At 40.6% G+C, this 144,179-nt stretch overlaps 7 protein-coding genes across 10 annotated transcripts; 3 read left to right on the top strand and 4 right to left on the bottom strand.

Moving 5' to 3' along the window:
* Window positions 1–1,827: 1,827 nt before the first annotated feature.
* Window positions 1,828–3,396, bottom strand: LOC139658612 (probable vesicular acetylcholine transporter-B). Its single transcript, XM_071536742.1, has one exon. The coding sequence runs from the start codon at window positions 3,394–3,396 to the stop codon at window positions 1,828–1,830; it is 1,569 nt and encodes a 522-aa protein (XP_071392843.1).
* Window positions 3,397–9,491: 6,095 nt separating this feature from the next.
* Window positions 9,492–13,621, bottom strand: rgrb (retinal G protein coupled receptor b). The gene is made up of 7 exons (XM_071536730.1): window positions 13,498–13,621; window positions 12,736–12,892; window positions 12,236–12,357; window positions 11,800–11,953; window positions 11,198–11,315; window positions 10,124–10,237; window positions 9,492–10,028 (listed from the first exon to the last, which is right to left on the bottom strand). The coding sequence occupies exons 1-7, from the start codon at window positions 13,571–13,573 to the stop codon at window positions 9,888–9,890; spliced, it is 882 nt and encodes a 293-aa protein (XP_071392831.1). The 5' UTR covers window positions 13,574–13,621; the 3' UTR covers window positions 9,492–9,887.
* Window positions 13,622–17,161: 3,540 nt separating this feature from the next.
* lrit1b (leucine-rich repeat, immunoglobulin-like and transmembrane domains 1b) lies at window positions 17,162–20,308 on the top strand. The gene is made up of 4 exons (XM_071536736.1): window positions 17,162–17,283; window positions 17,693–18,153; window positions 18,545–18,850; window positions 19,010–20,308. The coding sequence occupies exons 1-4, from the start codon at window positions 17,162–17,164 to the stop codon at window positions 20,074–20,076; spliced, it is 1,956 nt and encodes a 651-aa protein (XP_071392837.1). The 3' UTR covers window positions 20,077–20,308.
* Window positions 20,309–21,965: 1,657 nt separating this feature from the next.
* Window positions 21,966–24,935, top strand: LOC139658608 (leucine-rich repeat, immunoglobulin-like domain and transmembrane domain-containing protein 2). Its single transcript, XM_071536739.1, has 3 exons — window positions 21,966–22,075; window positions 22,316–23,097; window positions 23,419–24,935. The coding sequence occupies exons 1-3, from the start codon at window positions 21,966–21,968 to the stop codon at window positions 24,204–24,206; spliced, it is 1,680 nt and encodes a 559-aa protein (XP_071392840.1). The 3' UTR covers window positions 24,207–24,935.
* A 2,134-nt stretch (window positions 24,936–27,069) lies between these two features.
* Window positions 27,070–37,754, bottom strand: LOC139658602 (cadherin-related family member 1a-like). Of its 3 annotated transcripts, XM_071536734.1 has the most exons (18): window positions 37,694–37,754; window positions 37,436–37,438; window positions 37,135–37,230; window positions 36,558–36,703; window positions 36,418–36,468; window positions 36,026–36,115; window positions 35,812–35,898; window positions 35,143–35,259; window positions 33,310–33,453; window positions 33,106–33,184; window positions 32,854–32,954; window positions 32,549–32,752; window positions 31,730–31,882; window positions 31,420–31,584; window positions 30,650–30,717; window positions 29,483–29,711; window positions 28,939–29,193; window positions 27,070–27,603 (listed from the first exon to the last, which is right to left on the bottom strand). In XM_071536734.1, the coding sequence occupies exons 1-18, from the start codon at window positions 37,752–37,754 to the stop codon at window positions 27,070–27,072; spliced, it is 2,583 nt and encodes an 860-aa protein (XP_071392835.1). The 3 variants fall into 3 exon arrangements, with proteins under 3 accessions (XP_071392835.1, XP_071392834.1, XP_071392833.1); XM_071536733.1 differs by lacking the exon at window positions 37,436–37,438; XM_071536732.1 differs by lacking the exon at window positions 37,436–37,438 and having other exon boundaries at window positions 37,685–37,754.
* A 3,952-nt stretch (window positions 37,755–41,706) lies between these two features.
* On the bottom strand, window positions 41,707–47,345 carry ghitm (growth hormone inducible transmembrane protein). Of its 2 annotated transcripts, XM_071536715.1 has the most exons (9): window positions 47,295–47,345; window positions 46,797–46,963; window positions 45,170–45,272; window positions 44,703–44,814; window positions 44,435–44,576; window positions 44,095–44,203; window positions 43,595–43,783; window positions 42,571–42,742; window positions 41,708–42,461 (listed from the first exon to the last, which is right to left on the bottom strand). In XM_071536715.1, exons 2-9 carry the CDS (start codon window positions 46,926–46,928, stop codon window positions 42,374–42,376), a joined length of 1,047 nt encoding a protein of 348 aa, XP_071392816.1. In that variant the 5' UTR covers window positions 46,929–46,963; window positions 47,295–47,345; the 3' UTR covers window positions 41,708–42,373. The 2 variants fall into 2 exon arrangements, with proteins under 2 accessions (XP_071392817.1, XP_071392816.1); XM_071536716.1 differs by lacking the exon at window positions 47,295–47,345 and having other exon boundaries at window positions 41,707–42,461; window positions 46,797–46,943.
* Window positions 47,346–48,172: 827 nt separating this feature from the next.
* Window positions 48,173–55,348, top strand: chst3b (carbohydrate (chondroitin 6) sulfotransferase 3b). The gene is made up of 3 exons (XM_071536725.1): window positions 48,173–48,463; window positions 52,632–52,847; window positions 53,068–55,348. Exons 2-3 carry the CDS (start codon window positions 52,768–52,770, stop codon window positions 54,293–54,295), a joined length of 1,308 nt encoding a protein of 435 aa, XP_071392826.1. The 5' UTR covers window positions 48,173–48,463; window positions 52,632–52,767; the 3' UTR covers window positions 54,296–55,348.
* The last annotated feature ends 88,831 nt before the right edge of the window (window positions 55,349–144,179 follow it).

A 144,179-nucleotide genomic window follows, 5' to 3' on the forward strand; every position in this document is an offset into this window, starting at 1 on the left:
TTACCTGATCAGTTTACTGCTCAGGAGGTCAAAGAGGTGTGTGGAAGATAACAGTGCCTCCCACGTCCGCGCCGTGAAATCCCATATTAGGCTACAGTGTATCTCCGTTTACGCGCAGGATCGCTCCACGTCCCCGCGCCTCGCCATAAGGCTGTGACTCCACATTAAAGCGCGCCTTGGAAAAGATGCTGAAGGTGTTTGCGTCTACCTACCCCCTTGAGGCAAGAAACTCCTCCCATCGAAATCTATTCGCGGAACATATTATCTGACAGCTTGCTTTCCCCCTGCCCACCTCTGATGATGATACTAATACAAAAAAAAGAGTATGAACGTCGGGTTTTGGTTTGTCATACCGGGAGATTTCTCAGTTCAGAGTTCAGTCCTGCGCTTTCCTCAGAGTTTGACAGCCTGATTTCAGAGAGCACGGGTTTCACTGTTGCACCTAAATCTACCTGGACTGTGCAAAAGTGTTGCTCTGGTTTGGCTGTTATGTTTTCCTGAACTGTCACTCAGTTGGATCTGTGATCTGTTCATTTAGCGTTTTAGTTTTCATGTTGCTAAATTGTGCGTAATGTGCGCTCCCTCTCTCCTGCGCGCGCGTGTGTGTGCGTGAATGTGCACGTATGACTGTGTGTGTGTGTTTATGTGTTAGGGGGAGAGAGAAAGAGTCATTTTGCTTGTGGAAATCAGAATCTATTTATTACACTGTGAATATGATCATTTTACATACATCATCAGAACTTTATTTATTGGTAAATCTTAGGAACTGAACGCAAAATTCAACGTTCATATATAGGCTATATATATATATATCCTATATTTTACAGAAAATTCTAATACTTTATCCACCTGAGATGATTCCTTCTTTCTAACCTTGGTGTAATTTAGTGTCTCTTGAGGAGCTACACATGGCAATTTGAACAACTTGTATGCCCTAAGTTCGTTATAATAACCTATATTTCTAACGAAAATAATTTCCTCACATATTTTGAGTTGATGAATCTGACACTTGAAATGAATTATAATAATAATGAAATCACTCCTCTCATACAGATCCAAACAGAGATTTATTAAAACGACAATTGATAAATGAATACATGTTTGCTCAGTTTAAGGAGACTGACTTCGTTAGGCTACGTTTTGACAACAAAATGTTTCAACATACACGCGCGCGCACATACGCACACACATACACACGCACACAAACTTTGCAGAGGTCCACGTATATTTTAACAATTTACATTGTGCATATCCACATATATACAAAATCCATTTATTATGATACATTTCATTTCAAACATCAAAAACCTCTAAAATCAAATAATAACAAATAGGCCCGCCTGTTACAAAATTAAAATTCACGAAATTTTGAAGAACCGAAAATGAAAATTAGGCCTTTGATGTGCAAGTAAAAAAAGTTTCATCAAAGACTAAAAATATAGGCTATTTTTGTGGGGGAAATGTGCTGCTGATAGTTGGTCCCGTATTTATATTTTCAACATAATCTTGTACGTACATTTATCTATTTATACCTTTTTACAATACTCTGTTATGCACACATATTCAACAGTAGCTGATAGATCTCTCACAAAACTCCAATTATACGTCCATGACAAACGTTACATATAGACTTGTTCAACACAATGAAATTACAGTCAAAGAAAAAAGAAACTTTGGAAAACGGGTCACACAATCATGATTTAGTGATTGGGTGTTTATATTGCACATCAGTACTTACATAAAAGTTTAAATGACTATATCCTCTCTGCCTCATCTCCACTCTCTCCTATAGGAATGTATCGGGGGGGCGGTCAGAGTTTGGGCGGACTAAGTGTACTCTGGACCGGACGACTCCTCTGACAAGGACCGCTGTGCTCTGAACGGGTCGAACCCATTTTCGTCTACAGGCAGGCAATTCCCTGCCGAGCTATAGCCCTTCTTCTTACCTCTCCTCTCCTCCATCTTGATAGTATCGTACAGCCCCTGCGGTGCCTCCTCTAACAGGTTATCTCTTTCCGAGTAGGACGGTTTCATTTGGCACACATTGCGCAGCAGCAGCAGCGCTGGCGCGTAAAGCACATTGACGAGGCCCATACCCAGATTGAGTTGTACAAAGCCGAGATTGTGCACTATCTGACCGGCTACTATGGGACCCATGGCGTATGCAACAGAATAGGAAATATCAGCTATAGCATAAACACTACCATACACTGAAACATGACGCACGTCAACCAAAAAGGCAAGCGTCGGCAGTAGGGCAGTGTCTACAAGGGCGATGCCAAAACATATGCCGCACAACGGGGCGATGAGCTGCCCAAATGTTTTGCATGCCGGGACTGTGCAGGAGCTTGCCCCTATTATAACCATACCCAAAGCTCCGTAGAACCACTGCAAATTTGGATGCTGGGCCGCCAATTTAACCGTTATGTAGACGCCTAGGACGTGAGGGAAGAAGGCTGGGAGCCAGGTCAGTCCCATCTCCCACTTGGTGGAGTGCATGGTGCTCTCCATCCAGTTGGCAATGGTCGGCTCCAGAAAGGCCAGGGGGATGTTGCACACTGTCAGCGCCCCGGCTACCACAGCTATGTACGGGTCAATCATGAGTCTGTATATGGGGGTGCCGACCGGCATGTTCTCTCTAGTCCTGTTGGAGAACGGCTTGATCACGGTCAGCAGCAGGACGCCGTCCGCCAGGCAAATGGTGGCGAGCACGATGAAGGGAACCCTCTTGCCCGCGAACTCGTACAGGACGCCCCCGAAGGGAGGCGCAACCAGGCTCCCGAAAGAGATGAACGCCAGCGCGATGCCGAGCGCCTTGCTCCTCTCCGCCTCTACGGTGTATTTATCGGCTATCATCGCGATTCCAGAGGTGTCTGCAAAAGCCGATCCCAGACCCTGTAAACTTCTGGCCACGAAGAGCGTGGCATAGTTCTCCGCAAAAGCAAATATGCAGGTGGATACGAACATGACAGTCAGTCCAATTAAAAGTGGGATGTCATATCCGACCCGGTCTATGAAAGTTCCCGACAGGGGGTTGACTAACAGCTGCAGGATGGCCTTAGATGCAAAAAGTACTCCTATCTGGACGTCAAAATTGTCCTTGTTGCTTTTGGCTTGGCTTGTGCTGTTGGCTGAAGTGTTGGGATGTATGACTACGTGAACGTGCTCTGACTGCTCACTCTCCAGATCAGCGAGGTAATCTGGAATAATTGGCACGATTACCATGTAGAGCATATTGTCTAGCAGGAGAGCCACGCAGACGATCACTAACATGATCCGTCTTTGCTGGTGAGGATCCTTCATCGCAGTGCCAAGCTGCTTGGTTCTCTCGCCCATCTCGGACAGTTTCACAGCGGCTGACTTGGCCAGCCCGGAGGAGCCCCCCTCTGTATCCATGGTGTGCTTTTTTTTTATTATTTACGCTGCAAAATTGCAAATTGTGCTTCTCCTGTCTTCTACCGATCTTTCAGCACCTCTGATGGCACATTGATGTTTTCTCTACATTGATGTGATGATCCCCGTCCTCACCTCGCCAGTGCGTAAAGGGAGAGGCGCAGAGGAACTTGGCTGCTTCATCGGTGAAGATGGCTTTCCTCAGCTTCCTCAACTTGTCCTCGCTTCAGCCACATCCGAGGTTGTTTCATGATCTCCCGAGAAGTGACGTGGTGAAATCGTAGATTTTCTGCACCGTGCAGGAGCTTCGGCTGCTAATCTTACATGGCAAAGTTAGTTTGGAGCATTTTGGTTACTTGTTTGTAACGCAGAGGACACCCGAAGCCTCTGATCCCGGTGATCATTCCTCCTCTCACCTGTGGCACTTTTGCGCTCAGCTCTGAGACCACGGCTGGCTTCGTGGCCATTGGAGCACATTAACCCGCAGGTTCGGCGATACTTTAGTCCCTTTTTTTCCTCTTCTTTTTCACCGAGAGCTGTGACGCATCACCAGCTTGCCCCCAAGTGGATCCCTTCGCCAGTTGCGTCCTTTATGTTAATTTCCAACCATGGCAGCAATCACTTTAACCAATAAGAGCCAATGAGCGCCATCACGACTCTTCTACACGAGTGTGGAAAAAATCCTCCTCCCTCCTAATGCTCAGTGTCTGACTCTTGACTTTTGTGTTGAGGAGGGAATAATGAAAATAATGGATCAACCTTTATTACCATTTATATAGGATAAGCATATGCATATATGATATATTTGCAATTATAAACCGTTACAAAAAAGAAAAGAAAACTATGATAATCCGATATTAGTGTTAGACGGACGATACAAATAACACACACACACACACACACACACACACACACACACACACACACACACACACACACACACACACACACACACACACTCTCTCTCTATAGGGGCTACACACTAAGTCCCTGTAGGAGTGTTATAGGGATATTATAGTGACGCCATAGGAAATTAAACGAGGCCACTGTAAACTCACTATTGAATACCACAGACATTATTTATTAGGAAACTCACAAATTAGTAAGAAAGTGTCCTATATGAAGACTTTTACCCAGTTAGATGTATTCGTTAACAGAAGGCTTACTGAAAAGTTTGTAATATATTTTTTTCTAAATTGAATCAACATCTCCAAAAAGGCTGTGAACTAGACGCATAAACGGAGTTGGAGGCATTTCAGCACCAGGTCGCGGTGGAGAGCTCCTCTCATCAGAGGGAGACAGCCGTGAGAGCTGGACAGCTTTACAGTCTCTTTCCATACTCGTCATATGATTATAATGTTGCCAGCGAATGAAAGTAATGATAACAATAATAATTAAACGTTGGCTTTGATTATAATTAGATTACACGTATTAGTAATTTGTTTATTACGCCCAGCTCAGTGTAATGTCCTGCGATGTAATTCTGCCAAACACAGTGCTGAAAATCCTACAAGAACCTTTTAAATTCTAGCACAAGACAGTGGCGACACCTTGTGGTGAATTCCTACAAGTACACCCACTTACTATGAAGAGCATTCTATGACCTGTGAGCTGTTCGGTGATATGGGCCAATAAGTTACAAGATAATACTTAATAAATACTTTATAATCAGAGTCATTTGGTTGATGGTGTGCCTCGTAAAACAATTCAGAACATTAATTATTTCTTGAGGTGTTTCAGATTTTCTGTTATGGTTTTATATCTATTTAAGATCAGGTAGTTTAATTTTTGTGTAAAAAAAAAAAAAAAAGAAAGGCAGGATATCTTATCAGTAGGTTACGGTATGAAAGACCTGCTCCCTCCATTTAATGTTCCTAATATCTTTCCACTAGAGGGCGCTGAAGACTTGCAAATAAATAAAGTAAACAAGGGCCTGTTTAAAAGAGAGGTTTATTAGATGAGGCTTCTTCTTCTTCTTCTTCTTCTTCTTCTTCTTCTTCTTCTTCTTCTTCTTCTTCTTCTTCTTCTTCTTCTTCTTCCTCTTCTTCTTCTTCTTCCTCTTCTACTACTACTACTACTACTACTAATAATAATAATAGCAAAACACAAATCCAGTGATGTCCCAACTTGCAATTTGCACATTTTTTTTCTGACTTTACGTGACCTATTTTGTTGTTAGGTAATGAAATATTTTATACACTATATTGTTTTTACCAAGTGTAATATGTATGGCATTTGCACTAGCATAGGTATCAGTGTTTGTAGAAATACCAGAAAATTTTATTTTGGTACCTTCATATCTTCTGAAGAATACTGGTATCAAAATAGTGCATTGGGTGAGTATTGGCTGTATTGGTCTCAGTCAGACAGTGACGGTGTGTTTCCAATACTTGCAGTAGAGGATTTGATGCAGAAAAGGTAATTCAAGTGAGCACATTAATTGTACACATCAGGAGGATTAACACACTGTAGGAAATAACAGCCCAGTTTCACTAATGAGAGTGGTGAGGCACAGCAGCAGCAGCCACTTGATAAATTAAACTCCCACAGCACAGCCATGCTGCCATTCCTCCCAGATCATCATACTGTGACTTGTAAGTGTGACTTGGTACTTCCAGGAGACACACAGACAGACACGTCTATGTGGATAATCTGACTCACTGACTCTAGTAACCTGTCTGTCTGCAGGAGGGCGGTGAGTCAGACCTAATCCAGAGTGTTAACTTTGTCCTCTGGGCTGAGATATACAACAGTGACACAGCCTCTATTGTGAAGAAGATATGTGCCAGTGGTTTAATGAACCGGACCAGGAGGAAGGCTGTCTGTAGTGACGCAGATATCATCTAATCCAGATTACACTCCAGCGCTAATCCTTTAAAAAATGATTTCAAGAAAGATCTACCGTGGAGATGACACATCCTTGACACAGTTTGTGTTTGAATACAATGGAAACAGATGCTATATCAGCCATATTGATGATCAGGGAAGTCATTATGGTTTATGAACAGATGCCATATGTCACCCAGGACCCAGCTAGAAAGCCTCGCCTCTTTACTTTGTGTTTGTTAACTCTGTGACCTTTATTCTTTTCTGATAAGTGGCTTGCACCTTTGGCCTGGATGTTCTTTTACATCAACATGACAACAAGACATGCACATAATTATGGTCAAAGGATTATTGAAAATAAACATCCAACATTACATTGACAATCCAAGATCAATCATTAACTTAAGGTCTCTAGGTGCAAACTACTTATCAAACTCTTTTGGTTGTTTATGAGGAAAATGTTTCCCTCTATGGACCAACTTAAAAAGACTTTGCTCATTACTAGTGTTACTATGATCAGTTATGCACGATGTCTCTTGCTACTCCAAATTGTAACTCAACTGATCTCATGCACTTAAACAGATCACCCATGGGGTTTAAGATAAAGCACTCTTCAACCGTAATCCTCTTTGTACAAGTCCATATAAATTTTATATTTGTGTAGAAATCAAATCCAGCTGCAGATAATAGGATTTATACACTGCAATACACCATGTACACCTTAAGATTTGCAGTATGGTAAAGATAAGCTGTAATGATTGAAAGAATATAAGAGGAGGGCGTTGAAAACTGAAACTGTTGACTCTCAGGCTTTCATCTTTTTTGAGGTTAGTGTCATACTCTGGAAATTCAAATCATAGTGTGTTCTTAAGGTAAAGAATCGGACAGATTCTCGTGGGTCTGAACACGGTGCATGTGTGCATCCATGTGTAGTGTGTGGGCTGCATGTGCCATGACAGATGTCTTTTTTCGACATCTGTTTGTGACTTTGCAACGGCAGATTTGCACATGTATCATTAGTGAGCATGCACAGGCAGAAACACCTTCACTTCACCTTGTGGTTGGCGATCTAAAACCCGAAAAGGGTTGGGGTCAGAGTTAGTTTGTAATGTGAGGGGAAGGAAGCTGAACTCTATGTATCTCTAACAAGAAGTTCTTCTCTCCTCCTGTTAGCTTGTTTCTGGTGTTGCTGGTTCTATCAATAGCTCTTGTAATTGAATTAGATCACTGGTCCACACGAGGCGGTCTTGTTTAGCTCATATTCAGTTAGAGTACAGCCATTCTTATCCCAGTAAAAGGAAGGCTGTTTCTAAGAAGTGTGTACTAATCTATAGGATTGGACTCTCCTCAACCTGTCCCAAAAAAAACAGCAGGAAATCGGCCCAGGTGGATGAAGTACAGTAGAATGTATAGGGGAGTGCATGGTTATGCCTACATTTTAATATCTGCTGATGAAGACACAATGGGACACAAGGGCTACTGCTGGTGAGATTGAATAACGTCAAAAGTTGAAGTCACTGCAATAAGTCACTTTTTATTCCTGAATGAACCTGGGGTGCCAGTCTGCAGAAGTTTCTATTTGTGCTTATACCTTGTTTTTCCTCTGTTGCTCAGCTTCACTGAATTGCCAGATCCCCTGCAGAATATGAGCAACGGCTGTGTCATTAAGGAAATTACTAATCATTAGTCATACTGTCAAATTAATATGCGCTGATGCTTGGCAATCACAGGAATAAAACATCTCTTTTTATGCCTTGTTTTGGCATTTGTCTTAATGAGGTGATCATTCTAGATTTTCAGAGACACATTGTGCCACTGCACAATGAATAGAAGAGCAAAGGTTTTCTGAGCATTTGGCTGCATAAAAAAATCTTTGGAGATTAATCAAATCTGTTCCTACTTTATCCTGATTATTGCTAATCTAGTTGAAAATCTGTTGTCTTTGTTACTCTCACATCACAATCACTGGCAAAATAAAAAGACTATTGCTTTGAGCTGAATTGATGAAAACACAAAAACACAAAGTGGGGATGGAGCTGCTTTTCCTTTCAGTAGTAGTACCATTCCCTATCACTTTTCCCTTATTAGCTTGACTGTTACCACTTAGACATTGATAAACATACTGATCATTGTGGGTGATGAGTTAGTTAGTTAGTTAGTTAGTTAGTTAGTTAGTTTATTGTCCCCGGGGGGAAATTCTTTTCCATAAAACTGTACATCACAAGGAGAACCAACAATAACAGTTGACAGTTGTTCATTAGAATATTATTGTACCTGGTAGATGCTGATGACTTTGCAATTCAAGAGTTAAATTCTATGTGTGTTGTCGTCTCTCTAACCCACAGAGTGAGGGCCGACTCCTCCCCCATCAACACAACCTGCCACTGACAGTGAGAGGATTTCACCCGCTCACCGCCCCCTGGCACGACAGACAGACAGTCAGTCAGACAGTCAGTCAGACAGTCAGTCAGTCACCACCGAGGTTACTGTGACACAGACTTGGAACAGCGCTTTCTCTCTCTGTGGCTTATTTCAGGAGTCAACATCTTTAGCCGCTCAGACGTCAAACTGCCAAAGCATTATAGCGTCTCCGCTGTCCGCCATTCTTAGCCCCGAACTGACACGACAGAGACTCTTTTATCCAGCATGGCTCACATTTAGAAAGATACAATACCATGTGTAGAGCTGATGGTAATACAGTACAACAGAGCTAAATAAAAATTACACAAAATTAGGCATGTAATATTTATTAATGTGTTTGTCATGACTAAATACTGGTTGCTTGGGTTTGTCTTTCAATTGAACTGGATGGGAATCTGCCATGGGTTGCTTGGATTGCCCTATCTACCAACTTACCTACCTACCTATCTTCCCTCCCTCCTTCCTTCCTACCTAACTACCCACCTACCTACCTATCTACCACAGTTACCATCTGGAAAGGTACTGAAGTTCACTTCACCTGAGGTGGGTCAGATGCGTGTTGGCTTACATAATACAGTCTTAGCACAGTGAACGCTTCCTCCCTATACATAGAGGTTACATCACCGCAAACTCTTTTCCTAGCAAAAAGACAATTAATCAGCTTAGTAAATGCTTGAGACAACCATGTCATGAAGGATCCTCTGGATAGAAGGGCTTGTCAACTATAGAAATTAGGCTGCTTACATTTAGCAGCAGTACGGTTATTCAAGGACCAGGGCATTTCAGAATAGTCAGGGCAAATCAAAGAATGGCAACACAGTGTATTTATTGTAAGTGGTTAAACACGGGCAGAGGAGAAGCAGTGCAGGTTAAAGACACATTGCTATAGAAAGCGTACAATAATTGTTCTTACATGACATATCTTTAGTAAGTAATAGCTTATCAAACTATTGGCAATGGATAAATAACCTGTAATGCATTGTGTAGACTTCCACAAATCCATCAGCTACTGTGGCAGCTCCAAACTTGGTTAGAGATTGTCCTGAGATTCATCTACTGGCCTAATGTTATGACAATAAGATGTTTGTACAGTCACCAGCAATAACTGACTGCTTCTCCAAAGACATCTACATAGCTGAATGACATTTACCTCACAACACCGTACCAAAAGTCTTCTTCCAATATGGAACCTACTGTGAGTGCATGATGGTTTGGGATTTTGACCAGAACATAACAAGAGCTTCCTTTTATCTGGACTTCTTAATAACTGGATCAACGATCTTCTGTCCAGTGAGGAAGTGCCACACTCCGCCTCGGTAGAACTCATTTCCAAACGAGTAGAGCAGAGCGTTGAAGACGGGGTTTGTCTTGGCGACAACCGGAAGCACCTGTGGGCAGAAAGAAGTTTTCCATAAGCTGCTTTTCCTTTTCATAACAATATCTCCTTGCTGACTTCATTAAGTGAAACTAAATAAGCTCTCACCATTCTTAGTTTTGGAGATATGATTTTCACATTCTCAAAGCAGGCGTAGATGCACATGAGGACATAGGGGCCCCAGCACATCAGCATCGCCCTCAAAGGCAAGTTGGTGTTAAACTGGAACAGAGTTCATTGTGTGAGTATTAATGCAGGTGTTACACATGATGGACATAGAATATACATGATACAGTACATACTATAGTAATATAATACAGCTTTATTTAGAACAAATTGGAAATAAGAAATCAACATTTCAATGCTGTCCCTTACAAACTTAACCCCAATTGGGTTACACTGGACTTGGTCAAGCTGTACTACAAATTTAAATGAGAAACACATTCCTAGGGACTGAAGAGGGCAAAATGAAATACTGAAGGGTGAAATGCCTAAATTAATCCTAATTATGTCGAGCATACATGTCTTCCTTCACATTCGCTCAGGCTGCTTATATTATCTCAAAATGTTTATTTTCACACTGTCACATCCAGTGACAAGTGATAAAAAAAAAACCCCAAACTGGATCAGTTTCAGCTAAACCTATTATTAAACCTGTTACCGGTGCTATTTCTCACTTTGTAGCAGCACTGTTCTTTATTCCAATATCTAAGCATAAATGAAACAGTATGGTGGAATCTCTGAGTTAACATGATGGCAAAGATCCACTCAGGAGCTGTAGCAGATATCTACACAGCAAATTTTATAGTGTTAATAAGTGATATGATTTGTCAGTGGCAAGTGTTAACAACTGTGTTAAATGGAAACTCCTCCTCAGGCAACAGTAGAGTACAGTAGAGTATTGCTTCAGGCAGTGATGGTTTCAATAAAGTACCATTTTGCCAACAAAGAATTTTGAGAAACCATCTTTTCATCTGAATACACACAGTCAAGGTCTCCTTTGTGCGCAGATTAGTTTACTCATATTATAGATTAACAACCTCTAGTTTATGCAATAGCTTATGTAACTTAAATGGGATTTGAGAATGGCAAAAGCAATTTGTTTAAATCCTCTGAAATACATTTACTTTGGATATGAATGCTGCATTTGGTCTCAACATTAGAACACTGAGGTGCATTTACCCTGTAGTGATGGATCTTCTTGAAGTGTTTGTTGATGGCATCATAGGATGAGAGCATGGTGATGGCCGGGAACAGCAGGTAGAGCAGCACCAGAGTCAGCATGTAGGTTACGTAATCCCTATTGAACAGAGGGGAACATTTGCCAAGAGGCTGAGGCTAGTTCTGTTGCCTCTGTTATTTTCTGTTAGCATGTCATACTCAGCCTTAGATGTTAGCTGAGCATGAGTATTGAGAAGCTAACACGCTGCTTAGTAGGGCTGACAGAAAACTAATTGTAATGCTTTGCTGAATATGGCAATTGCGATATGAATTGATAATGTGGACATAACTTACAAAAAATAAATACAATTTGGGTGTGAAAAATGAGATGCTAATGGTTTGGATTAACTCTGAACATGAAGAATGATTTTCTCCAAAGTGCAATTTGTAAAACATCTTTCCTGCTGATAAAATAAAAAAAATTGCAATTTGTAAATTGCAGTGGTCAATAGTGAGATTTTCATTGTTTTTCACTCAATCATGCAGCCCATTAGTCTTAGATATTATTAAGATTTACACACTGAGTCAAACGTCTGGGTTGAGCCATGGTTGTCTGACTATACCTGTCTCCTTTGGTGTAGTCCAGAGTGCAGCAAGTCCTCATGGGCTCAAAGTCATACACACCCCATCCAGTGAGAGGAACAGCAGCCCAGAAGATGGACAGACCCCAGATGATGCCGCTCATAGTCATAGTCGTGCTCCAGAAGAGCTTTTGTCCTGCACAATGCCATTTGGAGGAGAGATTGAGATGAGATATTTGCCTGTATTTAGTTTGCCCATAGACGTCCAACTATCACTATTTCAAAGAAGTATCTTTATCTCAAAAATACAAAATGCATGATGCATCAAAAGTGCATTTCTTACCATCAGTACTTTGTAATTTACTTTGATACATTTCTTTCAAGGAATATTAGTCATTTCTAACAAGATATAGTTTGATGTATTTGTACACAGCTGTGTGGGTCCTCTGGACAGTAAGTTATGCTGTACTGTACTCACTGGTGCAGTACTGGTGGTATCTGTCCCAGGCAATGGCAGCCATAAAACTGATGGAAGCCAGGACTGATATCATTCCCTGAAAACCATGATAGGCACATCCATCTTGCCCAAATGGCCAATGTCTGGAGAAGACAAAGAAACATATACATCATACTCCAATGGCAGAAGTGTCCCACTGCAGCCAATATTACATGAACAGGACTACTGAGAGCATATAGGAAGTAACAAGGCAAGTTACAGCATCAACTTAAAGTTGCTGCGGTTCCATTCTTCATACATGAAATCATCATGGTCACAAATCAACAGTACGACTTGTTAGGTTGAATGTCACCTATCTATTCAGATTAACTAGACTACATTAGCATATAGGTGACAAATGCTAACAACCCATTTTTGGTTTAACCATGGTTTGGTTTCACTAAAGAAACTCTCCAACCCTTAAAAAAATACCTGTTTAAGGGAAATAAGATACAATTCAAAATGTCAGTATGGTTCCACACCTTAGATAGCTAGCATAAGCAGCTGTTAGTCCGTTAATATTCAGACTGATGTCAGCCAAAGCAAGATTGAACACAAAGAAGTTACTGGGCGTCCGCATCTCCTTCACTCTGAGGAAGGCCAGGATAGTAATGGCATTCAGGAAGAATCCAAGCATGCCTGAAAAACAATCCACAACAGCAAACAATTTGTAATCACTTTTTCAATCACTATCACTAAGAATAATTAGCCTATGTTTGGTTTGGATTTTTTTTTTTTATTAACCCATAGGCTATCTCTGAATCAATCAGCACAGTCTGTATTACAGCTGATGAACTTCACACTCCAATGTTGCACAGTGTTTGCAAACATAAAATAGGCATGGGCCTGAAGCTATATAGGCATTCAAAATTAAAATGTAAAACTTTTAGCTATTGCTGCCTATAGTCTATTGGCATATAGAGAAGAACTGTTAATATGAGAAAGAAAAACCTTGAATTTAGGCTAATGTGTGAATTTTTTGAGGAGGGGGCTACTCATTTATGTGTGCATTAAGGATTGGGCCACTAAGGTCGTCTGCATAAATACAGATAAATATAAATAAGGTCTACATGGAATTCCAAACACTAAAGTGAAGGCAAAAAAAAATATGGATGTTTTCATAACAGTCTATGAACAAAAAGAGTGAAATGCCCCTTTAACTGTAGTATCCCAGGCCCAATCCCAGCTCCAGCAGCATGTCTCGCATACTGAACAACATCGTCTGTATCCTCAGGTCCACTTACCCCCGACTAGAAGCGCTGTGCCGAATGTAAACATATCAAAATCAGTGAATCCCTCCGGTAATGTATAGGCTGCCATGTTGAAATGCACAAATTAAACTGTGTAGTAAAAGAGAAGTCCTTATGCTGTTCTGTAGAGTACCATAGGTTTCAGCCACTGACCCCTTATAAAGGCTCTTTCACGTGAAACAGCATAAAGAGTCTAATCTTAGTAAACCTTTTGCAATCCCCCAAAGAATGTCCTAACAAGCAAAGTTACGCTTCCCTCAAACTTTCTGGGAGTTTGCGGTCGCCTAAAGTTTGCGTGTTTGCTGCGCAAGCCTCTGATCTCTACACGCGCGGAAACGTCAAATTAAAGGTTCATCCGCGAGCCGTGCGTTTTGTAAATTAGCGAAAAATTGCTCGCGAACAGACCGGCTTTGGAGAAACAAAGCCGGTCCTAATAGGCCAAATTCATTGACGATACTGATACTGTGAATAACTGAAAACATGAAAATGCCTTTTTCTTCTTAACAACTGGTATTGTGAACTCCAGATAGGCTATACATTATATATGGCCTATTGATCAAACTTTCAAAAATGTATCACAGTATCCATAATCCAAGTCAAAACCAATCAAGATGTTTTAGATGGACAAAAACCTACACTACCTCATTTCTCATTTGGACCACCCAGCTGTCTTCATACACAAACAAATGACTAAGTGCAGGTTTTTAGCAAAAATAATACCATCTCTGTGCTTATTTAGTGTAAATAGTCAGCAATTAACACTGAGTCTGTTAAAATAGCAGAACATCATTCATTTATTTGTTCAGTTGCTTTAAATTTTTGACCAAAATAACACATAGGCCTAACCATAAAAAAACTAGGACAGCAGAGAAATGACCTTTGGCACTCACTCTAGCCTGAACCTTTTAAAATGTAACATTTGGGCCGACTCTGATTGCACCACTAATCTGTACACAGATTACCACAAACTCATTAACTATGAAGTAATGATGTGTCCCAATGGATTTATAATACCCTTTCTCAAACTGCCCATATTGTCCCAGCCCAGATAGTCCACCCAGCTGGACTATCTGGGCTGTGGGCAATGTTCATGTTTAGTATTGCATCCTGTTCAGGCTCTTGAGTTTAGATTGATTCAACTCAGTGATTTCAGTGTGACAGCACTGTTGACACTGTACTGAAAAGTAAAAAAACTCGCTGTTATACATAAATGTGTACTGATGTTCATATCAAAATGTTTGTCTTCTGCCCTAAATCACACAATATAAGAAGTGTCTGTCAACAGCTGAGAGTGCATTGCAAGGCGAACAGAATTCCACTTTCACAATGCAAAAGTTTCATTAAAAGAATCTGTTAATCTACCAGGGCTAAGCATGTTGAAATCAGATCGGGTCTGAACCAACTATTCCAAGACCTTTGATTGCAATGATTGCCTCAACTGGTGCAAATGCTAATTCTCAATAACACACTGAAGGATTTGTTTACTGTATATTTGTATTTGTATGAATTCTACACTACTAGATAAATCAAAATGGCAAAGTCACAATCCTTGATCAAAATGTAAACAATTAAATGACTCATCAATTTGTTCTCAAATTGATTGAAAGAACTTTTAGCCCAACAGCATTTGACAGTTGAAAATTATTGTGTAATGTAATTTTAAGATGTAAGAGTCTATTGATTATAAATATTAGATAACAGTGGTCTTTTGAGATACTTTCCAATACAAAAGTTTATCCTTTGCAAGAATAGTGCAATTAGTGTAATGTATCCATAATTTATAGTCTGAAAAACCCCAAACTATAATTAACTGGGCTGTAATTGTTTTTCTATAACTGCCATGAGGTTATTTAAAACAGCAAATGCATTAGCTGCCACCGTAGCTGCTGCATAGTGTATTGGCAAACAGTTAATTACACCATCATAATCTGCTGGTTTTGCAATGAAACAAAGGCCACATTGTTGAAATTGCATTGGTACCCAGATGCCAAGGAATAGGAGCAAGACTGACTTTAGCAACACACGTTTTTGTCCATCCTCGCACAGGAATGAGTTGGTGACAGCATTGGTGACAGTGCACCTGGCAAGTTGTTTCTCCCTCCCGGATGAATATATGTTGTCAGAGGTCAGATAGGGAGAGCGAGGGGCGGGGGGCTTCTCCCAGGTGCTGGGACAACTCTCCTGAAAGAAATAGAACAAAGATGTATTAATAAGAGACACAGAGATGACTGGATTAAAGGATTTCAAATCCCTCCATACAACCATGTCCTTAAACCTCTGCACCTGTGAATAACCCCAGAGACAGTGACAGTTTAATCATCCACACACAGAAAGTGTGTCATACACACACACACACACACACACACACACACACACACACACACACACACAAAATATGGATATTGACATGTTCTGCAAGGTGCTAGATTATTGCTAGATAATATCTATTTGCTCATCCATGCTTTATAATGTTAAAATGTAGAATATTCTAACTGTAGGTTGTGTATGTGTATGCATGCAAAACACTGCAAAGGTCAGATGAGCAGTATGCATCTGCAAAAGTGCAAGTTGGGTTTATTTCAGCTGGCTTTTGGAAAAAGTGAGCTTTAGCTGTCTGCCTTGTTGCAAATCAAAGGTCATGAACATAAGACATACTGTGAGGCAAAACAAATCACAAGGAAAGATCATGAGTCTGAATTTGGTATTTTAACATAATGATCAACTGGACGGGGAAACAAACTCAGCAGTTATTCTTCTGGAGTGCTGTCTGCGTCTGCAGCAAAACTACAAGATCAGTCATATTATGATTAGGCCTATACTACAACCTTGGCTACTCTTCTCTGCCATCTAGTGGTTATTTGTATGTTTTCAAATATTTGCTGTGCCGCGGTACTGTGTTTTAATTATGGTAAATCTAAATGGAAATGGCTGGTGAAAGTGGGCGTCAGCAGACCTAGTACATCCGTTCCCATAATGTAAAGACTCGCCACCGCTGTGACAAGAAGACAAGTTCATGAAACTGAAACAAAAAGTGGGGCACTTCTGTGCGACTCTTACACATCACATCTGAAGAGTTTTTCATGAGAGTGTATCTTAGGCCTGTTAATCATTAGAGATGAATGGAAATGGTGGAAAAAAATGTCCAATTTAAAATGTGTTGATGAACGAAACATCTTACAAAACGTATACCCTACCTAGAAAATACACAGATTAAATATTTCTAAAGGGAGAAAATTAAGTTTCATAATCATGATCATAAACCATATTCAGCGTAGAGAATGTATTTCTATAGCCAATGGGCCTGCACTGTGCGTGTCTTCACAAAACAGCACTTATAGCTCCATTTAAAAGTTGTATGTTGTGCCCATAATTAACCATCCAATCAACTACTGAAAAATGTTTCCCCTATAATGAAAGTAAAACTGCGCAGCCTATCAGCTTCCAGGAAGCAATAATCGTGTGAATGAAAATAACCCAAGTCCCTTCACTAATCCCTGCCTATCCTTTTTATCTGAGGATTCAGACCAGTCAGAGCAGTATGGAGCTCTGAGCCTGCAAGACACTACGATGCATCCGATGTCCGGTTAAAGCAAGCAGCAGCGCGTGCTTTATATTTGTAGTTTAGTTGGATAGAGTACAGTAGCTTGCGGGAGAAAACATGATTCGACATTTTGCTGTGGGGTTTTTTTTGGCATTACTTTGCTTTCCGCTGCTGAGCAGTTCATGTCCAGCACAATGCAGCTGCTTCTTCCACAAATTAAGCGACGGATCGAAAGCAAGGTAAGAAAGGAGCAATTGTAATATTATTATAATATTACTGTACATTTCATTATCAGTAGGCCTACATGTAGTTTGTTATTTCTTGTGGTGTAGACTACTAAATTGAGTTGCACTGCAGCTTTCTTCAGTCACTCTCTATATAGTAAAGGATTAACTTGGAGTTGCTCTTTAATCTTCTTTGCTCGTTAGTGACCTATACTGTTTTCCCTCAAATGTTATGGAGGAGTGTTTAACAAAACAGTCAGAATTTTTTTTTTCATTATTAAATCCACTTATTAAATTCCACTAATCCATTATTAAATGTGCAAACCCTACATGTTTCATTATTATGTAAAGTAGAATGCAGATAGAGAATATTGGTTCTCTTTCACGTGTAATTCTAAATAAATATTCTTCATTTCTCCTGTAGGAGTGTGCTTTGCAATGATCCAGAGATCACTGTGGTCCCTCCAAATTTCCCCACTGACACATCAAAACTACGCATTGAGAAGACAGCAATCACCAGGATTTCAAGCGAGAACTTCCACTACCTCAACAACTTGGAGTTCTTGTGGATGTCTTTCAATTCACTGAACTCACTGAATGTGGACAGTTTCCGGGGTCTGTACAGTTTGGATGAGCTGAGGCTGGATGGCAACTCCCTCACCTCTTTCCCCTGGGCGTCTCTGACTGATATGCCTAACCTGAGACTTCTCGATTTACACAACAACAAGATCTCGTCCATCCCTAGTGAAGCAACCATGTACATAAAGAATATAACCTATCTGGACTTATCAAGCAACAGTATGGGAACTATTCCTGCAGAGGTCCTCACAATGTGGCTGAGTGTGAAGCCATCCCAGGACATGGAGTCCTCCAAACTGATTCTCGGTAAGGATCAAGCTGCAGCATATGAGGACACTGGAAACTATTCTTTTTAAGCTGCCCTGCATGACCACTAGTTTTGTGTTATGCAATGTACAGTGTCTTGACACCGTCACCATGTAAAATGGTGTTAGGGATTAGTCTAATTATAGCTATTGTGTCCAGTGTGTCAAGTTGTCACACTAGTTCAGTTAATTTAAACTTAGAACCATAAGTCCTTGGTTTTAAAATGACTTGTTACCATTGGTTGTCCCTTGTGGAGAATGTGTGAAGGAAAACATTGAGGATAGATATACTAATAGTAGTTCAGATGAAGATTCTTAGTTAAAAATTTTAGTTTCTTTTCATTTATTGCCTGAATATGTATCACAGTTGTCACACTTGGTTTCCTCTGCAGGTCTCCATGACAACCCGTGGCTGTGCGACTGCCGGCTGTATGATCTGGTTCAGTTTCAGAAGTCCCCATCATCCTCCGTGGCGCTCATCGACACCAGGCTGAGGTGCGCTGATCCGGAGAGCTTGTCGGGGGTGCTCTTCACCGAGGCGGAGCTGCAGAGGTGCCAGGGGCCTCGGGTCCACACCGCCGTGGCTCGCGTTCGGAGCTCCTTGGGCAACAATGTCCTTCTGCGCTGTGGGACGGTTGGCGTCCCCATCCCCGAGCTGTCCTGGACCCGTGCTGATGGCAAGAAGATGAACGGCACTGGTGAGTTCCGCTAAAGTAATTCCAGACCTGCCTGTTTGCCTAAGATTAGAACAGTAATATCTATTTCTGTCATTGTGTAGGTTAAAGTGACAATGAGATTAAAGTTTGACTTTTTGGACCAATCCACTTAACACTGGACTGTTTTTTCTGTTTTTGCAGTTCAGGAAGAGATTTCAAAGGAGGGAATCATTTGGTCGATTCTTAGTGTGCCTGCTGTCGCCTACCGTGATTCCGGAAAATATGTTTGCAAAGCAACCAACTTCGTGGGGACAGCAGACGCCATCATCTCCTTGGTCATTACTGACTCCTTTCGGTCAGAGGAAACAGGCGCCGTTTCTAAGAGACCCAGAGGGAAGAAAACTGGTGGCATTGGAAAGGCAGCATATCAGGAGAAACTTATTGCCAGATATGTACCTCCACCAACCACCACGGCTGCCCAGCCCATCATCGAACCCCTCAATGGCAAAGGCATCACTGGGAAGTATGAGATCGAGAGCTATAGCATTTCTGACAGTCTTGCAGAGGGACCAACCAGTGCATCCAACACAGCTGGGCCAATGGAGGTGGAGAAGGATGTTCTGAGCAACTTAGCAGCCAATGCCTCCTCCTTACAGCAGGCGCCAGAGAAAAGGATAGTGCGTTCAGTTAAGGTGATTGGTGACACCGACCATACTGTCTCTCTGAACTGGCGTGCCCCTACAGCCACTAACACCACAGAATTCAGCGTCCTATATGCTATATTTGGTGAGAGAGACATGCGTCGTATCAATGTAGGTGCAGGAAAGAACCGGATCACCATTGATGGCCTGGTGCCAAAGACAAAGTACATTGCCTGTGTTTGCGTCAAAGGCCTGATCCCGAAAAAGGAGCAGTGTGTAATCTTCTCAACAGATGAGGCGGCCAGTGCCAGTGGCACCCAGAAGCTCATTAATGTAGTGGTGATAACTGTGGCATGTGTGATTGCTGTCCCCCTGACACTGATTGTCTGCTGCGGGGCCCTCAAGAAGCGCTGTCAAAAGCTGCTGGGGAGGCAGACCAAAGAAATGCAAGACTCCTATGTCACGTTTGAGACCCTTTCCCCTGGGACCAAAGCTAAAGGAATGGAGGGGGAGTATCTGACGAGGCTAAATCCTGATGAGTCCAACAGGCTTCTCTCTGCAAGGTCTAGCGTGGACTCGGAGGCCACGGCCAGGACTGAGGGACCACCAAACGAGTACTTCTGCTGATACCAAACGTATGCCTCAACTGTCGGAGGATGCACTATGCTTTCTAAGGGCCTGTGATGTAAATAGCTACGCCACTGCGCTCAGAGACTAAAGTAGCGAAAAAGACTCAAATGACTCCCTTCAGGGGTCTTCAAAGGACATTGACAGCTCTCTCAGCATCGGATGTATGAAATGATGTATTATTTTACAGCCTTTGGGAATACAGGCCACCATTGATGTGGTGAACTGCAAAAAGGGAAATAAACACTGTAATATGATTTCACTATTTAAATGCAATGTTTTTAATGTGTAAAAATGTCTTTTGTATTTGTCATGCACTTTTAAAGGGGACGTTATGCAGAAGGATATTTTTTGAAATGTCCTAAACTCTCTGAAACCCATTTTAGGAAGGAGGAGCCCTCCTGAGATGTAACCTCAGCATTCTGTTTAAATCTTTACTTAATAAAATGGTGTATTTGTAGAAATGATGAACCGGCAATTGCTAGCCTATTTTGCATCAGTCTATTATATATTAATGTGCCAGGTTTACTGTTGGGCTCAATTCCTAAAATACAGTATATTTTATAATGTGTATATTTATGACCTGAGATATGTATGTGTGAATATATGAAAAATAAATATTTTTATATCAATACATGTTTACAGGCTTTTTTTTTTTTTACTTCTCAAAACATTGATTTAAAAAAAAAAAAAAAAAATCAATATTAGAAGACAGAAGCAACAAATACACAAAAGTAGCATCCTAATGAATGGAAACATTTATATTATGCAGAATATACAGAATTTACAGAAGAATTACATTTTTTGTGTGGTAAAACCTATTTGTTTTAACCTGCTTGGAGCAGCAGATGGGTGTTTTTTACGGGATCAGGACAATTCCAATAATGTCAGGCATATTCTTCTCAATAACAAAGGATAAATCTACTTACAAATATTTAACTAAACTTCCTGGCACTCATTGTTCTGTCCTTTGTGCCTAATTAGACTAAGTAGCATTTAAGTAGACTAAAATAAACCAGAAAAAGCATTTATAAATACTATTTGGCAAATGTCTGCACTTGATATAGCGCAGTGCAAGCAAACTAACTATAAACAATGACCAATACTCAATGCAAAACTTATATCATAATGATATTGTGATACTAGGTTATGTGCCTAGTGTTATTGTTAAGATCTATTCCACTAGACCAACAGGTTACCTACATTACAATAGTTTTTTCTACCAATACAAAGGATCTGATTGACCTATCTTTTTTCCTTTTAACAGCTTGGATATTAGAAGAAAATGTTAGAGAAATGTTAGATATGCGGACAAGCAGTATTCCACTATTGATGGTGTCTGTATTCACACATGCTTTCTATGTTGATTCTGCCTTTACAAACCGAGAGATAACCAGCGTTCAGATTATTGAGGTCAGATTACAGTAGTTTCCAGACATCTGTCTCTCTCTCCCGCCCCCCCCACCTCTCTGTTATAGCTAAGCCTGATGGGCTCTGTGTCCAACCCTCTTAATACTGACAGGCCTCCTGTCGTGTCCATGGTAGTGCTTTGGAAGGGAACACATAAATTAAATTAGACTGATACAAAGCATTTTGGGCTATACCTGAAAATAAAACCGTATGAACTAATTTTAATTTTAATGTAACTATAACTATTGAATCTTGATTGTACGGTTGCAGAGAGCGTTTGCATGCTTTTGAGGAGATCTTACAATAGTTATAAGACAAAGTGGTTCATTGCTAAAAATACACAATTTCCGGTGTGTCTCACATGTCACTTAGTGTCTTAAGCGTTGCGTCAAGGCAGATTAAGGTAATAGGCTTTCTCCTGCCCAGCCCCTGGGCATGTCCTGCTCAAACAGGCCTATTTCACATGCATCCCTAGGAATATGGACACCTTTTATGTTACATTACGTATTGCTTTGGTATTTTATTTCATCACTCCTGGATCATCAACTTGTCTGACCGGTTGCTCCTGCACTAATGACACCTTGGGAAGGTAAGCGACCATGAAACCTGTACTGTTTTTAAGTTGTGGGGCATTTAGAAATAGAAGTAGGTTATGGGATAACCACGGCTTTGAGTGTTGTTGTAAACCTAACCTACTACACCAAATAATACTACAACCTACAACTGATACCTAGAACTTTGTATAGACACTGTATGAATGTTCAGTAACTCATCTTTCATAACCTCGTCTTTCCTTTTTTGTTAATCTTATCATTCCTCTTTATTCTAGATCTTTACTTTGTATGGAAACCTCCATGGGACGCGTCCCAGAGGATCTCCCAGATGATTTTACTAAAATTCGTATTGAAAATTCCCACCTGACGGAGTTACCCCGCGGATCTTTCTCTAAAGTCAGTACCTTGGAGTTTCTGTGGCTCAATTTCAACGACATCACCCTGATGAACATCAAAAGCCTGGAGGGGCTGGGGAACCTGACCGAGCTGAGGTTACAGGGGAACAAACTGAGCTCAGTACCGTGGACAGCGTTCCAGGACACGCCGAAACTCAAGATTTTAGACCTGAAGCACAATCGTCTAGACGTGCTGCCCGAACACGCTCTGAGACACTTACCAGGTCTGACCTACTTAGATTTATCCTTCAATCAGCTTAGTGTCATATCAAAAGATGTTTTCATTAACTGGCCCCTTTACCGTACATCAGAGAAAGCATGGGGGAAAGAGGGGATGGTCTCCAATGTGGTTTTGGCACTGCATGACAATCCTTGGTTGTGTGATTGCCGCCTCAAAGGCTTCGTTGAATTCATCAGGGCAGTCAGTCCTCCTATCATTCTGATGAACTCCTATTTGACGTGTTCGGGCCCCACCTCCAAGGCCAAGAAGTTCTTCCACGAGGTCCAATTAAAAACATGCATGAAGCCAGTGGCCTCTGCCCCAGAGACCAACATCACTTTACCTCTGGGGGCAAATGCAACGCTCACATGCTTAGTCAAGGCCAGGCCAGACCCCACCATTCAATGGATGTACAGTCTGAAGATCATAAGAGGATTTGCTGGTAACATTTTTTTTTACTTCTATCATCCATTAAACTGCTGCCAACCCGCAGTAGGAGCACTTACCATGATATCATATCTACAACTTGTGGGCTGCGTTTGCTGTATGAAAAGATTTAGAAACAATAGGGCCAGTACATAATCTATGGCCTGCTTACATTTCACATGCACATGCTGCTAGGCCTGAATTTCTGTGCCAGATGTAAGCAAAACATGTGGCATGTGACTCGCACTTGCACAAGTAAATGCAGTAGACTACCAGGCTGACCTTGGTTTGTTGCTTTTGATGCAAGCCTGTTTTTTTCTGCCTGTTTTCCTTGCAGCTACCGAGACACACGTGGATGAGGAGACCATCAGCTCCCAGCTGCTGATCCCTTCTCTTCATCTGGCAGACAGAGGCCTCTATACCTGCATGGCCAACAACTTCATTGGGAATTCCTCTGTCTCTATCACAGTCAACACCAGGTCCCTCAATGCCTCCACTCCAGTTCCCCCACCATTCCCTATGTTGTCATCCGATGACAATGTCTACATCGATATCCGCATTGCCAAGCAGACGGTGTACGGCATCACCCTGGAGTGGTACGCAGCCACAGACAACCCAGCAGAAACCTGGTTCACCATCCACTTTGGCAAGTACGATTCACCCAAAAAGGAGATGATCTACATCGGGCCCGGCATCAGCAGCTACTCCGTCAGCGACTTGCTGCCCGTCACCAAATACGAGGTGTGCGTGACTCTGAAAAACCAGCCACCCCGAGAAGGCCAGTGCATCGTGTTCGTGACGGGGAGCGACATCAGTGAGCTGGAGCAGAGGGAGAGGCTCATCCACATCGTAGTCATCGTGTGCGCCATGGTGCTGGCGGTGCCGGCCGGCATGTACGCCTGCACCACAGAGGCCAGGTTCAGCTGCGTGGAGCGCTGCACGGATCTGTGGAAGAAGCGCAGGCGGCACGGGGGCGACCTGCAAGAAATGGAGAGGCAAGGCACCTTCGACAGCCTGCAGGCGGCCAGCGACGAGGGCCTGTGCAGAGACTCAGGAGAGGACAAGATAAAGAGGCAGCGGTCTGAGGATAAATGCAAAGGAGGCAGTGCAGCTCAGCTATATTAGCATTAATATCAAAACCTAGAAGTGTATCTGTAAATAAAGTCAGTTTTTAATGAGAGATCTGCTATAGAATGTGTAAATCTTAAGCTGTCACCTCAAGATGGAAATGCCTTTCTTCCTTATTGCTAGGGAGAGTTTGTTATTTATCTGTGTAAATATTCAACAAGAAGTCAAATGTTTGTTATAAAATGTATTTGATACTTCTTTGGGTACATTTTTTCTTAATCTTTTGATACTGAATGCAAAGTCATGCTTAATTAAAAAGTAGTAAATCATTGGTGCTTACATACTGTATATTTTTCTTTACTATTGTTAACTTCACCAAACTGTAAAATGTAATGGGGTTGGGCTTTGTGTGGGTTCATTAAAGGAGACTGAAGGTATAAGAGGTTCAAACGAGAGGATAGTAACCTTGTTTTTTTTTATCCACGATTTTTTTATTGTTTTAATCTTTTTACAGATTCCATTCGCTCTCTTGTAATGGCATAGAATGATGTATGGATTAAAGAGGAGTTAAAGACGAATGCTGAGACACTCTGATTTTTTAGCACAATCACTCAGAGGATTTGTTACATAAGCAGTGTTTTCCCGTGCGTTTATACATACACTGGTAAGGAGATTACAGTGCTTTTCTATCTGAATCCTGTCAATCCCAGTGTTTTAACAGGAGAGTAGGACATGATATTTCCATTTAATGACAGGCCCCAGCACATGGCATCTACACTGATTATACAGGCAAATGGAGTGCATATCAAAAACTGATTTGTTAAATGTGATCATCATTTATATTGCTATGTTCAATCAATGTACACCCATTGGCATGACTACATCATATATCATAATTTGTATGTATTTTGTTAAGTAACGAATAAATAATGTTTTGATGACTCCTGAACACTTTCTCAGTTGTGTTTAACTCTTCATTCTGAGCTTGCCTCCTCAATCCACTAACTGTCACTAGTGATACACTTCAACAGCAGCCAGCAAAAAGACATAAGCCAATTATATGAGGGCATGACTCCCGGGGCAGAGGTCTTTGGGTAAATAGTCTAGATTGGAGATTTGGAGGAGAATGAAGGTCAGTCTAATTCAGACTGGAATGTAATAATGTTTTTGAAAGTACAAATACATAGTCCATCCTGATATGAGGAGCTGTCTATATTGTGTATGGTGTTGGGTCTTGGCTCTTGAGAACATATAGGTAATAGTTATTTCCTTGAATTAAATTGGCTACCAGTTGAAAACAGAGTAACCCAACTTAGGCTCAATACAGTGCATAAAGTTCAATGACCAGGATCTCGAATACCTATCAAGCTACTTTCCAGGGTTGACTTTACACAAGCTTAGCCAATCTGTATCAACCAAAGTTCAAACAATGGTCAGGTCAAACAATGGCTGCTAGATTGGGAAGTAGAATTTGATGGTGGTTACTGTTGGCAGGTAGTTATTTTAGTGCTGTGTGTTTATTATCATTTTGCACTGAATCATAATGTAGCACATATCAAAATTGGTATTTTTAATTCATATATTTTTTATATTGTGTATTAATGTTGATCTATACTGCCGATACCTTTTTTTTTTTTTTTTACCTTACACGTTAGAAATAAGTCTCTCACTTTAATGTGTTATCCTTGACTGTACTTTAGATACATTGTTTTTCTATTAATTTAATTTTTACATTTGTAAACTAAAATAAATAAACTCAACTCAACTAGACGCACAGATCATGGTTATTTTCAAATATTTATTCAAAATCAAGACCGTACAAAGACAATACAAAGATGTCACTTAAAAGGGACAGGCAATTGTAATATATAGTTGATTAAGATATTGACAGATAAGAGATATTCATTACAGCAATGAAATAAATTGATTTGCCTACATTTGAAGGCATTGAACAGTAACATAGACTGTGTTTTATACGTTGATCCTTAACGCTACAGACAGAATGGACAATATCTACATCTAGAAGGGAAATGTCCAAGCAGTTTAAATACATAGATGAGCTTGAAGATTTCAAGCATATGACTAATTAGATTATTTACTGCCGTAAGAGGATACATTCATGTGAGAGGGCATGTCCATATCTTTTCATATACCTGTGCCCAAAATAATGAAAACAATACAATGCTGTACATTAAAAATTGACCCATGTCATATAAAAGCATCTGTCTAGGATAGCACAAACACTCGTAAGTAAATAAAAGTAACATACAGTAGCTGTTATTTTGAAAGCCTACGGTGGCACATTATAATAAAAAAAAGCAACTTCTTAGCTCTCAAGCAGCTGATATAACACAGTAAAAAAAGATTACTACTACCTTTAGCACTTCATATTAAGCAGTGGTGTTTGTCATAACTGTGTTATTCAGCTGTAAGCTCCGGTATTGGATGCAGTCCTAGTTGTGTTCTTGAAAACATTACAGGGTCTTCAGCGTTACACTTTTCAGGAAATAACAGCAACATATGTATACACAGTAATTCTTAGTAATCCTCTCCCCCAGGCAATTTACAGTAGTGGTTCTTACTGTTGTTAACATGATGTAATCCTCCTCAAGATGGCAGTGTGGTGAATTTTCTGGTAGGATACCGCTGACAGACTCAAGTTCTTTCCTCTGACTGGCTAAGCCATATCAGTCAAGGTTGCAATGCAGTTCACTTGTGCAATATCCAGTATTGAAACACAACTGTTTGTATCCCCTTCTGTGGTACCCCCTCATTTTAAATTACCCATGATAATTTAAAGGTAGGCCAACCCAGCAGATCATCATGTTAGGTTCAGATGAAGCCTCTCAGACAGCAGATGAACTAAGAGCAGTAGAACCGTCATGAGATCCAAATGTCCGCAAAAAAGTTTGTCAGACAGTTAGTAATAGCCTTGGTTGTTCTCAATGATTTTCTGCTCCAGCTTCATTTTAAGCTCTGACACCAAGGCAGAGCTGATGTTCCCCTCTTTGCGGCGGCTGGGTTTTGATTTCTTGGAGCCTCTCAATGCCAGCGCACCAGAGATGGTGGGCACCGCCCGGGGCCTCTCCGTGGGCCGGGTGTTACAGGGGGGCGGAGGGGGCAGGCAGGGGGGTGGAGGCTTCTGTCGGGGGCTGCTGATGCTCCGTTCGGGCATCTTCTCCGGACCGCCAACAATGAACTTATCTGCAGGGTTGTCGCCTTTGAAGAGGGGCATCTTGAGGTTCCAGGGCTCGGGGTCCCTGGGTCGCCTCCGAATGATGCGCCGCACCGGCATGATCCTGTTTGACTTTGTGTTGCGCATGTACATAGCCGTAGAGATCAAGACAGTCACTCCTACCAACATGCTAATGATACCAGTGACCATGCCTAGAGCTTTCATAGGATTTTCCCTAGTTTTCATTAAAAAGGCCGCCATAGGCCCCTTGAGAGGAGTCTGTAAAAGAGCACAAATACAATAGTTTTAATCAAGTCCAAGGGACTGAATTCAAGCGTTAAGTCACCATTTGTCCAAAGCATGCAAGCATGAGAGATGGATGAGCAAAGCACTGACAGAGGAGGCCCAGACAACATGTCTACTAACAACGTAATGCTTCCACACACACACAAACACTCAATCATCCATTCGCCTCTGTCCTATGGGACTGCTGATGCAAAGCTAAGAACTACGCACAACACTAGTTGTTGGGAATGCGTCTGGCAGTGCGGTGCATTAGGATTTCTCTTTGGCATGTGCTCTATGGGCTGCACAAGGATTAACTTGATAGTAGTGTTGTGCTGCGATGATACTGATGATAACGAGACCAAGTGCAATACACATTTGTGTGAAAAGTGGAGATTAGTTGAGCAAATATGGGTTTCAATCCCAAGTAGACCGCTCCATCTTAGTCAGTTAAACCACTTAAACAGCCAATAGACATGCTCTCAGGTAGAAAAAATAAAATTAAATAAAATTTAATTTAGATGAGATGATGGTGTTGTGGTGGTGTAATAATATTATGAATATAATTAGTATTAGAGTATTAGAAAACTATTATTATTCAATATTTTCCAATCAAAATGATAAAATTGTTTAATATTGGGCATGGTAAATAAAAAAAATATATCTAAACTGTCTGTCATATTGTAATATCATTCCTTAAAATGTGCTCCAGTACTCTTTTACAGACAATAGAAAACCAGTAAAAAAATAAATATGTTTTTGTAAAGTTTGTGAATGCATTTTGAAGTATAGCTGCAGATATAAAATATTCCTCACTTGACCCTGCGGACGACTTTAATGTAATTACTCTCGGGGTTGATTCTGGACTTTTTCACTGCATTGCAGTAAATGATTGTGGATATACAGATCGTTAATAAAATGAGGGAAACGACAATGCTGAGACAAATTCCAAAAACAGTCAGGGGACGCTTGCTGAGGCCCATGAAGTACGCAATAATTCGAGCTTTGATCTGAAAGCACAATACACAACAGAGAAACAACACCAAGAAAAAAAAACATAGGGTGAAGAAACTAATAAACGGTGCAAACATATATTACAGGAATATGGGTTAATGTAAATGACTGAAAATCTTAAAGATGCGGTGAATTAAATATGAGTGACAGGTTGAAACAAGGATGCTCAGCTGCAGGTGCATAGCATGAAAAGAATATTATCAAGTGGTAAAATAGCTTGAATCTACAGCCCATGCTGCCAATGATGCAGGCTCGGCATAGTTACAGCGCTGCAAAGCATGCTGAGATAGGCCAGCGCAGGTAGGGGGGTCTTACCGCCTCAGTGATATCGATATTGACCACCGCTGTCGTGCTGAAGGACGGGGAGCCTCTGTCTCGGGCCTGGACCACCAGAGACCACTTGCAGTCCTTCTGCTTGGTGATGTTCTGCACGATCGCCATGGACTTGATGTAAGGCTTCAGCTTGATCTCCCCCGTCTCGGCGTTGATGTCGAAGGCGTTGTCGGGGTCGGCCGTCATGATGGAGTACTCAATGACGTTGTTGGGAGACTCTGCGTCTTCATCCACCGCCTGTAGACAGCAAAACAGGTGTGAATATGATGTAGTATATGATGTAGTATGGTATATGACATCTATATAATGGTATGTAAAGAGACTTGGCTGTGATAAAGTGATATATAAAATAAACTAGATCAGTCTAGACCAGAATTTCAGTATATCTGTCCCTGTATCTGTGCAATGATCTTGTAAAAAAGCAATCACATTGAACAAACATATTACAACACCTACACTGTTTCTACCTATTGATTTAGAATTAGATTTTGAGTTGTTGAGGAGAAAAGGAGACCACATAATGTACCTCTATTTTGACAGGTGCACCAATAACCATGGTCTTCTCCAGCAGTTTGTCGTCGAACTCTGGAGGATGGTCGTTCAGGTCGAGGACGGTGACAAAGACTTCGGCCAAGCTGTACTTTCCCTCTGAGTCCTCGGCCTTGACATAGAAGTTGTATTTGGACCTGACCTCTGCGTCCAGCGTGGCCCAGGGCTGCGTGTAGATGATGCCCGATGACGGGTTAATCGCAAATCTGCAGTCCCAAATAGAGAACGTATTAATAAAAACCACAGTTGTCCATTTTATATGAAGTATTGTCTGCCCCAGTGAGCCTGGTTTCTATAAAGGCACAAGAGATATTTACATCACATCCGTATTTCTAAATGTGTCCTTGTGGTTCACAGTTTTCCGTCCTTTATTGCCAAGAATATGCTTGTAAAATGATATTGACGATTCATAAGTTGGTCTTTGATTAAAAGTCTTGGTGGGAAAACCGTAATTAAGAAGAAATATATTTAGATTTTGTTAATGGTTAACAAAAGTTGATTAGATTACTTTTTTACTTTTTCTTGTTTATCACTGTGACTACATGGCTCCTATTCAGCCATTTTCTCCCATCTTTCTCTACCTTTTCTCTGTGAAAATTAACAAGTTGCCTTGAAACTGATAACTTTCACACAATTAACTCAACTCTCTGCCTGGAGACAAGCATAAATTTGCACTTTCCATTTACTGCATGCTGCCTTGCTTTTCAAAGCTGCCGTCTCCGTGGCTCCAGCTGTCACATTGCATGTTAATTGGCTCTCCCTATGTGAGACAGGCCAGGCTGTCTATTTTTTACCCTCCAATCCAATTAGGAGATTAGCCAGCATCTTGCTGCCATCTTAGAGTAAGCTGTTTGTGCAGCAGAGGAGCACAGGCTGGGGCCAATCATACTGGTTTCCTGCGTACCTCTCCCATTAAAGAGGCAAACTGAGATGAGAAAAGACTGGTCTGTTGTTAACTGAGTTTACCTGCAACCCAGAGCTGGATCTACTCAGTACTGAAAATCGGTTCCCTTCCTTGGAGTCATATCCCCATAAAAGTGACATTTTAGCCCATGAAATGCATTTAGAACAGTCATGGTAACACACGAGTTAAGCATCTGATCTGACTGAACCTAAACTGGCAGGAGTGTAGGGCGCTACTTACAAATCTGATCCTGATCCATAAATCGTGTATTTGACTTCGCCCCAAGGCCCTGAATCTGGATCATTTGCCTGTGGAAAAATGGACAGAGATTAGAGGGCCAATACCTGCAGCACACATTCCAAAGTGTGAAAAATTGGACACCTTCTAAACAGCATTATTTACCAACCTGATAACAATTTTAGTAGAACTGCATGGAGCAATAATCATACAACAACACTGTCGTCAGGGTGGGCGACAAAACCCCTCAGCCAAGGTAGCTGAAGGCTGTCCATTTAGATGATTGGAGCTGATTAGGATAACCCACTAGAGTCTTAAGCTCATGTACAATAGGTTGGGGGGTTGACCCAGCAGGGTCTGTCTACTATAAGTCTGTCCCTGGGGTGAGAAAGAGCAGGGAATGAGCCATCGGCCAATACGATTAACCTTGAGGGAAATTAAGCTTTTTACTCATCAGTGCTTCGCTTGGAAAACAACACAAATATAGCCTGGTTGCATGGTACATAAATTGTAATGGAAGTCAGAAATGTGCCAGTATTTTTCCAAATACACCTTGAGGTATAACAGAGAGCATATGCCAGAGTGTCATGTGAATTTCATAACTGGCGACAACAAAAGCACAAGCGCCGGGTAACATTGAGCTTTGTTGTCTGGCAACAACCTGCTTTCATCTAATGAACTGCACCCAGTAATATGCATTTATTGGGGGATTGGTGGATTATATAATCATATTTCGGTGGGGTTAAAGCAGAGTTTAATCTTGATGGACTCACGGTTACGGACACAACGTTAGAGCCTCCAGGGGAGTTCTCAGGGACCCTGGTGATGTAATACTCTGATGTGAATTTGGGGATGTTGTCATTTGTGTCCAGGAGGTTAATCACGATGTCAGCTGTTGCACTGAACCTCTCAGGCGTGTCGATCTCCACTGCAAGCAGCTGCAGAAACACAAATGAAAATTGTGATTGTGCCATTTCAATCAGAACAGAAATGATTACTGATAGTAATAAATAGCGGTAGAGGGTAAAAATAATATTTTCAGCTAATAACCGCAAAGAGGCCAGACCAAATACAAAGTCTGACCTTGAAAGTTAAGGTTGCTCCCTTTTCGTAGTCGATGCCAGATGTGTCTTCCACAATGATGGTGACCTGCGCTTCATTGAGGACGGTCTGAGGAACCACCCGCAGCACTCGGCTCGGCCCCACTAGCCTCAGTTTGAATTTAGCATTTGCTCCCTGTAAAGAACACACATCCAGTCTATAAATTTACATGAATTAGTAAAAAACTAAAAATGAATCCAAAAGTGCACCTCGCCAGAAATACCTATGAAATCAAATAAACCTTTGATTTCATAGGTATTTCTGGCGAGGTCAGATGCAAGATAATGACTTGAGCAAGCCTTGGCTGGTCTAAAAGGGAAAAAGTCTCTCTGGCAGATAATGTGACATGAAGCATTCAGGCAGGAGGGCTAATGGACATGATGACATAATGACAATTTTATTTTTAATTGTTTATTGTTTATTTTTAGTTTATTGTCCAACATTTTTATTTTAAATGGGTATTACATAACTAGACATAACAATGCTTGTGGAGGCTGGTTAGCAGACATTTATGCAATGTTGTACCCAGAGGCATTTTAGTGTATTGTAGTCTATCGCAATTCTTCCATTTTGAATATTAGAGCATCATTTTTAGACAGAATATTGTTGTTTTACTGTGTGTTTAAGACCAAGTGTGTTTAAGATAAGTTATTGACAAGCAATAGCATGTTTAAAGTCAACATGCCAAACTGAATGAATGTTTTGTGAAGTATGATAGGAGTGTACAGACTCATGGGACCTGAGAAATGATGGTGTATGGAGATCAGTGACAGAAATATGAAATATGAGTAATTGTCCTACCTGGTCCGAGTCGTTGACCGTGATCTTAAAGCCCCTGAGGATCTCCCCTGCAGGAGGGTGTTCATACATGGTGACCTCAAACTTGCTCTGTGGTCCGTTCTCCCCGTAGAAGGTTGGAGGGTGGTTGTTGAGATCCACAACGCGGACTGTTACCATGGTAACGCTGTAGTCCAACAGCTGGTCATTTGGGCCTATCTCCGATGCCTGGGTTTCAAATTAGATTCACACATTCAACAATGATCATAAGATCTACTTATACTATGAGATGACTTTGTAGTTCCCAAGACCCAAAGAGCAACTGTTACCTTGACTTTAATTTCATATAATTCATTTTTCAGCTGGACTGGATAAGTTGTCAGGCTGATGCAGCCGCTTGTGCTATTTATGTCAAAGACACCATCGCTACCTGAAACAGGAAAACAGAAAAGTGTTAAATTAGTTTGAAAAAACACCTGCAAGTACCATAAAACAGGTTACAATTATGTTTAATTGGAACAAAAGATAGTTCAAAATGGCATTTATTTCTTATTTTGAAAATAGTATTTTATTGTGCTTACCGTTGATAATAGAATAATATATGGCATTAGGATTGCCTTGATCTCCATCTTTAGCATACACCGTGAATATTTCAGAACCCTAGAAATAAAAATGACAACATATTCAAATATTTACATATTCATGTAGACAAAAGCAATAACATGCAATCAGCTGCACTGAAAAAACGCAGCATGTTGATATGGAGAGAATGAAGACAGACTTACAGGGACTGAGACCTCGTAGATGTAGCCAAAGTAAGGGGTTCCTATGAAGGAGGGAGGTGTGTCTTGGGCATCAACTACATTGATTGTTATGGTGGCTGTGGAGGTCAACACCTGGTGCTTCTCCTTGTACTTCCCACCGCCATCCTGAGAAAAGAAACAGTATGGCAGAGGGACAGTTACACCATGTTTTATACTATAATAGTAACTGCAATGGAGTGTTTAAATGCATTTCACCACTTCCACTCAATAAAATAATAATATAAATTAGTTATTTTTAGGATCAGAGTAACCAGCTGACTAGCCTGAAGTGGTTTGGCAGAAGATGGGGATTTCAAACTGGTAACTAGCTATATAATATTATGGAAAAAAAAAAAAAAAAAAAAAAAAAAAGATGATGTAATGATGGCACTAAATCCTCACATTTGCAAAATGGTCCATGGTTTGAAATGATTTCATTAGGCACATCTGTTCATTTGAGCTATAGCCTGACTAGTGAATGATGCAGTATGTTCTAATATAATGTTCCACTTTGTTATGATGGTGACCGTCTCCATTTAAAACTAATGTAAACCTCTTGTTATCCACATTTACCAGTAACCTAGCATGACAAATTAAATATAATTAGAAACATCGGAATGTGTAATTTCATTTAAATATCATTGCTATCTATGCTAATCATGTTATAACGCTTCAGGGAGAGCGGGATATGCTGAGACACTTTTTACACTGACTTTCTGAGGAGAGAGAAATGTTCCAATCTCTTTACCAAAGTGATTCACTTCTAGTTTGGGATCTTGCACATCTATGGACATAATATCTTTCCTGAGGATGCCTCTGTCTCAAACTTAAGAGGTTGATACTTTTTCTCAATTTAACCCTGGGCTTATTAACTCTGATTCATTCCCATCTTTATTACCAACATTTATGGGGGTCTAAACACTTTCTCTGGCTATACCCACTCTCTTACTAACCAATATGTAGACCTACTCATCTAATATCAGAAATAGAGAAGAAATCGACATAGAGCAGTCTTTACAGCAGTTTTTGAGGGACTGTATATATACTGCGTGTTACTCCACAGGTATTCAGGGCTGAAGGTGGAGAGTAACTAACCCTCTCTTCCACCTCTTTATCATATTATGGCTCACACTGCGAGCAACGCAGCAGAAGAGAGCCAAAGTCCATTGATATCCTATAGAGCTGAGCGACCGTTAATACATTACTTCCATGTGAGCTACCAGGGAAACTCGGCCAATGTGTTGACGGTCAACAAGCTCGTCAATTGAGAAAGGTTAGCCACAGCTGAACTTGGTCACTGGCCTTGGTCATTCATGAACAATAGTTCCACCTGGCAGGTGCAAAATGGATGAGAAGTTGACTTGCCTACAGCCATTGAAAGCTTCCCAGTTCTCTACAACTTTTATGGGAAAGACTCAGGAAGAAAAAGCCTCTAAAATGATGATTGGAGAATGGCTGCATCCACTGTTGGAGTTGAAGTTAAGCTCTGAAGTCATTTTCTTTTCTTTCTTTTTTTCGATTAATGCAAGGTTAGGGTTAGCGCTTACTAGCTATGCTAACTCATCAAAACAATGTAATGCTATGAGTATGTTATAGTAATACCAAAGCAGTGACAAACACATAATTTGCCTGTTCGAAACTTTGCAGCTGCAGACCGCTACACAGATACCGTCGAGGCCTCTGGCCCCGCCCACAGTCTGTCAGAATAGAGCGACACTTCAGCCAAGCTGCTCGCAGTCTGAACGCATGGTTAGACCTCCAGAGAGGATCTTTGCCCTGTATATCAGAATAGCATTCACACCACCGCCCTCTCACCTTCGCAACCACTGTCACAAAGTGCGCGGGCGTGGTCTCGTAGTCCAAAGTCTCCCCAGGTTTGATCCTGAGGACTCCACTGTGCCCATCGATGGTGAACTTGGCAGGCGGTGAGCTCTGTGTAAAAAAAAAAAAACACACAGTCAGCAGTGATTAGAGTAATGGAGGACACACAGGTGTTTGGTATCTACTTAATTTAGCGCTATGAAACTAATCGCTTAGAGTGAGTATTTTACAGAGGCTGTTTTTCCCTCGCCTTGCCTCTCACTTCAACCTTGACACTTTCCCCACACCTCTGGCCCTGCGGCGGGACGGTCGTGTCTCACTGTTGACACGTGAACAATGACAGCTACTGCGCTGTCAGTTGTCGGCCAGGAGCGACCCTAAGCTCCCGCTAAGCCTTCAATGCCTTGCTCAAAATGTAATTGAAATTTAATCCACTAAAGTAACACCATTTCCAGACTGCTCTCCCGTACGAGATTAATCTTTCCCTCCGCACACTGTTCTATCACTCCGATGCCCTTTTCCTCCCTCCACATGGCAGCGGCGCTCGCATGATGTCAGCGCAGCCGCCGGTCTCAGCCTGAACTCTAGGCCATACCAAGCCAGTAGACAGTGTTACTGTGCTGGATGATGCTGTATTGCTGGCTATCGATGGTTTAGTGTTACCAGGAGGAAGTATGAGACGCTGCCTCCAGAGCCAATATCTTTATCCACTGCTTGGACTCTGTAGATGCTGCTGCCTGGAGCCGTGTCCTGGGAAAGAGAGAAAACATGGCAATCAGAAGGCGTTTTCAACCTTTAAACCCACGTTATTCTCCAGTGTTTGACTCTACTGACATCAATACACTATGGTGTTAGCAAATGTCTTTATTTTACATACCTCTGGGATATCAATGATGAAAGGCAAGTTTTGAAATTCAGGTCGCTCATCGTTGGCATCAGTGATAAACACTCGTACTGTCTCAACAACCTGTAAACAGGGACAAGAGACAATGTCTCAGCCGCAAATGAACTCGTATGGTTGTGTAATGTAAAATGAATGTCCATGCAGATTTCAAACAAATATTTGAGTTGATTTCCAAAATGCTATGTCCTTTTTGGAAGATAAATCATTCCCTGAAGATGATCATTCAATATGTTTAAAATATAGAGGAGTTACTCTGCCACTCTGTTGTAAAGTTATCATTTTGTCAACTGCAGACTTAAGTTATTGCCATTTCTTTAAATGGCTACCATCTCATTTTGGAACAAAACACATGATTGGAAACTCACTTTATTGGGACCATCCGTTATGCTCACACGCACCGAGATTTCATCTTGTTTCTATAAAAAAGAGGATATTGTCACTTTATTGTCACAGTGGCGACAGGTGATTTTGTTCCACAGTAGTAGAATCTCAGTGACAGACTCACCTCTCTGTCGAGCTCCTGAATGAGAGTCACGTTTCCTGATTTGGGGTCCACTTTAAAATATTCTCTGGACCCCTTTTCAAAAGTCAGGCCGTATCGCACAAAGTCCCCCTCTGGATCTGTGCCGTTAAGAGTGTATATCTGTGTCCCTGCATGGAAACAGTGACAGAGAAAGACAATAACTCAAACTGTTCTCCATCAAATAGCCTACAGGAAAAACATTACATTTCTGTGTTTGTTTTAATTATGCAGAGAAGGAGGTTAAATGCCTTCATTTCATTGCTGTACTGATTGAACAAATCCATTGTTCCGTATGAATAACATGTGTGATAATCAGGTAAGATGAGCCACTCCCCATACTGTTTTCTTCCCGTAAATCTGGATGTACGTCACAATCCATAAGGTATTACAGTGATCAGCCTGAGCCTCAATAACAATGTGATAATTTCATCACTGCACTTTTGCACTTAAAATAAATACATTTAACTACACCGAAGTTAATGTTCTACCCCCTAAAATAGATCTTAATAACTGAATCATCGATTGTTACAATCACCATTAAACCGCATGTCAGACTTACCAACTGGTGTATCCTCGGAGATGCTGAACAAGGCCATATTCCCATTTGTACTGCTGGGGCCATTATCATAAAAATATGGAGCATAGTCTGATTGCCCTTTTTGGAGAAACAGATAAACATGCCCCATGTTATTTGAACAGAACAGAAGTCATAGTATATGGCATTACCGATTCAACATGCTACTTTATATACTGTGTGGACCTGAAAATCATACAGAAATCTCACAGGCATACAGGCATATAGTCTAATTCTATTTTTAGAGGAAATCTTCACACAATTAACAGATATTTGTTGCACTCACTTGCTAAAAGGGCAGGAGCCGAAAGCAGGGGGGACGAGGACGGAGGTTAAATATTACATTTATTTTGGAATTAAGTTAACAATATCACAACAAAAGCACATCATCACACATTTCTATCTAAAGCACAAGCAGCATGAACAGTCTAATAAGATGGGCATGCCCTCTGTGTTAGAGGATTAACCAGATAATGTGAAGGCAATACACCAGCGAGAAGTCTGAGCCACACAAAGACAGAAAGAATAAAAGAGCGGACCCTACCCAAGGTGAAGTGAACCAAGATGAGAAACAGTAAAATATGCGTTTTCTTTTCCTTCTTCATCCTGGTGGGGCGGTAAGGCTTGGCTGGCTCATGTGGAAGGCTTTGGGGAGGGAAGCGAGCGGCGAGTGTCGTGCCCTTCTTGGAGGCGTCTCAGCGGCTCAGTGCGAGACGCTGGAGCAGATTCTCAGGCACTAATCCAGTGACGCATCCCCTTCACTCCTCAGACATCTTCTGCCACACCGCTTTCACTCCGGTTGTGGCTGAAAAGCGCACGTGGGAAAGGAGATATCATGTTTCACACAAGGCGGTGTAATCGCACCTCAAACACACATGTGACAGTGTACATGTGAGGTAAAGCCAGTGCCTCTCCAGGATTACAGTTATATCAGAGACTTTATGACAGAATGGACTTCTTTGGGCCATTTACTCAACTGGGAACACACTGGGAATCTCTTTAGACAGCCTGGGACCATTCAAACATCCTTTCTTCTTCTGCCTGATCTTTTAGTTTTTAGGGCCCATAATCTTTGTTACACATAAGTGATTCTTTGTTTGTAAGAACCTCAACCAGTAACACATTTGGCTCCTGTTGCTGGGTTTTTAAAGCGTATTAACCACCTGATTCGTTAAGTCACATGTGTCAAGTCCCACTGGCCTAAGCTTCCCATGCCCGCACTCCTTGGCAGCTCTCCAACCAAGACAAGCCTGAGTTGCATTTGTGGACCACTGATGGTCTTAGCCAAGAAGCCTCCTTTGGCCTTTGCAGTCCACTTTCCCGGGTGAACCCAGTGACCCGTCAATCACTACACCTCAAAACACACAACTACCACTGATCCGTCCCATGGGAGGTGTCAGAAAGTCACCCACATCGTTAGATCTCGAGTTTTTCAGTGATCTGTATGACGCAGGAGGCTACTTCTGCGTAGCCTGAAGCTCATATTAGTGGAGCACGACATTTTACGGTATGTGTTTATAGCAAAGCACTGTCAAAATTTGTGAGAAAGCTCCCTGGAATGCGTTATTTGCAGCTTAAAAGTAGGTGTCATGTCAGTGCAAATTCGCCTCAGGTTCAGCGAGGTGTGTGTTAACAATGTTGATTTACTCACATAGAGGTGCGGTCACGTGCGCTTCCTCTATTCACAGGTATAAAAATAGTGTTTGACGTTCAACGACACACTCATACAACGTACCGGCTTGCAGCCAGTTAGAAACTTGCTCTTTTCTCTAAAATAAATGCAGAAACCATGGGCTTTGCTATGTTTATAGTGGAGGTTGACAGCCATTTTGGTTAAACAGCAATAAAGAAATATTGAAAATGAAAAGCTAAAAGGTAGAAAATATATATTGATAAAAGAATAAAAATACAGATTGACTTGCTCAAGAAGTATACAACCTATAAACCAATCAAAATGTGAATTGATAACAGTGTACTGTAAAGGTGAAAGCCTATATGTAAGCCTATTTGTATAAGCCTATATATATAGCCTATATATGAAACTTAAGTCTGTCTTGGATTATGCAAAAGGAAATGCTTACAAGGGCAGAGGGGTCTCTCAAGGTATTGTGGGTCAGTGTGGGAGAGCTGTAACTACACACAATAACAACAACAACAACAACAACAACAACAACAACAACAACAACAACAACAAGGCTGGCTTAACAAGTTCTGACTTATGACCCTCTGAACTTATCTAAAGTCTTTCTCTGTCACACACACGCACACACACACAGTCAAATCTAAGTTAAGCAGTAAAAACCTTGGACCCCAACCCAATATTAGTCATCAATCTGAAAATGACTGACAGAGGGCAACTTTTATCCCCAGTAATGGCAGATCTCCATATGCTGAAGCTTTTCCCAATCTCATCCATTATTGCCCTCTTTATCCCTCCCATCTGCAGCATTTTCAATACACATTATATAACCGGGCGTATGAATCATATGCGCCTGTAACGTGAATATGATCTGAGAGCTTTGGACACTGCCTGGCAGCTGTGCTCCACGTGTATCTTGCCTTAATGAAGCACCTGTATATTTACAGATGTTAGCATCTGTTGCAAGTGCCCTGGTTTGGAGGTTTAATTTTAGAGGAGCGGCCAGATGGTGGACAAGAGGATTAGCATACTAAGCCTTTGTCATCTGCCGCTACACACTGACGGTTTATGGGGAAATACGAGGTGGACCCCCGTCTGTCCCTCACTGTCCAGTTGGAGCAAAAATGTTAAACAAAATATGTAAGTTTAAGATTACTGAGTAGCAGCAGTGGGGAGGCTGGGGGTGTTAAAGACAGAGTTATGACACTGAGACTTCCTCCCATAGACTTTAGACACTCACTCACTACTCACAACAATTAATCTTGTTAGCTGCTGCTCTGATTGTTGTTTTAGTCTTAGTGTTTAGTGTTAGTTCATAATGCAATTGAATTTATTTCTAATGTATATGGCAAAAGTTTGGGCAGGCATTTCATTGCTTGTAATAACTAGGCTACCTCCAACTCAAGAAATTATTATTATAAATAGGTATTTTTCAACTAATTGAAAAGTCTATTTACAAATTGTTTTTTCTAACATTACCATTCTGCTGAAAATGAGGGCAATCTAGAAAAGGTCAATTTTTTGATCTGGTGTTCAACAAAGATAGAAGTTAAATTTATGAATATTGTTGCTGCAGCGATATGATTTTCGTGTAATAATTGAAAATACTTAGCAGACCAGAAAAGGAAAGCAGAGCTTAATGACTGATAAAGAATAACCAAAATTAGAAGAGGCAAACCTTTATGAATGGAATATAATTGTCTAGAATTAGACTATAGGGCCCAAATACAGTATATGATGATATTAAATCAACTTTATTTTGCTTATAGAGTGAGACCACAAATCAAACATGCATAACAGAAGATGCATTGTATGCTGATTAATCAAAAACAAACAAAAAACCCCATCATGTCTCACATTTGATATTCAACCCAATGTGACCCACATGTCTGTTGTTTATTCAGCAATGGGAAAGATCAGCGATCATATAAAAAGTCATCCTTGCTTTACCTGAAGATGACTTTTCAAAATACATGTAGGCTACACCTGATTTACAATTTAAAATGTATTTGGCTGGGTAAATCTGTACACACACCATCCATTTACAAATCACAAGTTCCTCATGAATTTTAGCACACGTCTGGTTCCCCACACCTCTCTGATACGAACCTGTCAAGTCATTACCCGTAGAATTAAAAAAGTAACGGCGACATGAATTAATGTCTGTGTAACACGTTTGACTCACCAAACCCCCATCCACTGAATCACAGTCCTTTGGTTAAATTCTGGTCTATGTCGTCAGAAACACAAATAAAAAATAACCCAACCCCATGTTCATGACTTTTAATCGTCTTAAAAGGTTGAAGTCTCCTCCAGGCTGCCTGTGGGCTATTTATAAGAAAGGAATATTTAGCAAAAAAAGCAAAACACTGTTTAAGTGAAATGAGAGCTGAAAAGGGCATGACTAGGACTGGGATGCCATTTCAAAGATGAGTTAAGAATGTGACACTGGACTGCAAAAAAAGAAATAAAAAGTAGCCTGCTTGGGTTAAAAAAAATGCTTCATATGTTGAAGTTGCATCCAACCATTTCAGAGCTCTGTGCCTTTGATCAGGAGTCATGTAGTCCAAATGTTGCATATGGTGCTAACATTAAGTCTGAATACATTAGGTTTTTTAGCCCTATACTGAAAACAAGGCCTAAAATAGTATGTATAGAAATGATAAATGACTTAAGGGACTGTTCACGAGGACGGCATTACACATCAGAAGTGAGTGATTAGATAAACTCAAATAGCATTACAGATTCTATAAAATGCAGCCTACTAGGATGATTTAATGTAAAAAAAACACATAACTTTGACTTGTTTCATGTCTATATGTATATATATCTATATAAATATCTATCTATATATAAATATATATATATATATATATATGACGTTTCATCTTGCCATCACATTCTTCCCCACAATGAGACAACAGCAACATCCAACAAAAAACATATTTTTTACTTGCTTTATTGAATGATTCCATTACTGAAATTACTGTATTTTTTTACAGACACATTTATCCTAGTGCCAACCTCTTTAAGCCCATCACAGAAGTGCACTATCAATGCATATTTAGGTACTAGGTACAACATAATCATTTGTTGTACTGTGTATTGTGATTCTGGGGCAGTCTAAGATTGACATATGGCATTTCTGTGTCTCATATAACAGATATTTCCATCACTGTTTCTCTTACCAGAATGGGAACCCACAAGTGAAAATAAATAGACAGAAAAAATAAGGAACAATATAAAAGACATCTGAGGCGGGCCAAGCGATGCCAACAGATAGATTTAACCCCTCTGCATCCCTGGGATAAACCAAATACACCACCCCCAGAATTAAGATAACAGCATCTCTCTTAGAGCGTTATCAATGTAAAACAATTTGTCTTCTTTACTTGGATATAGTACAATATGCACTAGAAAGTGCAATCCTCTTCTTCGCACAACAGCAAAGCATACATGTTTATTTGCCAGTTGGACTGGAGTTTAAACTAAAAGATAACACCTGGTGTATGCTGCTAGTAGCAGAACATGACTTCGCTCAACTCTGTGGAAGGTAAAACTAAGCTGAAGTGAGACGGCTGCTGTTTATTTCCTTTTGCCGCCGCCGCCGCCAGACAGAATCATCACCAGCCTCATGAAGATGTTCAGTGTGTCCATGTAAATCCCCATACACCTATGAGATAAGATTAATTAACTATAAGATTCATATCTTATAACATAACAGATTAGATCATCATTATTCAACTTTCCAGTGCACTAATATGTTTTCTGGAGTGACTTACGCATTGATGGGGTCATATTTCTGAACGCCATATAGCGGGTAGGTCTCTGCTCTCTTGATGACCTTCTGTGTATCGTAGAGGAGGAACAAGCTGAACAGGACCAGGCCTCCATAGACAGCCACAGAGTACAGGCCGGCTCCGAACGCTGAGGTGGGCGGCAGGAACATGGATCCTGGAGAAGACAGGAACACTCACTGTGAGACTGACAGATTCTGTACAGTCTTGGTGTATTCATGATCGTAATGTATAGACCTAATAAATTAGCAGTGTTATTTGAATGTGATCTCAGCTGTCTGGCTCCCTAATTGATCAGCTATCCCCATCTCTTCTCTGGAGAATACAGCAACGTTTGGCTACTTGGCTTGCGAATAAATGTTGGCAATTGAACTGTTAAGAAACAGGAATACAGTTATGTCCTGAACATTTTCAGAATTAGAGCCACTGCAATAATGGTACATGTGTGGCGGCCATTTTTCTGTCAGATGAGTTTTCCTGTACACTTGAACTGACCATGATAAGATTGGGGGGAAAGATGTCTACACCTAGGTTTGTTTTGCCAAGAAAAATGATAACCATCATCATGTTATGGAGAATTCAATGATAATGTGTAAAGAAATGAATTGTAATTTTAAAACTGTCATTTTAGTATCTATGACAATCAGGCCTCTGTTCTCAGTTTCATTATATTTCTTTACACAGTATCATTAAATGTGCCATGACATGACCTATTTGGCCTGGACTATATTTATAAAATATTACATACATACCTAGAAGCACTGCTTGTACAACAATGTGATTGATAAAATATTTAGCAATATATCACCATACGTCACTGTATCGCAGCAGACCATGCAAACTAATTGATGAAGAACCCAGAAGTTCTCCCAACGTGTGACTCATTTGCACGCAAGAGGAATGCTGGGTGAAAAATAACAGCTAAAGTGTGAAGATGCATAGTTAGAGTACATTTTTTTTACTTCCGTTTATTAATTTGTTACTGCATCTGAAACTGCATTATACCAACCAAGTGAGGAGGCGAAGACCACTCCAAAGCCGACAGCTAAGGGCCCGCCCATGTTGAGGAACTTCTCGCTGGGGGCGCACATGGCCACAGTGGACAGACCTCCCACAATGCCTGCTGTGTACCAGGCTGCCCGCATCATCAGAGGACCTCCCAGGAGAGTGAGGGGGGCTATAACAGCACCCATCACACCTTAGTAATAAAAAACAAAAAGGCCAATGAATAGCGAAAAACAACAAACACAGCAAAATAACTTTTCACAAACCAAACCGTTTTCATCAGTTAAGATCACTTTTGTTCTTTACCAGTGAAATAGATCTGAACGATAAGTCAGATCTTTCCAAAGATTATCAAATGCAAGAGCAGCTGATATTTTCTGAGCCTATACATCACTGCCCTCTAGTGTTAACTTGAAGCAAGTACAGAGAAGAGATATTATATCAGGTTGAATAAAGGACAACATTACAGCATAATCATTCTGCACTGGACATTATCTGAAGTACCTGCATGGAGCATCCAAGCGAGGTGTTTAGGCATTGGGCTCTGGTCATATGAAATGGACCGGACCAGCATGCCAGCGCCAATCATGGCTGCAAAAGTTGCTCCAATTGCCTGAGTTAGAACATGACATTCATATTAAATATCTGAGAATTAATCTGAAAATGTCAAATACTTCTGAGCCACTATTTGAAAGTACAAACATTACTAGACCAGCAACATGGTGTGTTAGTCATCAAACTGATTTGAAAATAAAAGGAATGGTTGAAATATGGCATTGTGAGGACTTCAAAAATACTAAATCAGACCATGATAGGTGTAATATATCAGAGTTATAAGGCTTACTATCCAGGATCCTCTCATCATCAGACCCATAAGTGCTGGGGTTCTGCTCACTGCTACAGCCGATAAGGCTGTCAGTCCAATGCTGCCTGCAAAGTACATATAGGTGGAGTGGATCCTGTCCTTCACATACTGAGGCCAGATCCTGCACACAGAAGAAAGGGAAGGTGAAGGTGGAGCCTTTAGAAGATATGATACAAACACTTTCTACTGATCTGAGCTTCAAAGCAGATGCTGGTACAAAAAGCTGTTACAAAAAGCTGTTACTCACACTGCTTTCTCAATGGCACCGATTTCATTGGACATGCCGAGTCCATAGTAGCAAAGGGCACCAAGGCCAATTGCTGCACCGCCAGCCAGGACCATTCTCCCCATGCTGTCAACTATGGACAGAACAACAACCATTTATACACATGCCATTGCAGACATACTTTTAAATTAGTTAATAACAGTTAATAATTGCACTATAGAATAAAACTAACTACTAGTGTGAAGGAAAGACAGTGTGAGGGTCACAAGTTAAATGTTTGATATATGATTCAAAAGAAACTGTGGCATTTGAGTTCAATTACAGAACAGTTATCTAGTTTGGTCTCAAAACCAGGCTTCAAGCTATGTGAGCTTATAACACACTAACAAGATTTTAGCCTGTGGAAGGGCAAGTGCAAGAGGCTGGAGAACATGATAATATAATATTTTTGATAATTAATACATTGATATGTATGTATTGGTATTCACTTCTAATGGCAGTATCTGTTGCTGGCTCAAAAGCTGCTTCCTTGAGCTGGTCTTTGGATGCCTTGCCACGGCGGAAGCCAAATCTGGCCTTGGTGGAATAACCCTGGTGAAAGAGGAACAAACATCACATCAATTGCAAATTTTCACTGCTGATTAGGCTCTGTATCATTTGGCTAGAAGTCCAAGCCCAGCCTATCATCAAAAATGAAAACAATCAGAGTGAGCTAAGCAATAACGCTGCATAACAAATAACATTTCTACTAGATTGTATGTAGTTACCACATGCAGTCACTGAAAAATATCCAGTTGATCAGCCATGTACTTGCAAGGTGTGGACATAGCATTCCTGGGTTTGTGTATTTGACAGAACAAGTATACAACAGGTAGTTCCGAGCAAGCAATCTGATTGGTCAACTAGACATTTAGAACGTGATCAAATCAGCATGACAGCACACCTAGCCGTGCTCATCGCTAAATATTACTCCGCCATATATTATAATACAATATATTTAAATATAACTGTTCAGCCTTGATGTTACTAGACGCTCTGGCATCCTCCATCAGCTGTGCCGGTGTGCCGGTGAGTCGGTGACACGGCGCTACTAGCTTAAAAATACATGTGAAGTTCGCGGACGTAGTAGCTAAATCTGTCCATGAAAAAAAAAATTTCAGCAGATATCTTAGTTACAACAAGACTGAGCTAGCAAGGCAGTTTTGTGTTTATATGTGTGATATTTATTCAGTTTGGGAAATCCCACGATCTCTAGAATGCATTAGCTCAAGTTGGCTGGCTGACTCAACAGGGACTAGAAATCGTCTCTGTTGCTAGGTCGTTACTAAGGGTCGGCCTACTTGCTGGAGTAGTAAACTAGGTTCCATTACATAGGAGTCTACTGACGTGACTGATTGTTTTCCAGTTATTAGTCAGACCCCATGTATTTACAGGGAAACGGAGATAACACTAGCAAAAAGTTTTTTTATTTTGAGAGCGAATTGCCCCACAATATGAATACATTTTGATTATATCTTTTATTTTGTTGGTAACTGTTGTATAATCTTCTTGTATAAACTTCAGTGCCAATAATGACGGTAAAGCACACCCTCTCGTGTAATATTGCTTAATTAAGACATGTGCTTATGTTTGCCACCTTTCTTTTCATATGTCAACATCAGACAGTATCAATATCAGAGTGAAGCATGGCAGCACTGATCTAGGATCAGTTTTGACTTCTGGATTAATGGGATCATAAGAACAAAGATGACTTGATCATTAACCCTTTATAGTTTTGTATTTACATTTTCTATTTACATACATGACCCATCTATTACAGGACAGCTGTCTAACTACTAGGCCACCCTACTGCTAATTACTTAGCTCCTGCTCAGTGCCTGGGCTGACGCAGTTAGTTAAGACTGAAGCATCTGATGTGCCACAAACAATATCCACTTCACATAGCAAAATGGAGAGGAGCAGAACAGAACTAAGTAATTGTATGCATGTGCGTGGTAGAAAAATCTCTCCACTTCGAGATATTGTTGGGTAGGTATGGTCAGAGTGTTACAGCGGATGCGGGTGCAGCACTTAAAAAGTTTGGCAACACGGACATGTTTCTCAGACTTGCAGTACCTGGTGAGGCTTGAGCAGCGGTGGGCAGGTCTTCAGGGTGGACGTCCTCAGGGCCGGGCTGCCCTGTGCCAACATGGGACGGAGCCCAGCGACTGGGAGACTCCTCAGGCATGCTAGCCTCGCCACCAACATGGTCAAAGTGTTCTGGTAACGTTACCGGTATCAGCCTGTTCACAAATTAACACAGTGCGTCAACTAACTGGTAGACAGTAACATTGTATCATCACATCTCTCGCTAGTTCTTACGGTAAAAGTTAAGAGCTAGTTAGCCAACAATCAATTATGGTAAGTTAGCTTTTAACAGTGGCAGGTTAGTGGAGAAAACAACGTTAACAGTGATTAGCAGCTAACGTTAGCTAGATATACGTATATTCCTCTAGCTACATCGTCTTCGGAAAGTTTCATTTAAGCCAAAATCAAATAAATCAAGCATTGAAATGCATTCTGTACGTCTATTTATTACAAATATACACAAATACGTAGCTGTAAGTTACATACCGAGAGCAAGGCTTGTCGTTCACCTTTCTGGATAGAAGTGCGCAAGTTACTGACGCAATTGTTTTGCAACCTTCCTGAAAATTCTCATTCAGTGCGTCATCATTAAGCGACAGATGATGGGACTTGAAGTTCAAGTTGGACTGCATTTTAATGCTGTACATCATATCCTATCACAATATAATGTTCAAGTACAAGCTCATCTATTCATCTATTTACAGAATGATGTAAGACAAACACAAGGAAACAGAATAAAGCAAAATACAATATACCACATCATATCATACTGTAGGCCTACATAAATGTAGCAATTCTTGTTTCATACCTACCCTCGTGTCTTATTCGCCTTATGGGTTATATGCACTCTGGTGATGGATTTTTTTTAGGTTGCAATTTAAGGCTATAACAAAAACCCAAATGCATATTAGCTCTTGATTTTCCCACTGCCCAATTTCGTCTATAAATAGCACTAAACACATTCTATTCTATTCTACAAGTCATAGCCTATTTGTGTAAAAGTTGAGAGGCACAACCTTATGCACTCCACTAGGTGGTGTGCTTTTCTCTCTCTCCTTTCTGTGGTGACTGAGGCGTAGACAGGCCTAAAGACCTAAAATAAATTACAATAAAATAATATCAGTATTAATAACAAAACATGTTATTAATAACCCTGACATAGGGTTTCGCTCACCAGTTTGTTTTGTTATCTGTTATAACCATGGAAGTATTATATTATAACAGGCAAGAGTCAGGACAACTTTGTGAGGGGACGGTGTAGTGCGCCTCCTGTGTGGGAGCTCCGCTTTTTTTTTTTTTTGGACCAAACTTTCCCATGTGATTCATTCAGTGTAGACTTGTCATTCAGTTCCAGTGGCGCAGACTGGAGAAGCAGCGGTCAGAGGAATAAGAGCCTGACCTGTGTGCCTTATCACTCCGAGCTCTTTAAACATGTTTCCATCTGTTCCCGAGTTCACACTTGGAGAAAGTAGCCCACATACTTGGTTTGGATTGGATTTTTCGGTCACACAAGTGAACTAGTCCTGCGAAGTAATGGAATTAATTTCTACCTGGACTCGCACGGTGAGGAAAGGCTGATCAACTTACCGGATGATATGATGCGGGATGCCATCAGGCACACAGGATTCCTCTACTTGTTGAGTCTCAACACTATGGTGGGTATGCTGGATAACAGACAAGTTGTTACTTGCGGAAATAATAGTAATCCTATAATACCTTTTAGAATGATACTATACAATTAACAACGGAAAACTATAGGCTACACGATATCCTATTGGGATATATTAAAAAAACAACAACAACACAAAGTACGATAAAGTCACTATAGAATCATGATTGAGCACGACGCACGCGCACATTGTAAGTCCCTATAGGTATACAGTAGGCATATATAGGGCTTTTTTCGTTAGGAGTCTGTATATTAATTGGGAGGGGCTGACTTCAGCTTGCCTTAGGTTTTTGTCCTTTTGACCTTTAAATACAAGGGATCCCATTCCTCTAGAAATAGTAACCAATTTTGCATCAAATTGCACTGGGATTAGTAGCCTCAGCTCTCCCATTCCCCATGTCTCTGTTCCACCTGTCGGGAAAGTTTGTGACTTGACAGCAAACAACTTCTGCTTTCTGCTTGTGTCTGCAAAACCACTGCTGTGGACTGTGGACAGTGTAGGCTTGCATGTTTTTTTTTTACTTGAGACTTAAAAATACCCTTTATGACCACTGGATCTTATTCCACTGACCCTTACTATACCAAGTACAAAATCATGGCATTGTCCCAAGCATATTCTATCAGTATCCAGATCTTGCCTACACTCTGACCTTAATTAAACTTGTCAGCGTCAGGATACTGATACCCCCCCCCCCCCCCTTCTCTCGCTCTCTCTTTCTGTCTCTCTCTCTCCCTCCATGATGACCCATGATTGTCTCAGACTACTGTTGAACTGTCCCTTTTGATGTAAGACACAACCTGCTCTGTGAGCATGCTTCCCACATGCTGCACCACACTCTTGAAACAGCAGTATACCACAATATGCTAATCAGTGCTAATTTGGAGGCAACAAACATCATTTATCGGACAGGCAAATTCAGTTGCTCTTGTGGTGTACTCCTGTAATATTAGGTTGTGTGGTTTGGTCGGATAAGCTACTTTTACACCTCTTCAGAGAGGAAGTGAAGCAAAAAAAAAGACAGTTTTCTTTTTGCCATGCATCTGTATGTCAACAATGAAAATGGCGCTTCTCTAATAGCAATTGTACTGGGATTTTGTATTAGATTTTGGGTGAATGTAGCCTACACTACAATACATTCAACCAAAGTGGGCTTGGCTGGCTGATGTTGAATTTGCCTTCACATGAGACTCACATTAAATAAGAGGCAGCTATTAAAATCATTTGTAACAAGATGATAAATGGTGCAATGGTGGTTTGGTTATGAGCAGATGATCAAACGTGTCACATGCCTCAGTGGTTTGTGAATATTCAAAATGTCAGCTCATGGTCTTTTTACACAGCAGGAGTGTTTGGTGCAATAAACTGAGATAATTGGTGTGGATCTAGTTTTCCATATAAATGATGAAATCTCAGACCACATACAGTAGGCCTATATGTTCTTGGTGAATTGTTGATCGAGCTTTTTTGTTTGTTTCAAATCATATATGGAGATAACTATCTAAAACAGCTAAATACGTACTCCATCCCATGGCTGTATCTAGTGCTCTTGCACAAAATGTGTTCACTTTTGCAGAGATCTGTCACCCAGGAAACAGAAATCTCTCACCCAGAAAACAGAAATCTTTCACCCAGACAACAAAAATCTCATCCAAAAAAATAAATAAAAATAAATATCTAATTTAGAGAACAGACATCTCTTACTCATGTCTTACCCATATCTTAGTTATTACGAATTTTTGTGTCTTGCTTACTGTTGTACAATAACTTAAGAAAAAAAATGGGCAGAATACGCAATATCGTGGCTCAACCATAGATTTCCTCAGATCCCCTTTATTCAGACAAATGTAACTATTTGCACAATGTTTAATGTCCAGTGAGGAACTCCTGAGAGCTCATTCACTCATTTTCTTCTGGTAGGATACTATGTTTCCAATTGTAGGGCAAGTAACATCTAGGAGCTTAGTCACTGACCCTCTGACGTGTGAATGACCCGGGAGTTTATGTGCTGGGATCTCAGCCCAAAGGGGCTTTAGAGTCTCCGCTGTGTAAGAGACCTTTGTGGTTGTGGCATGCGGCAGGGTGGTGCAAGACGGAGCTGATTTTTCCTCTTGGTGAAAGCGTACCTCAGTGCACGGGCTGTTCACCCTTTGATTACACACCATTCCACGTCAACAGTGCTCTATTGGAGCTGCAAACTTCCCATTCCCTCTCAGAGAATTTCGCAGGCGGTGTCCAACCATTCCCTGTGTTTAGAGTGCAGTCATTTGGACTGGCTACAGTGCTCAAAATTGGCCTGGGACAGAAGTCGCAACAGGATGTGAGAACTGGATCTTCAGACGTGTTGAACAGAAACTCAGAGGGATCCAGGCTCATCAGACCGCAGAAAATGATGCTTATGTATCAGGCTTTGGAGAAGCGCTGGCAGCTTTCAGCTCTCACTTCCTACATGGTGCTCGTTTCATGTGAAACACAAAGCTACCTTCCTGTAGTGAGTGAAAAGCTTGGTCTATTGGTTGTAGCTCTGCTGATTAATAGCCGCAGTCTCACTAATGGGTTGGCCCTGGGGCTAGACATGTAATCCTTTAACAGTGATCCATGAGAAATCACAGACACACTCAGGACTGTCTGTAGCACCTGAAGGATACCGTAAACAAATGTTTTCACTGACCCAGATGTCTGACGTAGGATAAAAGCGAACTCAGACCCTGACTGTGATCCAACTTTCTCCGCTCCTCTTAAGCAGTTGTTGCGATTCATTGACAGCTTCAGCCTAAGCATTTTAGTGGGCACATATATCAAAATGAAGGTTTTCTAATTTCCTCAGTGTAGAGACTGTCTCATTTATTGGACACCCTTGCCATGTTATTGACCTTTTTTTTTTACTGGCAGACAAAGTAGGCAGGATTCTGGTTAAATCCCAAGATTAGTCAGGGATCTGAGCCAAGCTGCCATTATCTCAAAGGTAACCTAATATTAATCTTTCAGGAATGGGCAGGATATCCCCCAAATAGTCACCATTAAATCTGTCCTCATCTTCATTTGGCTGCCCACTGCCTGCCAGGTAGAGGCTTATTATTCAGCAGACTTCAGCAGAAGTATTGTGTACTGTATACCTTGCAGTCTTATAGCGCCACAATTTATGGCTCTGTGACAAGCAGGTTTTCCCCCTCAATTTCTGTACTGTGCACTTATACCTCCTAGTGTTTGCCCATGTATCCCCCTCACTCCCAGTGAGTGTTTTAGAGGCACCATGGTATATTGTGGGGGAGCAAGCCATTAGTCTATCACCAGATGGCCTCCTGTACCAGTAGCCCAGTCATGTCAGTGAAGGGCTCTGTGGAAAAGATCTCCTCCCAGTGTTGACATGGAGGAGCAGCTGGCAGATTGGACAGGCTGTTCTGCCTACCTCCATCAGCGGGATAGGGTTATCACACCAACCCAGACAGCACCGAGTTCAAAGAAAACACCACTGCAATTGTGGAATTGCACAAAACGGTCACAAAATTTATTTTTTTTCCTTGTTGCAGTCTGTCACTTATATTTCACTAGCACCTTCACTGTTGTTATTCCACCCATTTTAACTAACTGCTACAAAGACAGACTCATAAACATTGTTTTCTCTATGTGTACCAGCCTTCAGTACTTGCATGGTGGGTGGGCATGTTCCTGAAATGCACTGGTGCACTTAAAGATAACAAAGACTTCCTCGTGGGAAGGACTGAATTAGATTCCAGTAAAACATTCAGCCATTTCCTATTCTTACCATCTCAAGATATGATATTTTTGTCTCTGAGAAAAGGCCCCCCATCTTTTGGTTTTGCAAAATATAGTACACCAATATTGTGCAAGCGTCCATGAAGGAGTAGGGTTAGAGTGGGGGAGGAGGCAAAAGAAAGAGAAGGGTTTTGTATGGCCATGTATGGATTCCTTTATTGTTATGTTCACTACAAGATGCCTAATCTGACTAAACATCACAGGTTTTTATTTCATATTCAAGAATAGGCTTTTAACTTCCCCATTTCTATGACTAGTTAAAAGAAAATTTCCCTAAGTGCTCTGACAGAAAGAATTGAGACCAAGTGCGTGTTACTTACAGCCGTGCTCAAATGTGCAAAACGTGTGACTGACAGTTTGATGTTCATTTCATTTACAGGATGAAACATCGTCCACGATGGGGAATACAAATAACTGGAAGGCTATTTAAGAAGGCAACTGGAGTCTTGTAAGATTGGCAGAACCTATTAAGAAGCAGTTTGTAACGGCATATCCAGGCACAGCTACATCCAAGAATGAGGATCAAATACACAATATCCATTGTCTTTTTTGTGGCACTTGTTATCATTGAGAAGGAAAACAACATTATCTCAAGGTAAGTCCATTTCAGTGATCAGTTGAATGCCTTTGTGTTTTCCAACAGTTTCACCTAAAGCCTTTGTGTTGCACCTATCTCTTTCAAGCTTTAAACAGCTATTTTACTAGCCCTCCTTTAGGAACACAAAATGGTTGCCAATGTCAAGCTAAATAATGAGTCTTTGGTGTTCTTACCTTTGCAACATAATGTAACGTTGTGATTCCTCCCACACTTTTAGGGTGTCAGATAAGCTCACCTTAAAGCAGACCCCCCAGACCCCTCTGCAGCCCAGTGGTTCCTCTCATGTTTTGCTGAAGCACAATGCTTCCTTCACCACCCTCAGCAAGCTGCACCCTGCCTTCATGCTGATGAAGCGGCGCCTTGAGAACTACACTCAGCACCAGGAGCTCACGGCCAGGGGCAGGAAGCACATCCTCCTGCTGGCAACCACCAGGACGGGCTCCTCCTTTGTGGGCGAGTTTTTCAACCAGCAGGGCAACAACATGTTCTACCTTTTTGAGCCGCTGTGGCACGTGGAGAGGATGCTGACGCTGGAGACCGGAGGCACCAATGCCACTGCGGCGGCCCGGGCGTACCGGGACGTGCTCCAGCAGCTCTTACTGTGCGACTTCTCCCTGCTGGAGAGCTTCATCGACCCCCTCCCCGTGGACCACGTCACCACCGGCCTCTTCCGCAGAGAGTCCAGCAGCTCCCTGTGCGAGGAGTCGGTCTGCAGCCCCTTCGTCAAGGGGGTCTTTGAGCGCTACCACTGCAGGACCAGGCGCTGTGGACCCCTGAACCTGACCATGGCCTCAGAGTCCTGCCTCCAGAAGGAGCACAGGGCCATCAAGTCGGTGAGGGTGCGTCAACTGGAGACCCTGCGTCCGCTGGCCGAGGACCCCCGTCTCGACGTTAAGTTCATTCAGTTGGTCCGGGACCCTCGGGCTGTACTGGCCTCGCGCATGGTGGCCTTCGCTGCCAAATACAAGAACTGGAAGCAGTGGGCCATGGATGGGGATGTACCCATTGATGATGATGAGGTGAGGAAGCTGAAAGGGAACTGCGACAACATCAGGATGTCTGCCGAGGTCGGCCTCAGACAACCGCCGTGGCTGCGCCGGCGTTACATGCTGGTGCGCTACGAGGACATCGCCCGGTTCCCAATGAGGAAGGCAACGGAGATGTATAGGTTTACCGGAATCCCGTTCACTCCACAAGTGAAATCCTGGATCCTAAAGAACACTCAGGCCTCCAAGGAGGCCAGCGGTGTGTATTCCACACAGAAAAACTCCTCAGAACAAGTAGAAAAATGGAGATTCAGTATACCTTTCAAAATAGCCCAGGTTGTACAGAAAGTCTGTGGACCAACACTGAAGCTGTTTGGGTACAAATTTGTAAACAGTGAAGAAATGCTAACAGACAAGTCCATCAGTTTGATAGAGGAAAAGATGTTCAACTTTTTATAGACATTGACAAACATGAACTCTGACCCCAGACAGGCAAACACAACCGTTGGGAAAACTCTGGAATGACTGATATTTATTAGGGACTAGTAGCCTTATAAAGAGAACAATATATTTTCTGATGGTGTGCTATTTGAAGTTTATTACTATTTAAAAAATAGATTGATGAAGAAAAGGTATTGTTGAACAGACATACATACTGCCTTTAACTATTAAAAATAGGTGGTTGAAACAATGTTGAAACCTCATATATGGGCATAGCATAGTAAAAAGAGGTTGCTGTATTTATTTTGCACTCATGACCACTTTCTCACTCCAACTCAAACTGTATCTGGGGCTTGTATTGCAAGTCTGTCCCAAATTTAATTTGACCTCCTTAGCAAATAAGGCATAAGGGAGATAACTGTGTGCTTGTGAACAGTGATTAACTGTTTCAAATGCTTCAGGAAACTTCGATTAATTTTCTTTTTGTCCAACAAGTCCTGAGCTAGCAACAGAAGCAGCTTTTATACCAAAGAAACTTGAAGTGAAATGTAATATACAGCCAAATGAATGAGTTGCCTTGTATAGCAATGCTCATTGCAGGAAAGGAAATACCAATGTTTTGCCATGTAATTTCTGCGCATAAGATTAAGAAGGGATGTTGTTTCATGCTAATTTATTTTTTTCTTCTGTTTGCTGAAAGGTCATTACGACTCCAGCTCTGAATGTGCTCCACAAACTCCTTTCCCCCTGCAGTGGGCACTTTTCTTGCACATGTATACTATAGGTTGCTGTACATGCATGTTTTCTAATTGGCTAGTTGTTTGAAGTTGTCCTCGCGACAGTGTCAGGACCCATTCTGTAAAAACAGATGTTTACAGTGCTACTGTATGCAGACATTCCAACTGCAGCTGGTTTGCAGGATTGTGTGAGTTTTGTCGGCAGGTCTCTGTCTGTTGACACAAGTCTCTTGGCTGGTGATAAAAAGAGGCCCTGATACTCTGGCCTGCGAGACTGTTTGTTGATATGCCGGTCTGTTTCTTATGGATTTTGTTTGTTACAATAAAACTTCAGTTTTATTAACTGTGAAACTCTTAATTTTTGTGAGGTCTCAATTTTGACATTATAAGAATATCACTAAAATAATTGGGGCAAAACTATATACTATATATTGCTACTTGTTATCTTGTCTGGTAGGGTTTCACAGTCAGTTTGCATGAGCAAAACTTCCTGTTTTATCTTTTTTAATGATCATTGCGAAGTAAGAGAGACTAAGCAATGACATAATAAGCAGAAGCAAATTACTCAAGACTATATACCAGCCTGGGTGTAACAGTGTATACACTGTCACTTTAGTGTTGCAAAAAAAAAAAAAAAACTACAAAAGAAAGACATTCATTGTTCATTTATTAGTTCTGGTTGTAAACTACCATCGCTCACTCACTACAAGCCTATTTATTATTTGTTTGATTGGTTAACTGAAGCAAGTGTCTCTGCCCTCTTTAGGCCTATCCGCACCAAATGTTTAAGCTTTGTGCAAACTGACAAGCTTGTCTTCGAGGAAGCAAGGAGGAAGGATAATGTGGAGGCAGCTGCATGCCTTGCAGTGTGTTTACCACTGTGCGGGCCCAGCTATTTAAGTCTCCAAACCTAGCAATTACCCCAACTTTACATATAATGTGGTCCAAGTCATTTTCCTCCACCTGACCCCACCCGCCTACAGAAACCCTGGGAGGCTGTAGTCTCTCTCTCGCTCTCTCTCTCTGTTACTCTTTTAAACATAAAAAAAAGAGTGGCTATTTCGTGTTCACATTTATTCATTCACTAGTCTCACACATTCCTATGCCACCGCAATGCACTTCCAATATGTTCATTCTTACCAATAAGTCACATTATATCTGGTGAGGTTCAGCCGAATGTTTATTTATCTCTATTTTAACAATGTCGCCACTTCTGCAGAGTCTGAGTGAAAACCTAATGAGGAGAAGCCGGGCATTCATAAACTCTTATATTGGAGTGGCTTTATGTGGGACGTGTGGAGGGTGGAGTCACTGTATGGTCGGGGCAAATATAGAATAGAATAACCACTTTCCACTGAATTAAGGCCTTCTTCCCCCTTTTCTGCAGTAAACTGAGGGCACTTAGGTAACCCCACCCTCCTGCCCTGTTATATGGTGCCCTGCCACATCAACCATGAGGGGTTTGAAATATGCAAAACAGCCTCAGCCGAAGCGCAGAAAGATGCCATGCTGGATCTGTGACACACAGACACAAAATTTAGGTAATTCAGATGTGTCTCAGAGCGACACATAAAAGTCATGCTGTTGCATGCGATAATGACGGTGGCTGGGCGAAGAGGAGGCATAAATCTAAATACACTGTAACTCATACTGAGGAATGCCATTCATAAAACTCAGGTTGTTGCATGCCATAATCACTGAGGAGTAGGCACACAATCTCACTGCATAAAACTCTTGCTGCATGCAGTTGATGAGTGTTGGACAAAATTGCTTAATAGGAAAATTACCCGTATAATTTTCACTCATATCTGATCAGTTCCTAGCTGCAACAACCTATATAGATGATTTTCCAGTGTATATGTCAGTAGATGTATAGTTTCATTACCTTCATGTGTTCATAGGTTCGCATTTACTTTGAAACTCTGTTAGACACCCCAACATTTTCCTCTGAGCATTGTTTATAGGGCCCCAGCAAACTGTGATGCCATAAGCTTTGCATGGGATGCATTTCTTGGCCAGTATCACGCTGCTTCAAATAAAATGCTGGCAATAAAACCTGTTTTTCATCAGCATTTTATGGCACTGGATCAAATGTCTTGTGAGCTACTGTCTTGCTGTTACCATATTAAAGTCGGGCACATTTTATTTTGAGCTTCAACAGGAAATGGTAACCTGCAGATTTATTGCTCATGGTATTTTTTTTCTTTCTTTTTTTTGCAGACAACCATAGGTAGTTAGTGAGATCAAAGATCAGAAGTGGTTTCCTGTCACAGTTGCACTGATGCAGTGGCTAAACTGTGTTGCAGTGTGAGGAGTGTGGCCACAGTTTCTAATCCAGCTTCAATCAAATTAAGATGCAAACCAGAGGCCTCAGTTTCTGCTATACACAAATGAACATGACACAGCCTTATCATTGCAATGCTAAAGCCTTATCTAATCTGGTCATCTTTCAGCAGAAAGTGTTCTGTTTCATGGCTGTTTCACAGAATACACCCTTGGGCAACACTTTATCTGATCATATCAATACATAATTGTAACTTGCACCCTGCTGTGGCAGACCACACCATTAAAAACCTTTGACAGAAAAGGAAATGGCTGCCCATGAATACAGCAACGGAAATACAATTCACATAAACGCTCTCTCTCTCTCTCTCTCTCTCTCTCTCTCTCTCTCTCTCTCTCTCTCTCTCTCTCTCTCTCTCTCTGGATTTAGATTCTGCAAAACAAGTGAAAAATGCCACAGAGATGACATGTGGGTTCTGGATGTGGGCAGTGGCTCAAGCTGTCTGACCATTACAGCCACCAAAGTATGTGTAAAGAAACAAAATAGCAATCATTGTGATGGCTGTGGTTGTTTAAGAAAAAATATATATTTTAATCTTACAGAGCGGGAAGTGATTTTCGTCTTCACAATGAGGACAGTCAGGATGTCCTCCATAGACTGAATACACAGCTGAAAATATTATGAAAGAACTTGCTTAACTTAACCTGAAGAAAGATGTCATTTGCTTGAAGGTGCTTTAGGTTTGCAGAGGGCGGAATGACTAAAAGTCCCAAGAAAAGGACTTGTGGCATATGATACACACCAGGGATTTTCCACCCAAAAACAATGTAATCTTTTACTTCCCTACTTGGCTTTCTTGGTTGGCATGTGCTTTCCCTGGTATCCCCTTTATCATTTTCATTATGAACTCAGTGTTTATGTAAAGTATTGCCACCCCTCCATCCGGTCCCATGAGAAAACATTTTTTGAAGCATTACTCTTGCTCTAAATTTAGATATCCATTCTGGTTTGCAACAACAAGGATGTAGGGAACCAAGAATAAAATCTGTCCATGGTTCTAGCAAACTAGCATGACAGTTTGTCATAGTCACAGATTTGAATGTGTTCCAATGAAAGAAAAGATTTACTGGAAGTGTATTTGGCTTCTGACTTTAGTTTAGGGAACGTCCCCGCAAGAGGAAGAATGGCCTTGTGGGTGAAGGAGAAGAGTAGTGTAAAGCAAATAACTGGGGTTGGGTCAGCAGGTGGTGCGAAGAAAACAAGATAACAAGGCACTGCTCTGCTTCCCGCTGAATAGGTGTCATTCTGATATTTACTATTCCTTTTTCCTCCTAAACACACACACTTGATGCATGTATTTTAACCTCAGACTCACATTCCTTCCTCAGAGGATAAAAAAGCATGTGCTGTAGTCTGGGCCCAAATGAGATGTCTGTTTGCTCTTGTGCCATAAATTAACTTGTGCTGCACTGAAAACACACAACATTTACAGTTTACCGCTTCTATTTGCCTCAGTGTGTAATAATGACAATGCTGAGAAACACACTTTCTTGTGCTTTTTCTCTGTTTAGGCCTCTGCTTCAGGTCAAAGTAAGAGGCTGGGCAAGGATCTGACTCATGTTCCTGTTTGCAGTAAGGTTAGTGGTGCAGCTTGGGTGTTGGGACATTAACAGTTATGTTGCATCATATATGCAAATGCGGTGACTTGCTCAACCAGAATTAACACAATTAAAAAAGCAAAGACTACTTAGAGCAAAAAGAAACAGAATTACAGGTTGCACACATTTTGTATCCTTGAAACTTTGGGTAAAATCATCTAAATAGCGCATATGAGTATAAAAACAATATAATTTCTAAAATTGCTACAGTGTTACTACAGTACTACAAGACTTAAAATAGACTCAGGTTTCTCAAGTACAAGATGTGCAGCATTTGCATTTTGGAATGAGTTTTGTGAAAGAACTGTTTCCTCAGCCAGTTTCTGGTGGGGAACACAAAGCTTCAGTCTTCCCTTACCCTAAGAGCACATCAATACCTCCTTTTGTGTGAGCACGAAGCGAGAGTGAAGAGGTCTTTAAAAAAAATGTAGAACTACTGAATAGATCACGCCATTTGTCCCACACTGCTGGCACATTTGGCGACGCTCCAAATACAGAGTAAGTGCCATTCTACTGAACTACAGTCACAATAAAACAAGCATAACAGTTTTAGGACTAAGGGGAGTGGAAAGAGCAAGGGCGGCTAATGAGCAACATTTACAGCATGCGTCAATAGGGAATCGCAGCGTTTCCAGTAAGATAAGATGCTGATGCACTTACGAATCACAGATTATTCTCCAGTCTCAACAGTGTAATGACAGGCCTTTTCCTTTTGACATAACAGATGCCATGTGAGGACCAACCATGTGACGCTGTCTGCATCCTTTACCGCAAGACTAAGAGATGAAAGGCCTCAAGGAACGTCTTGAAAACTGTTTGCACAGTACACCAGAGTGACCACCGGAAGAGGTCAGCAGGGATCCAGCTTTAGATGTGCGGCTGAGCTAAAATCATTCAAAATCGTTGTCTTTATTTCCATCTTTTATTTCCACTTTGATGTTTGTCTTTTTAACTGTCTCTCTTTGTCCAAAAGAAAAAGCCTGACAAGGAATCACTTGTGTTGCACACAGTGTTGTGTGCGCCACTGACCAAGGAATGAGAGACAGTTTATTTTGAGTAAAAGTTGGAACAATAATTACAGGCTGTAATACCCTGTCGTGTGATTCAGAATATGGAGTTGTCATAGCAAACATGAAATGGACTTTTTTTAATATTTATTATACGATAAGTTTAATATGGGCTTGTAACAAAAATAGCGCTCTGTGCTATATTAATGATATGCTTATGTCTATAGAGGTTGGCCACAACCCACTGTGCTAAAATAAAGCTGTCTGAACGCACCCCTGTGCTTTGTGCAATTAAAATTGACAGGGTGGCACCACACCACAGCAGGCCAGCATGTCACTCACAATCGAACAAAATGAAGATCATATGGTCATAAGTTTAATGTTCCTAATATGCTCTTAAAATGGTACAGTGGTGGAAAATGAAAGAAATGAAACCACCTAGATATAAATGGGACAGAATTTAAGCCATAAAAGAAAAGATTCAAACTCATGCAGTCAAGATATAATGTACTTCCAGCAGGTATTCCCAGCGCATCCCATAATATACACTTTGTAGTAACAGAACTCCTTCTAAATCAATGAATCTATCTATAGACAAATATGCCAGACAGGCGGCAAGACTGCTCATTGTTTTTCTCTCCTTTTCCCCCCTTCTTGTCCTGCTCCAGCTCTATATATTGGCCTCCTCTAAAAATACAGGAAACGGGTCAGCCGTCCCAGAGTGGTCACTCTCTCTCTCTCTCTCTCTCTCTCTCTCTCTCCTTACAGGGCCACTCTGTCTGCGATCGGGGCAGCAGTGAGGGAACGTTTTCATACCTTTGCCCCGGCCGTTTCTCATGCACAAAGCCGCTCTATTTCTAGCGCACAAGGCCGCAGTCTTGTGGCTTCTGGTGGGTGAAGATAAAGTACGGCTGAAATTCCCCCTGAAGGAAAAACTTGTTATATAAAGAGAGCAAGGAGTCAAAGGAGCTATCCTTTACCTTCTTTTATTGCAAGATTCTTATCAAAAGATGAGGACTTCTCCCAAAAGAGCCCAACAAAATCATCCCAAGTTGTTCCCATCCCAAGTAGCAATCATGTCTTTGCCTGTGTGTATGTAGAACTGACTGACAATAACAAAGCTCACAGGCAAATGCAACAAAAAGACACAGTCTAGGCATGCTTCACATTTCATAGGCAGCCACAATTGCTGCTGCTGTAGATACATAATAAGATTTTATAGCATTTTTCTTCAGTATTTTTATCTGCTTTGGTGCCTTTACATAAAATGATACACTGTTGCTGTTCCTTGTCACTGTGCACCTGTGTGTAAATTAATGCTAGCCAGTGAGGACAGACGCCACAATGAATACAGGTGTGCATACTTTTAAACAAAGGACAGAGAAGACTTATATCCAGGCAGGGCAAACTGGACTGGCGCTGCACATACCGCACAGGCCAGAGCGCCGCTGGCCCCGCAGCGACATCCCCTCCAGCTACACAAACAAACATCTGTGTGCCACTAGAATGTGCAGAACAGGTGGTAAGGCCGGGACCTGTCATTAATGCTAGATGACAGATGAGCACCAGTTGATTGGGTTGAAAGCGCTTTTCTTCACATGTCTGACAATGTGTGGTTTTGTGTTACGTGGGTCTGTGAGCAGTTAAGGAAATGTGAAGTAAAGAAGTCTTGGTTCGTGAACTGCCATGATATCGGGCCCATTGGGGTTCTACAGAGAAATGGAGAATAATTTAAATTCCCTTTAATTTCATTGACCTGTTCCTCAGCAAAATGCCTGACCAAATTCTTATCTATATGCAGGTCCTTGGCCAGAAAAAACTTTGAGAGCCCCGTCCCCCTCCCCCATTCTCCTCCCTTTTAACTACCTTGGTAATTTGTGTTCAGGAAAGAGGCCCCTACCAGGGGAAAACACACCTCTCTTTGCTTTGCCGAGGGCAGGACTCCAAGTGTGAAGATGATGAGGGAACACTCAGTTTCTTGTGTTTGGTGAGATACAATGGATCTGTGGAGCTAGTGTGTAATCGCTGACTTAGTGTTACCTTTATCCAGGTTCTTCATAACCAAAGTGGATTGCTTTGAAAAGCTTGGTCCTTATGCTCATGAGTGTTCCTGTCAATGGCACAATTCTGAAAAAGATATAGGCCGCACGATCACAACATGTTACACATTTTTGTCAAATAATCATCATCCATTGCTTTAAAACTCTAATTGAAATCGACATGACATTAAGAAATGTAATTATTCTATAAATAAAGGTTGGGAGTAAATAAGGGGTTAAATAAGACATTCAAATCAGTGAGTAGGGGATGTAATAAAAAATGCAAACAAAATACCACTAAGTACACTCAAACCGGCCTCCCACATGGGGTGCAGTGTAAATGAAAAGCAGTTGACCAGTCGCTCACAGGCAGATAAGTCTTTCCCAAGCTTGCCCTTGACTTCTCTCACTCCCAGATGCTGCTAATCACACCGCTGCCAGACATGTAACCCAGCGGCCGATAATCTGATGGAACCAGCTTGAAGTAGTGGGAACCGTGACTGCTGCTCCAGGCCCTCCGACCGCCTCAAATGGCCGACGACTGGCTAAGTGAAAGATATTAACACAATTGTGAATGTAGCTCTTCTGGAGTTTAATGCAACCATTCCAACTGATTATCTATTGCTTCAAAAACATAACTGTTATGGTTTTACTGCATCTGCTACTGATCCAACAGACCACAAAGGGTTTGTTTTATTTATGGGAGCTTCCTCAGTGTTAGAGATATACAGTGTGGTGGGTGTACAGTTCTCTTGGACCCTTTGCTCTAAATTTTTACTAATGTTCACATCCATGCACAAAGTGAGTATGTGTATGCAGGATGATGATTCTTCACAGTGTGTGTCAGGGCCAACAGTCATATCATTGAGCTTAATGAGACAACAAACAGCAAGATGTAATCTGTAGCTGAGTGGGTTCTAAACAACAAACTGATCTTGAATGTTGAAGACTTTTAAGAAAAGCATTGCATTGTATTTGGATCACTTCATACTTAAAAAGTAAACTGAATCTTTTCATTGAGAATGAAGCCACTGAGCAGGTTAATGAGACGAACCTTTTAGCCACAGGCCACGGTCCACACACAATATTGTTGTAAAAATGAGAAGACTGTCTGTAACCTAAACATGCTCTGCATCCTTGACACCTAACACATCTGAATAAGTTGTTTACAGTAGCTTTAGTTTTATGCAATTTGTATTATGGTTGATTTTTATAATCAACAGGAATATAGATAAGATTGAGCTGCCTTGAAACAGAAGTGTGGACTTTGCTGTGCCATTAACACTAATATGCTACAGTGGTCTGTCTTTGTTGAAGGTAGAGAAACCATTAATCTTTTACTTTTTTTTCTTGTCTCTAAATATGAATGTGTCTAAAAAAAAATATTTTTCTTTCTTAAATAAATTGTACAAAGATGTGATTGCTTGGAATTCTTCATCACAAATTACACACATTTTTTATTTTAAGAGAAAATGTGTGTTACGGCACAGTGCCTCCCTTTGTCTGTGCATGATTTAGTGTGCATGATTTGTCTTTTTTCTTTTTTTATTATTCTTGAGTTATATTTTTTTCCCTGTTTTTTTTTGTTAGGGTTAGAGTCAGGGCTTATACCTGGTATATTTTTATATGCTGAAATAATACTTTTGAATTTGTATTATTTTCATTTTAAATTTCAATCTAATTTACTTGCCTCCTATTAAGGCTTTTGTGTATAGTACATATAATATGAATGTATACATATACAGTATAGGATTAATGCATACAAATAAGGACCTAGTTAATATAATATAATATAATATAATATAATATAATATAATATAATATAATATAATATAATATAATATAATATAATATAATATAATATAATATAATATATCATATCATATCATATCATATCATATCATAACATATATCTCCAATTTAGTATGGACCAAGAAATTGTACATTTGTGTACAAACAGTGTGAATGCACTGTCCACCTGTCCAGCTAGGCAACATTAGGTTACTAATGTTCTGCTCTGTCCTCTGGTGTTGGATTCTGACATCCCCTCTCTTGTTTGTTTTGTCTAGGATACATCTGTTTTAGAGTTACTGGTTCTTAATTACTGGTTTTTAATTCAACATGCAGACTAAAACAGAGAAAACACTATGGGGACATCATAACACAAAATATATCACTAACAGATGAAGACAGCAAAAAGACTGTTTAGGTATTAATCCACTTGATGCATCTGTTTAATTTAGAAATATGAAAAACGTGGCAGATGCTTGATAACAATAAGCCTAATTTAATTGTGAAAACCTGACATAATTGAAAACATTTTAAATAGCACCATCAGAATAAAGGAAAAATAATACATAATATATTATGGGCCAAGAGACTCTCTTTACAGACTCCTCACTCGGAGAGAGTAAAGTTGACTCTGTAAACGCAGAAGTACACCTCATAAAAGAGATAATTCATGTGTTTGTGTTTTGACTTGCACGTCAAACTAAACTGAGTAAACAGCATCCTTTCCCACTGCAAGCCCCACAGCACAATTGCAGACCTTCAAACTGCCTTGAACCTCTAGGTTTACGTGCGAACTTTAAATACATGTGCAATCCCCAACCGTCAATTTAGCTTTTGCAACAGCAGCACAGTAAAACCGGCGGCTGATGGTTTTACGAAGTCAGTGATTTTAACAAAAATACAGAACCCACTCTCAAGGAGTGAACAAGCCCTCAATACTGTACACAACACTATATGGCCACTTTGGCTTGGTCGACATGCTAACAGTTTACCATAGAGACCACCAGAGGAAACCAAGGCAGAACATGGAGAACATACTCTACACACAAAACTGAAGTGACTTCACTTCTGAATCAATGTGAAGAAATTAATGAAGGTTAAATATAATGTATGCATCGTTTTCCTCTATTTGACAGATTAATGTCAGCAGTATCCACACTCACTACAGAAAAGTCTGTCTACTATCCCAATGTCCCTGTAGAGGTCAGTGTACTCCAACAATGATAACTGCATCTCTCTCTCTCTCTCTCTCTCTCTCTCTCTCTCTCTCTCTCCATTTTCAAAGAGGATTACGATAATAATGATTCATGTCCAGTCATCACACTCAGCAACATATACTCTTGAGTTCTCCGAGCGTCTCCGCGCAGTGTTAAAAATCAGCGTGACATCACGATGATATCCCCTCCAGCAACTTTTATAGTCTAATTTACAGCCTCGCACATGCTTGGATATATTGTGCTGACAGATATATGGGAAACTATGAAGTGAGTGTGCTGAGTTACAGTGACTCCACAAGCTTGTAAACACCATTTACCCTTTCAAAAAAGAAACATTTCATCTCACTGTTGCCCTTTCCCCTCGGTTTTAAGCACGATTGCGTGATGGCCGGAGCATCGCCGCCTAATTCTGATGTCCCTTCCAATTTTCTGATGTGCTAAGTTTGCACAATGGCAGTGGCTACTCCAGGTCTTAATTGTCATTAAAGAAAATAGTCATGGGCTTCCCTGTCTGGGCCATCTGCATGGTTTCTTCTATGATTGCTTCCTGATTTTCTATAGCAAGGAAGTGTGAGGAATTACCTCTTCAAAGGGATGTGTACCCCACCAGCACTAATCCCTAGTTAATGGCCAGCAGAAGCAACAGACCCCAACAACCTCACATCCTGCGGAGGTTTTATGTACATAATTCTTTTGCCAATTTAAAAACACTGAGTCCCAATTTGAGAAAATACATCAGCAGCATTAGGGCTTGCGTTAGACACATTTGGCACCGTAATTGTGGAAGACATGATCAGAATCTGTATCCCCTCCCCATCATGAGATTCTACACAGCTCAGGGTCAAATGCAGGAGGAGGGATGGTCGGCGCCACCTTGGAAAAAAGTCATTCCTAAGGCCAATTGCTACATCTGAGTCTGCCTGTTCAACCCAGACAAGGTGGATGATGGTTATGCATTAAGCAAAGACTTCCATTACTGTGTATATACCTCAATAAAACCAGTAATAAGAGGGCGGTAATTAGTGATAAGTTTCCTCATGGCAGTGCTGAGGCCATTGGAGTGGTGCGTTGCAATGACTCACAGGAACAGGCACAGCTCTCCCTGGTGGCCTCAGGCTGAACCAACAGACCATTATTGGTCTCACAAGCTTCCAATTTACAGAATTAAGGAGAAAAATCAGCCTGCCTATTACAGCTGATTTGTGCTGAGGACAAACACTTTCTGCAGACTCTATGGATGTGGTTGACAAAATGCAAGGTGCTGTAATACAGGCTGATCTGTCTCTAAGCAAGTCGCATTCAAAATCGTTGAGAGCAAGTAGGAATTTTGGGTATAACCTTGGAAAGACGTCACATTAAATGACACTTTTTTCCATGTTAGAAATTAACGCACAGACTTGTATGCAAAGTAGATTTCAATTAAGGCTTCAGCGCTTCAAAGTCAAATATTTGCTCCAATACAGGCACAATTAATTGGGATTAATATAGTGAAACATGGATGTTGTTGCTGCACACATGTAGAACAGATGCCACTGAGCCTTGGGGAAGCGCAAACACTTCACTTTCAAGTCACTGATCTCTCTAGCTGCTTTGTAATGATTTAGCATTTGTTCAAATTATTCAGACATCACAGTTTGCGCCATGTGACCTGTCAGTGCCAGTTACAGAACGGATAAGGCTGAAGAAGTTTGACACGCGGCAGTTTTTGTGAAAGACCACTGTATGCACTTCATTGATTGGAATGATTTCAAAACATCAGTATAAAACTAGTTTTGTGCATATTCAAGACAACATGTTAAGAAAATGCTTGGCGAGCTTGTTCAAGCCAAGACGGCTCCATTGACATTTATGGATGGACACTGATGTAAATCAATATCAATCTTGGGTCGGGTGCTAACTTGCCAGCTGTTAAAATCTTTCTACTATTTCATAACAAATAATTGAACATTCCCATGATTCTATATCAATTCAATGACTGCATGCATTGCAGGTTGTTATTTATTTATTCACCTACACACATGAAGATATAGGGTTGATTTACAACGTCATGTACAACGTCCTCATGTACAACGTCCCATTAGACTTGTCATTAGGAGCGCTCTCTCAGGTTCAAAACACTTTGATTGGTAATTTCCGGATTATTTGTTCTTCTCTTCCAATATTTATGCTCTCCGTAATGGATATCAAGACAGTTTTCAACTAATGGTGGAAGATATCCCACCCAAGCTCAGCAAAGAGGCCATCTATTGGTTGGGCCAAAAAATGTTGAATCTTTAATCGCCTCACCTTTTGGCTAATTCATAATTTAGTGAATTGGGAGTGAAGCATTTAGCTTTTCCTGGCTATGGCCCGCTAAATGAAATGGTGTGGAAAGTGTGAGGTCATTAACCTGTTACAGGTATGTTCTCTCCTAATATTGGGGATAATGTATTCCACCCGAGTGTGACAAAAAGAGGGAGATGGAACTCGTTCACAGGTAGGAGCCGGCTATTCATTTGAGAAAACTTCATTTTAGGACATTAGGTTATAAAAAGTTAATATCATTTCTAATTAGGAAAGATATCCCTCCATATCTGCCTGGTGTCGCTTTCTGAGTGAGATTTCCACTCTGTTGCGTGTGGACTGATAGAGGAAGAGTACAAGATAATTTCCCCCCATTCTCCTGTGCATATCAGACCCGGTTTATTTTTAGCACTAAATTGTGAACCTAACTGTCATTTCTTTGCCATTGTCGCTCAAATATACACCTAAAGATAAGATTGCATTCAACCATCTCAATAAAACAGATTGTAGGCCATCTCTAATTCTTTGCCCTGGAATAAAACACTAGTTAATCTCTTTACTTTTTGATAAAGTATTCTACAATGGTTATAAGTGAAAATTCCACTCAATACTAATTTGTACATGAATTGCTGAGGTGCAGATGTGCATAGTGATGCAGTAGCAGCGACTTGTCAGGAAGATTTGTTTGCTTTGAGATGATCTGTCATTGCTTCGGTCATCATGAACCAGAATTCATGGCTTTTTACAATGCAGTAGACAACATATTCATTTACAGTAGGAAAAATGGCAAATAATACAGATATTTTTGCAATATATCATATAATATTGCAAGAGGGTATTATCTTTGTATCTGTTAAAATATGTTAAAATCTCACATACATCTGAATAAACGTAATGTTTTCATGAAGCCCTGCTTGTTGGCATTGACTCAGTACAGACAAGCCCATAACTCCTGATGTCTATTGATCCTTCAGCCTCTGTTGAATTTATTTCTACAAGTCTATACAAATCTGTTTCTGTGCAGCCTATTGTACTAGAGGGGTTAATGTATTATACAAAGTGTTCAGATCAGGGATTAGATTTTCCCCCAATTCCATCAGTCAATTCTCGGTGCTCTCCAGGGCATTCATCATTTTGACAGTTGCAGATAAGGCAATTATTTTCCTCAAGCAACTACAAAATGTAGACAAGTGCTTCTGTGACAGTGTGTCTGTTTGAGAGGGAACACAAATATTATTCCAGCAGTCACTGATGGCACATATTGCTTCTTACAAAGTGATATCCTCTGTAACACAAAGGGAAACAGATGTTATGAGCATTTGTGTATCCTAATGCACTTCAACATCTCATCTTTTTACAGGGAATTGAGGCTCCATATTACACAGAGATCCAATAAGACGTCTTCTTTGCAGATGGTTTGTTGTTAAGGCCTCATTTTTGCAGCTGTAATAAATACTTAATAATAGCAACCATAATAATTTATCTGATGTTACGCTGATGTTTTAATTGCGACTTAAACGCTAATTTGATTTATTTCCCTGACTGTCTCCCGAAAATTAATTTCACAACAGCTGCAAGCAGGACAGCGGAAAAACAATAATATACAATATCATGCAAAATATGATATAAAATGACACGTAGCCCATGCATCATTTCAATATTCTGTACTATTAAAAATTATAATTTGCTAAAATATAAAAAAAATGAAATATAAAATGTACATATTAACTATGTAGCCCTAACATCTGCAGTGTGGTAAAAGAACGAATATAAAACAATGCTATATTTATAGATTATCCAAGCTAAACATAATATGGGAAATTGCCAGTTATTTTATTGTTTTTATTGTATTGTATTTCACATGGCTGTCATCTTAAATCATTCATTTAAAAGGACACTGGCTGCACAATCTCCACCTTGCTACCCTGAGATCTCTGTTTCCTCAACATTACTGTACATATTTAAACTGCATCAACTCAAATGAATCCTGCAGAGAGCAGAGAGAGCTGCTGGTTGCAGGATAGTCTGTGATCTCCTCTCTAAACCCCTGGGGGGCAGCAGAAGACCTTCATTTCTACCCCAACTCAGCTCCTTACGGCTGACTTACACCACCATCCCCTACTGCTGAGGCTCAACTCAGGACACCATTCAGCCTGATGAGAAGTCTCTCCTATAAGAAAGTAACTACAAAGTTTCCTCTTACAAACAAAGATTTCATTAAGCTTCTTAATTTTCCTTTTGTTCTTTCTTTCTTTCTTTCTTACTTTCTTTCTTTCTATCTTTCTATCTTTCTATCTTTCTATCTTTCTTTCAAAAATCAAATTTAAGCTACATAACTGGTCCTAAAATCTCTGATTTAAATATAAGGCACGGCCAAAAGGCTGAACAAATAACAGAAGAGTGCATGTTAAATCAGACTCTCCCCATGTAGAGATTCAGAATTGTCTGTTTATGCTCAAAAAATGCATTAATAAATCAGTGTTGGAAATAAACTTGAATATGTATGCAAATCAAACGATCCATTTTTCAAAGCTTTTAAAGCTATAACAGAAAATAAGCAAATAAACAGGGATCATTATGAGTTGTCTGTTGTCAGTCCTTGCATAGAAGGACGTTAACAAGCCCGCATGCTGGGTGTCAAAGTGTAGATAAAGATGCTTCTGTGGATAACAATAACATGGGAATAAAGAGGAATAGGGAATTAAAATTGAGGGAATTTTTATAGATTATAAGACTGTTATCCAAACATTAAAGATGTTTGGGAAACCCAGGAATACACAACACTTAATTGCACTCCTGATGGATTATATTCTTGATATGACATAATACCTTCTATATGAATATTATAAGAGTGTAGATGGCACATTTTGACTGGAAGGCGTTGCTGTCTGGACCTGTGAGTTAATAAAGGTGAGGGAGCGGAGGGAGAGCAGCAGGATGACGTCTGGTTTGGGTCGAGCTCTGTCATCGGATGAAAGTGGGAACTTGTTCTCCCATCGCTGTCAGCACGTTTTAATGATTGTTGAACCTGGCCAAGCTGTTCCTCCTTAAAACTTTCCCAGACCAAGTGTCTGATAGATTCATAGCTTAATTATTAACTTGTACTTGATTCCTTTGGAGCGACATTGTTCTCAAATTACAAGGGGATTTTGGTGAAGGTGGGCTTCAGACAGCAGCAATTTTGGAAGCAATTTAGGAAATAAGTCCAAAACCCCCCATAAATAACAAAGAATGACAAAGAAAATGTAATGCCCTATACAGCAAACATTTCTCTAATATCATCTCTAAAAATTCCTATCTTTGTGAAATAAATAAGAATCAAATATGTGCTGAAGTAAACCCACACCTTAAACATCTACTAATTTTGACGAGCGAGAAGCAAACCTCCACTGATTCCTTTAACAGGACTTTAACAGGACAGTGCAGGACGGCTGCAGACATATTTTACAATAATGAAACATCATCATTTAAAAGGACAAAGAGTGGAAGCTGCAGATTAAAGGAAGGACATACTGTAACTGTGTAATAAAGTAAACCACACCCATGACCTTAACCATCACCAGTAATTGGATATTTGTTAAATAGAAACATTACTGTCAGACACTGATCATCTCCTCAGGATAATGGGCTTACTAATATTGATCAGAATGTTAGTCCAACAATTTCAACTTGTACAATTGAATGTCAATTGAATGTCCTATTTTTGATGAAGCCGTTGCTGGTTGGCATGTAAATAGTTACAATTAATTCCTCTTGTTACAGAACAGTACATCTATCAGCCAGATATCCTGCAATAGAACAAATAAATTTGTGCTTTGATAAATCAGATAATAAAGAAAAAATATAAGCTAAAATACAATTTGTGCAGTTGTCTTGAATACGTAGCTATGCTAGTAATCTGCGATCCCTAGTTTCAAAATATCATATTGCAGCATATGAGAGTAAAAAGAGCGATTCTGTCAGAGTAGGAATTGGAGCAAGACAGCTAACAGGAGGTAAACAGGTGAAAAAGACAAAAATGGTGATTAAAAAAACAAAAACAAAAACAAAAAACAGTCTCATTAGAGGTCTGACAAAGGTTTCATGAGGCCGTCAGGCTGAGCTGCTGTGACAATAAATCAAACACAGAAAGAAGGCCAAGGCCTTTATGGGGAGTGCCACCCATATATTGACTGCACATCATAGAAGCCCTCCTATCGCAGGTTGGATTATAAATCCCATTTCTAAAAGATATATGGCACTTTTGACGGTGTATCAGACCTGCCTTGTGTCCACCTAGCCAAATGTTTGATTTTTCCCTTTTTACAATCACATTATTCCCCAAACTGTTTCAAAGACAACTTTAAAAGTCGGTATCTTACCATCCATACTATAACAGCCAATACATCACTACAAAGTACTGTATATGTACAGTAATTAGACATCCACTCAAAAGGGAGCCACATAAAGCCAAACACACACACATTACTATATTTAGACAGTGTTATCTTAATAATTCTAGTAGAAGTGTAGGCCCCCCAAAAACATGTGCACATGAAGTTAGCTTACCCCTTTTTGTCTGGGAGCGAGTGTCCTGCCCATCTGTATGTCTGTGACAGGATGCATGGTGCATGTAATGAATGAGTCTGCTGGTCTAGGCCTCTATAGGCTTGAAAAGTAGTTTTACTAAAAAAAAAAGAGAGAGAGAAAAGATCAGCCAACAGATGAGGAGAGGAGAATCCAAGCTGAACCTTGGATCAGCCCCTTCAAACTGTCCCACCAAAGACTTCTGGCCCAGCAACCTTCGTCTGCCAGCCTGCTATTCTGTCTTTAACTTGCGGTAAAATATTATTCTTCTATAAGAACACATTGTGATACTTAATGCCACTACACTGTCTTTGCATCAAGGAAACCCATTTATATTTTAATTATATGTATTTTGGAACTATTTCTGGGTCTAGAGTGACTTATAATAAGTTTACAGTCGCCACTTTGGAGTACAAACACAGACATACACACACCTACAGACACACCCATACACACGCATGCATGCACGCACACACACATACTGTACACACACTTACACACATACAAATGCACTATCCTTCAGTCCCATTGATTCTGTTTTGAATAGTGTATTTTCTCCTCAGCCTAGATAGTCTTGCTACTGCCCATGCTGTTAGTGCGCTAGGCATTTTCAAACTCTTTACATCCATTACATTCCACTAGGTAAATACCTAATGCTGGAAACATTTGTCAATGTATGCGCCTGGCTGAACAGAATAGATTATTGGGGGCTGAGTAAAATACACTGCATTTCCAAACAGCACTATGCCTGTGACATATTAAAAACTTCTCACAAGACTCCATGCAGTTTCCCCCCGCGCCGACGATGTGTAATATTTCATGGAAATGTAAAGCTCGCAAACAATAGTAAACATTCTTGGTGAAGAATAGGAATGTCAATATTTCAAACAACATGACCAACGCGGCTATTTCTGCCCCTTCAGCAACAACATATACCACTATTAGACCTTCTTCATGGTTTAAGTAAAAAGAATAATCATCAATATGCTTAAAATTGCAATTTATTCAAATGGAAAGGACTCTGTTGGAAAGATCATTCTTCAATTGAATCAAACCTGATTGTACTACCGTATGCATGAATTTATTTAATCTCACTGATTATCAGTTCTTCTAAACTTTTTGATGCAAGATTTGTCTCTGACTCTCTAGTATTTTATTGTTTACTCTTGTAAAACAATGACCTACTTTTATTTTTTTTAATTTTCTCCAAGTTGCAGCGGGAGGACATTAAAACCAAGGCAGAGCAGAAGTAGACCATTTTGAAAAGAAAAAACATTTTCTTTTGTGATGGAACCTGTTGCAGAAATGATCCCAGCTTATCCCCCGAATTAGCACAGGGAAAAAAACAACATTTTCACAAGGATAACTGACTCATCTAGGAGCCTAAATACGCCTAAATAGTAATGGAAAAGGACCAGTTTGAAGCTCATTAATTGGATTAGCACTTCTCTAAAATGGCTGGTATGAATATGCATGGCACTGTGGGTAGTCTCTATAATGTGAGATACTGAAGAGCTGTTGAATTTTTTTTAACCCCAAGGAAATTGAAGTCAGCTACACTGTCAGACCTACATATAGAACAGTGTTGTACATGAAATTCAAAGTTAAACAGTGACTAAATAAACTATTGTTTGGTATGGTGCTGAAACGTACATATATCTATTACATACATAAGATAATATTTACTCTATATAACTTTGGCTTCGTCATCTTTGCAAGTTGGAATCATTCTGACTAAATTATAGCCGTGGGGAGTTTACTGACCGCTCTAACAGCTATCGCCTTTTGAAATATGGAACAAAACATGTAACTAGCTCTTACTTATTGGTGGCTAAACACATTTTTCAATATAAATATAATCTCAGATAATATAAAAACTTTATAATGCGTTACTTAATGTCAGTATGTCAACCTCTTCCATTGTGTGAGGGAAAATTTACCAATCTATGTCAGTTTGATCCTCTGTAATTGATAAAGAATGGGACTCCTGTGGCAGAGCCTCTTCAACGGACACACACAATAAAGAGCAGGGACTGAGAGTGAACAGGGGTGATGTTGGGTCTCTTATTTGGGCATGTTTCCATTCATTCCCTCAATATTCCATTCCTGGTTCTGCTTCATGGGCTTGTCTATTGTGGAGCGCTGAATGGGAGACCGTAGGAGCGTCTCTGCTTCCGTTAATTAGAGCTCTTTGCAGCTTCCGCTCCTTGAGAAGTCAAAGTTAGAGCAGAGAAAAAGCCCTCTGTGCTGCCCCGACCTCAGTCCTCCATTGTGGCATCAAAGACATGAAAAGGTATAGCTTACCACTGGTTAGGTGGTAGGAGGTCGCACTGTTGGGACGGCTGGGACGAGGACAGACAATGAAAAGTGAGCTGCTGCATCCCAAAGAAGAGAAAATGATGCTAAATTGCAGTGCTAAACATAATATTTTTGTGGTTTTAGGTGCAATGTTGGCAGTAAAGTAAATAGCGAGGTGTCACATCTTGAGTTTAGAGAGTATGTCATGTGGGACATGCAGAACTGTAGTGATACTGAAGCACTACACAGTTCATATAGTTCATATATAGAAAATTCCAAGGACTATTATATGCATACTGATTGTGCAGGAACCCCTTCTTGTCTTTACAGATGAAATGACCGATTGTTCATGTAGGCTTAAGTGATGCACGAGAAAAAAGGGAAAAAAAAAAGAAAAAGTCCTGGGGTCTGTTATGACATGTGGCTATGGGTGTCCTTTTATACCTTGAGATTCCCTTTGCCTCATTAGTTAACACACTTTCTTAGTTTTGAACAATACCTTAGCTTGAGTTCTCCCAGCAGAAATCCCCCCGCTCAGTCGATATTTCCAGGGCCTGCAGCAGAGTTTCAGAGAGAGGGCCCTTTCCCCCCTGTCCTAACAGCTTTAATACTTGTAATTATCTCTTGCTGGGGGAGGCTGGAAATTGGATTAGGGTGGTGAGTCTCAGCTGAATGAATTACCTCCATCTCCCCACTTGGTGGGCCACACACTGATAAAGTGCGGAAAAACGGATTTGGATTCAGCCTTAGCATTCATGGCTTCCTTGTGGAAAAATGAAATTTTCCAACAGAAGGGGCCAGTGTGCCAGCAGTATCTGTCCACAGCATGTTTCATCTGGTCCTGCTCTTCTGGAAATGCAATTACCTGCGTTATCGGGGCCTAAATGGTGACAGTTTGGCAGGGGAGCGGTTCCACCTGCCAAAGGCATCATTCGGCAATGTTTTTGTTGCATTCAGTATTCTCTCAGTTTCAAATTATCCCCCCTTATTTCCACCTGTCAAAGGAAAAACAATTCGCTGATTTGTTTACAGGTAGAATAGGAATAGAAAGGGAAAGAAAAATGAGACATACAGCCCTTAACCACCAAAAATAGATGGCTATGGCTATATAACTGTTATTTAACTCTCAAATTATGTACTCTTCATCTTTAATTCTTTTCTCATAACCTTTCATATGTTTACTTGATTAGATAATTCATAGAACGTTTGGCTATAATCAAACATTTTGCAATATCTTCTAAAGGACCATAATTCAAAGCGTCAAGCAGTAGAAGTACTGTACATTGAACCAGAGAACAGAAACAAATGGAACAGCCAATAACAATGTTTTATTTCTGTATTGTACCCCAGCCTTCACTTGAATGACTGCACATACAGTACAGGGTGATACTAAATTATTTAACAACATCAATTCAGCTAATGTTCTACATGTGTTGTTTCTCTCAAAGGAGAAAAGCTAAGCTCTTTCAAAAGGTCTATTAAATCAATATGTGGGAAGGCTTGCCACTGTGGATAACTCACCTCCAATACATTGCACAACACTGGGGTGTCTATTTTGCTGGAGACATTGTAGTCCATTATTGAACATATCTGCTTTACAATGCATTGGGTTAGAGTTAAATACAGAGCTAAAATATGTTAAATATGCTCTAGGTCTTGTGTTTAAGCAGCTGGAATTTATACTTTATACTTAGTCAAACCCCTGATAATACGGAGTAAATGCAAAAACTCAATGTAATATTGTTCAAATGTGTCAATTTCATATTCTGTTTACTGTTTCGGGATATATTTGCTAGATGAATGGTTTGAAATTAGGATTTAATTGTAAATCATCAAACATGCCCCTAAATGTTGTGTCCAAATTGAACCAAACTACCTCAAACTAAGCAGAACTAAAGAGTGAATGCTCTGAGGAAAAGTTCAAGACTTTCACTTTGTGTGGAATTTAGCCAACTTTGTTTCCCCGTTGTTCGTTAAATAGTAGTTTAAATTCGGTTTCATATTTAATTTCCTGCTGTGTCATTGTAAGGAATCAGATCAAACAGAGGACAAACTAGCCCTACATACCCAGCGCTCGCTTTCAGACACCCCCCTCGTCTTTTCCACTTCCCATTCTTTTAACCCCCCACTGGGGACAATCCTTGAAGGTAGATAAAAAGAACAACAAAAGATAATTAAATCTAAAAAAGGGGGGAAAATCTCGGCTTTCTCACACAAACAGTTGGGGATAGATTTCAGCACAGTGAGGGTTTGGCTAATTTATACAATGGCCTGATGGGAGTCCTTCAACATTTACACTCTGGATGGGATGTAGATGGGTAAAGAGAATATCACATCTCGCCTCTAATTGTTACATGTTCCTATTTTTACTGTCTCACCTTATCAAACCTACTGAATAACCAGAAACAAAACAAACTTTTGTTGCATTTGTCAATACTGCACGATAAACCTGAACACTGAAAGCCAAATTCATAATAATTTATGGAGAGATTATCAATTTACAGCTCTGCTACTATCAGAGGAGTAAAGATTGCTCTGACGTGCCTTGTTGTTCCAACTCAAACCTGCATCCCATCGATGACAAATCTAAAATTATAATACTGTAATGCTTCACATAGACCCAGCTATTTAGGCGTGAATTTAATATTCATTGCTTTTGCAGCTTGGTTGGTTTTAAGGTGCTATCACCCTTATCCACCCTCCTCCCAACCCCACCCACTCCCCAACATCGCCGCCATCTACACCCCTATATCCACCAAATAGGGGCAAATGGCAGTCACTGGGACAGACACACACGCACACACACACACACACACACACACACACACACACACACACACACACACACACACACACACACACACACACACACACATCCACCCGTCTCTTTGTCCCTCCCTCCTTCACTCATTTCCCCCATTCTCTTTCTCTGGCTGCCTCTCTCTGTCCCCCATCACTCTCCCTGTCCTTGTTTTTGATCTTCAAATGCTGGTAGGGATAATGACTACAAATCAGGGATGAAGGTGAGTGATCACAATGTGGCCCACCCATCCCAGCTGGCCTTTTTACTCCCCTCATATGATGCATCTTCCTGACTCTTTCTGAGAACCCGATGAACTACACCAGGAGGATTTCGTACGGAGTTCAGAGGGGGCTACATACATTTGGAGGAACTGAGGTTTGATCCTTCATTAGCAGCATGGAAACAATTAATACTTGTATACCCCCTGTATTTAACTTTAGACTGTGCAATACAAAATAATTAAATACCCTGATTTGTTTTTGAGGTTATGGTTCCTAAGGAGGAATCCTGGTTCATTTTAGGTATTTCTACGGCATTGACAGACAGGTTTATACAATTCCTGCCCAAAGGGCTGCAGTAGTCCTGGACATCCCACCATTGGAGTCTAATTAAAAGTGCTGCTACTTTTAAGATCTCCTTTCTGTTTACCCGTCAAAACAGTTATTAAAAAGTGTCCTGGTACCAGGAGTCCTATCCTTTCACATCATAAGTTTTTAATGGGCAGTTTAGATGATTCATGCCAATCAAACATCTGTTCTGCATTCCCCTTGTCAAGAGGAGCACCTGTTGACCTCTACCTGACCTCCACCGGTAAGCAATGTGGCGGGAGAGTGGGGCGATGGTTTCCTATTTCAGGCAGCGAGGACAGAAAAGACCAGGAAGCGGTAGTTTTATGACCACTGTTTACCTTCGTGGAGGCCTGCCTCTTTTCCTCCTTTTTTTTTTTTTTAATGCGCCCGGCAAAAAAATGTTTCACTAGGGAGCAGGAGGTGAAATTTTTCTCATCCAAATGGATGGCAATTTCCCACCATTTAGCACCTGAAGGTAATTAGCTTGAAGAGATTGCGGAGTGAGAAACACGTTCATGGAACATTAACTCTCGTACATTCTCCAGTTGCAGGGAATTAATAGGAAAGATTAAAGTTTAAAGAGAGCAAATGCCATTACCTCACAAACCACCTCTCTGTGGCACCATCTTGGGCTAACTTTTCCCCCTCTTTTTAATAAGTCTGTATTTCACAATGGCATCAGGGTCTGGATTACAATAGCAGGCAATAAGTGGTGGAAATGAGACAGTTCTGCAGGTTTGCTGTGTGGTTGTATATGAGACGATGAAGAGCCCCAATAGCCTGCAGCTTCATTTTTCTCCATAACAGCTTCCTGTCTGCTTTCTCTACTCTGTGATGCGATATGCTAATAACCAGCCTTTCTCTGAACGACATGTTAAGTAAATGTAAATGCAAAACCCAATTTAATAAAGCTCTTAATAGTAAGTTATCACCCCAAATAATGCTTGTCTTGTTAATTGCACAGCTTTTCCTAATGCAGTTCTATACACAAGAAGACTCTATATACATCTGTTTAAAAACAAACTGCTGAATGTGTTCATGTGACATGTGTGAATGCCCACATGTGTGTTTATTCACGGCGGGGATAGCAAAGTTGGCTACAGTGAAGAACAGTGTATTTTAAAGATGATCAAAACCATACCATAAATCATACCTTCAGATTTAAGAGCTGAAAGAAATTAAATTGAGACATGGTGGAATTTATTGCCCAGAAAATCCCATTCTACTATCTGATTTGAAAAGTCCAGTCCTCCAAGCTCTCGAAAATCTATTTTCCACATTTTAATACCCTGCATAACAGTCCTCATAATTCATTCGAGTGTGTTAAGCACAGTTTTATTAGATCTGAAACAAATTTTGGTGGGGGATCCTATAGGCCATTAACCATGGAGTAATTTTATCCTTGTTTCCTTAATGATGCCATAATGGCGAGTGAATTTCTTAACTAAAGACCAAAGAACATTTTGAAGGTCAGCTTCATCTGCAGACTCCTTCATGCGCTTCTCTGAGAGATTGGAAAAGTCGGAGATTTTTGAAGAGTCATTAATAACGCTAAAGCTGAAGGCCTATTTGCGTTCTCGCTTTCTACCTTTTAATGTTACAATCTTTCCCTACTCTTTCTCTCCCTTTTCCTTGCTTCCCTCTGTTTTGCAGTTGCTCTCATGCAGAAAGAATGGAGTGCTGAATGGGAGGGCAAAAATGGCAGCGCAGTGACATACAGATCCCAGATGTGGTGCCTCAATAATTTAAATTTTATGCCTTTGTTATCACTTTAATCATTTTCTTTATTCGTTTTGTTTCAGCGATCAGAGAAACACTTGATAGGCCAAAATGCCATGGGAACAATTTTTATTTGGTGTGTGGTGCAAAGTCTAATTAGAATTAGAATTTTGCTGAGCCTTGAAATGGTTGGTACTTTATCCTGATCGCCTTAGATATTGTTCCAAGTCAGTCATTTGTCATAGTAGAGCATGCTGGGAAGGCTGCTGCTAATCAAGGCTCCATCTCCTCCACTCTTTTTCTGCTGCCATTGCACCTCTGTCCAAATAAATGCTGTTGGGTAAGGATGAATGCAGTCTCTCCTCTGACACTGAAGCTTATGGGAGCCCTGTGTTGCAGCCCTCAACACCATGCCATGTTAAACCACACTACAACTTCCACAGAAACACTCAGACAACTTTAAATTTGTTTAGTAACCTCTCTCACCCCAACCATTACTTTGATGAACTATTTGAGGTCACTTGATTAACACTTCTGTGCTGAGAATCTCCTCCGAGTACAATTGTAAATGATGGATGATGGGGGAATTAAGGGTTCCAATGTGAAGGGTGACATACAGCAATATGAACTTTCTTTTTTTCCTTTTTTTTTTTTAAATCACCAACTTTTGGATAGTCTATTTTTGGGACAAGCGGCATCCCCTTGATATTCCTCATTTCAGTGATCGGGAGCTAAGACAGATCTCGTGTGCTAATTGAAATGAATCACGCCTTTATGGCAATGTCTCTGCAAGGTCACTGATCCTTCCGGTGGGTCCCCCCTGTAAAATGACACACCTCTGAGCATGGCCGCTCCACCCCCTGAAGATTAGCCACATAAATAAATTAGACCCAGGGACAAAGGAGCACTCGCTCCCATGTGAAACGCCACCGCTAGTGGTGGAGGCCGCGAGCAGTGGCGTTTTTTGTCATTGTCTGTCAGGGGCAGAGGAGTATTCCCCCAGAACTGCACAGGCATTTTATCCCCCAGGTGAGCCATGGGTCCTTTAAAGAAATTGAAGCTGACAACCGTTAACATTTAGAAATGTACCAATAAATGGCTTTTATGCAGAGATATCCCAATGCCTTGGTGGCACACACTGTCAGAGCCTCTGCTGCTGTTCAGGAGAGTGTCAGGTTGAGTGAAGCTGTCAGAGCGAGGAAATCCTCCCCAAAATAAGCCTCTAAAGACTTAAACATCTATCAGCCTATTGGTGGGAAACCTACTGCTGTCGTATACTGTGTAGACTAATACACTGAAATTATATTAAATGTTTATATATGTTATATTTCATAGTAGCAGCTGCACCAATCAGCATAAGGGAAGTTACCTTTGTTACCTACTGTTGCAAGCTAATGAAATATAATGATTACTGATATGCTGTTGTTCACTGGTTTCACCATTTCAAATACGTAACGTAAGTATCATAAGTATTTACCTGTGGAATTATAAACGGTGCTTGTTAACATCTCATCTACTGTACACAACTGGAACTTGTGACAGTTAGGCTAAATCGAGTAAAATTGCCATGACAAATGATAAATACATAGTAGCCTTCCTATTTTGTTTAAGTGCCAGTTAAGTAAATCTAAACAAATTATTTAAGACAATATACAGTAGTAGACATCCAATGACAACCTCAAAGGAGCAGCTCTGTTCAGATCAGCTCTACATGAAGAATTGCCTGGAAGCCACAATTTCCCTTGGGCTCCTTTCTTCCAAATGTTCAGAAATTACCTTTGGTGGAAAAAGACCTAACATGGCAAAATGTACCTTTAATAGCCAGAGACATTTTCTTTTTCAGCAACAAGTTTAATTGGAAAGAAGTAGAATTCACTTTGAACGGGCAGAAAAAAATAAATCGGTGTGACAAGATGATCGATTACCTGTAACTCTACCTGACACAGAAATTAGGGTTTTTTAATGATGGGCTGCCTCTTCTTGGACATGAAATTCAAATGCTCTCCCAAAGTCTACCTTCAGCCATCACTTGTCTCTTGCGCTTGTACGCTCCAAACGCAGGCACTTTGTCTTTGTCACCAGAGAAAGGACATTGTTATTACCGACATGCCTTTGTATTAACCAATTTCATTCTTCTACAACATCTCATTGGCTTTACCTGTGCTGCTGGCTCACATTTATTCACAGCACACATAAATAAAATGGTATATTTATGAATTTTGTTAATATCACAAATTAATTTCCATAGCTTTGATTGTGATTTTTAGCCATGTCTAGAGTTAAACGGCTTAATAGGAAATATTTCTGGAAGAATCAACATAATCCATCATCATAATTATAATCCAACAAATGATAGATGCTCAGAAAAAGTATGTTCAAATGCCTGCTTATTCGTTGACCAGTCACGTACAAATCTTGTCAACAGAAATGCATCAGTTATGATTTTTCAACGCAAATGAATCTCAAAGTCCACGGTAATCACATAAACAACTAGTCACTGTGCAGTGCTGACTGTATGGAATCAATGATCAAGTACAGCCTTTCCTTCCTATTTGTTTAATATATTTTGACACTAAAATAACCAGCCATGAAGGGGCACTCATTTACAGTTCATAAAATTCACATATTTCTCATTTATAACCGTAGGATCTGCTTAATGTGACACTTTTCTTGATCAAATTATAGGATGAAGTGTGTCAGAGGAGGTGTGAAGCTCTCAGCCAGGGAAAGAGATGAGGGGGGAGAGGAGGAAGGGGGGGGGGCGAGGTGTTTGCAACTCGGTCCCCTGTGAGAGTAGTGATGCAGCTCCCAGCCAGCTGTCCACATGGCTGGAGGTATTGATCCAGTTATCATTGCTAGATCATCACTATATAGACTCAGCACAGAGAGCCGGGCCGCTGAGTGACTGAACTGACTGACTGACTGCCCAGAGGAAGCCAAGATGCTGCGCTGTGGTCCGAACAACAAGAACCGCATCCAAGCAAAGAGAGTCTGCATTCAGGTTGTCTAGCCGACTAACTTGCCGCTCAGGTGTGAAAATATGCAGAAGTTTGCGGAGAAAATAGTTTCAGAACATACTGAGATAGTATGTTAAGCTTGAAAGTGGGAATATTTGCAACTGCAACACCTATAAACAAATATGTACAGGCTTTACTTTTGGTGTCAAATATTCAAACAACAACATTAGCCTGCTCTCAAACATGCAACGCTCGCATAACCGGATCTGCTCAGAGTAAAGACAGAACATGGCAATAAGAGAAGCAAATTGCCCAGGACATGCAAGGTATGGCTCTCCTAGAGCAAGGGCTATAAAACCCACCTCACCTCACTGAGTTATACGCTAAAGCCCAGATATTTCATTTGCTTGATCACTTTGCCTCATCATAATCACTTTTATACAGATTTATTGCGGCGCGGGTCACAGTGCAGTGGAGGTGCAGCATTCTCCAGCTGTTTATGCCTCCTAAGAGCTTTCTGCTCACCCGGCTCGCATGGTCTTTGTCTTATTTAGAAAGAAGAAAATGTGAAATATGACAGGCGATAGTGCCCTCATTTGTTCTGTAGATTGCCTCACACACACCTCCCCACATGTCGGTGCCAGTCGCGGTCTACCAGCACCCTCCTATTCCCCCCCCCCCCCTCCACCCATAACCACCCCCGTCCCTCCCCCACACCACCACCGCCACCACGACCCCCACTGCTCCCTACTCCACAAGTCTAGTGCGTTGTCCCACCCTCGCCCCGGTCTCGGCGGCGAGGAGGAGGTGGGCAGAGGGCCGTGGAGCACAGCCGCCACCACCAGCGTCGCCTCTGAAGGATAATGCTGTTTATTGCATTTGTCAGGCGAGCGCTGCAATACTTTGTAAGTCTATTGCCCACTTACTGCCATGCACTTTAAGCCGGTACTGATGTGCCGCTTTTGTGGGGTTCTGCTTGTGTTATTTGGTAAATTGACTCATGGCCGACGGTTGCAAACAGACTTCAAAGAATTATAACGTGATACATTCCCCTGTTCTTTGTCCCTCTCTATCTCTATTTCCCTCTTTTTTTCTCTCCCTCTCGCACCCCAACAAACATTTTCCCTCTCTCCCTCTTTTTCTACTCCCCTTTTTCTCCTTTTCCAGTTGAATAGCTAAAGACCGGACTAGGACTGATGATTCAAAAAAGTAATTCCATTAAATGTTTTTTTTTTTTTTTTTCTTTTCAAGCCGCAGGAGCCCTAGTGTATCACCACCATTATTGATGATATCATTATTATGTATAGGATCCCTCAGTGAATAATAACCCATTATCTTTCATTTTTCCTGTTTTTGTCAGTGGATGTTGGAAAGGTTAGGTAATTTATTTTAATGTTAAAACTGTCAGGCACCAACACAGCCATGTCTTGGTTCCCAATACATTCTGCACTTGGGGCCATGATTGGTTTTAAACTGGACTACATCTTTGAACAAGCTATTCCCACAAATCTCAATGCAATTCTTTTTGCTGGGTCTGCGACTGAATGGACATTCAAAGTTTTCCAACCCTAATAGTTAAGCTTACTTTAAATAATTTGCATTTGAACCATGCTAAATATAACAAGAACATGATGTTGTTATTCCTATTTAAATCCTACAATGTTACAAAAAAATAAATAAGGCAGCTTCATACTGAAACACATATACTACTAGCCATAGACAAAGGAAGAGGAAAAAATACTCTGAACGCTTCAGTGCATTTAAATTTATACAAACTCCCTCCTTGACAGTGATGAATGTTACACTGTATTCTACAATATGTTTAATGCATAGGTCTGTTAAGTTAAGTTTTCTATTCTACTGCTGTGCAGGGGAGTCACCTCTATAGTGTCCAATATGTAGCTACCAGAGCCACAACAAGAATACATCAGTCAATATCTGTATGGGCAAGTCATATTGTAGACTATGTATTTTGCATCTTTTAAATACCCAGCAAATAATATAAGTGATACCTACTGTTACATATGATTACTGGGATAGCTCAACTTGATAGTAGACTCACAGCAGACAACATTAACATCAACTATGAAATTAATTAGGTTACAGTTCTTTTCTCTCTTTTCTCTGGGATTGTATGGAAGGACAACATTCAAAACATATTTTTATTTCCAGTTATTCATTTAAAAATGTCTATTTAGTTATATTATATCAACTGTGCTGCATTCATGAGAAAAATTAGTTACTAGTAGTAAGGCATACTCAAAACTATCATGACCTGGATAGCACACTACTATTTTGATTGTAATAATAAATTGTTGGTATTTTTTACTGACATTTGGATACCCAACATGGCTTAATTATGTTTTTTGTTATAAGTAAATTAATGTGTTTAGTCATTTTTGTTTCGTGCAAAAAATTCAAAGAGAAACACACAAAAAAAGCTTAATTCCTAGAGATGTCTTCACTGCCAGCTTAACACAAAAAGCCCTACCGGTTTACATGAGTGATAACACAACTCTTTAATGTAAAGAACAAATTGCAAAACATTTTGACACTTCATCTGCATCACAGTGGCAATGTGGCAAAACTGAAATGTAGTTGTTGTAACACATTGTTGGTGTGTTTGCTCAGGTACCATGCACCATCAGCACTGAATGTTTGTGTAGGAGGGAGAGCAGAGAGAGAGGGAGAGAGAGAGAGAGAGAGCGAGAGAGAGAGAGAGAGAGAGAGAGAGAGAGAGAGTTATCTGTTCACACAATACATAGTCACTCAGGCAAGGCTTATAGATTCAGGGAAATGGATTCCATGTCAGGATATCACACTTACCAAACCTTTAGAGTGTGGCACCTTGTATCCAGGCCTGGCTTGACGTTGACACAAATACTCCCTGGCCCATATAAAATCACCTCCACAGACAGCGTTTTACACCCGACCCGTGACAACAAAAGAGCATAAGAGAGGTCAATTAATTAGATCCTGTGTAATAAAATCAGCTGGATGAGAGAGCCATGAGCAACATGTCTGGAAGTCCAAGTTTACAACCAAGTTTTATGACCTTCATACTGATCCAATATAATTCCACATTGGTAGTGTAAATACAATTAAGTATAAATGTGCAATTAAGTAAAACCTTTAAAAGTGTTTTAGTTTGGCGGCTGTGAAACGTGTGGGATTACACTGCAAAGTTTTTGTGTTTGCGAATCTTGAAGGTGACAGTAATAAGTAATGTTTTACAAGAATACGCAGATGTAATTTATAGCATTTTGAAATGAGCAGGCTCTCGTAAATGCAAGAGGCAGGTGTGCAGTAACCTCTTGATGAGCCAAAAGAATGGTAGGGCAAAAACATGGCCCTATTTGTATTTGTCTGCAGTGTCTTAGTCCAGCTGACGTGGCATGGTAATTTGCCAAGGCGCTGCTTCAAAGTGCACCCCCCGTAATAGTGCTTTAAATGGTTACACATCGAGATACAGTAGTGGTCTGTGCTATAATGTAATTCAAACACAATGATCTGAGTGCAAAGGCTACTCACCCTTGGTGGAATGTACTACTTGTCTCTGCCCATGAGTTTACTGCACTGTACCTGCTCGGTTTAATACAGGTGATTGTGAAAAGTAATTCTTATAGGATCTTTTTAATGAGTTTGTTGGTGTACAACAACATACACAGAGGTTCGAGAAAAATAAATTGTGTAGATTAACCTCTATAAATAAAATGTGAAAAGGTGGATTGTTTTTTTTTTCAAGACACAAACTGCTCATTCAGGGCAAAATCTGCTCTTAAAGAGGAGACACAACTTTCTATTGAACAACACAGATCAACCAAAGTATTTTTGCAGTGGTGCAGTTTCCCTATCCTGTTATAAAATGATTGAATATTTTTGCTTGTTTACTTGTTTGTTTGCTCGGTCGGTACAGCCGGGATAAAATTCAACATCACCTGAGATGCTTTCTTGTGTACCACTCTGACAACGATGACACAACACACTGTTGAGGCAGCAAACCGCACCAGCGTTATATTCCTTCTTTAGTTTTATGAGCCATACAGAGGCAGGGTGATGTAAGGGCTAGTGAACCCTTCAGACTAGAGTAAAGAGTATAATATGTAAACAAAGCAACTGATTTACAGTGCTCCCTACCTAAGAGCACAAGTCTCACTCACTGCTGAACAGACTGAGCCGGCAACACTTTACTGACAGCGTGAGCTCTGATGCTTTTTAGCCCTCGCCAGTTTTTATGGCAACTTCGCAACTTCTCATGCAATATTATTGCAGCGCAAAATGTACCAAACATTTTAGCTGGCAATAACCGAGGGAAAAAAGCCTACGATCGCCCCCCGAACATTCGCACACACTCTCTCTCTCTCACACACACACACAGACTTTCACCCTCCCCAACATGAAAACCGCTTCTGTTGTCAGAGATCAAGCATATCGTCAGACTCTTGATATGCCATCTGTATCTTCACCCCTCCTTGAGATTAAGTAAGGTGGGGTAACCAAGCCGCGAAAGGTTTTTAACATCTGCGCTGGGCTGCTGTAAGTGATACTGAGGAGTTATAATTAAAGGTTCCGACTGAGGGAACAGTGTTTAATGTGGAGCACCCCTCTGCTATCCATCTGAAGTAATGGGGTGCAATGCCAGCACCCGACTGCCACTCCCCAGGCCCCGTCTCACTCTCTCATCTCTACCCCACCTCTGATGGATGGGGAGGACCGGGGGCCAACTCTCTACACAGACTTTCCACTGATACCGTACCGCAGATCTCTCTCTCTCTCTCTTGCTTTTGGCTTTCTTCTCATCTCGCCCCTGAACTGCGATACACAACAATGCAAACGAGAGCTGGACGAATGACTGATCCCCCGATTCCGGTGCGACTTAATTGGGAGCATATGATGAGGAAGATCTTATGGAGTCAAAATGACAAATACTGTGGGAGTTGCGTTTCAACAGCTTGACCTTTCCGACGGCAGCGAGAGAAAAATAAACTCCATAACGTTAGATAAATCACACGCAGATCATTTGCATGAACAAACAGACATACTCTTGGCTTTTGATGAAGCCTCAAGATGAAGCCTGTGATTAACATACAGTAAGTTCCTCATACGAACATAATGCACTCCAATGATGCATATACTAACCTGTGTGCTATACAGTAACAGGCCTATGTTCAATCAAAAATTTTTTTTAAATGACTCAAATGGCAGTTTTGCTCATTACAATAAAGCATTTGCTCTGCTCCTACACTAGATACAACACTCTGGCTGTGTGTGAATTATTATGAGCAATAGCTTCAACTGTATCTTTAATGTATTTGAAAGTGTTAAGTCTAAATTCTAATTCCTTCTGCTCTTATTCTTACATTGAGAGCAGGGTTAGTTCCTTCAATTGCTTCGAACATTGTCCCTCATTTTTCACGTCTGTGCCAGAAAATCAGTTGTGACAGGTAAATTCTGACAGTACAGAAAATCTAGCCTCAGTCATTAGAGTTAATATTATGTTTCTTTGGCAATCCCTCATCATTTTTGGGCCTCATTGACTATTTTTCTTTATAAGATATTAAGTATTCAAACCTCATTTACATCCTTATTTTTCAATTTGCTGCCGCAGTAGTTTAATTTATTCCATATAATTTCTTTTTCTGAGAGGGACATTAATCATTGCCTGTTCCTTTTAGTGCCTCTGGGATTTTCTTTTTTTTTAAATCAATAAAATAAAGGCTCTTCCTTTGCTGAATATGATAAAACATTTTGCCAAGGGATATCAGTGTCCTAGCCCGCCTGCCTTCCTTCTTCTTGTTTTATTCATTTTATGTTGGAGGTTTGTTTATTTATCTTTTGGCCTAATGCGCGCGGTTGTCTTACACACGTACATAGAGGGAGAGGTCGCTCCATTCAGCGAAAGGGGGGGCGAAGGTGCAGCCATTCGTTTTATCATTCCTAGCGAGTGGCCTTCCCCCTGATCATCTTCATAAGACGCCACGTGATTTTTTTTCCCCTTTCATTTTTAATAGCTGATGTGGGATAGTCAAGTGTGAAGAAGGGGGAGGTTGTTATAGAAATTTAACTATCCTTTACAAATTGATTCACACTTCACCAGCACACAAGGTCCAGTAGGTAAATTACCAGGAGGACACAATCTTAATTCTCTCCCTCCATGGCATTACTGCTCTGTCCAGAGCTGATCACGGCATTAGTGGATGTAGATAGTTGTAGGACGATACTTGCCATGGATATGGGGTTTGGAGAATGCTTTTGACTGTCTCTGGAAGGGAGAAATATTCCATAAAACTGAACGTCTGCTTCATAATTTGTATGACTACAGTCTTTCAAACCTGCATGATCATTTGAGCCTGTGTTACATCATATTTACTTAGATGAGATTGGGCATTTCAAGACATCTCACTGTCAAGTTGTACGATAAGAGATTACCGGACACAACAAAACACTGAGTGAGTGTGTATGTGAGTTAAGTGTGTGAGTGATCGGTCCAAAAAGCTAAAGTTTTCAAAGTGTACAGAACTGGCTCTCAACTAAACGAATGGTGTGGCCTTACATTAAATGGCTGTACCCCTCAAAGGCAAACTGCTCATTAATATGGGGTGTTAATCTATATTAAATCATTATCAAAATGGTCGTCCAAAAGAGTTCAAGTCAGCGTTTTTCCAAACTTCCACTCTTAATGACATCATTCTTCTGCTGTCATTAAGGATATTAAAAATTCATTAAGAAGAAAAGTACTGCTGAGTGGTAACAAATCAGTGAGCATTTCCCCTTCAAGACCATCTAAAGTGCGGCAAAGTTTGATGTATATTTTTGAATTCCATCATTTTTGCTCAGCTTCAACGCCGCTGAGGTTGTCAAACACTGAGAGATGTAAAGAACATAATTCAGCTTGTTGCAAACAAAACTGTAAACCCCTGTTACACTTACAGTACCTGATGCATTTACAGTAATCACACTTGATCCGTGGTTTATAAGTAAATGTTTGACTGGCATTTTTACAAAAAAGAACTCAAGTCAAAATGTCTGGCAAAATCAATTCGATTAAAGCACAGATTTGAAGAAATGGAGTAAAATAAAATTACATTTCTCCAAACCTCAGACGTGTGACATGAATAATTCACCAGCCGCAGTACAAAATAAGATCTGCAACAATTTAAAATGTATTTAAACAGGTGATCATTGGAATTTTCTTGTTGATATGTACAATTATAAGCCTTTCTTCTGCAAGTTAGACTTTACATGACATTTTTGAATACGTGTGCACCATGCTTATTATTTTGAATATGAATTTCCCCAGTATTTTCATGTATTTCTGACATTTAAATATTTTGCATAACCTCATTCCTTAGGAGTTCAAATTAGTGAGGCTCCATTATATGTATAGAAAAATAATTAAATTATTAAAACGTACAACTGCCTTAAAGTACATGAAACACATTTAATCCTTAAATGTCATAAAGTGACATCAAATATGTTTATTCAGACAGCAATAATAAAACTTTTTTGCTGGGGTGAGCCAATGCAATAAAGAGATTTTTCACATTCTCTGCTTTGCGGTGTTTTATAAGCTAATACCTGCCCATAATGTGTTTGTACTTTACATCTCACAGTACTTAACATTTGCACTCCATTTTGTCGGTCAGGGCCCAGTGAGTATGTACAACAATTTCATTTATGCTATAGGGTTCTCTCAGCATTTTAATGGTTTCAACTGAATACACATCTGGGTGGATATATATACACAGTACGCTGCATTTTATCGATGTAAGCCTATGTTCAGTGCCACCACGGCCCATTGCTCTATCAAGTTTGCTATCAAGATGCTGAAGCCTCGGCGCTTCTAGTGGCCTGTCCAATTCATCTGAGTAAAACAAGTCAAGTCTTCGACCCCCACAGTCTCCCCACCCACCACCAAATACATTCAACCAGGCTCCTCTTGGTTTTTCTCCACTGAAGCCTTTCCACTGGGTCTCCAGAACACATTGCGGTTGCTTTGCATGAAGTTGCTGTAAACTGTAACTTGCATTAAAGAAAAGAAAATTTAATAAAATTAAAGTCTAAGTGAAATCTCCTTTTTTCTACTTATAACCATCATAACTTTGTCAGAGGGGTATGAACTACTTTGTCCGTTCTATTTCACTGTTATGTGCCAGTTTGCATGTCAGTACTGCCCTACAGTACAAGAGCAGTAACTGTGTAAGATGTGAAATTGAGAAAAAGTTTACATAACACCAAACATATTGTTGTTACAGAAGTGGACTGTATATCATTTAATAGTATAATTTTACGGATATTAAGTGTAAACCCGCATCATGACCTTTGACCTTTAAAACATGCAAAATGTAGTTACTACTGTTTGCCTTTGTAGGCTAGAAATACACAGAGTAGACTCCCAGCATGTTGTATTAAAGTGGTAATCCACAAGATTCTTGTTGATTTTGTCTCCATCATTGTTGCAAAGTGCTCATTGCTGTGGTGTTTTTGAACTGCACTTCCCAGAAATTACCTTTTTTCCTTGAATTTTCCTCTTTTCTCTATCTGTTCAGCCATGGTGGCTATCGCTGCTCATGCTAACTACCCAGTTCTTCTTCTGTTAATTCCAAACAAACCACTGTTGCTGCTGCTAGAATAAAATGCTCTAAAACAGCAGAGGATTTTTCCTCTGGAAAGACCTACCAGACAAGCATTCATGAACTGGCTATAGGTGAACTTACTATTGTGTTATATCAATGGGTGATAGAGCGTAGCAAAACAGAAATGTATTTATAGTGTACAAAAATGTCACAGATTATTACTATAGAACAAAATATAAAAGGGTTATTTAATGCCAACCACTACCCAACCCCCTTCAAAATCATCAACATTAGTTTGGGGCATATGAAATGAAAAAGGGAGTGGTAATGACAGAGTCTGTGCCCTGCGCTGATGGCGGAGGCCTGCCTTGCTCAGTAGGACACACATGGACAGTGGAGAGGGAGGCGGCTGGGCACTGGAGTAATAACGCTGATGAGATCTTAGCAGGGCGATCTGATTCCAATGTGAATTAGAGCTAAAGAGAGCTCCCTGCCGGGCTCATACTTAGGACAATCTCCCTCACTACCAGACATTCATTGTTAATATGACATTCCCCAGGATCCTGGCTAATAACAATCTCAGATGGTGGGGTCTTTTATGACTGTAAAAAAAAAAAACAAGCTTTCTGCCTTTTGCTTAATGTTTATCTCTCGGGAATTGCACAGTGGCGCGGCACACAGCGATACGATCTCTTTTAATTCTCTTTCTGGGCTGTTTACACTCGGAGGAAGAGCTGGGAAATCGGGGGGGGAGCTCCTCAGCAGACATGCTCAGCTACGTCTACCCTACAGCAGCTAATGTTTCAAGGCCATTATATCCTGATTGGAAATCTAATAAACAAATCATTGATCATAATGTGAGCCTACACCAAACAGCAGGGGGGCCGAGAGCCGCTTGCTTCTGTTTTGAGCCTGACACAACTAGATATAGATATATAATGATCACCTCTGATTCACTGGTGTCGTTGCTGTGATGGAGCGCTTGTAATGTTGTGACCTTCTCACAATTCTGGCAAGTTCTAATTAAGGCCTTAGCCTCTGGGATACTCAGAGATTTTCTCATTTCTCTCTTTTCACAAATTCAGTAAATATATTATTGAATCACATTATCTGCTTTACTTGGGTCCCATTACTCACAGAGAACAATCTGTAATGATAGTCTATCATCAACGTGGTGGGTCGTGTTGCACCATTGATTATATTCCTCCAAACAGCTTTTATGTTTATGAGAAATCACCCTAAGAGCAGTCAGCATTGTATTTTCCCCATCTGCTTCATGTAATTATATATTTTGTTCCAATTGCAGAGTAAAATTCACTATTGATCAAGGTGTGCTGCACACACAGACCTGCATGGCCATCTCCTTATTCATGGCAAGCTTTTGATTGTCTGTAGTCGGAGAAGCAATATCCCCGAGTTGAAAATCCATCAGAGTTGGCAGGTCCATTACACGTCAACATCAAACTGCTTTTGGTGGTCTGCACTCTTTGGTCCACCATGTGCCACTTGAAATATTGCATGCAACTTGAGATATTTAGTCTGTAATGCAGTAGTTTGGATTTCTGATCTCAATTTTGTGTACGATGGCTATCAAAATGTTGTTGGCTACAAATAATAATAAAAAAATAACAACGAAGGATTAACAGTAGGAGCAACTTTAGTGAATTAGTTATTCAGTGTGCAATAATAATGAGTGGTATTAAGAGCCCTTCATCACACATACTGTAGAGTTAAAGTGTTGCATTTGAATTTACAATGAGGAATACCCAGGACATTCATTATGGAAGGCTGTGTTTGTTATTGTTGCATATGGGAGAGAGCCACTAAATCAGCTCCCACAGGACAACTGCTCCACCAGGACTTATACTGCTCTGCTTAACCCTTGATATGTCTGGCTATAAATTCTGAGTGCCGCTCATCTGTTCTTGGCGAGACAGTCTGCTTAAATACAGGATTGGACATTTAAATGATTTCACTTGTGACAGGCCTGCTGTGACAGAATAACAGATTCTGCTGAACAAATAGGCCGTGGAGGCTGCCAGGGTCCCAGGAGTCAGCCCCAAGCCCTCAGGCTCTGTTTTGTAAAGGACTTGTTTCAGTATGGCAGCACTTCTGGAAACATATTGGCCTTGTTACATTGAATGAAATGCTAATTCTCACCGACTGTCTGGCTGTGGCTCTGTGTGTGTGTGTGTGTGTGTGTGTGTGTATGTGGCTGCGTGTGTTGCACATTATGTCTATGTGCGTTTGTGAAGAGTTGAATTAATAGATTACATTTTTAAATATAAAAACTGCAATCTACCACCGAGGAGGTAAGAAGAAAAACAGTTTAAACATGGTTATGATTACAAATTGATTAAATCCAAAAACTGGTCAGAATTCAGTTATAGGCAAATATCTGCCTCTGTACCAAGCTTAAATGCAATAAATAATTAAAATTTCTTTGCCTCATACAGTAGAAAGCAGTGAACTCTAAACTCACTCCTAGTGATATATTTCAATTGACGGTGGCCTTGGATTAACATTACTCATGCCTTATTTTAAGAGGGTGTGAACGGTGCAGCTTGTCCTTTGACGGCCTGGATAGGTGGGAGTCCCTGAAGGCATTATAAGTTTATGATGGTATGATAAGGAGTAGGCCAGCATCTGTTTAAAAAAGCCAACCCAAGCTCTTTCTGAACTTACCTTTCTTTGTGTGGGGAATTGGACAAAAGCCATAGTTCCCTCTGGTCTGTCAAAGCTATTCTATAATCAACCAACCGTGGCCCTCCCCTCAAAGAATAGGAAGACATTATTCAGCTTCCTCCTTCTGATCTTGGGGCCACAACAAACCATGTAAGCCATGGCTGACTGGTTAAAGGGAAAAAAAAGAGGAACACAATGTCCTCCTGTCACCAACTGCAGATACAGAGGCCTATGAGCCGGGCACCATGTGACCCGTCGGCCACCACCTCAACCATGGTGGCCACTCCACTGAACATTGCCACACAGTGAGAGGCCTTGAACCTAAATACACTCACTCATCTCTGAGGTCAAAACAAGGAGTCTGGCTTTTTAAAAACGCAACTAAAAACGGAGGATGGTTCTTAATCAAAGCAATTGCCACAAGTTTAAGTATTTAGCAAACAAATTGACCAAAAAATGTCATCCAAACACCAGGTGGTAAGTAGTGCTCAAACGTTCTCCCTGTTAATTGTCATTTAAAGAGGAATTTCTGCTGTGAGAACGCCAAAAAGGTAAAATCTAAGGCTCATTTTGTATGTGCGATCAGCAGATTGAAGCGACCACAACACCAGAGGCTTTGCTTGAGCTCATCTCCACGACTGACTGAAACGTAGAGACTTAACACTCACCCAGAACATTTACTGGCTGGATGGTCTCAGTTTGCCAAACTGCATAAGGGGATTTTAAATTAAAGAGGAGGCAAAGTCTCAATGCTGCTATCCTCCTGGGGACTGCCACATCAGAAAAGAGCAAATGGATGTGAAGTCTGTACTATTTCACTTAGCACTAGGTAATCCACCACAGACGCATTATAAAGACCTCACAATCATCTACTTGAAAACGTAAAGGGGCATTTCACATAAGTAGAATATTTTAACTTTTTAGCCCTCTAGTCCCTGAACAAAACGCTTGGTTCCACTCTGAAAACATAGTTCACTATTCATATGTTCATATTTCTAACACGTGTACAAAGTGAAAAAATGCAACCCAGATATTTTTTTTTCTAACCCTTTCATTAATTTTTTTTTTCCTATTTGGAATTACCAATAACAAGAGTCAGAATAAAGCTTGAATGCTAGTTGTGAGTATGGACAGCTCTTGTGGGAGAATGAACTCATATGCAGGCATGTGTGTTAAATAATGCAAATAAGATATCACAGTGAAATATTAAAGTATATATTGTTCAGTCCAGCCAAACAAAAATCTAAATTTTTGTCCCATATACAAGCATATTTTGAACCACTTCAAAACTGTTATTATTCCACTGTTCAACGTTGATTTTATAAGTCTATTGCCAACGATCATGGAGTGAGGCGTTGAATGTTAAATAGATAAAGAGCCCCATGGCAGAGGCATTGGCCCCCTGTTACCACTTAGCCCTATTTGGCTGGCCTCACTCACACTCATAATTAAGACCCCCTACTGTGAATATAAATGGCCCCTCAATCAATAGTGATAGAGAGAAATAAAGAGAGAGAGACATGAAGACCATGGGCATATCTCAGGGGCAAACATGATAGCGTTATGAAAGGAGCAGCTTGAAAGCGGCTTTTACTCTGACAAGGGAGCTAACATTGTAATTGTCCCTCGGGGGAGCAGAAGTCTCTTGTTATTAGAAAACAATTTCTCCCTTTAGGCCACTTCTTCTGCAGCCTGAGGGCACATTGATTCCACATTTCAATCCTCCATTCTGCTATCCTCCGCCAGAGTCTCGTGTGTGATAAAGAAAAGATGCTAATGAGGTTAGAAAGTTGTGTTTCTCAGTTCTAATGAAAAAACTTGCCAGAGATGTACAGATTTCAAATTTTCAAATAGATTCACCTCACTTCAGTGCCAGTATTGTTAGTCAATGTCTGTCTTCCAAGGACAGTGACAAGATTATCAATCTGTACTGGACATGGACACAAACTGTAATTGAGGTATAGTAAAAAAAAAAAAAAGTGGCAAAAGATTATACAATGCAATTTTAGGATGAGATGTTGATTGCAATGTAATGTAGAGGTTTGCCAGTAAGTGCTACACAACACTTTGGTTGGATAAGCAATGAGAGAGTCTGTGCATTATTGTCTTTGTTGGGCTACCTGAGACTTTCTTTGTTCTGCTGGTACCTTTTATGTAATTTGCGCTGCCCTGTACTAAACATACATCATTTCAAATATTTATCTCATTCCCTGGCTAATTTCAAAGGTTTATTTCCCGAAATGAATCCTCTTTGTCAAATCCATTGATCCTTGTAAATCTAGAGCAATATCAGTGTTTGTATAATAAATTGACCTGTAATGTAGATTATGTTCAGGGGGAAAAGAATGAAGAAAAAAAAAGAGAGAAAAATGCCCATTAACATTTTGCCTTGTGAGTTTGTGTGGTTAATTTAAAACATTTAAGGCTGGAAATGAGCTTCTCCATCAAATGTCCCACTTCCATTTACATTTCTTGCATACAAGTCAATTTGTGGCTGCCCCACACCATAAATCATTGCCACCGGAATGCTGTGTCGGTACCTCTAGACATTACCCTGGCGCATGGTACTTAAAAAAAGCAATTTAGAACTCCATTTGCTCAAAAAACAGTGTGCTTTCAGCAGACCCACACTTCTCTCAGCAAAATGAAGATTAAACAGCATTGCCTAAAAGAGTTTTATTGTATATGAATGTCTTGCAATTGTTCTACTTGTCCTTTTTCTTCTTTTTTCCTGTAATGTATTTCTAAATGGGGTAAATAAACAGGTATTATCTTGTTATCACTCAACAATGGGTATATTTTTCACAAAACTGCAACATATTTTATAAAAAAATATTTGCGAAATAGAATATGACAGTAAGAATCAATTGAATTTTAAGATAGAATGCTAATATTATCATTACGATTTACAGGTATCTTTACCATTATCATCCTCTGTGTTGTGGCCACAGTCCTCTTTAATTTACCCAGTACCCTGGCAGAGAGAAAGTAGAAATAAACCTACAGGTCTGTTTACTGTGCGCCCATTCACCATCAATAATGGGCTGATAAAAGAGATGCTATCTGACCAACCAGAAAGCAGTGGTCAGTAAAATAGGTACAATATTGTGTCACGTATCAGGAAATAATTGATGACCCCCTTCACAGGGATCTCAAACGGGGCATTGGGAAATCATTTTCAATCTATGGCTTAGCAGATGAAACAAATGCTTCGGGCTTGCTTTGTCAATTCTCACTCCTTAGGGTCAAACAAACAGCTTTTCCAGGGCCAGCTTAAAGGCTAGTGTACAGGCAGCCAAGCTGAAAATGTCCCTTGTCCTCCACAAAATGATACAATGGAGCATTTCATATACCAACAGTTTGTTATTTGTCATTGACAAAGTTATAATAAGAGGAGCCTTCATATTCATTGACCAGGTGACCCTTACATTCCCAAAGCCTCCAGCTCCATCCACACACGCTCCCTGGGCCATGTCTCCACTGCTCTCTCATTAATGTCCCGGCCAACTGGTTATTACCACACAAAGGAGTGGGGAGAAAAAGAAGAAAAAGAGACAAAATAGAGGGAAAGTATGGCTTGTGGCACAAAACACACACATACACATGCAGAAGCACACACTTGAATGAACACATTGCACGGTGCACATGCACATGCATGCGCCATGCACCCATATACTGCTGTGTGTATGTTGAGAAAGCAGGTGAAATGTGATGACACTCTAGTGACCTTAAGGCCAATTAGTGTTTTAATGGTCTGTTATTTGTTTTTAGTGTGTGTGTGCGCTTGTTGTCTACTCAGCAACTCCCTGACTGATTAGTTTAGCATGCCTTCAGCGCTACCACGGGCCAGACAATGGCAACTATGGAGGAAATATTCACAGCCCACACAAAGGATAGACATAATGCTCTACTGCTGTGCCAATAGCTAATGAATCAACAAATTAAAAAATGTACAATTATTTGTTGATGGAGGTTGCTTTAATTATTTGTTGATGGAGTGTGTCTAAACACACAAATCAAAAATGATGTTTTAAATTAATCGAAATAGATTCACAGTCCTGACTCTAGACCCATAGCTTTGTTTTTTTTTTTTACCTGTAAATGTATTATCCTGCAAAATTCATGATCGTCGTTATTTATTGACATGGTGGATTTCAAATTTGTGCTACAGAATGTGAGTCATCAAATGGCGGCGCAAAAACAAGTGAAGATATCAGGGATTACCCCAAATCCCTCTGAAACAGGCTTATCTGGATACAGTGATAAACTCTGAGGTGAGCAACAATAGGCCGTTAACCAGCAGCCCTTGACATTCAGTCCTATGGCACGGTCACTGTTGTTTTATTTCTAATTACAAGCCAAGAAAATACCTCTCACAAACTTTCCAAACACCTCCTGATGTGATGCAGAATTCCTCCTCCGGTGCTGTGGGAACGCTTTTCCATTTCCTCCGCTGCCTTCAGCTCGCTTGTCGCTGGCCGTGGGGGGGGGGGGGGGGGGGGGAATCGACCCGCCACGCGCATGGGAGCCCCGCATCTTACACACTTCTGTGTCCACAGGCCTCCTGCTCGCCTCTGTGAAACCAACAGTTTATTCTCTACCAGCAGGGCCGGGAGCATGCTCTGAGGGGGTGCATTGTACGGCATTACCAAGACAATGGCGCCATATGGGGAACAGAAGGATCTCCCGCTCGCCTTTTCAACACACAACAAACGGCGGCCCGCATTATGCGTGACAGCGGTCACTTTAAGGTTACAGTTTTTAGCATAACAACTGATGAAAAAGGAAAAGTCATTTTATTCCCATTTAGGGCTATTATTGGCGCGGCGTAAGGGGGTGAGATTTATTGGGGTTTAACAATACCCCTCCTAGTCAACATACTGGCGAGGGCTTGGGGAGAGATAATGGTGCTGCATCATGTTCATCAAATCAACATCTTGTCAAAGGGAGCTGCTCTGTTGATTTGTGTATGTTGACTCCTGGGTCACATGATGTCTGTGTGCAGCACTGTAAACTGATAGCTGCTTTAAATGCGTATCTGTGCTCAACATAGATGCCTAAAATAATAATCCAAATAACAAAATACATGTATGCCTCGATTTATCTTGTTGACAAATCCAAGAGACACGAACGTGTGTGTGCGCAAACATAAATGAGGCATCTGTGACGTCACATGCAAGGCACTGCAAAATGATGCAATTATAAATGTCTGAACATCTTGTGTGTTGATTGGAGCATCGCAGATCCTGTGATGGTAGACTGCAGATCCAATCCATTCCTGGAGTATGGCATCTTCACACACAGTCAGCAAAGCAGGAAAAATCATATGGTGAAGTGTTGCTTGATCTACGACAAGTGCATCAATGCCAAGAGACTCTTTTTTTTTTGGAGTAGATACTTTAAATATCCTCTTCAGTGAACGGCTGGATTCTCCCAGGATGGGAGGGTGCAGCGATTTGAGAATTTATTTAAAAAAAAAAAAAAATAGACTCAATTCAGCTGAAGGCATGTAAAATCATTTTAATACATGAAAAGGAAACTGTGTCCTTTCCTTTTGTTTCCGCAAAAATAATTTCAGAGAAAGTGGCAAAAGATATGCACTTGAAATGATTATTGGTACGTATGGTGTCAATAATTATTGGCCTGCCTACATGTAATGAATTGACCATCCTAATAATCTGGCTCATAATGGCTTTAGGACACCAAAGGGTCCTCTAAAGAAGATGAAAGCCTATTGATCCACAAGATAAATGCTCTTTACAATGTTAATAGTCTAATTTGCTTTAATGATTTCTCGTAGCATTTCCCCAGTCAAGGACAGGATAATATACACTTAAAAAGGGATTCCAAGCAGAAGCATAGCAACTGGACGCTTCCTGTATAAAAATGTAGGGCATTTGAGTCGAAGGCTTGAAATTGATGATCAACCCCGCCATTAGTTTGTCTTTATTTGCTTCCTTCCAAGGTAATTATCATGGATTAATGCTTTTCTGGAGTGTTGTGAGAGATAACATTAGCAGTATCCATTTCCAGAATGGCGTGCCCAGGCCTAATAAACAGAATAATAATGTTTCCAGGTCTTCTTTGATGTGACACTAAAGATCACATTGAACACATGGTCTGGAGGATGGGTGCTTAATGCATTATTTTATTAATTAACTGTCAGTTATCAAACACAAATCATCCTAAAGATGCTGCTGACATGTGACACTTTGACAATGAAGATAGCATTGTAATTGTTAATTGTCTGTGTGAAAACAACAACCGTCTCCAGACTTTTTCAGGTTGAAACATTTTTTCATTCAAGTAAATTTGAAAAGCTTGGGTTTTGATTTTAACATTGTTCTGTTGGTAAATTTTTGCTCTATGTTATAAGTGACATTTTAGGATTTTAGCCCACTCCGAGAGAATTTTAATCTCAGACAAAGGCACTGTAGTATGACACACCAGAGACAAGATGAGCTATTGCTTTAGCAGTTTCAGGCATAAATGACATTGACTTCTGGGAGATGGAACTCTTTAACATGCTCTGCACCAACTGAGTCACATCTGCCGTTGACAAACAGCTAAGGAGTAACCTGAGTCTATGTTCTCTTTACTGGCAATTTTTACATTTTATCATTGAAGTCAATGAGCCAATCTGCAATTTACGCCGTGGAGAGCGGGATGAGTGTATTCAGAACCCGGTCACACACCCAATCTCCTACTAAAGAGCAGCGATAATGTAATAATGCCTCACTGATGTGCCAGGCAGTAATGGTGCTGAACATCTCCCATTCATCCAACACTACCTGATCATTGCTTTAACGGAATAATACATTACGGCTGGAAATAGCTGTAAACCTCCAACTTTATCTTGGGAATGTGCACTCCTTTTTACCTCAGGAAACGTTCCTGTCCCTCGGTAATAAAAGGCAGAGCTATCAGGATGAAATGAAAAAGAGATTGAAACCCTTCTGTCTCTGACAGATAGGCAATGCACAGATACATGGAGTATGGCCTTCTTCTTATTTGTAGCCTACAGGCTGTTTGTATTATTATGAAAATAGGCATTATGAACTTACGCTTTCTCCCAGAGGAAAATGAAACGCTGGAGAATGTCCGCCGTTTCCCTTATGACTGTAAAATAGGTTTGATTGACCGTTATTTCACTCCGTTTCTTAGCCCTGTCAATTCTTCCTTCCTTGACAAATGACACTTAGCCGTCTGTCAATAATGGCCTCCGTAAATGTGCTTAAATGGGCCAGGGCAGGCCAATGTGTTCATCCTATTACAATTACTTGCTGCCTTACATAATTACACAAACCTGGTATATGAAGGTACTTCAGGCACAGAGGCAGCATAAGGTATAGAGGTTAAGGTATAGATGCATATAAGGCCATGTTAAGTTATAGCAATATAAATGACACACTGAACAAAGCTTCAGGATAATTGAGAAAAGACAGAGGCCCAAGAAGGTGACACCAGCCATTAACCTTATATCAGGCCATTTTGTAAATCAATGTCACTCACATTTAATAACAAGTGTAATCAAAGGAATTATGCAAATTTAATTTGATGCCTCTTGCATTATGCAAATCTCGGCCAAATATAATGAATCCTGACACCTGACCAGCGCGGTATACAGCATGGGTGATTCTCCTTGTTAGGAACTGACTACTGACAATATATGGGATTATGAAGAGGAGGAGAAAGTCTGAGGTGAAAGGGGAAACATGCAGAGGAGTGCAACAGCAATACATTGCTATTGACCATAATGACTGGTGCTGCTGTATTGTATTTTGCATTTGGATAGTACAATAAAAGCTTACAGAAAATCCTATAATTCCACATACAAGCTATTGCAGGTGGTATTCAAAGGTCTCTGAGTAAATTTGTGGAGTTATTCAGAAAACGCTTCTATAATGGATTGAACCCACCGAATACATGAACGAAAAACAAAACGAGAAACGTCTGACGCAGAAGCAATTTTCTGTGGATTGTATTAGTGACCAACATGTCTGCATGACCCAGCCACTCTGACAACAACCCCACAGACACAACGTTACAAGTGGTTCATAATAACAAGGGGACTCCTCGCATCAGATGCAGTCAGCTGGTTCACTACAACCAAATGTTACGGAGTAAAACAGCATGTCATGCTGCCATTTGACACGGTAAAATAAGATTAGATGAGATCCGTTTCAAAGTGCAGGAAATACTGTAGCTGGCCCTTTCCAGTGTTTCCCCTTACAACCGACAATATACAAATACCAAGCAGTGGAGGAGTACTCAGGCATGAAAGCTGACACACTTACAGAATAATTCTGCTGTCTGCTTTTGAAAGGACAATCATATTTTAGATACTCTTCCCCCTATTGATGGAAAGCATTATATACAGTACCAAGCCATAGGTGTGCTGACAAAGAAATATTAGAAGGCCATGGGTTTGACAGTAGATTCACCACAGACCGGTACTGGGCTCCTGTGCCACAGCGACTTGACAAGCAAATAGTTGCAGGATATTATGAATGAATGCTGACCCAATAATGGTTAATTGCACTTCTTAAATTAAGCTTATGAATACACAACAAAAAAGACATTATATACATACTGACAAATATATGTCAGTTGGGTATTGCGGGATTTTTTTATTTTTCATCGTTACTATATGTAATTTTTTCTCTTGTGGCTTGAAGTGTAAATAAAGTAAATAAATAAAAAATAAAAAACAATAAATAACTTGTGGACTAAAATCACATAGTCTTAGATAAGATTAAAGAACTAAAATGTTTAATAGCACTGATTATTATTTTGTTTTACTCAAGTAAGAATATATTTTACGTTGTTAACTGCCTCTCTCAGAAGCTGCACTATAGGATTTGTGTGACTCCAACGCTCCGTGTTACTAAGGAGTCCTTTAGTGTGCAGCACTCCAGGAGTAAAATGAGCTTCGATCTGTCCCAGAGGTAGCCCATCAAGAGGTGGGGAGGTTAGTTAGTCGTCACGGCCATCTAGACCTTGGCCTGTGAAAGCCTGCCAGAATCAATGCTAATTATGCTGCCATCTGCGAGGTGGCTGTGCTAGGTTGACACCTGTTCACTTCCAAGTGACGTACAGAAACTTCAATCAAGCCGGGAAACAAGACTCGAAAACTGCTGAAAAGGGAAACGATTGGTGAAAGTATTGACAGCACCGATGGTCGGTGGATAACCGACTGTAGATGGGATGCCTGTCATACCTGAGGCTGGCTGGGCAACATACGAGTGAAAACCTTGATATAAAGCTTCCAGTCATTTCAGTGCTAGCACAAACAGAAATGTCATTTGACACACCTTATTACTCCTTTTGAGGTGCTGCATACAGTAATGTCTAATTGACCCTTTCATTCAGCGCAGTCGATCCTCCCCTGGAATCCCAAGTCAGCCTATGTGTGTGATAAATGTGCCCGGGCTACAGCAACAATGTCCCTTTCCAGATAATTTATCACGCAAAGACAATCAGTCAGAGGACTTGATTAATATTTTCTGGGAGATCTTTTCAACTTTGGAGGCTGATCTAGCCAGCCACATTAGGTGGAGTGTTTGCAAGAGGAAACCAATAAACTGGGTTTGGGTGTTTGCTCACTGAGACCAGGGGCCTGTCAATTCTTTGCCCCTTGAAAGAGATCTGCCATTAAGGGGACATGAGAAACAAATGAGGCCAATTTCTCCTCCAATGTCCCATCTGATATGTCAATAAAGGCCCAGCAGCCGCAGGATGCTCCGAGATGGATTTTTCCTTGCAGCCAGACAATCAGTGGAATACATCTAACTTTCCTCCGATAGGTGAATCACTCAGACAAAACCAATGGACTAGCGTTAAGTAGCAAGTGCAGATCTGGTTTCAGACAAATATATGAATGAGATTTACTTCCAAGGTTTTGTTTTCCATCTTACAAGATAAGATAAGCCAAGCAATGTATTTGAATTATGTTTGTCTTTTGCTGGGAATAAAACTGGAGCAAGCCCAGACATCAAGATCTCCCTTACAGCGAGGTCTAGCAAAGAAGGATTTGGTCTGTCATTTTGTCCAATCATAGTTCACATCAGGCTGGAGCTGTATGTCTGAGAGGTTGGTAAAAAATTAATTCAATTCAAACAGAGGCGGTTGGTGTTCATTCCACACGGCAGGGGGAGTGACACAGCTGAGCAATATGAACAAACTGAGCCTCACTTGCTGGATTCAAAAATTGGGTGGTCCAGTCAGAGCAGAATTAGCCTCTTCATTATGTTGTCCAGTTGTCAGCCACACAAAGTAGTATCCCAGACTCTTTTGCTTGAAAAAACCTGGTTAGGGCATTTTGGATTTTTCCTATATAAATTACTACATTGCTTATCTAACATTCTAAAATCCAGCTTTAAATAGTCTGCTAATAACAATCTAAAAGGCAGTAAACCAATCTTTTACCCAGCCGCGGTCCAGGATTGACAAACAGAAATTAGAATGGATTACAATTGGAAATGACATTACAGGCCCACATGTGTGGTTGTGATACTTATATGTAGAATTATAGCCTCATCTGCCGAGCCAGAGCATCGATAGGCATTCATTAAGTATGCAGCTCATAAAGTCAAATGTTTTTCAATAAATATCATGGGAACGAGGCTCGAGATACTCCACATTCAGAGACTTACAATGGCAGCATATGTTGAGGTGGATTGAGTCCTCAGGCTCCAATCTGGCTCTCTCTCCCTCGGACTTAGAAGATAAATTATGTGGGCTATTTTTCCATTATGTTAATCAAAACGCTCGCCATATGCATTACTATTATTAGATTGGTAACAGAAGACATCCTGTTTTCAATGTGAAATTGTGAGACTGAGCCTTAATTGATCACAAACACACTTCTGTTTTAGGATAGTCGAAGATAATTCAACAGCTGGCCTTGTTTATATCTCTTGTTAACACGTTATATATGTTTTATGGGGTGTCAATTGATGTTGTTGCATATTACAGCAGCAGCCTATTTACAAGGATGCCACAGTTTGTAATGTGAAACATAAATGACACATTAGGTAATCTAACTCGAGTTTTGAAATAACAAAAACCCTTTTAAGTATGCAATATCCATTCCATTTTCTTTTCCGGGGCCATTTACGTGCTATTGTTGTGAGTGGAGGATGTGGTTTATGTGACTTTGAGTAAAACAAACAAAACAAGTGGCGCAATTCTGGCTCTTAAAAGTGTCTGAGAATGTGTGTTGGCCCACTTGAGCTGCGCTAATTGTTTTTGAGATATACATAAGGTCTCAGGCACCATCTTAAATTCCAAGGTTGCACTTACAGCCTCCTGGATGTCCTTGACTGGAGCCAGACGCAGGTCTAGAGAGGGCCGTTTGGCCAACAATGTCATTGTTATGGCCTTTGTCATCTCAATTAGCAGGCGGGTGCTAAAACACAGGGCTCTAAATGGTGGCATCAGTGTTAACCTGGGACACAACACACTGCCCATAAACCCCAGCACTTATGCCTACTGCTGACCACGCTGTTTGTCTCTCATTACCTTCCAGCCGTAGAACAGGGCCCAGAGGTTACACTAATGACCCACTCTCTCACAAAGTTACGGCAACTATTCTGTTGTTGTCAGATGGAAGTATGAAATGACACAATTAAGTTATTTTCCAAACGCAACCCCAGCCGCTCAGCTAGATCTGTCAGCACTTTCAGTATTTAAGTCATTTCTCCAGCGTGTCCTGAAGTGGGTGGTACAGTATGCCTCTGAAAAGAAAGTCAGTTGATCATTAAGAGTGTGTTTCCGCCGTCAGAAACAGTGGTTGATTAAATTAGGCCCATTTTAAGGTCAATGTATTTCTTTAATCAGTTGTCCCTTTTGATCTTCCCAGGGAACAGTGCTCCTCAAACTCAGTCCTTGGTAATTGGTCCTCCTGACTGGCTCACTGTCTGTACTCATATGCTCATGGTTTAATGTTTCCAGCATTTCGGCACAGGCAGAGCACGTAATGCTGTGCATGTTTAACAGTCATTTCCATAAGTAAGTGCAATTTCTGTACAGTTTGTTCCTGTGTAATGAAGTGAAATCTTGTTTGTATTCCCCCTATTTCACACGGAAACCCACTCAAGCAGCTACATGGGAATTAAAGCAGCTAAAAATTAAAAACCGGCACTATCTTTAACTGAATGTCACACTATTAGGAAATAAAATCAATTGCTTGCATACTAAATAGTTTTGTTTTTGTTGTTTCTGATTTTATATTCAGCGAGGGTTTTTTTTTTTCATTGTTATTGTTTGAGTCTATAAGTGACCTTAACAAGAAAAAATGCAAATGATGTGCGAGAGAAAATGGCTAACATTTATTTATCCTCGCTGTTCTCTTGTCTTGTTGGTGTCATTAGAACAGTTCGCTGCGTCCCATTCTCTCCCATTATCTCTGCTATCAACGCAGCACAGCAAGATTCCAGCAGGGCTATAAATACTTCCCCTGGACCACATACGGCTAGCACATCATCTCCCAGACACAGCTTAATGATGGAAAAAAATCTAATGTCTTTTTGCCCCCTTTCTTCCTCACATTCTCACAACACCATGAAAAAAAGTCAGCCGGCTTGCTGAAGTTACACATACATTTAGTTTAAAAGATACATTTGCACCTAAGTATCAGCAATGTCTTATAAGGTGTGAGTGGGAATGATAGATGTCTGTCTTGATCATCCACTGGCACAGGTTCTTGTCGATTGCACCAGGGTCACTGATGCTGGCTCCACGAATCCATTAGAGCGGGAATGCAAAAAGGACACTTTATCTGAATTCATTATAAATGGATCTATATCTTATGTTTAGGCCAAGGACACGATTTGTATCACAATGCAAATATCTATCATTAAATGTTGACAGTTCATTTTTCCTGGCAAAGAAAGAAAAATGTTTTCTGTGCAGCACTCTTTCTGTGCTGTTCCTTTCCTGATAAGGCGTCGCCAAAGAAGTTGAAGCTGATTTGTTGTCCGAATTGAATGGTTTGTCATAATTTCATAAGGGGAAAGTATCCAGTTTCATGATTTGCATGTATTGTAACATTACAGGTAAATAGTATGACAAATATCCCGAAATATAAACACTAACGTGAATATACAGCGCGCTGCAATGCTTGTATTCATTTTATGATATTGGAAAAACAATCCCCAGAATCAACTGTCTGTCTCTATGTTATGCTAATATAAACAACACCAAGTTGTAATATGAATAAATTGCAAACACCATACAAGACGTAACAAAGACAGAGTGATGTAAAGGCAGTGGAGCTGTGAAGAACACACTTAAACAACTTTGCTGGCTACATTCAAATTACTGTAAAGTAAAAAATAAACTATACCGTTCACTGTGTGTGTATAGCTATCCCTATCATATCAACAGTCACCCTGGCAACCTCTCCTACCTAGGAACTGACACATCATCATTTTTGTGCAGTCACAAACTTGTGGGCAGTTTGTCCGACGCTGGGAGCTGAATTGCTGAGCACATGGCTGGGCATGTCAGTCAAAGAGCAAAAGGAGCATCCCGTTGTGTCACTATCTAAATAATGGCTATAAAGCGTAGCTAACGGTGTCCTCTGAAACGTGCTCAGGTGGAAAGAACTAGACAAACAGAGACAGCCACCGCAGTGCTCCCTGACACAGAGGACAAAGTGAGGGCCTCATTTCCTCCCTCTAATCAGTGTTTACATCCACCCCAGTGCCAATGGCTGGTGACTGAGCAAGACGTGTATCAATCACCAATGGCATCCTAGCCAGGGAGGACACTCTAACAGACACACACACATACACACACAGACAAACTCTAACACACACACACACACACACCAGCCTGGCACCGTGGAGAGCCACAGCGCTTTCATGGAGATCTTAACCTTTTCCTCTTCCTTTGTGTCCTATAGCTCATTCTCTCTCTTTCTCTCTTTCTCTCTCCCTCTCTCTCTCTAATGGGTGCAGAGAAATTACAGCTAATTAAGGATGTAAATGGTGGCGGAGAGTGACAAAGAGCTGCCTTCTAATTCTGCATTAAATTGTCTCTTACCTCAGCAGAAAAATTTATCAGAGGAGGCAATGTCAACTTTTACTGGGGTGGGTTATTTGCATTTCTGCATGCATTAATTCTGGGATGTGTGGCGCCTACAGAGCCTAACAGAGGGTATGAACTGCTTCACAGCAACCGGTAGGGTTTACACTAGATTGTATGGCTCTCCTCACCATTAAGTTCTCTAGCTAGAAAGCTCTATCAACATGTGGACAAGGTACATGCTGTACAAGACACACTAGCAAGCATAACACACACACACACACACACAGACACACACACACACACACACACACACACACACACACACAGATGCCAAGTATGTGTACTGCTGTCATTTACTTCCATTCCACAGATGTTTTCCAAGGTCAAAGCATGGCCATAAAGACCGAATCAATGAGGTTCAAGTCGTACGAAACGCAGCCGAACGTGAGAGGAAGAACCCGGGTTAGATGTTGTAGCCGGACGCATTAATTATCTTTGCGACCACTCTTGAGTTGAAAGCAGCGGACTTGAGGCCCGGCCAACAGAAGCGGTCTACACGGACTGCGAAGTCAGAGGGCACGCCAGCAAACATGTGGTAGGTGCCAAGCTGCAGGGGCTGAGAGCCGGGCATGAGGGACCAGACTGATTAGAGATTTATTACAGCATTTCTGCAAAGTCATGCAATCGGCCATATGTATCAATGACACAGAGGATCTCCGAGACATCTGAGCGTTTACAGAGTCATACTGCGCTGAATACATGCAACAATACCTGGATTTCTAACAGATGAAATACTCCTTGGCTACGACCTTATGGAGGCCCAATAGATTGTGTTTGCTTGGCCATTGATTGACCCCCAAGTGAAAGACCTCATCATTCTCTCAGCTGTTCTTACGTTTCATCCAGCTCAATCCATTTACATTTAAGCACAGCTCTGCTCGGCCTAATTAGTTCCATGGCTCCATTAGTCTACATTGTGGTCAATCCATTCATCACTTTGCATGTTAGTTAAAAGCCCATTTCTCTGATGCTGTCACTGTTCTCTCCCTATTACTGTTTTTTTTTCTCAGAAGGGAGGGTGAGAAGAGGATCGTGGGTAACTAATTATCAAGAGGACAATATCACAGCAGGCTCAACCTCGTTGGTAAGTTCAGTATACTAATATTTCAATCATTTCATTTCTCATATACCAAAAGGTTCAGGTCTGCATTGTGATAAACTAGTATTATTTTAGGTTTACATTTGGGTAGATGGACAGATACATGAAAAGGAGGCTTTGTAAGTCTTGTTCTTCAGATAGATAGATAGATAGAAGAGAGAAATAGAGAGAAATAGAGAGGGAGAGAGAGGGAGAGAGAGGGAGAGAAAGCAGGGGAGAGAGAGAGAGAGAGAGAATAAGAAAGAAAGAGGGAGGGAGAAGGAGGGGTGGTAATGATCCCTGCATTGAGAGACTTGGCTCACCCACTGGCATACTGGCTCACATGGTCCACTAGCTCCAAACTTGCTGAGGTCTGAAACTCACATTATGCCTCAAAAAAAAGGCAGGCAACCAGGACCTCAACACACTCGAGCTAATTAATTCTCAAACATAATGAGACATTATCATGTTGATGTACAGTTCACGTACACTAAGGGTGTATAGCTGCTCTCTGCTAGCAGGACAAAAACAGTGTCCAAAAATTACAATACGCTTTGACAAAAAAGACACAATCAGTGAGATGACAAGACTCATTTAGTATGTCATGTCAAACGATTTAGGACTGACTGACTGACCTTATGCTGCAGGATTTACATTTTTTCACTTTCACTATTGTTGTTTTTGATATATAAAGCCACGCATCCAAGACCTAAAGACACCCCAGTATACTGATTCTCAATATACAACAGAGGGGGGTGAATCCCGCAGAATTGTACATTCATATCTATTGTGTTTGAGTAGCTCCGGTGATTCCTGGGTTGATTATTTCCCATTTGTATTCACTTTACCATCGCCAGGTCATCACAGCTATGTGTGTGCTATCTGCTGAAGACAAGTGCAGCGAGGATACATCTCAGGATGATTCAATGCACGGTACGCAGAGAGGTCCCTGAAAACGGAACTCATTTCCAGGCCAAGCAACCCCGGAGTCCCCAGCAGGGAGACATGAAGCAATCTAAGGCCCATGATGCCCTCCCACAGCACCCAGTGCCCTTTCACTCCCACATCCTTCCAGCAGCCCCGCTTGCTTTCATCGGGAATCTATTTTCCCCTCTCCCTCCTGTAAGGTAACTCGATCTGAAATTTTACATCTCTCCCTCAGTCTCTCTCTCTGGTTTCCTCTTCCCATGATGGATGAGCTCCAGTCTGGGGTGTCTCAGCCTGTCCATCATGCCCCACGATTAGGAATTAAAAATTGCAAACGTTTCACAATAGCCACCCCCATTTTTCTCCAACCCCCCCGGCACAACCCCGCCTCTCATCCAACCACACCTGCCACACCATCACCGCCGCCGCCATAACCAAAGCCACGCTGACACCATCAACACCACATCCCCATGCAGCCTAACGCACAATCCTCAATTCAGATGCACCAAACACCTACATTCATCTAAGCGAAGAAAAAAAAAAAAAGAAAAAAACACATCATTTATTTTGTACTTCCCAGATAATTTACTTTTTTTTCTTTCCTTTCTACAGGAATTCTCCATTTCCCTATAAAATGAAAATTCATCTAGAATTACATCTTATGTCATCATTATGTTTATTAAGCGTGGATGATGTATATGAACAGCGCTGGCTTGCCGCTGAGTGCTTAATGATGCATAAGATTAAGCCGAGGCTCTCAGCTGCGCTGTGACTCCCCTCTGGTACCCATACTGCCGAGGCATGCTGGGAGTACAAGCTCCAAACGGCCATCAGGTGAAAGGAACTAACATCTCTCTTTTTGTCTGTGTGTGAGTGAGAGTGAATGTATGTGTGTGTTTGTGTATTGTGTACATCATCGAGTGCGAGTGTGTGTTTGCGTGCTCTCCTGTGCACATGCGTGTGTGTAAGTGCTGTAGAGGAATGGTATACTATCATCATGCTTTATAGTATCTGTCCACCTATATTAGAAATAACTTGCTTTCGCCTTGCTCACTGTGCCCCGATCATGCTGTTTCCCCTCTTCCTGTCTCCTCCCTCTTTCATCCCTTTTTTCTCTCTCCCACACTGCCCCTCGATCCATCGCTGGACCCCTTCTCTCTGTGTCCTTTCTCCCTTCATTTCTCCTCTCCCCTTCTCTCCGCCGCGCCGCTGTTTTGCCGCAGCAGTCTATGACAAAAACATTATCCTTCTGCTGCTAAACAATCCAATAAACCTCTCCACAGGGAGGAAGTTAACCTCTTGTCTGTTCGACTGATGCCTTCCAGACCACGTGACGGCTGCCACAGTAAATTCAAATCATTAGTCTCCTCACCCCCCATCAGAGAAAAAAACTTCTATTAGTAATGGAGACCTCGTAAGAGACCTTCCGCGGAGAGCACTGCCTTCCCAATTCCCAGTGGAGAAATCCCGCGCAAAAAACTAATTCTACTTTTAATAATCTGTCATCAAGACCAGAGGCAGTCATAAATTATGTGGGGAGCATGTGCGAGAGCGAGCCACAAGAGGGAAATCAGGGTAGAAAATCAAAGCCCAAGTTTGACAAACTTTCCTGAAGATAAATAATAACTTACAAACCGGATTAGTTGTTAAGTCACAGCTGAGCGCACATTCAAGCCATTCCAATCAGCCAATGCAGATGAAGAATTTATAGGTAGAGCCCATCATTTGTTTTCCCACTCTCCTCCCTCTTTTTATATGCATCCCACCTTTTCTCATTCCTGTCTCCTTCAAGCTTATTATATTCGGGGCCTGTTGTCACACCCTGGGCTGGTTTTATCATTAACTCCTTGCGTGCCAGACGCAAATCCCAGACTATGTGTGTACGCATTTTTAGGGTGAAGGATTTAAGTGTAAGGGGGAGGGTGGGGTGCAGGACGAGGGACATTACAGAGGAAGGAGTGCCTGGCTTCTGTCGTAAAGTAAATACAAGGGAACTGGAGTCCCCTCACCACTCCTGTTGTATTACTCACAAATGAGAAGAGTTTACAGAGGGCTTAGCCACCACTGCAGCATTGTGGGGCCTCCAGACCTTAATTGACCACTAAAACAAAGGAAATCATCATGGGAGAGGTGGGGGGGGGGTGCGTTTGAAACATGACCAAGGGGCTTTGAGGCAGCGTGAGGGAAAAGGCTATCAGCCGCAGGGGTCTGCTCTTTGTTCCAGTGTCAATATCTCCGTAAACTATCGACATGCATCATAATCGTGCCCTTCTATCAAGTGCAGACTAAAGAACAATCTCCATTAGGTGACAGCGCCCCGGCAGGTTGATAAATGCTCCCTGACGAAAGGGAAGGAATTGCGTAAAATAAAGAGGCATGTTCCAACAAGTCTTGTCAAAATGGTATTGATTTAATCATCTGCAGAAATACACATTCTTGGTTAGTGTAGCGTGTAGCGGAGATGGCAGCAGCAGCGGCGGCTGGGATACGCTTTACAGTTGTTGACGCGGAGACGCTCTCCCTCATTGGCTTTGCAGGTGATGAAACACGCTGAGCCGCGCTCTAATTTTTTTTCTCTCTCTCCCTCTTTCCCTCTTCAATCAGATGTTATTCTAAGAAAGTGACTGCAAATATCCTTTCTATTTTTATTTAGGGCCAAGAAATGTCACATAATGTGAGTGGGCGAGTCTATATGTAACAGTCGGCCATGGCCAGCCTTCTCCTTGGCCTCTCCGCAGAGTGCAGAGGCGATAGATAACAATAGCCCTCCATCATCCAGACACACCAATGGTATTCTGGTGGCCAGAGTGAGCTGGCCAGAGGTCTGGGAGTGTTTATTTAACATCGGGATGTTGGAGAGTGTGTCTCACCTTGGGACAAATGGATCCCCTCTCCTTCCTCCTTTGGCAGCCCCAGAGTAAACAACACAGCAGAAAACTGGAGGTCTCATTGCTCCGAAGTACAAGTTCATCAGGCAACTTGGTTGGCTACTCACTGGTGTCACACTGTAGGATCGCAGCCTCTATAAAACACGGTCCATATTTTTTACATGTTACTTACATGTATGTGTCAGTGTGAAATGATAATCTAGTGGAACACTTTGTCTGAAATCAAAACCCAAGCAGTGACACCGGCAGCAAAAGCAGTTGTTTTCTTACAATTGTAATCATTTAGAAGGTTAAAGGGGGTATTATTATCTCTGCACAGCCCATCTGAGCAGTGATGAGGTGAACACAAATAATGTGCGTCCCCTACAGAGGGAAGATGTGTGGCTGCGGCCGCTGGGGGTTGGAGACAATCCCACAGTGACCTGACCTTGACATGTCTGAGTGAAATGGTGGCGGAGGCTAATACCTCATCATATTGAGTTTGACTTTGAGCTCACTGCGGTGGGCACCATAAAACAAAGGATAACAGTCTGGACAAACAGTCGTAAACAATGGTCAATTAACATACGCCACTATCAAATAAAGTATGTGAGCCTTCTATTGTTTGCCTTATTATGGGAAGGAATACAGAAAATCACAAGGCCGGCTGCTGCTTAAAGTGCTTTCATAGTAAATATAGGAAGGTTTTCTTTCCAAAATGCTAGCCTATATATAAAAAATAATTGTTACCAGAAATTGGTATTTGGATGCACAAGCCAATAATGTGAATTCTGACAACAAAACCAGCCAAAGAAAGGAAATCATACATGAATCTATCACAGCATGTCTACATTACAGAATGAAATATGTGCACTCCTCTCAATTCAGGATATAACTCACCATATCAAGCCAAGACTTAAGCTTAAAACATTATTCAGTCCAAGAGGACGAGTGGAGAGGCGAGGTAGACGCCTCATGTGAGCACACACCTTTATATATTACCTCATGCTCCAAAGTAAGGACAAAGGGAATGAAGATGACTATCCTGTCACAGAAAAAACAGATGAACCAGACAGACCTGACTGAACTGTTCACTCACCGCAACCTGGCCCTTGTACAACATACAGCAGCCTAACTAATATCAATTGTTTTAATACTAGATTTTTGGTCAATTGCCAATGCAGCAGAATGCATGTATTCACCCTTGCCTTATCTGTGAAAAATCTAGCCTAAGAGGCATTTTTTTTTTACTGTCAATTAGCATAACATTTTTACCAGCATTTACCAAGGCCTCACTTTGGTGTAGTCTAATCAGTGATTATTCCACAGAAAACTATCAGTCCTTTCCTTTGGGCTAATCATTAAATATTATTATTATATGTGTGCAACTTTTAATGTTGCATTAGGTAATAATGTGAGATAAGTTAAAGATCCATGACAAATTAATAAGGTTTTGATAGATGGTCAGTGTATAGGTTGCTATACAGAAATTATCAGAAGCTACAGTTAATGTCCAATTTGTGCAACAGAAGTGGTACATGTTCAGCAAGTCCATGTTTCCATTCAGCAGCTTGCTAAAGAGCAAATAAAACCACCTAACCACTAAGCTTGGATATAGACAGTCACTATGATAAGTATCTTTAATATCTCTGTTTAAAAAAAATATTCTGTTCAGTAGTTCATTCTATTTCATAGTGCAATGCAAATTTTACTGTAGTAGTAATTAGGCTAACTAGCTAGCTTTCAGAGCTTTGCTGTATATTCTTGAGGTGTTTTTCATATCACCATAAATTAATACATTAATAACACTATATCCACTTTCTCTTTTGCCTTCTTGCCTACTCAGTGTTAAAAGTTAGCTTCTTACTTCTAGTGCGCTAGTAAAGTAATGTTAAGATAGTAAAATATGTTAACCTAATGCTTCCAGACTGAAGAGACACCTTAACGAGTTTGAGTTGAGATGAAACCACATTAGGCATTTAAAACATAATAACTGACATGAAATTAGTGAACTCCAAAATGAAAATTCACTCATTATATACTCACCCTCAAGTCAGTTAAACACACTGGTGAAGTTTGTATATCCACATAACACACAGCAAGTTAGCTAGCGCCAGCTTTTGTGTTAGCCTCCAAAACAACACAAGTGGCCGGGAGCATATTCTTCTTTTTTGGGGTTCCAAAAAGTGCAGACAGTGATCATGAAATTACGCATTACACTCGTCCAGCATAATCCAAGTCTTTTGTACCCAAACGATTGGGTCCATAAGTCAAATATTTACCTCACTATCCTACATTAGCTCTGGTTGCCCCACAGCGATCTGGCGGAACAGTCATGCTGTCTTCATGGGCTCCTTGTAAGCTCAAACTTCCGAGTTTCAAAGTCGTAAATGCAACTCCTTGTGTATTAAAATACTTTTTTACACAGAAATAGCAATATATACTCTAAAGTAGCTGTTTTGGTCACTATTTTAGAAATGGTACAGAGCTATACATTTGTGTTGCAACAGTAAATCAAGAGGAGAATATTGACATTAACATGCTAACATTGGATAAAGTTGTTGTATGTATGTGAGATCTAAAGTTAAACAATGAGTGGGAATGTCACATAGCATTTTGGGTGTCAAAATTGTACTTTCCCATTTGTATTTATTTACCACTTTATTGGCGTCATTCAAGCGCGGTCTCGCCTTAATTACAATATTTTTGACAGCATTTGAAGGTATCATCTGCTTCCTGCTGTCGGGTGGCTGTTGGCGTGGTGGGAAATTTAGGAGATAAATCTAGGAGGTGAATATTGGACTTTTGGACCACAGTGCAATCGTTTGGCTGCAAAACACTTGGATTACGCTGGACTAGCTGTTTTGAGTATTTTTTTTATTTTTTTTATTTTTTTTTTTGCCCTTTCTGGAACTCTAAAGAACATGCTCCCGACCACTGTTGTTTTGGAGGCTACCAAGGAGCAGGCTAGCTAGCTTACTCGCTGTCTATGTGGACATACAAACTTAACTTGTGTTTCGACTGACATGAGGGTGAGTAGATAATGACTAATCCTAACTAATCCTCACGAATCCTGCAAAATGCCTTCCACTTTTAAAAAGCATAAGAAGTGCTTTGTCTTACCCTATTTAGGTAGCAGTTCTTGGCTAATGTTACTTATCTAGCTTCATGTTTTACTTTTCCATTTCAGCTCTTTTGGAGTAGATGGTTATTTATATATTCATGATCAAATGATGGAAATGAAAATGATTTTCAATGGAATTTCTTTTTATTTTGTTCAAATAAAATGAAAAGAAAAATAATTCTTCATTGGCATATCCATCTTACTGTTACCACTAGTTTTCAATGTATGGAGGGTTGAGCCTCAGCATATTTCCTTTCCACCATGACAAAGGTACAAACTACTTGTATTTTTTGGCATGTGTCTGTTGAGTGTAATTAGCACACCAGCCAACTGCACTCTGGGTGTACTGCCCTCTGCCACTTCTGTCTCCACTACAATGCTGACCTGATGTGAAGGAATTTTAGACTGAAGACCTGAATAATTCCCTCAGTCTGATCTTTGTACGACGTGCTCTAGTGTGGAGTGAATAAACTGCATCATCAGACATATTTGCTGGTTGGTTAGCCAAATAGAGGCTTGTTTTGTCCACAATTTTCCCTGTCAAGCCTGTCATTGTTTGTGTCATTTCTGTTTCAGGTCACAGAACAAGAAAGGGGAAAAAAATTCAGACATGACAGGTAGGTCCTTTCTGACTTGAGCCAGCCTCAAAATGAGCTAATCTTCATATCAAATGGCTATTAGATGAGGGTATCAGTTAGGCTCTCCATTCCTCCAACAGTTAAGGCAATCTTAATCTTTATGTCGATAATGAAGATGTGTGTGATATCAACTAGTCAGGGTAATTAATAGGAATGTCAGTGACATTGTATTAATAGCATCATGCATAGCATCAATTTAGCGTAAATTGCCGTTTTGACAAGCCATTTTAATTAAAACTATCACACAAGCATTAAAGGACCGTGGTCGTCATTTTGGGAGACTATCAAATAATGTTACCATCTGGTATTTTTTGCATGTCTTCTCCCCGCTAATTATAAGTGATACTCAAAAGGTTAGAGGCACTTTGGCAGATGCAGTGATCACCACCACACTGTCCCTGCAATAACCCACAGGTCATTACTCTACGCACAGTGAAGGTATGAAACAGTAGCCTGCTGCTGTATTATAACACACGATAAGCCACGACTGACCAGAACTTTGAACGTCCTAACAACGGCATTTAAATTCATCTGTCTTCATATTATCTTTTACCTCACCAAACCTACAAGGTCATGTGATGCATGGGCTCCAACCAGCATGCATTTCAATCTTCAGTGAGCTGTGATCTAGCCATGGAATCAATCTTCCTGACCACTCTCAGAGCCCAGGAGTGAGCTATATGGGCTCAATTCCTGTGGGCTGCTCCAGGGATGAATTGAAATAGCACTCCTGTACAGTAGTCCCGCAGACAAAGTCTTTACAGGAAATGCTGCTTTTCACTCATCCGCATGCTTCGACTCTGCTTCTCCAGAGAGCACAAGAGCTTTCTGCATATCAATGGGTTGCACAATTCTGCAGAGGCCACTTACATCACTGAAGAAGATAACCCTGCTCGTCAATAATGTTTTAGGTGTGCTATTTTAGTAGTCCACAAAGGTGTATTCATGTAATGACTTCCTTCAATGGGTTATACAAATCTGCTGGTCTGTTTAAATTTGACTATATTAGTCAAATTGACTATGACTATATGACTATATTTGACTGTATTTTGGACACCTGTCCTGATGAGTGAGGGAGTGACTAAGAGATTGAATCAGTGGCCATGTTTACATGCAAATCAAAATTGTGATTATATTGTGATAATGCAAGTAAGGCAGAACCCATGTAAACACCTAATTCTGAATATATATGACTGTAATGTGATTATGACATATGTGAAGTATTCCAGTTTTATTTGCATTATGGTGATATACACTAGTTAGCATGTTTGCATTTTAGACTGTGGCACAAGGTTGTGCATGTGCCCAGCTCACTGAGTTTTTTGCAGAGGCTGAAGGGAAGTGTAGTCTTTACAAGGCTCGACAAAGATAGCAGGCAGCAGGAGTCAACATTTTTGGAAGAGACAGTTTATGTTATGTGTGTTGCAAGACATAGATATCACATGGTTTTTAGACGGGCATAAGCACCATAGTGGTGACATTTTTAGATGACTGTGAAAACTTACGGACGGTGGATCTTTCAGAACAACGAAACAAGTTTGTATCCATTGCATACTACAGAGCTAAACAGCAAAACTTCCTTCAAGAAATTAATTTAAATTTTTTAGCAATAAAAACTCCCACAATTCCCACAATTTTCTCTGGATTATCAAAATACAAAAAGTACTTCACTCTAAACTGTATTATTATGGGGAGATGTCAAATTATGGAATCATATGAACAGCTTTCTGAGTGAAAGAGAGATTGAATCTGTGAGTGTGAATGAATGAGTGAGTGAGCGAGTGATAGATCAGTCAAGTGAGTGAGTGAGGGAATGATTGAGTGAATGAATGAGTGCATTAAGTGATTGCAGCGAGTAAGAGAGTGAACAGGCTGACCTCTTTGCTGACTTGTGTTTGCAGTCACTCTCCCTGGTTACTATGCGTCATGCTTTGTTTCATCTGACGTGCAATTATTTTTTCCATTAAACACACAACATGTATTTCACTTAGTTTTTCTGAATGAAATTTCAATCAGAGGCCATTACACCTCTTCAGACAGGGAAAGTTTAGAAAAATAACAAGATGCAATGGAAAAGAAAATAATGCTCTGTCAACGGAGATGGAAAACACAAAAATAATCATTTGCGAGAAGCAGGTGATGCATATGTTAAAGTGTCAAGAAGCAGAGGAGAAATTAATAGCTTTCTGCCATAAGCATTCTCTGATAAATATGATTACATTTGCATACTTCATTTTACTCTTGATCTGCTGTCTCTGTGATTTCTATGATTCTCATACACCAGTTCTAAAAAGGAAAAGTAATTTCCATTACTGCTCAAACACGGAACAAGTATTTCAGGTCTCATTAGGGATTTCCCTGCTGGTCGTCCATTGACAAAATCAAAAGACAAAATACAGAAAGCACGTCACACAAAACCATGTTGAATATTTGTAGATCAAGAGCAACGGAAATGGTGAAGTCACTTGTTAACGTAGATGCGACATTTAATTACCTAGACTATTTCTGCAATGTAAACACTGCATTGTGAATAATGTGTAAATCAATGATTTGGGAGATGGTTGTGGGGTGGGTGGTGGATGGGTCTTCTAGGGAGTGTTTTGTGCCTCATTAACTTGTCAATAAGGCCATCTGACATTGTCTTCTCTTTGCCCTGATGAGGAAGTCAGTCCATTCCACTATAATAGCCCTCTGTTTGTCCCATAGCTTGACATGTAGCTAAAGTACCAAGAGTCCCCTTTGACAACATGGGAACATACTTACCTTCACATTTAAGTGGAGTTGGTAAAACTTCAGTATAATTTTGTTAGCATTAAACTCTTTTAAATTGTGTAAAATGTTGTGCCTGTCATGTTTATGCCTTAGGTCACTGAACATATGGGTTTCCCCGGGTCTGAGTATACGCTTTTTATCTGTCCAGAGACATGCTGTGATTGAGTTACCTTTTTTCCAATCTAATAATGCTCCTGAATATGTTGTAGCAGGGAAAGTAAGGTCTACAAGCAGCCCAATAGAAGTTATTGCTTTCATATTGAATGAGACCCATATTAAACACTTTATCTCCATGAACTCTTATCTTTTATGGCTCAAAATTGTACATAACTTTGAACTCAATGATGTTGAATGGTTTCTAATAAATGTTGAGATGGCTGTGATTGCTTCTGAGGTCTTGTTATCACCTCATGTGCTGTCAATTAATGGCTCTTTAGCTAACAGTTATTAAAGCTATGGGAAATAGCACTTGCTCCTGATAATATATTTCCAAGGAATCATTATTACCCAGTTGTAGAAACTGTATTTCAACATTGTTAACATTTCATGTCTGCGCCACAGATTGGAATCGACACATAGATACATGGTCTTCGTATGGTGATTCTCTGGGCGACGATATTTGCACTTTTCCCCTGCCGTTTTCCAGTTCAGGATTCCAATTAACCTGTGCAAAGCGTGACGCCAATCACAGGACGCTGTATCGACAACGGGCATGAAAAGAATAATGCTGTTAGGATGATGTAGCTTACTGTGGGGGGCTCCTCCCTCACTGGTGACAGAGAAGTTTGCTCCAGTCATTTATCAAGTCCTCTCTGGCCACCGAGGGGCTGGCGAGTCCCAGGGCCGCCTGCTGCTCGGGGGGCCAGCATGCAATATGTGCATTTTAGGCCTCTGGTGGGCTGGCGAAAACTGCTGATGTGCTCACTGCTGCTAAGTTTGATGGATTTGTTGTTGTCATTTGCTTTGGTTCCGTTCCCCGCAACAAAACAAAGGGAATCATTAACTCTTTTGTGCTGCATGGGACTTTTATGGGTTAGGGATAATGCAAAACGAGATGGGGTACAGATGGGGTCAGCTGGAGCGTTCTGTTGCTGGAGCCTTCCAGAATGGGGCGTTGAACATGCATGGATGAGTCTGCATAGAGAGCTGATTACAGAATGATTTAGTGACCACTGATATCCCTTTTCTTTCTCAAGCCCCCATCATCGGCCTCATTTCAGCTGTAAGAGTGCAACTGGCAGTGCTCACCACTTATATTTATAGCCAGTCGCTGTTTAGCACCTCATGCAATGTTCTGGCCAGGCTCAAGACCAAGCCATTACAGTGCATCACTGTTAGAGGCTTGCAGTGTTTACTGATGCAGGCTTGGCAGAAGACTGCTCTACCATTTAGGGCTGCTGCCATGATTTCAGTACACTGTAAACCCAGCTAAGCACAGACAACTTAAAAAGTCAACACTAATTCAACTCAACTAAAAGCACTGGCTCGCTGGTTCACTGGTTGACTTAACTTTTGATTTCTTTTACCATGCATAGTACTGTATGTATTCCTATGTTTTGTTTATTCAGTATGAATTTTTTTATTATGCAGACATTGTTAGTGAGTACCTGGGAAGACTTCAGATTGCAGTATGCCTCAGCAGGACGCTGTATCATCGACTTGAGCTACCATTGATCCATTTTGAGAAAGGATGATGATAGGATGTAATTGTAAGGAACACAAAAAATAAACACAAAAGGTGTATTTCCCACAGCTTAATGAAAATTAGTACAATTTCCACTCCAACAGTAGAGTCTACTTAACCATATTAGGAAAGATATCATCCAAGATAATTTAAGAAACATACTTAAAACTTAAACTTATGTACTTAAAACTGAAAATGTTTAATGCATTATATTTCAACCTGAAACCTGAAAGTACAAAGGAGTTTTAGCAGAAGAGGGACGTACTTGTTTGGTTGAGAGCAGACGGCCGTGCAGTTGCTAAACTTCAAGGTGAAGACCTACTTCCTCAAAGGAGAGATGAAGATCAAGACAAATCCTCTTATTTCTCTCTGACAAGTCATCACAGTCAGAGACAAAATACAAATTGAGATTGTAGCGAAGGGCTACGACAGTCTGCTGTTGACTGCAAGGGTTACAGGGGTGATTGAGTGTGTGTTTGACTGCCCGAGGCCGAGGGCTAACAGTACTGTTACACAGACAAGGTCGTCTCAGAGAGAGAGTAGCCTCAGCACATAATCCCAATGTTCCTGACTACTTTGAGCACAGGGCCTCCACAAAATTGATTATGGTGGAAGAACAATACTTGGGGAATAAGATCATCAAGACAGATGGAAGTGTATGCTTTTGGCCAAGAAATGATCTACACTGCAAGAGCATTTCAGTAACTTCTTAGGTTCAAATGGTATGGGTTCACACTTCACATAATCCTCCCTCCCACAAAGGGGAGATTGTCATAGAAATTCAGCTTAATACTTTGACCGGTGTTGAATCATATTGCCTACTGAGGGGTCAGCAGTCATGACAATAATTCGATTCGCTTAATGTCACATGAGCATCCAAGAAAAATGGCCATACTATACAGTAGCAATATTTTATCAATATTGACCAGAGGCTCAAGCCAACCTTGATATGTCCCCCTTACGCTCATCAATAACGCAAAAGAGGAAAGTTATTTCCCATATAAAACTAATCTTTCCTTTTTATTGTATTTTAATGAAACAGAGTTGGTTCTAAGGCAGTAATTCATTCCATTTGTTATGTTTGGACAACTCATTAAGATTATCATCTATTATCATTAGACTGAAATTTTAAGCTTCTTCTCCCTCGAGATGCAATGCGTTTCTTCTCTTCAGTTTGCATTAAAACAAATGTGGACCTGCTGATGCATTAGATTAATGTGCTCACTCAATGCCTGCTACAAAGCGCCAGTCCTGCTTGAAAACTAGACCAAGTTTCTCTATTGTGAGCCCCATCCACAAACTAATGTTTTTTGCTCGGAAAGATCCTTAATATCATTTATTATGCCTTATGAAAAGATGATTGATCGTTTACTTTATCTGCTCAGATAGAAAGTAGCAAGTGACTGCCAATACATGTTCATCTTTGCATTTAATTTAATGTCACCATAAAAGACAGCGAACTGTAATGCCATGAATGCAACTAAAACTCCATGTTGTGACATACAGTAAACTGACCCTGATCTGCAGTTGGCATATTAACAATGACAAAACATTATGTTACATTCCTGGAAAAAAAGAGACTACAGAAGCCTGTGTTCATAGACACCAGACTATAAAATTATTTGCCCAGAAATTAATCTGTGTGTTAATTCGCTCACTAATATAATCATCCAGACATCAAGCCTTGGCAACACTGTTCTTGCCTGAGTTCACATAACATTTACTAAATCTTAATGCTAATGAGTCATTTAGACTCCCAGATCAAATTGGAAGTTCCTAATTCTTGCTGAGTCTGCTGCAATAGATAAAGCAATTTGCTAATTACAAAGTTTGCTTTTTTTTCCTGAATAAATAATGTTGATTAATTAGCAAGTCAAAATAAGTGAAGATGATCTATGTAGTATATATCACTGTCATGGAAACTTGCTGAAACGTTTCATTTACATTGCCTGATTTCTTAATTACATACATCCAAACTTTCCAGATTTGATGGAAAATTAATAATGTGTAAGGTGAGAGGTTTCATGGAAAACCTGCCAACTAAAAATAATCAAGATGTTGTGGTAACAGAAGGGTTTAGGAATAGATCTGTTGGCCTCATACTACTTCATACTTTATGTATAAGAAATGTTAGAAAGTGGGGACTACAGTTGAAAGAATTGTTCAAAATTAATTATTTCCTCAGATTAATCTAAAACCTGACATTCTGTAGATATATAAATCATTTTAGAACAAATCTCAGACCATTAAGAGTACCAGTACTGTTTAATATAGGAACCTGTATGTCTCATGTTGTTTATATGTTATGTTATGTTATGTTATGTTATGTTATGTTATGTTATGTTATGTTATGTTATGTTATGTTATGTTATGTTATGTTATCAGATTACTGTAGTCGTTACTCCCCAACCCTACATGTTGACTGACTGTTTTATTACACTTTCATTAGCACGTTGCTGGGAGTTCCCCAATAGAAAACATGCATTCAGCTGGATGGTAACAGTAGAAATGGGATGTATTCCTGATCAAATGAACATTTAAGGCAGCAGATTACACAGCTGTGGCAAAAGGCCTACCAAACAGATTAGGAGCAAATGCTCCAGGTAATCACTATTACACCCATGTCAGACATCAATCACCTCAAACTGAGCCTCCAATTACAGCCATTCATATTACAATGCATTCATGGAAATGAATACAATGTAATGGTACATCTTTCATTTTGTTCATTATGAGCATTACGATGATATTAGAATACTCTAAAAAGCCAATTTGGTCAGTCAACCTTTGAGTGTTTTGGGTCTGTTAGCTCTTCAAATGGGGAAGAGGTGGAGCTTGCACTATAGGCAACAGCAATTCACAAAAGACCTGCAGATCTCTGCCTGAAAATTGCTTGTAATTGACACCGCCTCCATTAGAGGAATGTTACAATATATACACATTATATGGCATAAATGAGCCGAGATCACCCTTGATTGTAATGTTTCCATGCTAGCATTCTCTGATGCCGCATTAGCTGGGGCTTTATGGACAGACACAAATGGATTCCCAAAAGTAAAAATAAGTTTCTGTTCAACCAGAATTGTCCATCAAAGATTTGGCTCTGTTAGAGCCAAATCTAACATAACAGATCCTATTTTTTAATTTCATGTAGCTACTCCTTTAAAATTCCAAATACAGAAAAGGTGTGAACGATAATGAGAAATGTCGGGTTGCAGAAGAAAGATCCAGCTAATTATGATCATAAAAATGTCAGTCTCCTCAGTGACTAAATCATGGTCACTCCATGATACCTCCTCCAAGACACCTTCTTCCCATTCAACTTGATTACACTGCAATTGATATTTAGGTAATTGATAATGCCTTTGTGAGTAATGTTGTCAATTTGGCACCTAAATCCTATTTTGGTGGCCATCTGGGCTCACTAAATTGCTCCCTTGGGAGCAGAGGTTATGGATAGTAATTATTCAGAAGTCATTTACTTTTAGAGGTGTTTAGTGCTTATCTGCTTTGCAGTTAAAATGGTGACAAGCTGCCCACACACTTTTCCAAAATGTTAGTTTGGCTTGAGACACATACCACATACGGTCAACACGCATTTATGCGTTGATTTCTCAGGTACATTTGAATGGGATAAGTGTAAGTCATGTTTATCACATTGACCCCTGGACAATAAAATACATAAGGTAACGGCAGAACATTTCTAAATTCTAAATAAGAAAGGGAAAAGGGTTAGCATAAATGGTATGAATAATGCTAGTGTAGGGGATACTGTCTCCAACTTGAATTTCAGTTTCCAGAACCTCATCTATGCACTGTCAATGTTGTTTAAAAACTATACCTACCTAAAATTTGGATGTGGATGTGCATGTGGGTTTGAATCTGTGTGATTGGTGTGATCTGTGTGATAAATGTTAGACTTACAAAGGCTTATCTGACATGCACTGTCTATGCATTTCACACATTTTTTGCTGAGGCACTCTGTCAAATTGATTATCCAGTCAACTAATTCCCAGTCTATGTTTAGCTAAAGTATGATAGAATCATTGCGTCCCATGGGTGCAATTCTCATTTGTGTGTCTGTCTGTGTGAGTGAGTATTTATGTGAGAGGGGGTAACTAATCAACAAACTGGGCCAGAAGCTGAGTATTGAGCAACCTGGGACAGTTTTGGGTATGCCTTAGGGCTCATCAGAGCCAAATCTGAGGGTGTAGTGTTTGATAGGCAATAGCTATATAAAAGACAATAATCATAGGGAGGTAGTTAGGCTCCTTCATCTAACGACAATCACAATATAAAGCAGTATATTTTCACCACATGAATGTACGCACTGCTGTATAAAGGAGAATATCCAAACAGAGGTTTGTGATGCAAAAACTGACCAAGTTGATGGTGATGCTAATTGAAACATTTGTTATCATACTTTTTTGTTTTTGCACTTTGTATCATTTTATGTATCAAATGTTCCTCTTTTTGCATCTTAAGCCTCTGGAATTTCCTCTTCTGATATTTTGATTCTTAGACCTGACCTACCTGAGGATGATAATGGACTTGGCTTTGAGAAGCACTGAGGCACTTCCATTATTTCAATATGAGCACGTCATACCCGAACATCTTGCTCTACTGTACCCTGAACCACAGCCTTGGGCTTCCGCTCAGCAGGTTAGCACAGGTCCATAGGAGAGTACGGTTCAATAACAGTCGGTCACACAAGGACACTTACTTTATTTCCTATTGGAGCAGAAATATCTCTATTACATTATCTGGTGTGTCTGGCCAAGCACAGTCCACGGAGAGGAGAGCAGGGGGTGAAAGAGGTCATGTAGAACCAGAAAGAGACACTGGCATGACACTGTGACATGTTAAGATCCCCTCCACTGAGCTGTGCCTTGCACAACAACGTGAAACAAGGAAATGAGCCACAAACGTTTTGCTGACCCCCTAGCTACTCAAACGTGTACACACACACACACACACATGCACACACACTGAAAGACAAGGATGGAAACAATAATTGCATTACAGTAAAAATGAATTTATGTTCTTACTCTTATCACATAATAAAATCCTATGATAGATTTTTGATCACACCCATGCTTACAAGATGATTTAAATATATTGACAAGAGCCCAGGTATGGCAATACAATCCCATCCCTTCTGCATTGGTAGGATTGCTCAACTAGACAGCAGCACTATGGCTATGTGTTCATCTTGTTTAGTGCAGTGAGCTGACAAGGCTCCACTGAAAGGGAATTATATGTCCTCCGCTGGGTCTTCCCTCTAAATGAGAGCCATTGCCCCTATTAGATAAAGGTTAATAGTCATTTGGTGAAAAAAACACCACATTTTATGTCTGATCTGGAACAAAAATACAGCCAACCAAGGGTTGGATTTGTTGTCCGCAGCATAAGACCCTTCCCGGTTTGGAAAACCCTAAACATTTTAATTTTGACCAAGTGAAAAGATTTTATGTTCATTTGTCTGTACCCTGCAGGCAGGAATCAATGACATTTGAAATAATTGTTGTTACAGGGGTAATCTCTGGAGGGAGAATGGGGCAAAACTGTAGAGAAGATTTGAGTAAATTACTGTGTCAGCTTCTATTTATTTGCGACAGGATTGCCAGAGGCAGCACTTCAAGATAGCCATTAGGAGTCGGGGCAATAAAGACAGAGCGTGTAGCCATTGTCGAAAAGTTAGCGTGTAATGCAGCAAGTTATCATCAAAGTGCTCCCTGTGGAGAGAGGAGGGTGCGCACTGAGGAGCATACATGTGAGGAGAACCAATTATAGCTTCTCAAATCCCTCTTTCACAGAGGGAGAGGTCATAAATAGGTTGCTATAGATGTGTACACTCGCAGTAGCTCAGTCCATATGGAGATGCTGTCTGTCTATATCAACATAAGGGGTTACATCCACTCTAAAACTGAATCCACATGCTGCTCTCCTGATCTTTGAGAGTTCAGTCAAAAGCTATGAACACATAAAAAGTATCTACCAAAGTTAGAAACAAGAGAGCAAAAGAGTCTAATTTATGGTGTCATCAAGCAAAACTTTCTCATGTATTAACAATGAGTAAGAGACTGACTTGTGGCCACAGTGACAGTACAGATGGTGATTTGCCTGGGATGTGGGGACATTCTGAGATTAGTCATGACAACTGTAAAATGAAGCTCATTTGGATGTAAAAGCTCAAACAAACAAACATTATTACACAGCACCAGGATTGCCAGTGGAACAGTGCCAGACTGTGTCTCTTGATGACATCACAGATTAGTCTTGCTTCTCTAGATTCATTCAATTCAAATATCATATGGATGACATTTGTGAATTGTCTTTGAGTTGTGAGTCAACATGGATGTTTTCAGTATCTTGCTGTCTTCACTCTAAATGTATCATTATATAACAAATACCTGCTCTGTTTTAGGCGTAGGTGCAGAATATAGCCATGCCTCTTGGGATATCCTGATTAAAATGCTAATTTCATGAACAATGTGGAAGTACACAATTAGCTCCAAATTAAATCACATGAAACTGCTTCAAATAGCATGCAAACATAAGCTGGCTAATCCTTTTATACTGTTTAAAAGAATTCTGACCTCCTTAACTGAATTTCTGAGGATATTAAGAGAAGTAATGGTAAAACAATGAATATGTAAGGAAGTCATAATCCAGAGAAAAGCACCTTTTTAACCCCCAGCCACTCAAATATGGTATGATAACAAGTGGAGGCAGTGACTGTTAAATCCTGGACTTAAAGAGGGGGGGAGAGGCTCAAACAATGAACAGGAAGTGGAGATGAAAAGGGAGGCTGCATTAATTAGATGACTGCGATAGGCTACAGCGGCGAAGACAAGGCAGGGAGAAAAGGGATTGAAACTGTTTGTAGGGTCTGCCAAACAAATGGCGCAGGGTCCCTGCGGGAAAGAGATTATTATGGGCTCTGTGTCTGTCAAACATGTGAACACAATACAGAGACGGAGGGAGGGGGGGCCCGAGGCGGTGCTGCTGCCTCTGAGGGCCACGAGGGCCCGCGCTCTCCGCAGCAACACCGGCCCTGCCAAAGAATGTCTGTAATCCGCGGGCCGACTGAGGTGATCCCGTGGCTCTCCCCGGCAATGCAGCAGGCTTCCCCATTGTCAGTAATGCTCAAAGAAGAGAGGGAGGAAGCCAGAGGAGGGAGAGGAGGGGGGGTTGAGGGGGGGCCGGGGAGGTGGTGTCCCTTTCTCAGCCCGGCCTTATGAGAGCTCCCTGCCATTGTCCGAAAATTACAATTGCACTTTTCTGATCTTTTGTGCGCTCCTGTTGACAGTGGTTATTGACTAAGCGGTTGGACATGGAAAGGATATGACCCCCCCCCCTCCACCCTCGCCCCCCCCCCCACACACACCCCAGCTCCCCCCCCCCCGCCCTTTTCTTCTTCTTTGGGGGGCCTCCACGAACAAGAGAGGAAGCAGGCCCAAGGTTTACATGTAGCATTAGACTTAAAAAAGGGTTTGAGGAGGCTTATGCGAAAAAGGAAGACAGAGAGGGGCGGAGGCTGCGGCTCTGACAAAGACGGCGGGAGACACAATGACCAAGAGAGAAAGTTGGAAGGAGAAGAAGAAGAAGAAGAAGGAGGAGGAGGAGAAGAGGGGAAAAAAAAAGAAAAGAAAGCACAGACTTTTTCCTCAATGTGAAGATTTTTTCCCCGCTTCTCCCTTCAAACAGATGCTAAGGCAGATGGCGGCGAATTAGCAGAAAATGGGCAAAGAAGAAATGAGACAGTATATTAGAGGTCCGGGGAGGACGGACATAACGAAATAAAGATTAAAGTGCCACTGCAGAGGGGAGGAAATCTCACCCAGGGGTTGTGGGAGGTCTGAGGTGTCATCTTAGAAACATAATGTACAATGGCTTTGGTGATGAGCGATATGCTCTGGGCCTTGTGTAGCGAGGGACAGCGAGACCCACCATACATCAGCAATGCACAGTGTTTCTTATATAGGACTAACCGGGTGAAAAATATTTTATGAATATAATAATGGGGTGAAAATGTGATCGGGTGAACAATGGACACACAGACGCAGTAAACGGATGCTAATGCAAATTATATGCTGAAGTGACAAAATAATGACTTACACGTAGTGACCATGAATACTAAGCCTTGTTAAAAAGTAAAGCCCCAGTATGGATTAGCCCATCCCATTATTGAAACTGGAAAAAGAACTGAGTGAGTGTTGTCAGCAAATGGATCAGTATACATTGGGAATTGTCTTCAAGTACAATGTATACACTTGAGCACCCTTACAGTGCAAAAACCATCAATTTATCATTCAGTTAGTTGAGGGACTTTAATTAGATACAAATTACAAGGTAATATATGTATACCACATGCTCATATAAAGACATACTGGAAGGATTTTCACACTTTAAAAAAAATCCTATTGCTCTATAACCTTTTTAGCCTTATACTAAATTATATACATCTATAAATAGAAAACATTCCCCAGATATTTATGTTGAGTATCCATTAGTTTGAGAGATTGACAGAAATAAAAATAGTGAAAGAAGCGACTAGGTTAAGACTACACAACATTACAACCAGTAATTCTGGCTGCCTATTAGATTTATCTGGTGCAGGCTGGGGGAAAGCATGCACTTTGTCTTCAGACATGAAAACAGCATCTCAAGTGTTACAATTCCAGAGGGGGTAAAGTGGAATTGCTGTTTTTACATTTCTGTATCATTTTTGCCCATAAGGAATATGGATAACAAATGAAATATTCAGCCCCATTGTCTGATTTATTTCTTTTATTATCTGCAAATATCACCCCGGCAATTTAAAGGATAGCTCGCTTCATTCTGGGCCTTTTCGCTGGGGGCCTGACAGCCTATCAACTTTATACCGCATAAACAGGTCAGGATTGTCTGAGCGTTCCAATATGTTATACTTTAAGGTTTTGAGCACACAGAATTTCTAAATAGAAATTGAAAAAAGGGAAAAAAAAAAAAAGAAGCGTCCTTAAGGGGATGCTATAGAGCCCCTTCCCAAGAAATGATAAATTTGCACTGTGTCCATTTTTGAAACGGGGGAACAAAATGTTATTAATTTCAAACCAACTGGAGACCTCCGTATCACAATTTCTCAGACTGTAAGTAATATTACTCTCCTGGAGAAGATGATTGACTGACAGGCGCTCTAGCTTGGCTTTTTGTGCGGGCTGAGTGTTTTGGAGCATCCCTACGCTCCAGTTTGTCTTGAAGCAGTCAAACGATATAATAAGCCCCAGTTCTTGTCCTCTGCTGGCGCTTTGACTTCACAGTAACTCCTATTTGTGTTTGGTAATTGACCATAGATATACCACAGAGAGCCCCCTTCCCCCCTCCAGGCTGGGAAATAAGTATGGATGCAGAAATAAAGAAATAGAGGATTTCATTAGAAGACTTGGGCAAACCAAAGCCATTCCAACCTATCTGATGGAACTGTATTAAATAATGTTAGTTAAATACAAGCCAAAGTCTTCACCGCTGTGTATTCCAGTGTCATTCATGACATTTATGAGAGGTTTTTAATAGTCTGGTTAAATTGGCTGCACAGTGAAAAACAAAATGTGGAATTTGCAAACTAACAATTCAAAATGTGTTTCTCTATGAACATAGCATAAAGGTATGATACTAATTGAATGTAATTTTACACAGTTGACCTCTATCCCTGGTGCTAAATATTGCCCAATGTGGTTTGTCAATAATGTATGTGATAATGTGTAATTACTCTTTAATATTGTTATTTTGGAGGTCATAAATTTCTCATTTCTATCATATTCCATATAAAAGACAATAATACTGTACACACCTCTCATTAATCCACAGTGTTTTTCACAGTGATGAAAGAATTATGGTGAATTTCACATAAAGCAAATCTGCAGCAACACAAAAATGTAATACTTTGCCTCTGAAAGCCAAATAAAACCTGTTCCATCGTTGATGACCAATAACTGAGACAAATTTATAAGAATGTGGCCTGCCTCATAATAACTACAAAGCATTCAGTAAAAAATGTATCATAAACCTGGGTGAGAGGAATAGGCTTGCCCTATGACCTTGGGAGAAATACTGGCTGCCTGCTGCAGGTTGCTTTGCCTTTCTGTTCCTTCCAGGTTCTCTGTCCCTTTTCTTTTTTTTTTTCACTCTGCATTTCCAAACACGCAGGCTAAAGATAGTTATTCCACCTTGAACCGATCTACAGCACCTCCCCGGAGAGCGCAGGTCCCCCTTGTGAAACCTCATACAGTATAGCATTTCTCACTTACTAAAAGGGGAATCGAATGGCAGGGGGGAGAATATTCAGCAAGCCTCACTTTAAATCAAGATAAAAGACTGAAATGGAAAATAATAGGTGGAACAAACCCCTGGACGGCCCAGGCCCCTAATGGAAACACATGGCTGAAGGCTGAGGTGTTGTCAGCAGCCAACACTGTGACATTCCTTTTTGATAATCTGGCCTGCCATAAAATTAGAATAGCAAATACCTCCTGACAAAGATGCATGTTCCTCCTCTATTGTGCCATCATAAAAAAAAAACTCCACTGGTGACTCTGAACGCCACAAACTTCAATTTAAATTTACAGCGCTGCGAAAGGAGAAGTGATATGCACTCAAAAATTTTAATAACCTATTAAGTTACGACTTCAATTTCATTTTATGAATATTTTCCTTGGGGAGCACAGCCATCACCAGCGAAAGATAGAAATTTAAAAAAGATAAATAGTGCCATTAATCTACAACATTTCTCTTCCATTATCCCTGAAAATGAGGAGTTATTTTTGCTCAGATCCTCACGTAATTAGCTCCTTACACTTGATTCACTAGCCAGAAAATGACCATGTTCAGAAAATTAAAAATTTGTCATTAAGTGGAATTTAACATAATATCATTTATCTTTATATATTCCTCAGCTGACAAGCGGCAGCCTTGGATGTTGATCAGGCTTTTGTGTCAAAGGCAGTGTGTGAGGACTGAGCATTAGCAACGCAGCAGCAGTGTTAACGTGTGCTGCTGGGTTACCAGGTGAATATCGGTGGTTTTAGCTCCGAATATTTATCCTACTAATGGTGCTGTCATTTGAAATAGGGACTTGCCATTTGTGTTGAAATGAGAATAGGACTGAAACATCATGTTATTCTGTTGACTTCTTGCACTCTATTATGAAGATGGATGTAAACATACTGTTTACTTTATGTGTTCACTTTGGTTTGAAAAGGCAAACTCTGCAGTGAATACACTCAACAGAGTACGCTCAATTTCCTCACTGCCATAATTTACACTCATACATGTTGAAAAAACTAATTTTAATATTTTTATCTCAAATAGTAAAATGGCAAAAGACCAATTATACCAATACTTTTACGTACAATTCCCAAATATGAGCATTGAACAAAGTTGGAAAATAAATAGGACTAATGTGTTCTATTGACATATGTAAGACAGTGACACTAAAAACTGTATAGGATCTGTTGTAGCAACTTTCATTAACACTCTATAAGTTTACTTTTAGTTTACACGCTAATAGCAGAAATAGATGATTCCAAAATACCAAAACAAATTCAGTAACAACACATTTTTACATTTGTAATCAATGATTAAAACATGGCGTAGATATTGGGAAAGATTTGAATAGGATGTTCAGCTCTGTGCTGCTGGCTGCTGTGTACGGTTTTATCATTTACTTAGTGCAATACAAAAAAAATGTTGGGTATGGTCATCATCACACAGCACAGCAGGCTATCCATTAAGATCTAATTGATCATCAGAAGGAATGGAAGAAAGAAATGGAGTTGATAATGGTGAGAGAAACCATTTTGTCTGACTCCCATTACAGGGTAACAACATTCTTGTTTAGTTATTATTCTCCTGTGACTAAGAAAACAGGAAGTGAAAGGCCACATGCTGCACTTTTCTAATACTGTCTGTGAAACACATTCTGCCATATGACTGCATTAAAAACTTTTCCCATTTATAATAGGCTTATGAAAACCGTGTAGGCCTTTGGGTGCCTGTAAACAGTCACTGCAAAAATGATTCCCCCGAAAAAAAGAAAAAAATGTTTTACAACAAAAGGATTACATGAAAACACCTGACATTATGACAGGAAACAGATTCATAATCATTCACTATTGCAACTCATACAGTCATGTACAACAGCTGAATTGTTTTGCAATGTGCATGATGTCACGGTATTGAACCAAATTAGGGATACATGTAGTACAATAGAGCCTTCACGTCAAGTGGTTAATGCAGGCTCTCGTCACCCATGCCTGCTCCCCTAAAGCAAAAGCACATTACTGCTAGGTTTAAAACTAATAAACTCATTTCATAATAATATGTGCAGCTGGGCTGGTAATAAATCATTATGGGAGTTCTTGTTCCCTTGATACAGTATTGAGGCATTGACCCCAATCAAGCTCTTGCGACAAATATTTGGAATTACAGTGTGGAGTTGATTAATATCGCCAGATCCTAAGATTCTTTGAGCAGATGCACATACTCCAAATCCCTTTGCTTCTAGAAGAGAAAGTGTGCAAAAAGATAGCTAACAGAACACATTGTTGTACAGCTGGAAAGAGCACTATGGTCTTTTCATGCTCATGATGACAAACTACTGGCCTTTACGACACAAGTTATCTTCTGTTAGATTGACATGATTACGTTTTGGTGGTAGGAATGTGGGGAAACTGTGAGTATCCTTTAAAAAGCAGGATATTAAAGATGACATCTTAAGTATGGGAGCAGGGAGAACGGGTGACACACATTCATAGAGATCAACTTGGGGAAGCGTGAACATGGTAGTCAATCACTTGTAATAGCAAAGGAACAAAAGTGCATCCTGAGGACGCGCCAAACTCCGCCACACACATTTTTCACCACCCCCTCCCTCTAAACAAAACCAAGCAACCTTACATGCAACTCACATCGATTCAGTTCCCTGGGGTTCAAACCAATCTCTCTTGTCTCCAGCCAGTCTTTCTGCCTCAACCTGCAACAGCCATCAAACCCATTAATCCATCCGCCGAAGATGACTATGACTGATTTGGCCGCCAAACAATCAATTTGTATCTCTCTCACTCTCTCTTCATGTGCGGATGTACAAAATATCATGAAAAAGTGTCAGTGGTAATAGTTCCACCAGAGTGAAATAATAGAGTAATAAGGCAATCAGTGTTTGACCTTGGAGGACAACTAATTCATCTGCCCATCTATCTTAATTATTTCCTCTGAAATGGCTACAAAAGACAAACTGAACAATTCATTCATTCTCCTATGACAATTCCATTTTTTATCTCCTGGTAATGCCTCTATTTTTTTACATGATGCAGCAATTCCGAGCCCAGAATTTTGGATCTCTGTCAACACACACTATAGAAATAGATTGAGAGCAGTTTGGTGAAGCCATTGGTCAAGCATTTTGAGACCAGGCCCAGTGGAAAAATAGCTGCTGCTTAAGCTTGTCTGCTTATAAGCAATGATCAGAAGGAACAAAGAGATCACAATGATGGAAGGTGGTTGTGCACTGCGTATAAAAATGTATGATATAATGTATAATGTAATCGAAATGTGTTAATCGCCTTGTCCCTATAGGAAGTACAAGGTGAAACCCTTTTCATTTAACTACACTTTTTGCTTAGTTCTCCCTAGTGTCCTTTAAACACAAGACAACTGTACAAAATATTAGCAACATCTTCCTGATATTGAGTTGCAGCCCTATTTGCGCAATCCACACCAAAATCCGTCTCTAACTCGTCTGCTTCTCTTTCTCTAGATCTCCTCCTTTGTGATTGGCATAGATTCAATACGGGAAATCAATAAGGGAAAATGGCTTTTTCCTGGATTCACCTCATCATTGTACCTCATGAAAAGCGCAAGTGTCCATAATATTTTGTATATTCAGTGTAAAATAAGAAAAAATAATACAATAAATAGAAATGATAACCTTAAAAAGTTGAGAGCTGTCAGTCTTAGAAAGGTATTAATTTTGGAGCAAGCCCTTGTTACGATTGATTTTCTATAATTTCTGTCTGTGTTTTGGATGTAAAGATTTCAGTGACCAAGATGCCAAGCGTTTAACTTCATGGGTACAAATAACAGTGGCTCTGTCCTACCCTGCGACACTGAAACACCCTCAAGGCTCAGATTCGTTTGCCTGCCAGTCAGCTGCAAAGTGCTGGTGAGCAGCAGTTGGAAGCACTTTTAGCTTGTCAGTCTCAGTTGGTTTCCATCAGTGGGAGTTTCTGAGCCTGACAGACGATTCAACATGTAGATTCAGTGCTGGCTGTCGGTCAGCTAAGGACTGAGCCAGCCTGCCAGTGTTCTGACATCTCTAAAAGATGTCATATCTACCAAAGCCAAATCTTTTCTATGAAAAAAATGTAGTTGAGAATGGTTCCCCTTTATATGTACCCTCACATTCCCTTATTTACCCACTTTCCCTAAGGTCCATGATTTTCCTCATACAAGTGCATACCTCTGGATAATGAAATTTAATTTGTTTTTTTGTTTGTTTGTTTTTAATGTTGATGCTTTTTACTATCCTTTTTACTGTTGTCAAAAATGTTATGCTATGCTTTGGGCTTGTTGTCGGAGAGAACATTTTGCCTATATACCTTAATTTATCACACATCAAAATAATTCTAAATTACTAAAATAAGTTATCATCTCTTAATCCATCTTTCTGAGGGTGAAACTTTAATGAAAAAATAATGGAAAAGAGTTGCAAATAAGACCGGCAATCCCCAGTCCAGCTCAACTACAAGAGGTCCAGCGAAATGTTTTGAGCAGGACTGCACTACCAAACTAGGGTAGGACTTAGAGGACTACTTTAAGTCCTAGTCTTACTAGAATTACTAAATTCCTAGAGACAACCTTATCAAATGACCTGCATCAGAGGTGCATGTTTTTGGTCAAATTGCATTCACATATATAGCCTAGTCTGGGAAGTGGACAGTAAACAAACCTAAACTCAGTCTACCCACCCACATTACTTGCAAAATAGAGTTTCCCCACTTTTTTTTAGGCTGGCACACATTTTTATGTAGTTTTAAGTTATAGTATACATCATTGTAATGAGTATCAAACCAATGTAAGTTATATCAAAATGGGGTATTTTAGGGAAAAAATAGCTTTTCTGACAGTATAACTGATTTTTGTTCATAGCAGTGATTGTTTGCCATATGATTATTGACTGAAGGTCATACTCTACTTTTTATTTACAACTACATCACTGCCTATATTGTAAAGAAAAACATGTACTTTCCAGTCATAGAATGGATAACAGTGGCCTAATGGCAAAATATCACTCAGGTTTTGCATAATAGACCCAGTTCAAAGCCACTGAGGGAAAATGCATTCAGCATTTGGGATACAGACCGTAATTGCGAGTGTGATATAACCCTATCGAATGCTGGGCTTAGTGCAGACTGGGGACCATGGAGATAAAGCAGATCATGCTGCCAAACATGCTAGAATGCAAAGCAGGCCATCTGATAGCAGAGAGCAGAAGGTAGGAAGGAGGCATGTGTCTGGGAGAGGCAGCGGAGGAGCATTTGTCAGGAGACAGTGACAAAAGGGGGTTGAAGGGGCCTTGCTCAACGCTATTCAGAGACAATTTGTAAGCCCGGCTGTTGAAGCCAGGCCAAAGACTTGTGAACAGCTGGAGCCCCGCCGTGATTGATAAATGCGGGCCTCCAAGAACTTCATTTTGATATGAATGAAGACAAAAGCGCGACAACATTCTGTGAGTGTTTAATATTACCGTCATTAAGTGGCAACAGTGGACAAACGCCCTGTCCTCAGCTGGGGATACACAACGCCAAAAGGGAGGTCAGCACCCCCTGGTAATTAACATTTTTATGACAAAATACCCTTTTTGTAACAGATTTGTAATTAATTCACGTTTCAAGATGAGTGATTAAAAGCACATTTAATCTGGATTTGAAGGCTTGGATTACACTGAGGGGAAATTAATGGAAAACCCCCGTTTAGCCATTTAATGATAGAACAGGCATTTTGCATCATTGTTTGAGATGCTATGTTTTCTTCCCTTATAAGCCCACCACTGTAAATCATAGTGTAACACATTGCCTCATTTGTCATTTTTTATGCCAAGCCAAAAATGCTATATATTCTTTGCCTATCTGACTACAGAGAACATAACATTTCCATAATCTAGCGTGAATTTTGGGATTTTCTCTCTCTGTTGAACAAGGGCTGCATCCTTAAAAATTGTAGTAATCCTCGGATGGTTCCAGCCCCAGAACCTGAGAGCAAGGACTCTCTTTTATCACAGTGATATGTATGGGCGCTAATCTAATTACACTGCGAGCAGTTTGTCATGCTAATCACGCAATAACCAAATTTCAGCAGATATTGACAGGAGCGCATGAAAGAGTTTCACTGCTTTTCTTTCACAGGCTTTTGCAGATGTTGTGACCCATGTGAGCATGGGTCATTGAGAGCGAGGCTGACCAGTTCAGCCAGGGGTGATATTATCTATTCACTTACTGGGTTCACTGACTTTTAAACCTGCCAGAAACATCTTGATTAACAGCTGATTTTGTTTCATTGAATTGTTGATCCCACATTTCACATTCATTCAGGTTTGATTCAAGTTTCTAATTAAAGGAAGCAAAATAAAAATACAAGCTGGTGAATTCAATGTGGTAATCATTTCATTTGTTACTGATTGTGATTTTGGGAAATCAAAATAAGATATAATAATCAATACAACGCAGAATTTCCCATCGCCTCCATAGAGTTGAGAGTAAACTAAGCACATTCATCCCTGACCTATTTAATGGCTGGGTAGTGCCAAAGACCTACACAGAAAATTGAAAAGTTTTCCATCATTAAGTGATATATATGGCTGTGACTGGAGTCCATAAAAATTGGGAATTGTTCTATTCTAATTTAAAATTCCATTTCAGACATTCCTCGCAGTGACAAAGGAGAACATCCATCCAGTAATACAGTCGACAATCTGCTGCCAGGATTCACGATGAATGAGTGAATATTGATGAAGTTGAAAACTCCGCTGGGTCCTTTTTCTACATCACTCCAGTGGAGGATGGGATGGGGGGAAGGGCGGGCTTCGTGGGTTTCCATGGAGAGAGGCACCTTTCTCAATATTCAGAATCCCAGTGTTCTGTATGGAGTCTCAAAAGGAGATCAATCTCACTTTGAAGCACTGGGGGCTTCATTTGTTTGTGAAGGATGTGAGGTGCTGCCTAAATGACTATGCCAATTCTTCAAAACCCACTTGCAGTTGACACACCAGTGCCTCTGCATTCATTGTTTTTTGGGCTCAAGTTCGCAGACCCATGATTGAATTTGGCCCACTTTCCAAAGTCTTGCTCACAATGAAGATCTAGGCACATGGCAGTCACATTTGTTACTCAGCTGAACCCCAATATTGTGATGATGACAAAACTGAACTATAAAAGACAGTGAGCAAAGGGTAAAAGGCAACCTGACCATATGAAATAAGGTATCTGCAGTGCAGTATCTGCAATACAGTTTGATATTCATGAAAGGTACACATATTGACAAGTCTTCCTCATATACTGTATATTTTTTTCCATTGGCAGTTCCTCATACAACAATGGAAGTACATTTTCTTTAGCCCAACCTTTTGGGAGTGTTGCAATGATGTGTCTGCCCATGGATCCCAACATAAATAAGTACTCTCTCACTTGCCAGTGCTAAAGTAGCAGCGCGTCAAGCCATTCTTCTCCCAGTTTTAGCAGTGCAATGGGCCATGCGGTTCCCTCACAGTGTGTTTAGAAGAGGGCCCTCCATGTCTGCTCAGTTGTGCCTGGTTTACCAACACTATTGATTGCAGGTGATGTTCTGGACAGAGTCCATCTGACCTCTGGAGGGGCTTAAATACATCATTGTCCGAGAGAGACCTCCTGAGACTCCGGTTATACTGTGTGTGCAACCCTGCGCCTCACTCCCAGACACACTGATAAAGTGGCAACAAAAAAAGTCAACAGGACACATGGATAAGCACTTCTTACTCTTTTTCAGCACACTGCAGAATCTAAAAATACTACTTGAGGAGAGATAATTATGTTGATATTCTAGTCTCATTGGTTAATGAATCTTAAGGTTTGTTGTCCTCTTTTAACCTTTCAAAATTGAAGACGTATTATAATTATGAGGAATGATATGGACAAACGGCTTTATGCTGAGATCCTGGACCTACAGTATGTTACGATTCTTCAAACAGTACAGTTTACAGTTTCCTTGCTCTTGTCATAATCATACTGATCTGCTCTTCTTGTTGCCTTGCTGTGAATTCTAATTGGCGTTATTAATAAGCAATCATGTTAACACTCGCTCTAATCTGTGTGGCAAGCTTTTGTTCCATACACACCTCAGAGCCATTGATGGAAATCCAATGAGACATAGGCTTACCTGCCATGAAAGTACCTCAGTAGCAGTCATCAACACATTGTGGGGAGTGAGGGGGGAAGTACACTTTAAATTAATTAACATCAGACCTCTTGTAGCACTTCATTTCTGTAAACAAACATTCTAATATGCAGTAATTAATTAAATATGCCAAGCTTCCATTCTGTTCCTCCCATTGATCTTTCCCCTCAGTCCACTTTTTTTGTCATTTTTAAGGGTTTATCACTGGCTAGGAAGAGATTCTGGATCTCCTTATTTTCATTTTAAGCTCAACTAAAAGAGAATAACAATTATCTGACAAAATGCCAAGACCTCCTCCTCAGATATCACACATCACTTTGGCATGATTATGTAAAATACAATATATCTTATAGATATGTGGGAATAAAGGAGCTGTACCTTGGCACATAAGAGGAGGTATCAGCATTCTGCATAAAAGGAGTGGAATTTGGAAATGCATAACAAAATTATTAAAAGCTGGAATTTTCTAAATATTAACTTGGGAGCATCACTTAATTTTTATAGGATAACATTTATTTGTGAGTGTATTCCTCAGAGGCGCTGGGTCTAGAAATGGGGGCCCACTTTCTGTTTTCCTGATTTCCATTTTATATCTGCAACACTCACGCGCCCAGCTCTGCATGAGAGCTGCTCATGGGTGATGATTTTAGAATCGATTTGCCATTCTCACAAACGAAGGGCACAAAAGGCTGAGCAATCAGTCCAAGGCTGGCTGCATTTGGCCCAGAGAGAGGAGAGATACTCGGCAAGTGGAGGGCAAGCATGGCTGATCTGAATCATGAAGAATAATGTTTAGCCTGGCAGATGATTAGGGATGTTAATTTTGGGGGGGGGGGGGGCAAAGGGGGCTGGCGCTCGGTGATGTCACTTTGGCTATCCGAACAATCTGGCAGGGCCGATCCTGGCGAAATGCTGCTCAATTTGCTGGGGCTCCTGCTCCATTTGCCTGTTAATGAGCACTGTTGTTGGAGGTACCCATGTGTACCATGTCATGAGGCTAGCAGGCAGCACCTTCACCTGACGCTCTGACCACAGAGGAAAATGGCAGCCACCGTGACAGATGTTTTCACGGTCCTGGGGAGAAAGCCATGGGAGACCTGTACAGTCAGAGGGCCCGGCTATATCGCAGGCAACAACTGCTACAACATGTGTCTGCCTCTGTGTACATCCAGCCAGCACAGAAAACAAGGAGTCAGCTCTTTTCTTTGAAACAATATCAAAGTGACAGCAGTGCGTCCCACGGTGTGACTAAATAAAGACAATTCAACAACTAACTACACTGGAAATCTTCATAGGGGTTCGGAAAACTCGTGTTTCAGGTTGTAACTGCAGGGTTTCTAAAAGTTGTTCCCAGAAAGGTTTAAAGATGGAATGAAAGTATTTGTCTGAATGCTGTTGCCTGGTGACGGCTTGGTGTGTTTCGGTGATTTACTGGGAGGAGCTCTCTCCAGAGTGATTCCAGTGTCACAGGATGGATGGCCGGGGTAAACTCATTACGTCACAGCATGACAACAGCACTTAATTACTAATGAAAGGGTGAGCTCTCTGTAGTCCGCTTCTTCTGGGGCCTGAGTATGCAGGACCCCGCCTGACCACTGTCATGGCAAAAGGTTGTCCACATATTGAAGGCAAACACACTCTCAACAGACATCATCACATATTCCAAGAGTGGGGAAACGCCGAGGATTGTGGGAGAGGAGAGGGCTCTGAGTTCACGTGAGAGTTGAAGGTTGCTGTGGTTATTTATTGATGTCGCTGAGTGAAATGTGCCAATAGCTCAGCTATACATTGTAACACCATTACACAGTGCATCATTAAACAGATCCATAAAACAGACAGGCAACCAGACCAAATTTTAATGACAAAAGCACTGATCTGAGATAAGTATAAATATGGTGTAATTCAGCAAGGTTTCATGCCTGGTTAAGCATGTACATCTTTTGGCGGCCCACTAACTGATATTACTTCAGTGCAATATTTCAGAGCACATCAACACCCCAGTGAAATTAACTCTGATGTGTGAACAGACCCAGGTCCGGCGCTCCAAACTGTCTCATGATTATATCGAGATAGATCGACCAAGTCGCGCACAAAACTCCCCACAATCTACAAGCTGTCCTGGCAAATTTAAATAAGCCTTGGAAGAATGGGAGAATCATTCTCTAATGTTTGTGCTGGTGGAAAATAGGTAATGGATGCGATGCCCCGAGAGTGTTTTTGGAGGCAGTTGGTTTTTCCTCTCTCTGATTACCAAAGCCCGGGATGATATACAGATGTAAATATGCTGCTTAGAAGTCCCCCCCCCCCCCCCCGCCCCCCCACACAGCCCACCCCCGGCCTCCCCCTCCCCCTCCTCTCCCATCTGGCAGACAATAGTTTAAAATTCTTAATCCATGAGCAACCATTGAACATTAGTGAATTGCAAATTACAGATGTTTTACTGTCTCTCTCTTCTTTTTTTCTGTTTTGATCTGTGCATCCCACTGTCACTCAGTGTCGCGTATGCATCCCTCACTCCTCTGCATTCATTAGACGCCCTGTGCCATCATGGCACCATATGACACTGTCATCATTTGGTAATTAAACCTTTGCTCGTTTAAATATGAAAAGCTGGCAAGGGTGTGATCATAAACAATGTTGCGCAAACCAGATTTTCCAGACTAAATGAGATTTCAAGCAATATCATGGCAGAGTTCTTTTTTTTTTTTTTTTTTCTTTTTTTTCTTACTTGGAGCAGAACAACAGTCTCAAAATGAAAAACAAACATTGGAAAAGTTTCCCTTGTGCCAAACACATCTAAGCCTGTCACACATTGCAATTCATGTACGCTGATTTATTTAAAACACGTATGCAGTGAAACAACAGTGCAAACTTTTATTTGGAGTTCACAGCAATTTACAGCATATTGTATTACTGTTGTGTGTAATATAACTGACAACATCAAAGTATGTAATATTTATATGGTCATAGCCACAGATTACACTTCTCCTCTTTGCAATGATATTTCCAGCAACAGCAGTAGCCGCAGAAAGAGAGAAGTAAACAATACTTATAACCAATACATGACAACTTCCAGCTTCCAATACCAATATGGACACAACACCATCAGTATGGCAGAAGCATTTTTAAGTCCCGATCTTAAATGATAAGCACAGCACATAATAACAATGTTGCACTGTCCTATTCCCTAAACACAGTTATGTGCTCGATCATGTCGGGCGACCAGACAATAAAATCTACCCAGAGCCTAAGGACAATTGTCAACATCTCCCAGATTCTCATCTACATCCACACAGGCTTCTCTCACTGAAGATTTAGCCAAATGGGTTTGAGAGGAGGAATGCCCGGACCATTACAGGCCGAACTACTGGCTTTTTATTACCACTAAACAATCTTCCTCTGAGCCGTCCTTTAGCGCACCTCCATGCTCGGAGCCAGTGAAAAGTATGTGGGAGGAGGCCATTCAGTCACATTATGGCTTTCCATAGATCAAGGTCACAATTTTCATGATCATTACACCACTGAAGGTGACAGGAAGCATTTACAGAAGTGATCAGGAGCTTATGTGGAAACTGCTCATCCGTAGATTTCTGGGGAGAGCAATATATGTGTATACAGAGTCCCACACACACACACACACACACACACAGACTAATCAGCAAATCATACTGTGCAACTGACACTCCACGATGACATTATATAGCATCATCATGACAATGAAGATTACTAGCAAAAAAAAAAAACAACTACTCGATTAACACAAAAAACAAAAAATCAACATTTGTGAGTTCAACTCCTGCCACCAGGAGGTGAACGCTACATTATGCATTCACATGCCATAGGCTAACACATGTCACCGGCCCACTGGACAGAAGCTCTGTTTCCCATATTGCTGACATGTGATTGGAAGCTGTTGGCTGTCTGGTTGGGACAGAGGCAGCTGGCAGGCCACCTCCGAGCCGCCTCGGGCTGATCTCTGCTAGACACACACACACACACTGATCCACGGAAGGATCCAGACGTGGGATCAGCTTCTCCCACTGCGCTGAAGCGGGGCCTTATGGGAGGACTGACTGGTGTGCACCACCTTTATCCACTGGAGGAGGGATGTGACTGCTGCTCTGCCTGTTGTTGTTGTTGTAGGAGGTGGTGGCTTTGGAGGTGGAGGTGTGGCTGCTTTAGTTATTTGCTCATATGAAATGATAAAAGACAGAAAAGAGGGAAATGGTGATGCTGTCGCTGTTGTGATATTGACGATAGTGATGATGATGAAGTTTTGTTGTCAAAACAGTTAAATAACAAATGATACTCGACCAAATCTCTCTCTCTTTATTTACATATGCAAAAAAAAAGACATTTAACATCGCTGACATTCGTTTCAGAAGCGCTTCTGATTTTACTGTAAAGCCTCTCCAGTCTTTGTTAAGTTCCAACCAGAGGGGCACACATTTAACTATTCATGTGGAAAGTTTGATGGGGAAGAGGGGGGATTTAGCCCTTGTTCCCAGTACAATGCAACATAGAGAATAGTTTTGAAATGACAGGATACAGTCCTATTTTTAATCCAGCACTGCAGGGCATATTTAACAATTACTCGCAAATCTGCATATTGTATGAGGTGCAAGAGTGTATTTTAAGTCTGTAGTGACATTGTTTCCTTCCTTAGTGTGTTAATTCATGAGAGATGAAAAGACAACGTGTCTAAAATATTCAAATGCTTTATGGCAGTTGAGAGGGGGTTTTTTCAAGCAAAGTACTTGGAAATTTTTGAAGTAGAGGATATATGTAAAGTAGAGGATATATGTGAAAAAAATATGAAAAAATATGAAATTTAATCAGTTTTTTTAAGCAGAGTTTTCACTCAGAGTTGGATACAGCAGATTTAAAAGTAAATAATATTATTATTAATAATAATAATAATAATAATAATAATAATATAAAAAGTAGTGTAATATTGTTTATAATGTCACTGGATTCTGCTACATATAATGTATTCTTTTATGTTTAAAATGCAAATGAGATGTTAATTTTGCTTAATGATTTGCTGTACCTGAGGCATGG

This window comes from Centroberyx affinis, unplaced genomic scaffold, assembly GCF_046629955.1.
Source record: "Centroberyx affinis isolate AG114_WGS23_722 - 3 ecotype Tasmania unplaced genomic scaffold, CSIRO-AGI_Caff_v1 ptg002930l_1, whole genome shotgun sequence".
Lineage (NCBI taxonomy): Eukaryota > Metazoa > Chordata > Actinopteri > Beryciformes > Berycidae > Centroberyx > Centroberyx affinis.

Bases quoted from the DNA above. Each gene is read 5' to 3' on its own strand.
- LOC139658602 (XM_071536732.1), bottom strand. From the start codon at position 37,754: ATGAAGAAGGAAAAGAAAACGCATATTTTACTGTTTCTCATCTTGGTT. The intron at 32,955-33,105 runs GTAAGCACAATA...TTCCTGTTTCAG, and splicing joins ATATTATTCTATTATCAACG to GTAGCGATGGTGTCTTTGAC. The intron at 31,585-31,729 runs GTCAGACTTTGT...GTGTTTCTGCAG, and splicing joins GAGCAACCTTAACTTTCAAG to CTGCTTGCAGTGGAGATCGA.
- LOC139658608 (XM_071536739.1), top strand. From the start codon at position 21,966: ATGGACACCTTTTATGTTACATTACGTATTGCTTTGGTATTTTATTTC. The intron at 22,076-22,315 runs GTAAGCGACCAT...TCTTTATTCTAG, and splicing joins ACTAATGACACCTTGGGAAG to ATCTTTACTTTGTATGGAAA. The intron at 23,098-23,418 runs GTAACATTTTTT...TTTTCCTTGCAG, and splicing joins GATCATAAGAGGATTTGCTG to CTACCGAGACACACGTGGAT.
- ghitm (XM_071536716.1), bottom strand. From the start codon at position 46,928: ATGTTGGTGGCGAGGCTAGCATGCCTGAGGAGTCTCCCAGTCGCTGGG. The intron at 44,815-45,169 runs GTGAATACCAAT...TTCTGTCCATAG, and splicing joins AACAGATACTGCCATTAGAA to TTGACAGCATGGGGAGAATG. The intron at 43,784-44,094 runs GTACTTCAGATA...TTTATTACTAAG, and splicing joins CGCTTGGATGCTCCATGCAG to GTGTGATGGGTGCTGTTATA.
- rgrb (XM_071536730.1), bottom strand. From the start codon at position 13,573: ATGGCAGCCTATACATTACCGGAGGGATTCACTGATTTTGATATGTTT. The intron at 12,358-12,735 runs GTGTGGAACCAT...TGTCTTCTCCAG, and splicing joins GCTTATGCTAGCTATCTAAG to ACATTGGCCATTTGGGCAAG. The intron at 10,238-11,197 runs GTAAATGCACCT...ACTCTGTTCCAG, and splicing joins AGAAGATCCATCACTACAGG to TTTAACACCAACTTGCCTTT.
- chst3b (XM_071536725.1), top strand. From the start codon at position 52,768: ATGAGGATCAAATACACAATATCCATTGTCTTTTTTGTGGCACTTGTT. The intron at 52,848-53,067 runs GTAAGTCCATTT...CCACACTTTTAG, and splicing joins GAAAACAACATTATCTCAAG to GGTGTCAGATAAGCTCACCT.
- LOC139658612 (XM_071536742.1), bottom strand. From the start codon at position 3,396: ATGGATACAGAGGGGGGCTCCTCCGGGCTGGCCAAGTCAGCCGCTGTG.
- lrit1b (XM_071536736.1), top strand. From the start codon at position 17,162: ATGATTCGACATTTTGCTGTGGGGTTTTTTTTGGCATTACTTTGCTTT. The intron at 17,284-17,692 runs GTAAGAAAGGAG...TTTCTCCTGTAG, and splicing joins AGCGACGGATCGAAAGCAAG to GAGTGTGCTTTGCAATGATC. The intron at 18,154-18,544 runs GTAAGGATCAAG...TTTCCTCTGCAG, and splicing joins GTCCTCCAAACTGATTCTCG to GTCTCCATGACAACCCGTGG.